General features: G+C 42.6%; 10 protein-coding genes and 1 long non-coding RNA gene across 15 annotated transcripts; 4 read left to right on the forward strand and 7 right to left on the reverse strand.

Moving 5' to 3' along the window:
• Nucleotides 1-1577: 1577 nt before the first annotated feature.
• On the reverse strand, nucleotides 1578-4829 carry LOC128453685 (SLAM family member 5-like). The gene has a single exon (XM_053436717.1). The coding sequence runs from the start codon at nucleotides 4420-4422 to the stop codon at nucleotides 3658-3660; it is 765 nt and encodes a 254-aa protein (XP_053292692.1). The 5' UTR covers nucleotides 4423-4829; the 3' UTR covers nucleotides 1578-3657.
• An 8579-nt stretch (nucleotides 4830-13408) lies between these two features.
• Nucleotides 13409-16660, reverse strand: LOC128453687 (uncharacterized). Its single transcript, XM_053436721.1, has one exon. It carries the CDS (start codon nucleotides 16264-16266, stop codon nucleotides 15484-15486), a length of 783 nt encoding a protein of 260 aa, XP_053292696.1. The 5' UTR covers nucleotides 16267-16660; the 3' UTR covers nucleotides 13409-15483.
• Nucleotides 16661-17290: 630 nt separating this feature from the next.
• Nucleotides 17291-20622, reverse strand: LOC128453688 (CD48 antigen). Its single transcript, XM_053436722.1, has one exon. It carries the CDS (start codon nucleotides 20365-20367, stop codon nucleotides 19648-19650), a length of 720 nt encoding a protein of 239 aa, XP_053292697.1. The 5' UTR covers nucleotides 20368-20622; the 3' UTR covers nucleotides 17291-19647.
• Nucleotides 20623-24360: 3738 nt separating this feature from the next.
• Nucleotides 24361-33222, reverse strand: kif11 (kinesin family member 11). Of its 2 annotated transcripts, none has more exons than XM_053436720.1 (27): nucleotides 33058-33222; nucleotides 32801-32882; nucleotides 31652-31781; nucleotides 31424-31521; nucleotides 31129-31207; nucleotides 30857-31042; nucleotides 30462-30586; nucleotides 30276-30366; nucleotides 29843-29988; nucleotides 29210-29306; nucleotides 29000-29095; nucleotides 28815-28903; nucleotides 28555-28642; nucleotides 28255-28328; nucleotides 28056-28170; nucleotides 27835-27906; nucleotides 27429-27564; nucleotides 27169-27341; nucleotides 26810-26935; nucleotides 26551-26706; nucleotides 26138-26277; nucleotides 25852-26012; nucleotides 25641-25759; nucleotides 25334-25556; nucleotides 25047-25219; nucleotides 24778-24888; nucleotides 24361-24648 (listed from the first exon to the last, which is right to left on the reverse strand). In XM_053436720.1, the coding sequence occupies exons 2-27, from the start codon at nucleotides 32872-32874 to the stop codon at nucleotides 24541-24543; spliced, it is 3186 nt and encodes a 1061-aa protein (XP_053292695.1). In that variant the 5' UTR covers nucleotides 32875-32882; nucleotides 33058-33222; the 3' UTR covers nucleotides 24361-24540. The 2 variants fall into 2 exon arrangements, with proteins under 2 accessions (XP_053292695.1, XP_053292694.1); XM_053436719.1 differs by having other exon boundaries at nucleotides 24361-24651.
• LOC128453689 (uncharacterized) lies at nucleotides 25655-29286 on the forward strand. The gene is made up of 3 exons (XR_008341532.1): nucleotides 25655-26044; nucleotides 28149-28359; nucleotides 29070-29286. It is a non-coding gene; the product is annotated as an uncharacterized LOC128453689 (long non-coding RNA).
• A 7635-nt stretch (nucleotides 33223-40857) lies between the features above and the next one.
• Nucleotides 40858-43194, forward strand: LOC128453253 (early growth response protein 2b). Its single transcript, XM_053436022.1, has 2 exons — nucleotides 40858-41246; nucleotides 41407-43194. Exons 1-2 carry the CDS (start codon nucleotides 41015-41017, stop codon nucleotides 42483-42485), a joined length of 1311 nt encoding a protein of 436 aa, XP_053291997.1. The 5' UTR covers nucleotides 40858-41014; the 3' UTR covers nucleotides 42486-43194.
• Nucleotides 43195-44613: 1419 nt separating this feature from the next.
• adob (2-aminoethanethiol (cysteamine) dioxygenase b) lies at nucleotides 44614-48297 on the reverse strand. The gene is made up of 2 exons (XM_053436023.1): nucleotides 48093-48297; nucleotides 44614-47412 (listed from the first exon to the last, which is right to left on the reverse strand). The coding sequence occupies exon 2, from the start codon at nucleotides 47267-47269 to the stop codon at nucleotides 46511-46513; it is 759 nt and encodes a 252-aa protein (XP_053291998.1). The 5' UTR covers nucleotides 47270-47412; nucleotides 48093-48297; the 3' UTR covers nucleotides 44614-46510.
• A 5051-nt stretch (nucleotides 48298-53348) lies between these two features.
• znf365 (zinc finger protein 365) lies at nucleotides 53349-60638 on the reverse strand. Its single transcript, XM_053436024.1, has 6 exons — nucleotides 60491-60638; nucleotides 59222-59868; nucleotides 58780-59089; nucleotides 58204-58375; nucleotides 57613-57662; nucleotides 53349-57378 (listed from the first exon to the last, which is right to left on the reverse strand). Exons 2-6 carry the CDS (start codon nucleotides 59856-59858, stop codon nucleotides 57159-57161), a joined length of 1389 nt encoding a protein of 462 aa, XP_053291999.1. The 5' UTR covers nucleotides 59859-59868; nucleotides 60491-60638; the 3' UTR covers nucleotides 53349-57158.
• A 306-nt stretch (nucleotides 60639-60944) lies between these two features.
• Nucleotides 60945-76047, reverse strand: sult6b1 (sulfotransferase family, cytosolic, 6b, member 1). Its single transcript, XM_053435814.1, has 7 exons — nucleotides 75663-76047; nucleotides 72766-72878; nucleotides 72302-72391; nucleotides 72019-72145; nucleotides 62357-62451; nucleotides 62052-62208; nucleotides 60945-61741 (listed from the first exon to the last, which is right to left on the reverse strand). The coding sequence occupies exons 1-7, from the start codon at nucleotides 75856-75858 to the stop codon at nucleotides 61614-61616; spliced, it is 906 nt and encodes a 301-aa protein (XP_053291789.1). The 5' UTR covers nucleotides 75859-76047; the 3' UTR covers nucleotides 60945-61613.
• LOC128453113 (calpain-2 catalytic subunit) lies at nucleotides 63675-70093 on the forward strand. Of its 2 annotated transcripts, XM_053435811.1 has the most exons (21): nucleotides 63676-63967; nucleotides 64371-64440; nucleotides 64859-64977; nucleotides 65079-65212; nucleotides 65303-65471; nucleotides 65571-65654; nucleotides 66124-66209; nucleotides 66843-66917; nucleotides 67070-67227; nucleotides 67304-67473; nucleotides 67572-67583; nucleotides 67771-67982; nucleotides 68077-68113; nucleotides 68207-68272; nucleotides 68365-68422; nucleotides 68677-68741; nucleotides 69110-69178; nucleotides 69281-69359; nucleotides 69486-69602; nucleotides 69693-69751; nucleotides 69849-70093. In XM_053435811.1, exons 1-21 carry the CDS (start codon nucleotides 63731-63733, stop codon nucleotides 69870-69872), a joined length of 2100 nt encoding a protein of 699 aa, XP_053291786.1. In that variant the 5' UTR covers nucleotides 63676-63730; the 3' UTR covers nucleotides 69873-70093. The 2 variants fall into 2 exon arrangements, with proteins under 2 accessions (XP_053291785.1, XP_053291786.1); XM_053435810.1 differs by having other exon boundaries at nucleotides 63675-63967; nucleotides 65303-65654.
• Nucleotides 76048-77191: 1144 nt separating the features above from the next.
• On the forward strand, nucleotides 77192-115341 carry slc30a6 (solute carrier family 30 member 6). Of its 3 annotated transcripts, XR_008341476.1 has the most exons (16): nucleotides 77192-77394; nucleotides 78324-78370; nucleotides 79476-79562; nucleotides 84124-84208; nucleotides 94785-94827; nucleotides 95595-95660; nucleotides 97526-97606; nucleotides 99979-100014; nucleotides 101438-101532; nucleotides 105478-105526; nucleotides 109245-109364; nucleotides 109969-110071; nucleotides 110166-110213; nucleotides 110393-110461; nucleotides 112969-113522; nucleotides 113627-113658. XR_008341476.1 is itself a non-coding variant. In XM_053435812.1 (15 exons), the coding sequence occupies exons 1-15, from the start codon at nucleotides 77211-77213 to the stop codon at nucleotides 114245-114247; spliced, it is 1734 nt and encodes a 577-aa protein (XP_053291787.1). In that variant the 5' UTR covers nucleotides 77192-77210; the 3' UTR covers nucleotides 114248-115341. The 3 variants fall into 3 exon arrangements, 2 of the variants coding, with proteins under 2 accessions (XP_053291787.1, XP_053291788.1); XM_053435812.1 differs by lacking the exon at nucleotides 112969-113522 and having other exon boundaries at nucleotides 113627-115341; XM_053435813.1 differs by lacking the exon at nucleotides 113627-113658 and having other exon boundaries at nucleotides 112969-113537.
• Nucleotides 115342-142641: the final 27300 nt, after the last annotated feature.

The raw sequence follows: 142641 nt of genomic DNA on the forward strand, positions 1-142641 counted from the left end.
ATACGGAATTGGAACTACAGACCTATTTAGACTAAGACCTTTTCATGTATCAGATAACATTAATCATAACATTATTATGATTATTTTAAATCAGCTCTATGAGCTTGATCCAGCTCTTTCAGATGAGAGGAGTTGGACCTCAGAGCTGAAGCCAGAGAAGAACAGCTGATCTCTGACAGACTGCAGAGCAACAACCTGGATAAACAATAGAACTTAACTGTAAATTAAACTGAGTTCATTTGTAAAAATAAAGGAGTTTGACGAAACGTCTCTGTTTTCAGACCTGAAGTCTGAGTCAAGTTGTTTTTGACATTTTCTGGAACTTTTCCTGCAGCCTCCTAATGAAGTTTCTGAGTGAGTCCATGTGAGAATAGAGCAGGTGAATGTCCAGAGGATTCACAGAGAGCGAGTGGACGTGTTGATGAGGTTTCTAACACGTGACGGACGTGACACTGGAAGAACACATATCTCAGGGTGAAGAAGAGGAGGAGCCGTACACATAGAAGATGAAGACCTCAACTTGGAAACACGAGGAGATTCCAGAGCTTTTGGTGCTGAGGGCAGACGCTGGTGTGGATGACCTGTAAACAACAACACTGATCTTTCCACAGCAGGATTTATACATCATGTCCGGCCTCCTGCTGCTTCACCCGTTATTCATACGTGAAAGTCCAACTCCAGAAAATGTCCAGACAATACTTTAAAGAGTTCATGACTGAAAACTAAATATCTTGCTGGACATGTTCAGGAGTCGTACAAGTGGACTACATTCACATGTACGACACCTGGAGACGTGACTAACTCCTTCACAGTGAACCTGTAACTTAACATAACTTAACATTACCATGGCTATCATGGTGATGTGTTCTGGCTCCGCCCCTCTTCTGAATGTTCCCACATGTTCCTGTTGCTGTGAACGAGTCGGACCCACACAATCTCCTGCTGCTGCTTCAGCTCCAGAAGATGTCCGACCCACTTGTCAGAACATGTTCCAGATTTGATTTGTGCAAAGTGCGAGCAGTTCTATTATCATGTTTTCTTGAAGTGGTGATGACCTGAGCAGCAGTTTGACCAGTTGAAAGTGGTGCAGGGAGCCTGAGGAACACGTGTGTACAGGGCGGGACAGAGATCTAGTGGTGAAAAGATAAGGAGGCATGGGCGACCCCGTGTAAGTCCTGAAACCTCTCACATTAAGCGAAGATCGACACATTCTTACATTACCTTTCATTTAGCTGATGCTCTCATCCAAAGTGACTCACAGTAAGTGCTTTCAACCATGAGGGTACAAACCCAGAACAACAAGAAACAAGAAAGTACTATTTCTTCAAGAAAGCCAAACTACAAATTGCTATAAGTAAGTGTCATTTAAGTGCTACTGAATTGTTAGTTTAAACACTTATTCAAGGTATAGTCGTATCAGGTGTTTCTAGTTTGCGGTGGAAGATGTATAGACCTTCTGATTTCCTGATGTCATTGGGGAGCTCATTCCACCATTTAGGAGCCAGGACAGCAAACAGTCGTGACATTTACAACATATATGAATAAATGGGTTCGATTGAAATAAACACAAATCTACATTTTATACTATCAACTAAATAAATTTAATTTCAAGGCACACAACTCTACAGCTTCAAACATTTAAAATGCGAGAAACTATAAATAACAAAGACAAAATGGAAGTTTCCGTAACAGATTTCCATTTTGTTAAGAGAGGAAGATGTTTTTCAGAGCAGAGAGGGATTAACTTTAAATACACAGAAGCAGTCAGTGCATAAAACATGGTATTAGTTAGATAATGACTTGGTTGTTGAATTTAATCACACACATGCGTCTTAATGTTTCACATTGACCCTGTACGTGCATATTGTTGGAAAAATAATCAGAAAATTATTCTGACTCACTACAAGCTGTGTTTAAAAAAATACATTCAATTATTCTGCCTTGAGTGAAGGATACAAATTGATAAAAGGAAGAAACAGTTAACAACATACAGAAGATTGCATATAATAAGCCAGGAACTCTTTTGACCTTCAATTAACATGGTTCAGTCATAGTTGTGCAGCGGTGGAAGGTAATGAAGATCATTTACTCAGGAGGTCAACTTTGAATTACTCATTCCAGTTTCCATCACAATAAAAATCTGATTACTCCATCAACATATCAATTAGGAAGTTATTATATTGCTACTTGCGTTTACATGAACAACAAAACATTAACTATTGGCCTTATTCAGAATAGGACAATAATATGAATATAATGTTGACACTCGTTGCTAATATAATATTCCATTCATAATCCTGGTGACTTGTTACACTGATGATATCACATGTCAAGATTGAGTCCATTATGTCATTCGTCTGACATTCCCACTAGAATTTTAAAACTCCACACTGGAATTATTTAATGCCCGATTCTGTAATTTACCCTTCTGAGAGTTTTCTGTCTGGTTTTAACAAACTTTAAAATGCTCTATATTTTTTAATCTTGTTTACACTCAAATCCAGGACACATGTTGTCATCAGTTGGTAACTGTCGCATGTCGATGACACAAAATGCTGTGAAATCTCCAATGGGACATTATAATGAGATTAACACATAAACATAATGAGGCTAAAGGCAGAATACTCCATAGTTCTTAGTTTGATAATTGATTAGTCTGAGTATGATCTCATTCAGGCTCAATTCATCAGAACATGCCCTTTACATGCAGTGCCTTATTCTGATTGTCTTATTCTGGTAAAGGTCAGAATATGGGTGTCCATGGAAACGTGTCTGCTAAGATATGAATTCACAAGCTGAAGCATGTGATGTCATTAAAATTAACTCTTCCTCACACATCAACATTTCATACCAAATTATTTTTGAATACATTTTACTCAGAGGCTGCATGGAGACACTGGCTCAGACATTTGTTCTCACATACAGAACTTCCAGAATATTTCATCTGAATAGCAGTTAAGTGAAGGTCTGAAAGCAGCTCAAGTTCATTTTGATTCCCTGACTTTACATATAATAGTTAAATAATGTTTCAAAACTGTTTTTACTTCTTTGGTTTAAAAAAAAAAAGCGTTATTTCTTCCACCACTGTCATACTATGAATTGAGACAGTCACTGAATTATTTTTTCTCACCCGTCTCATATTTTTAATACCATACAGCTACAGCCTGTACAGAGTTGGTTACTTAAAAAAAAAAAAAACACAATATAGTCAGATTTTTAAATTTTTTGCTTCTGCCCTCAACTCTAAGGTTCTGATTTTATCACAAAAAAAAAATGAAAAGAGCTCTGCAGCAGGAAGAATTCAGGAATGAATAGATGAGTTTTTCAAAGCACCAGAGACCAGATGTGATGCTGGAGCTTCATCAGCTGGACGGAGGTCGTGGTTTTACCTGCGTTTGCTCCTTAGCAGAAACACGAAGAAACCACTGAACAGAGTCCTGTGAAGTTTAGAGGAGGGCGGGGGCACGACTTAAAGAAGAGCTCAGTTCATTTTGGGGTATAATCTAGCATTTTTTCTTCTGCTCTGTGTTTCATAGTGAGACAGACTGATGGCCTTGGTTGAGGAATGTAAATCTCTCTAATTTGGCTTTCCATTCAGGGGTCGATTAACAGATGGACTTCCATCTCTTTCACTTAAAGCAGAACTCCAGACCTCCACTAAATAGGCCCTGACTCTGCACATAACCTTTTCTTGATGGCTTCTCGCTTCCAATATAAATATAAAAGCAAGAGTAAAAGAAGGATGATGATGATGATGATTATAACTGCAGTCAGCCAGTTGGGCCAAGGCCAGATGTACATTGGGTTTTTAAAAGGGTCGCTCTCCTCTTCGCTGACAGAGTTCTTCATCATGCACGAGATATGTTTTACACCTTTCATCTTCTCGTCATTGTAGATGATGTGGTCCATGCTCTGCTGCTCCGGCCCCCACTCATCTGAGTCCTTCCTCCAGCTGTAGGTGAGAGGATGAGTCACGAAGGTGTCTCCCTGACAGGTGAGGGTACATTGGCTGGACGTGTGGTCACATGACGGGGTCCTCACCACCACCTTGGGCTTGGGCACCTTCTTGATCACTCTAACCGTGTACACTTGACTCTGCATTTCGCCGTTGATCTCCACCTTGTAATCTCCCCCGTCGCTTTGCTTGGCGTTGTTGACGGTCAGTTGTGCGGTGCTCTGGTCCAGTTCGGTCCGTCCTTTAAACGAGCCGAAGAACACAATGTCATTCATATTCGCCCACTCCAGCACCAGGTTCCCGTTGAACTGCCACACTACGCCGGTGATGGCGGTTCCGTGCTTCGGAGGAGTCAGGACCAGGGGTTTTCCTTCCTCGAAGTAAAGTGAACCTTGGCCCAGCGCGGAGCTCGTGAGGGCGGCGAGCAGCAGCACCGTGACGGGCCCGGAACTCGAGTGTCCATCCATGTCCGCGACTCGGAACCGGAGCGACTCAAACTTCAAATATGCCTCAGAAAACGAGCTGTGAGGCGGGCACTCCCTGAGTCTCCTTCCGCTGATGAAGATTCTTTTCTGTGGAAGTACGAACCTCCGTTAGCGCGGCACCGCCCTTCTCCGTCCGGCGTCAAAATCACCAGGCACCGATGGTTCCTCAGCTCTTCGTGCCTGTGCCTGATTTAAATTCGAATCATTTAAAATATATATCACAGCACATTTATTTAGAGTTCAGAGTTCAAAGACGATTCTATTTCTACGACTGAGTCAGTTTTCAGACGGATCGAGATTAAACCGAAAGTAAAAAGAAGCTTCTCGTTAGTCCGTTTCCTACCCTGCCTCTGATTGGCCAACACTCTGTGTCAGTTTGTGTGCGCGTGTGTGTGCGTGTGCGAGTGAGTGAGTGAGCAGATTATTCAGTGTGTGTTTGAGCACCTGGTCCACATCTCAGTTCACTGCAACCATGCATACAAATGATAAATAAAAGTAATAATGCAGTAGTAAAAATGTCTCCAATCAGAGATATAGCAATGATATCTCCTCCCTAAATATAAGGTCTATATGCAAAGTTATTCCCTTGTTTGTTTGTGTGAGAGAGACACACACACACACACACACACACACACACACACACACACACAAACACACACACACACAAACGCATACACACACACACATCTGTAGTTTAAACATGTGTGATGGAAATCTGGAGATACAAGAGGCTGGAAACAACAAAGTTATCTACGTGTATTTAATAAGGGGCTTTCTGCAGAAAGGATCAACACAGGGAAACCACAAGGGTCTCAGAGTGAGGATGAAGAACAGTCAAAAACACAGATCTTATATAGGAGGATTTAGGGCTGTCCTTCTGAACCAATCCAGGAAGGATATATGGGTGGGGGAAGGAGAGGAATCTAAACATTAGCAGCTGATTCACATGTGTTTCCTTAGGTGATAAGAAGACATCCACTCCTTCCTTTGATGGGTAACAAATGGTCTCAACGTATTTCAACACTAACAGTTCCGACCATAAAACAGCTCAAGTCTTAAACATTTGGTGTATGTAAATACAAGTCATAAAAGTCTCTTACAAGGCTGCAGAAACTTACTATCCAAATACAAAATAGTTTGTTAAGCATGTTTAGTTAATTTTTCTACTACATTTCCCTCCTTTTTGTCATTTATTGACAACTTATGAGAATGAAAAAATCAAATACATCAATTCACCATCATCATCCCTGTAGTGTCAAGCAAACTGCATTTGTCACAGGCGGTATGCGTCTTTAAAAGGGAGGAAGGAATGATAAGAGCAGATTACACAACCACACAGTAACATCACATTCTTTATCACTATCAAAGGGTTCTGGGGAGGAAACCCCTCAGGGAGGGGAAACACACCTTATATTGTCGTCACTGTAGATCTAATTCGTGTGTCATCTGGCAGAACAAACCATAGGGACACAGTTGGCATTCCCCATAAGGCCCATGGAGGCTACAGTAACCAAACTGTGAGTATAAAGGTGCAGTGTGGGGGAGACATACGTGCGAATAGAAGTGTGGCATGTTCAAACGAGCAAACACTTTCTGTAGCTTCAAAGGAAAACAAATCATCATATCGCACAGGATGCTTGAAACCCACAAAAAACGAAATTCGTATCAAGCGTGTCAGCGGGAGATCGCTGTCATCATTATTGAGAGAACAGTTCCTCTACTGCCACTTAGACCCAGCTGACTGGAGAGGTCAGTGTTCCATTTGTCGTCCTCTCGGCGGTGTGTGTATCATGTGATTTTCTGAAGCAACTATTACCAACAGCTGTGCTGGTCAGCACTGCCCCCTCTTCACCGATCTTTCGCTTTACTTATTCAGTGTGGGTGCAGCAGTTAGAATTTCTGGTTCTGGGAGTCTCTTGCAGTGACTGGCATTTCCTTGTGATACTGGGTCATTATTAGAGGTGTTAGCATCACATTTACATACAGCAACATGTTTGGTGAGGAGGATAGCATCAAGCATCTGAGACACTAGAGCATGATTTGCAGTTGGTTTGCCTGCTGATGTAAGGAATTCTCTGTGTTTCCAAATCGTGCCAAAATCATGTACTACACCATATGCATATCTACTGTAAGTGTAGATATGAACCCTTTTCCCCTTAGCCAATTTGCATGCTTCAATGAGAGCAGTGAGCTCTGCTGCCTGTGCAGACAGGGAAGCAGGGAGTGGTCATGCAATCAATGTATCATGTGCTGTAACCACAGAGAAACCAACTTGATTTGCTCCTGTGTCTGAATTGCGAGACGCTGATCAATCCACAAACAGTTCAAGGTCTGGATTCTGCAGTGGTGTTTCCTGTAAACCTAGTATGGAGGATCAAACTTCAGTTATTGTTATTCACCATATCCTTCTGTGGGAAGAAGAGTAGCTGGTTAAGAACATTACATCGTTTCACAGTGATATTAGGCATTTCCAACAGAATAGCATGATAACGAAGCCAGCGTGCAGCAGACAAATGAGATATCTTTTGTTCCAACAAAATCAAAGACATAGCATGTGGTACCAACAGGGTGAGTGGAGAGTACCCTACTAAATCCCTGGACGCCATTACAGCCTTCTCTGCCACTGCTACAGCTTTGAGACAAGTAGGCAGGCCTGCAGCAACTGGATCAAGTTTTGCTCAGAAAAATGCAACAGGTCTCTGTTTGCCCTTGGTCTGGGAGCAGCACTGATATCATCTACTCCCCCCTCTTGTCAACTGCTTGTGTGAAAGGTCGGTCAGGGTCGGGTAGTCATAAAGTCGGGTGGTCAATTGTAGGGTCAGTTTCAAGTCAGTGAAAGCTTTCTCTGCGTAATCAGTCCATATAACTTTGCTAAATGCTTGTAAGCCCGTGTGCGATTGCGCTGAGGGGCTCCTCGAGGACAGCATAGTTAGGTATAAATGATCTGCAATAAGAATCGATCACAGGAATGACATCACTTATTTCTTTCTAACAGTTTAGGAATCTTTGAATTACTGTTACTCTATTAGGGGAGAGGGATTTGCCCTCTGCTGTGATCATATGCCCCAAAAATGTAACTTTTACTTTTACAAACCTATATTTTTACAAACTTATACTTTAACAAACTTAAACTTTAACAAAATTATACTTTAACAAACTGTAGTTGTTCAGGCTTGCCTTATTACCTTATGCATTTAGATAATTTAGTAGAGCTACAGAATAATTTTCACAATATTCTTCAGTTGGAGCACAAATCACAAATCATTATATTGTCAACATATCATAAATGTGCTCTTCCTGCTGTTATCTCTAAATTAGCTCAAGCTCTCCTTTAGTGCCTGGTTGTAAATGGTCAGTGATTCACAATAGCCTTGACGAAGGCATGTGATTGTATAACTTTCTCTGTTGAACTCAAATGCAAACCAGTATTGGCTGTCTTTATCAATTTAAACACTGAAGAATGCATTTGTCCGATCAACAACAGAGAACCATTTACTGTCCTTCAGAACTTACCAAAGTATTGTTTTAAGAATTTGAAACCGACGAAGCGCGTTGTTGTACTCAGCGTTGACAACTTACAAATTTTAGATGAATCGCAAATCCTCAGGTTGTGTTTTATCAAAAATACTCCTCACCGGAAAAAATCGGAGTGTGCACAACTGAATCCTTGCAAGGAACAATTACACCTGCCCTCAATAGAGACTTGAAAACTGGTGTAATAACATCGATGGCTTTCTGTTTTATTAGATATTGTCAGATCATGGTGTGATAACCACAGGTTCCAGGTTTCAATTAAACCCACATCATGATTACCTTGAGCCCTTGAAATGTTGTTTGTATAATCTAAATATGCATGTGCATATTGGGCTTCTTTACGTGTGTCTGGTACCAGTTAAACAACCTTGAAAGTGTGAACAACAGATGTAAATCCTTTTCTAAACAATTTCAAAAATAGATTTTACCTAACCACAGGATCTGATATTTTTTCCCAAATGTCAGCATTGACAAATTTTTGTATCCACGGTACCAAGTCTTTCCATTCATCATTTTTGTGTTTGACAGCAAGTCATGTGAGTGTGAACCAGGAACTTCAAAAGGAGAGCATCCTCTGAACATCTGTGAAGGAACTGAGAGGGTGACTTCAGAAACAGCACATCTATGTTCATTCCAGAACATGAAACTTAGTGTTAAATTATCTTTCACACAACTTTCTCTAAACCATCTTTTCTCAAAACCTGCATCTCTCCCTTTGTGTTTGAGTGCAGTGTACATCTTTTGGATGTTCTTAGTATGACAGAATGTGCCTTGTCCACTAGATCGATGTGACAATAGATGAACAGAGCTTCCATTCATACTCACTTAACAGTGAATCAGCATTACACTTAATGCACGTGTAAATCTGTAGTGGATCCAGATCAGCCGTTCAGATCACTATGACTCCTATTGGGTTGGAAACTATAAAATATCCAAAAGATACTTTACATCTCTTCCCATCATGTTAATTTGGACAACATGATGCCTCATATTATATTATATTATAATATCACCTCATATTAAGGGAGTCATGAATTTTCAACCACGGTGCTTCCTGAATCTAACACAGATCTAACAACTCATTCGCTCATCTTAGGATGTGTGTCAAACATATCACTGTTGATGACTGAATGTGTTGCTCCTACAACAACAAGGAATATATTCTCTTTCCCTAGCACTGTGAGTGTGTGCGTTGGCATATGAACATATACATTTCATTAATATTTATCATATGTTCCTATCAGTAGTTTGTGTTTCTTTTCTAAAAAAAAAAATGAAAAAAAAATGTACTTCCCTGATAAGTGTTTGTGTTGGTGTGGTGCATTCACCCTCTTGATGTGTGAAGTGTTCCTCACGGCCTCGTTCTGTGTTCAAAGCTGCTGGTTCCTCCCTCTCCTCCATCCCCGCCTTGGTTCTATCACCTTGTAAAGTTGCTGTTTCTTCTGCAATTTTTTTTAGTTTTGCCCAATATCCCTTCTCTCCACAGAGAAAACAAATGTCCCAATCATCATTCCACGTGCCGTCTCCTCTCCTTCCTTGAAATCCTCTTCTTCTGCATCCGCGATGTATGTGAAGTCAAACTAACGCGATAATTAAGAAACTCACATCGCAAGCTGGAATGGAACCTTTCGGCAGTCCGAGGTTGCCGCACGGACTATAAAGGAGGCGGCACAACATCTACATAAGGAAGTGGAGAGAGAAGACGCAAACTGAAGCGTGCTTAGTATCTGATCCCGTGCAAACAAATCTACAAACGCCAGAGAGGCAGCCGGTAAGACACCGAGCCCATCAGGAGAGACTGCGGACCCCCAATGAAATGTTTGTGCGTTCGATAGCCGCTAGTGTTAGCCACGGGGCCGAACCGGCAGTGCCGTGGTTAACCCTGTAAATGCCAGTGTTTGTCAAGTTTGATTCTCATTCATAATTTAATGATGTCATGATTGTTTAAATTAGGAACATGATTGTTGAGTGAGCTTATATGTTGCAGATTAATACGTTAAAATGATTATGATGAAATTATATTATTATGACATTTAAAAATTAGGTAAATGTAAATTATTTAAAATCTGTAATAGTAACTTAATAAAATCCCTAGATACATTAATAATGATAAAAGTGGGAGAATTTAGGTTGCACTTTGTTTAATTTAAGAGGGAAAAGGCAATAGTTGTTGAAATGTATATTTTCCAGAACATTGTAGAAACAACCTTTTTCTTGTTTATTGTTTTAAAAGGTTTTTCACCTAACTGCTACCTGCTTACTAGCAAACGACCTACTTGCCTGAAACCTTAAAATCACAAAATAAAAGAAGATAAAAAGGAAAAGAAAAGTGTGGTTACTGAGTGAAGCCCAGCAACTCTGCGTAGATTTCCAACTCCTTCAAGTGGAGACTGCACAAAGAAAGGGAGGAACTTGACAATGTACCTGTGAACATTGTCAGTGAGGCTTTATGCAGATCAGTGTCTTATTTCTTCTTCTTCTTCGCATGAACTGCATGTGTTTTTATTAAGCTCTTCCTGAGTCCCACTTGATGCCTGTACATTTTAACAGGCTGGCAACATCAGGTCACTTCAACAATTTGCGATTTGGGCTGGATCCTGTCCCAGTCCATATTGCCTGCTTGTCTGGTGCAAGGTGAAGAGAGGAGTTGCGGGTCTGGAACGTTATTAGCTGGAAAAGGTTGTTGTGGAGCCTGGGCTCCTGGCTGTGGAACATCCGCTTCTGGTGGAGCCTGGTGTTGTTCTGGTTGTCTTCTTGTCGGCGGGGAAGAGTCGAGGTTGGAAACCTGCATTTTGAGACACTGAGACATTTGTGAGGTGTTATCTGTCCCTGCCAGTGAGTGTTTTCTGTCCCTTTGATGCAATTTTCTTTCTAACCACATTCCTTACACGAAAACTCCCCCCAGCTGGAAACCACATTCACTCATCCATACTTGTATCAGACTAAGTACTGTGTCACCATAGTTCCTTCGCATGAAGTTCACATAAGGATTACTCAGTTCAGTTCTATTATCCAAATCTTATTTTCTCATTTACCTATGTAAAGTTTTTTTTTTATTTTAATTTAAGTATTAGTTAGTCTTCATCAATCTCCTAAACGCTATCTTAAGGAGCAAATATAAAACTTAGTAATATAAACATCGTCAAAATAATGTTATACCTCCTATATTATATTCAATAGTAATTTCCTTATAATTACTTGGTTACTGTTAGTTTCTCAATTCATCTCTTCTTTTTTTTTCTTTTTTTTTTTTTTTTAAATACACTTTCAAATATCCTGCCTCACCAATACAAATCATAGTGCCTTAAAGAAGTTCTCTACATAGCGCGCTTTTCGAGACTTGTTTCACACAATGCAAATACAACTCAGTATTATGTCCTCTCTGTGGTCGTGTTATTTAACAAACTCGTTCTTAAAGGTACCTCGTCAGTCTACCTTCCAGGTTTTTTCTAAACCTTGGTTAAAAATTTACAGGGCTTTCACCTGTCTTGAGGATGCCGTTCCTCTTAGACCAACTTCTCCGTAACACTATGCTTTGCTTGGTATATATTACACTTGAAATCTCAGATTCTCACCAGATAGATCGCAGCGCTGAGACGATCCGGGACTCGGGTCTTAGTCCCTGCATCTCACCCGTATGGGGAGGCTAAGGTTGGAAACTATTTTTCCAAGAGGATCAGTCAACCGCTGACCCGAGTCCAGATCCGCCCAGACGTGCGATCCCACTTCTGACACCAAATTGTGATGGAAATCTGGAGATACAAGAGGCTGGAAACAACAAAGTTATCTACGTGTATTTAATAAGGGGCTTTCTGCAGAAAGGATCAACACAGGGAAACCACAAGGGTCTCAGAGTGAGGATGAAGAACAGTCAAAAACACAGATCTTATATAGGAGGATTTAGGGCTGTCCTTCTGAACCAATCCAGGAAGGATACATGGGTGGGGGAAGGAGAGGAATCTAAACATTAGCAGCTGATTCACATGTGTTTCCTTAGGTGATAAGAAGACATCCACTCCTTCCTTTGATGGGTAACAAATGGTCTCAACGTATTTCAACACTAACAGTTCCGACCATAAAACAGCTCAAGTCTTAAACATTTGGTGTATGTAAATACAAGTCATAAAAGTCTCTTACAAGGCTGCAGAAACTTACTATCCAAATACAAAATAGTTTGTTAAGCATATTTAGTTAATTTTTCTACTACACATGACTCCACAATTTCAACACTGATCATAACATTATGATCGATGCATTCATCAGCCTGTCCCGCTCTGTTTTATATTATATCACTGGGTAAGTTTATTTGTACATTGTGCGCATTGACCCGTTCATACTGTTCATATTTCATGCCCTCACATTCTAGTCCGGGTCAAAATAATTCCCTCATAATAAGCATGCATACGGAATTGGAACTACAGACCTATTTAGACTAAGACCTTTTCATGTATCAGATAACATTAATCATAACATTATTATGATTATTTTAAATCAGCTCTATTAGCTTGATCCAGCTCTTTCAGATGAGAGGAGTTGGACCTCAGAGCTGAAGCCAGAGAAGAACAGCTGATCTCTGACAGACTGCAGAGCAACAACCTGGATAAACAATAGAACTTAACTGTAAATTAAACTGAGTTCATTTGTAAAAATAAAGGAGTTTGACTAAACATCACTGTCTCTGTTTTCAGACCTGAAGTCTGGGTCAAGTTGTTCTTGACATTTTCTGGAACTTTTCCTGCAGCCTCCTAATGAAGTTTCCCACATGTTGCTGTGAACGAGTCGGACCCGGACAACCTCCTGCTGCTGCTTCAGCTCCAGAAGATGTCAGACCCACTTGTCAGAACATGTTCCACAGTTGATGAGTGCAAAGGGCGAGGAGTTCTATGATCATGTTTTCTTGAAGTGGTGATGACCTGAGCAGCAGTTTGACCAGTTGAAAGTGGTGCAGGGAGCCTGAGGAACAGGTGTGTACAGGGCGGGAAAGAGATCTAGTGTTGAAAAGATAAGGAGGCATGGGCGACCCCGTGTAAGTCCTGAAACCTCTCACGTTAAGCGAAGATCGACACATCTTACATTACCTTTCATTTAGCTGATGCTCTCATCCAAAGTGACTCACAGTAAGTGCTTTCAACCATGAGGGTACAAACCCAGAACAACAAGAATCAAGAAAGTACTATTTCTTCAAGAAAGCCAAACTACAAATTGCTATAAGTAAGTGTCATTTAAGTGCTACTGAATTGTTAGTTTAAACACTTATTCAAGGTATTGTCGTATCAGGTGTTTCTAGTTTGCGGTGGAAGATGTATAGACCTTCTGATTTCCTGATGTCATTGGGGAGCTCATTCCACCATTTAGGAGCCAGGACAGCAAACAGTCGTGACATTTACAACATAAATGAATAAATGGGTTCGATTGAAATAAACACAAATCTACATTTTATACTATCAACTAAATAAATTTAATTTCAAGGCACACAACTCCACAGCTTCAAACATTTAAAATGCGAGAAACTATAAATAACAAAGACAAAATGGAAGTTTCCGTAACAGATTTCCATTTTGTTAAGAGAGGAAGATGTTTTTCAGAGCAGAGAGGGATTAACTTTAAATACACAGAAGCAGTCAGTGCATAAAACATGGTATTAGTTAGATAATGACTTGGTTGTTGAATTTAATCACACACATGCGTCTTAATGTTTCACATTGACCCTGTACGTGCATATTGTTGGAAAAATAATCAGAAAATTATTCTGACTCACTACAAGCTGTGTTTAAAAAAATACATTCAATTATTCTGCCTTGAGTGAAGGATACAAATTGATAAAAGGAAGAAACAGTTAACAACATACAGAAGATTGCACATAATAAGCCAGGAACTCTTTTGACCTTCAATTTACATGGTTCAGTCATAGTTGTGCAGCGGTGGAAGGTAATGAAGATCATTTACTCAGGAGGTCAACTTTGAATTACTCATTCCAGTTTCCATCACAATAATAATCTGATTACTCCATCAACATATCAATTAGGAAGTTATTATATTGCTACTTGCGTTTACATGAACAACAAAACATTAACTATTGGCCTTATTCAGAATAGGACAATAATATGAATATAATGTTGACACTCGTTGCTAATATAATATTCCATTCATAATCCTGGTGACTTGTTACACTGATGATGTCACATGTCAAGATTGAGTCCATTATGTCATTCGTCTGACATTCCCACTAGAATTTTAAAACTCCACACTGGAATTATTTAATGCCCGATTCTGTAATTTACCCTTCTGAGAGTTTTCTGTCTGGTTTTAACAAACTTTAAAATGCTCTATATTTTTTAATCTTGTTTACATTCAAATCTAGGACACATGTTGTCATCAGTTGGTAACTGTTGCATGTCGATGACACAAAATGCTGTGAAACCTCCAATGGGACATTATAATGAGATTAACACATAAACATAATGAGGCTAAAGGCAGAATACTCAATAGTTCTTAGTTTGATAATTGATTAGTCTGAGTATGATCTCATTCAGGCTCAATTCATCAGAACATGCCCTTTACATGCAGTGCCTTATTCTGATTGTCTTATTCTGGTAAAGGTCAGAATATGGGTGTCCATGGAAACGTGTCTGCTAAGATATGAATTCACAAGCTGAAGCATGTGATGTCATTAAAATTAACTCTTCCTCACACATCAACATTTCATATAAAATTATTTTTGAATACATTTTACTCAGAGGCTGCAGGGAGACACTGGCTCAGACATTTGTTCTCACATACAGAACTTCCGGAATATTTCATCTGAATATCAGTTAAGTGAAGGTCTGAAAGCAGCTCAAGTTCATTTAGATTCCCTGACTTTACATATAATAGTTAAATTATATTTCTAAACTGTTGTTTTCCCCTTCTTGATTTAAAAAAAGCATAATTTCTTCCACCACTTTGATACTATGAATTGAGACGGGCAGTTACTGAATAATTTTTCTCACCCAGCTCATAATTTTAAGACCATGCAGCTAAAGCCTGTACACAGGTGGTTGCTTAAAAAATAGACAATATAGTCAGATTATAAAATGTCTTAGCTTCTGCCCTCAGCTCTGCTGTTGTGATTTTATATTAAAAAAACTAAAAAGTCCTCTGCAACAGGAAGAATTCAGGGATGAATAGATGATTTGTTAAAAGCACCGGAGACCCGATGTGATGCTGGAGCTTCATCAGCTGGACGGAGGTCGTGGTTTTACCTGCGTTTGCTCCTTAGCAGAAACACGAAGAAACCACTGAACAGAGTCCTGTGAAGTTTAGAGGAGGGCGGGGGCACGACTTAAGGAAGAGCTCAATTCATTTTGGGGTAAAATCTAGCATTTTTTCTTCTGCTCTGTGTTTCATAGTGAGGCAGACTGATGGCCTTGGTGGAGGAATGTAAACCTGTCTAGTTTGGCTTTTCATTCAGGGGTCATTTAACAGATGGACTTCCATCTCTTTCACTTAAAGCAGAACTCCAGACCTCCACTAAATAGCCCCTGAATCTGCACAGAACCCTTTCTTGATATCTTCTCGCTTCCAATATCCAAATCCCGCACAAAGTCCCGAGACCAGAAGGATCGGGACGATGATAGCTGCAGCCAGCCCGCCTGAAGACCCCTTGTCCTTCGGGTACATTGGGTTATCAAGACGGTCGCTCTCCTCTTCGCTGACAAGGTTCTTCATTCTGCAGGAGATCTGTTTTACATGCTTCGTCTTCACGTCATCGAGGAGGAGGTTCATGGTCTGCGGCCCCAGCTCCCACTCACCTCGCTCATCCGGGTCACCTGAGTCCTTCCTCCAGCTGTAGGTGAGGGGCTGAGTCCCGGTGGAGTCTCCCTGACAGGTGAAGTTACAGTTGCTGGAAGTGGGGCCGCATGACGGGGTCCTCACCACCACCGAGGGCTTGGTCACCCTCTTGATCACTCTAACCGTGTACACTTGACTCAGCTGCTGGTTGTTGATCTCCACCTTGTAATCTCCCCCGTCGCTTTGCGTGGCGCTGTTGACGGTCAGTTGTGCGGTGCTCTTGTCCAGTTCGGTCCGTCCTTTAAACGACCTGTAGAACTCCAGAACATTATTCCTCCACTCCACCACCAGGTTCGTGTTGTGGGTCCACTCGACGCTGGTGATGACAGATCCTTGCTTCGGAGGAGTCAGGACCAGGGGTTTTCCCTCCTCGATGTACAGTAAACTTTGGCCCAGCGCGGAGCTCGTGAGGGCGGCGAGAAGCAGCACCTTGACGGGCCCGAACCTCGAGTGTCCATCCATGTTCGCGACTCAGAACCGGAGTGACTCAAACTTCATATACGCCTCCGAACACGAGCTGTGAGGCGGACACTCCCTGGGTCTCTTTCCGCTGAACAAGACGAAATAGAGACTTTATTTAGAACGGCACCGCCCTTCTCCGCCGAGTGTCGAAACCCCCACGTCCTGATGGTCCTTCAGCTCTTCGTGCCTGTGCCTGATTTAAATTCCCATTCAGTTAAAATATATATATCACAGCACATTATCCAGAGTTTAGACTTTAGAGACGATTCTATTTCTACGACTCAGTCAGTTTTCAGACGGACCGAGATTAACCCGGAAGAAAAAATAAGCTTCTCGCTTGACTGTTTCCTACCCGGCCTCTGATTGGCCAACACTTGTGGCTTCCTGTCTGATTGGTTGGAATCTATGGTTGGAATAAGAGGCAGGGTCCTATGGTCCTAAAATGAACGGGGTGCAGAGGCAGGCTGTTTCAACCAGACAGACACCGGAAGCCGGCCGTGCCCTTCACAACAAGTCATAACACACAACTCAGGAATTAACTGAGTGTGTGTATGTGTGTTTGTGACCAGTGTTTGTGGATGAAGCATATACAGAGGGGCTAGGCGGGCAGCTCCACTGTACATAGCCTCGTTAAGCGAAGATCAACACATTCTTACATTACCTTTCATTTAGCTGAAGCTTTTATCCAAAGTGACTCAAAGTAAGTGCTTTCAACCATGAGGGTACAAACCCAGAACAACAAGAATCAAAGAAGTACTATTTCTTCAAACAAGCCAAACTACAAAGTGCTATAAGTAAGTGTCATTTAAGTGCTACTGAATTGTTAGTTTAAACACTTATTCAAGGTATAGTCGTATCAGGTGGGTTTCTAGTTTGCGGTGGAAGATGTTTAGACCTCCTGCTGTCCTGATGTCATTCGTGAGCTCATTCCACCATTTAGGAGCCAGGGCAGCAAACAGTTGTGACATTTACAACATATATGAATAAATGGGTTTAATTGAAATAAACACAAATCTACAATTAATTCTATCACAACAAAATTAATTTTATTTCAAGGCACACAACTCTACAGCTTCAAACATTTAAAATGTGAGAAACTATAGATAAAAGACAAAATGGAAGTTTCCGTAACAGATTTCCATTTTGTTAAGAGAGGAAGATGTTTTTCAGAGACGACAGGGATTAACTTTAAATACACAGAAGCAGTCAGTGCATAAAACATGGTAATAGTTAGATAATGACTTAGTTGTTGAATTTAAAACACACAAAGGTGTCTTAATGTTTCACATTGACCTTGTATGTGGATATTGTGGGGAAAATATCAGAAAAATGATTCTGACTCACGACAACCTGCGCTTTTAAAAATAAGCTCAATTCTTCTGCCTCGAGTGAAGGATAAAAATTGATAAAATGAAGAAACATTAGTTAACAACATACATAAGATTGCACATAATAAGCCATCAACTACTTTATCCTTCAGTTTACACGGTTCAGTCATAGTCGTAAGATACAAGATACTTTTATTAGTCCCACACACATGCACACACACACACACGACATGCAAGGGGGGAAATTTGTTCTCTGCTATGACTGGTGAACACAGGAGGACACACAGAGCAGTGGGCAGCCATGCACGGCGCCCCGGGGAGCAGGTATTAGGGGAATAAGGTGCCTTGCTCAGGGGCACTTAGACAGTGGGGTGGGGTAGGAACTTTGACAGTGGGGAACAAATCCAGGTGTTGTCCGTCCAGGTATGTTTTTTTTTTTTGTTGGAGTCAAACCAGAGACCACGTCGGATTTTCTGTCCATAGTCAAACTTTCTGCCACTAGTCCAACGCCTATCAGCGGTGGAAGGTAATGAAGATCATTTACTCAGATGTACAACTTAGAATTACTCATTCCAGTTTCCATCACAATAATACTCCATCAACAAATATTTAGGAAGTTATAATATTAGCAATTGCATCTACATGGACACCAAAACATTGACTATGGCCTTATTCAGAATAAGACAATAATATGAATATAATGTTGAAACACATTGCTAATAGAATATTCCATTCATAATCTTGGTGACTTGTTACACTGATGATGTCACATGTCAACATTGAGTCCACTATGTCATTCGTCTGACATTCCCACTAGAATTTTAAAACTCCACACTGGAATTATTTAATTCCTGATACTGTCATTTACCCGTCTGAGAGTTTTCTGTTTGGTTTTAACAAACTTTCAACTCCTCTGTATTTACAACTTGTTTACACTCAAATCCAGGACACATATGATTAGTTGGTAACTGTTGCATGTCCATGACAAGAAATGCATTGAAACCTCCAATGGGACATTATAATGAGATTAACACATAAACATAATGAGACTAAAGTCAGAATACTCCATAGTTCTTAGTTTGATAATTGATTAGTCTGAGTATGATCTCATTCAGGCTCAATTCATCAGAACATGCCCTTTACATGCAGTGCCTTATTCTGATTGTCTTATTCTGGTTAAGGTCAGAATATTGGTGTCCATGGAAACGTGTCTGCTAAGATATGAATTCACAAGTTGAAGCATGTGAAGACATTTTACTCGGAGGCTGCAGGGAGACACTGGCTCAGACATTTGTTCTCACATACAGAACTTCCAGAACATTTCATCTGAATATCAGTTTAGTAAAGGTCTGAAAGCAGCTCAATTTCATTTTGATATCCTGACTTTACATAACATAGTTAAATAATATTTCTGGACTGTTTTTAATAGTTTGGTTAAAAAAAAATGCATAATTTCTTCCACCACTTTGATAGTATGAATTGAGACGGGCAGTAACTGAATTATTTTTCTCACCCATCTCATATTTTTAATACCATACAGCTACAGCCTGTACAGAGGTGGTAGCTCAAAAAAATAAATAAGGGACAATATAGTGAGATTATAAAATGTCTCAGCTTCTGCCCTAAGCTCTACTGTTGTGAATTCAGGGATGAACAGTCGAGTTGTTCAAGGCACCGGAGACCAGATGTGATGCTGGAGCTTCATCAGCTGGACGGAGGTCGTGGTTTTGCCTGCGTTTGCTCCTTAGCAGAAACACGAAGAAACCACTGAACAGAGTCCTGTGAAGTTTAGAGGAGGGCGGGGGCACGACTTAAGAAAGAGCTCAATTCATTTTGGGGCGAATCTTGGATTTTTTTCTTCCGCTCGGTGTTTCATAGTGAGGCAGACTGATGGCCTTGGTCTTCATTCAGGGGTTGATTAAGAGAACTTTCATCTCTTTCTGCTACACTAGAGACTTTGACTGCCCTTGAAGATTCAGTCTCTGTGTTTCATAGTGAGACAGACTGATGGCCTTGTTGGAGGAATGTAAATCTCTCTAGTTTGGCTTTTCATTCAGGGGTCGATTAACAGTCCAAGTCCAGCCAAGACCACAACAATGATGGGGGAGCAGATAACTGCAGCCAGCTCGCCTTGAGACAAAAGTCCCTTGTTGTACATTGGGTTATAAAGAGGGTCGCTCTCCTCTTCATTGATTGGGTTCTTCATCCTGCACGAGATCTGTTTTACACGCTTCGTCTTCGTGTCATTGAAGAAGAGGTCCATGCTCTGCTGCTCCGGCTCCCACTCACCTGAGTCCTTCTTCCAGCTGTAGGTGAGGGGCTGAGCCCCGGCCGAGTCTCCCTGACAGGTGAAGTTACATTTGCTGGATGTGGGGCCGCATGTCAGAGTCCTCACCACCACCTTGGGCTTGGTCACCCTCTTGATCACTTTAGCCGTGTACACTTGACTCTGCTGCCGGTTGTTGATCTCCACCGTGTATTCCCCCGCGTCGCTTTGCGTGGCATTGTGGACGGTCAGTTGTGCGGTGCTCTGGTCCAGCTCGGTCCGTCCTTTAAACGACCTGTAGAACTCCAGCTCATTATTCCTCCACTCCACCACCAGGCTCGTGTTGTGGGTCCACACGACGCTGGTGATGACGTCTTTGTGCTTCGGAGGAGTCAGGACCAGGGGTTTTCCCTCCTCGAAGTACAGTGGACTTTGGCCCAGCGCGGAGCTCGTGAGGGCGGCGAGCAGCAGCACCGTGACGGGCCCGGAACTCGAGTGTCCATCCATGTCCGCGACTCAGAACCTTTTTTTACACTGACACCGCCCTTCTCCGCCCAGCGTCGAAACCCCCGGGTCCTGATCATCCATGGTCCTGATGGTCAGTTTTCAGATGGACCGAGAATAAACCGGAAGTAAAAAAGGAGCATTTAGCGTGTCTGTTTTCTATCCTTTTTCTGATTGGCCAACACTTGTGGCTTCCTGTCTGATTGGTTGGAATATCTATGGGAATAAGAAGCAGGGTCCTGAGATGAACCTGGTGCAGGCAGGAGGTTCCGACCAGACACCGGAAGCCGGCCGTGCCCTTCACAATAAGCAACAACACACAACTCAAGAATTAACTGACACTCTTAACAATTAACTGTGTGTGTGTGTGTGTGTGTGTGTGTGTGTGTGTGTGTGTGTGTGTGTGTGTGTGTGTGTGTGTGTGTGTGTGTGTGTGTGTGTGTGTGTGTGTGTGTGTGTGTGTGTGTGTGTGTGTGTGTGTGTGTGTGTGTGTGTGGGGTTGTGTGTGTGTGCCCAGTGTTTGTTGATGAAGCATATACAGAGTGGGTAGGCGGGCAGCTCCACTGTACATGGCCGCGTTGAGCGAAGATCGACACATTCTTACATTACCTTTCATTTAGCTGATGCTTTCATCAACCCTGAGGGTACAAACCCAGAACAACAAGAATCAAGAAAACACTATTTCTTCAAATAAGCCAAACTGCAAAGTGCTATAAGTAAGTGTCATTTAGATAGATGGATAGATAGATACTTTATTAATCCCGTGGGAAATTTAAATTTAAGTGCTACTGAATTGTTAGTTTAAACACTTTCAAGGTATAGTCGTTTCTAGTTTGCGGTGGAAGATGTTTAGACCTCCTGCTGTCCTGAGGTCATTGGGGAGCTCATTCCAGGAGCCAGGACAGCAAACAGTCGTGAAATTTACAACATATATGAATAAATGGTTTGGATTGAAATAAACACAAATCTACATTTTATACTATCAAAACAAAATTAATTTAATTTCAAGGCACACAACTCTACAGCTTCAAACATTTAAAATGTGTGAAACCATCAATTACACGGACACAATTGAAGTTTTCATAACAGATTTCCACTTTGTTAAGAGAGGAAGTGGTTTTTCACAGCAGACAGGGATTAACTTTAAATACATAGAATCAGTCAGTGCATAAAACATGGTGATAGTTCTGTCGTCGCCAGGCACTAAACTTGACCTCGCCTCCGGCGATTGGACAAGCGTGTTTGTTGATCCAGGATTTGAGAAGGAATAATTAGACACTTATACATGAAGTTTTGGAAATTGAACATTTATTGTAAAACAATGATATACTTACAGAGAGTCTCTTGGGTTCTGCTGGACACGTCACCAGGTTCACTGGATCATGTCGAGAAGAAGCCCCCTTCATCCTAAGTCCACAGTATTTATAAATAAACAGGGTGCAGCACAGAGGCGGTTCTTTTTCTTGAGGGAATTCAGTTATTGGCCAGATGTATACTGTTTCCTCAAAGTGCAGTTTTTTGCAAGCACATCACTTGTAAGGGAAAACTCAACCGACCAGGGGTCCAACTACTGTGGCCTTGGCAAACAGGGAGCTTGCCACAGTGGACGGACACAGCAGATTAAACATAGAGGAGGATTTCATATCTATTTCTCACCATGTTTTATGAAGCACCTCTTTGTATTAGCTCTGGCACGTCCTCTCTCTTTCCTGAGCACCCGTCTGACTCGCAGTTTGTTTGAGGAACCAACTGACGTAAACATGTTTTTAGTTACACAGGTTACAGTGACAGTTTATTCTTTGTATTGTGCATTACTGATTATATGGACTATGCAGCTGAAATTATTCATAGGATACAGGTAAAATAAAGTCACAAGATACAGAGAAACATAGATATGTCAACATAGTTCGGTTTATTAATTGGTTGTTGTATTTAATCACACACATGCGTCTTAATGTTTGACATTGCCCCTTTACGTGCATATTGTGGGAAAAATATCAGAAAAATTATTCTGACTCACGACAACCTGCGCTTTTAAAAATAAACTCAATTATTCGGCCTCGAGTGAAGGATAACAATTGATAAAATGAAGAAACATTAGTTAACAACACCAATACATTGATTATGGCCTTATTCAGAATAAGACAATAATATGATTATAATGTTGAAACACATTGCTAATAGAATATTCCATTCTTAATCCTGGTGACTTGTTACACTGATGATGTCACATGTCAACATTGAGTCCTTTATGTCATTCGTCCGATGGTTCCTCAGCTCTTCGTGCCTGTGCCTGATTTAAATTCGATTCATTAAAATACATATCACAGCACATTTATTTAGAGTTCAGAGTTTTAAGACGATTCTATTCCTTCGACTCAAGTTTCAGACGGACCGAGATTAAACTATAGTCTGTATATATAATGGACGAAGGGTCCGTGACGAAACCTGTTGGTTTCTGCAGACCGAGAATAAACCCCGAAAGTAAAAAGGAAGCCTCTCGTGAGTCTCGTTTCCATACCTTGCCTCTGATTGGCCGAGTCTGGTGAGTATCATGTTGAGCCAATCAGAAGAAGGGTCAGAGCGGCCCCCCCCACACACACACACACACATACACAGACACACCACCTCGGGTGTGGTTATCATACAAAAATCATGAATAAGAGGGAAGCTATTTAGGTTGAAGTCATAGGGCGGAACATGTTAACACAGAAAGAAGATCCAGCTCTCTGTTATTCACACATGCTGATATTTTCAGAAACCAGTGAACCACCTGAAAGCATCTGTTCAGTGTCCAATCTTCAGCTTCCCTTCGAATCATAAGCAGTAAAGTCATTGAACTTCTCCAATTTGAAAAGTACTTTATGTATCATATTCATGGTCTGTGTAGAGGGGAACTGTTTCACTGAAATTAACTCCCTCTACTCTTTGTTTCCTTCCTGAGCTGCGGCAGAAAAATGAGAATAGATCAACTGGGTCTGATGCATCTGTCATAGAACTGAAAGCCTAATTAAAAAAAGATCAAAGCACATGGAATATTTTGCTCAATAAAGAAATGGAAAAAGGTTGAGGATAGCTTATGCCCTTTTAGTGCATGAGTAAGGACGGTTTCTTTATAATTTAGCCTTCATGTAACATAAATACTATCAAGTATATTGCATATAAATTACTTTTTTTTATATTGAAATCATTATGCAGCCAACGAGCCGTCAAACTAACCATACTCACTGGACTGAAGCCTGAGGCCCATGGGACATTAAGAGCAAGCTCTAATCGTGGCAGCAGTCGCTCATAGAGGCAGTTGTGGTGTCAACAGAAGCTGCCCCTGGTATGGAAGGGAAGGTGTCTTCGATGCCACTGTTTGGAGGCAGCTGTCACCTTTTTTGCATTTTCCCTCTCGGAACCTTTGCACATTTGTTGCAAATGGCAATCTTATAGTCACTCTCAGAAAGTACACAACACGCAGACACAGACGCAGCCCTCAGCTCCAACGCAAACACATCACGGTGGTATGGACAGCTACTGATGTATGATGTCATAAGCGCGACCAGGCACGCTGTGTTTATCAGACTTTTAAAATCGGCTATAATTTCCGACAAATAAATATAAAAAGGGTCTATTTTTGAGTCAATATATACACAGAATTGTGCGTCCCTACTTCCTGTGAAGAAACTGAACTGAGGTTAAACATGTCCGTCTTTCATGCAGCTTTTCAGTGTCCCAGCACAATGTACCTGAACTTGAGCTGTTAGAGAGACTGTAAATAACCCAACAACCTCCTGCTTCACAAGTGAAATGACAAAAAAACATTTGACAAACATTTAGTGTCAAATTGTTTTTGTTTTCCAATCTGCTAACATGTAGGAGGTGTGGTTTATGAGCAATCAAGACACTTTGGGTTCACTTATGGGAACATGTTTATTTACAATTAAACAGAAGCGTACCCGTAACTCGCTCAGACTTAATTATCTTAGTTGAAAAAACAAACAAAAGGAATAAAACAAGTATAAATCTCTTTATTTTTACAAGCAACTTGAAAATGTCGGGACAATCACGGTGCTACAACAAGAGACAGTTTACGACACAGCATCGTAATGTTTAAAAAGACAAAAAGATTAATATTTGAAAGAGTTTACCGATGACAACATTGTTTAAAAGAATAAAGTTAAAACGGTTTTAGTTCTGGCAGCGGAGCGGGAGTCTGGATTTCTGCGGCGTCAACGCAGCTTCGGCTTCTAACACCTTCTGTCGGCCTTGGATCCTCATTTCCTTCTTACCGCCCTTCTGTTGTTGGGCAACAGGAAAAAAACAGTCATCAGTTTTTAATCATCTGCAGAAATAAAAATGTAACTCCTCCCCAAACAAGCAGACATGTTTCAGCCTTTGGTTTTAATAAACGTTCTCGCTGCTCACCTTGAAGAAGGGAAGACGTTTACTCTCGTTGAAGACGAGGTTCTCGTCCACGAATGACGGCTCCGTGGCTAAGCTTTCGTTACAAGTGCTCAGCTCGTCCTCCAGAGAGTCCTGGATGGAACCAAGAGGAGCAGCGTTAAAAACCAACAACAAACACAGTGAAATGAAGCCGTCGAGTTTTAACTGAGGTCACGTGAAGCCGATTACATGAGGAATCGCCATCTATGCAGACGAGTAACCGTCACTGAGGAGGAAAAAGGAGAACTTACACGTTCCACCTGGCTGAGTCTGTCCTCTTCTTCGAGCTCCTCCTCCTCGTCCTCCTCCATGGCTGTGAGCAGCTCCTCCTGCTGCCTCCTCAGGCTCTCCAGGAGCTCGCCACGGCTCTGAGACTTCACCAGCTGCTTGGGATACGAAAACTGCCGCCGCTGAGGGGTGGCACCTGAAGGAGATAACGGAGCCGGTTTTAATTTCTTTCAGATGGGCACAGGGTGGATTTGATTTTGGGACAAAACCAAACATGACAGCAGAAACAGATGGTGGTTGAAGGTTTTACCGGTGGGAACATCCTGCTGCAGCTCGTCCTGCAGGAAACCATAAACCAGCTGTTGGCTCGTCTCCACGTGGTCGCGTAGCTCCGCCTGCTGCTCGTCAAGAACAATCCTGTCTGAGGAGTTCTGCTCCTGCACGGCCACGAGAACTCGCTTCACCTCCTGCTGCCGACACGACAGCTCCTCCTTGGCTTTGTGCAGCTGTTTGGTGCAGCGCGTATCAACGCTCTGGAGGAGGATTCCATTATGGTTAAATTTCAAGATGTGGAATCTTCCAGGTGATGTTTCTCCGATGGTGACTTTTTTTCTTACCTGCCGCAGGTTCTGAGCTTCAGTGACGCTCTGTCTCATCAGGGTGAGATGTTCCATGGCTCGTGTCTCTGCATGCTCCCTGGCTCCGGAGCTCCACTGGACGTTACGTTCCACCAGACCTGCAGCCACACATCAACACCATTAACACCAACTCACCCTGAGCATCCTGCAGGTTGTGAGTTCACATGAGGGAACGATCGGTTTGTCGTACCAGACACAGAGTTGTGGAGGTGGGAGCAGCAGCCCGTCATCTCCTCCAGCGTCTGTTGACTCTCGTCAGCGCTGAGACGCAGTGAGGAGGCGAGGGATAAGGAGGTGGAGCAGAGGAGGTCCGCCTGGGTCGAGGCCTGATGCTCCACTGTGCTGCAGCCGCTGTAGGACGAGGACGTGACATAAATGAAAAGGTAAAACAAATGTTAGAATTTCCTTCTCTAGGTCTGATGATTTCGTTTTGTAGTAGTTGGATAGAAGGGGAAACCTTCTTGTGTGTGACTCACGTTCTGATGCTCTGCTGGAGGTTCTGCAGAGGTTTGAGCAGCGCTCTGGAGGACGTGCACAGATCAGTGTAGTCGCTCTGGGTCTCCAGGGTCAGCAGGTTGAGCTGGTCTTGCAGACACTGGATGGTCTGCTTCATATTCTGATGGAGTGAAACACAGTTACGTCAGTTTTTACTCACGTTACAAAAAGGTTTGTCAGCGATAGAATCAAACCTTTAGAAACATGACAAACTATACTCTTCTTTATTTCTCAACAATGTTTTTTTTGAGGAAGTTGCCGTGTCAAATGAATGTCTTGCAAAAGCTTAGAACATCCTAAGTCTGAAGAAAGAGGCAGAACTACACTCTGAGGGAAGTGCACCAACTGTGACAGACACTTCCTGCTGCGTGTCACCAGTGTGGAGAGATCTTACCGTCTGGTGTTTCTCCTGCGCTCGTCTGATATTGTCCTCAAGCAGCTGGTGCTCTGTCTGCACGGAGCTTAGACCCTGGACAGCGGCCTCCCGCAGCCCCCCCAGCTCCCGAACCAGGCCGCTGAAGAACACCCCCATCTCCTTCATCTCCTCCACCTGAGAGCGTGAAAACAAAGAGGGTTACAACAGGAGACCTCTCAAATTGGATTTCATTGAGATATTTGATCAATTAGACATCAGAACACATTTATGTTCTCACCTTGTCGGCCAGAGCTCGCTGCGCCTCCACAGACGCCCTCAGAGTGTCACTGAGCTCCTTCACGGCTGATAAGCCCATCAGAGTCCGAACCACCAACACCTCCTCCATGTCCTGTCGATGCTCCTCCTGCAGTCACACAAGAGAACAAGCTGAAAAACTCACATCAGGGAAAAGCTGGAAACACACTGATGAACACCAGCTCAGGCAGAGGAGGAAACTGTTCTGGAGCAGTGCGACGTTATGAATTGTCAAACAGATACAACCTGAGGACAACTAGCGTTTCAGAATCGTTATGACCATAAATGAGTTAATACTCAGATAAACACATTAACCGTCAGAGTAGTTAGTCTGTTTCTCACCAGCATCTGCAGCAGACTGTCTTTGTCCTGCAGACACAGCGCCTCCTGCTGCTGCACCTTCTCCTGACAGCGAGCCACGCCCTCGGCCACCAGCGGCCCCACGCTGCCCACGAAGGACTCCACGGTGGTCAGAGCTCCTTCCAGCACAGCCTCGTTCATCACAAGTAAACCATCTGAGCAGGAGACAGGGTGGAGGGTCAGAGACGAGTTGTGCGACTGTTCTGGGACACTACACTGTGAGCAGAGCTCTCGGGTCTCACCGATGGCGTGCGAGTAGCTGCTCATCATGTCGTGGTGTTTGGTTCCATGCTGCTGAACGCAGCTCTGCATGCTGCTGAAAGCTCCGTCTATACGCTGAGAGAAGGTCTGCTGGATCTGCCGGTTGTGGTGCTCCACCTGACATTTAGAAATCAAGAGCGTCAACATCTCAGGTCAGGAGGACATCATGTGAAAAACGTAGGGCAGTGGAGAAGAAGGGAAGCGGTGTTGAGTTAATTAAGGGGAAATTATAAATGACTATTCAGTTAAGGGGCGAAATAAATTGTCAATTCATCAACTATTTAAACAAAATGAGAATAATCGTCCTTGAAACTGCAGGACTGTGAATCTTCTCCATAATATTCAGTGTAACAAGCAGTTGAGTGATTTGAGTGTCTTGTGTTTGACCTTTGTCTTCCTGTCCAGTTTGTCGTGGAGACCGGACACGTCGCTGGTGCTGGCGTCCACCGTCGTCAGCAGCTGAACAAGTGGAACCACAAAAGCACAACGACGACAACAGTTAAAAAGAAGAGAAATATAAAAAGAGATCTCACTCACATTGATCAGATTCTATCTTTGAGCATGGTTAAAACCTGTGCTACAGTAGCTTCAGTGATGCGTGTTCGTACCTGGTCAGCGGTGGCGTACAGGGTTTCCTGGACTGAGCTGAGCTCCGAGCAGATGAACTCCTCCTGACTCAGCTTCTCTTTGGTCTCCTGCAGGTAACGGTTTGTTTCCTCCAGCCTGAAAAGAGACGTACACGACACTTCAGTTTCACAAGCTGCTGATTTCCCAGCTGGATGCTGCTCTCGTACAGCGACGCCTCACCTCTGCTGCTTCTGGTCCAGGTCCACGGAGCACTGCTCCAGTCTGGTTCTACTGTCTGTGAACAGCTCCGTCGCCTGCAGAGGAGAAAACGTGTGAGCACGACTTGTACGTGATGCTCTGATGATTCATGACACAAGTTTTAGCGAAATGGAAGCATTTCTCTTTTTTTTCTCTCTCGCAGCATCTACAACGTGATATATATAAATTAATATAACCGTTGCCTCATCACACGTCGCTGCTGCAACACTGAAGTCAGGATTATTAGAACACAATGTAAACACGTGGTAAAAGTCTCATCACCTTCTTTAGCTCCTCCTCCATGGCACAGATCCGGTCTGTGTACTCTACTATCTGCTCCTCGTGAGAGGTGATCTGACTCTTCATGCTCCTGAAATAAAACACACACAAGAAATAAATTATATGAGGGAACACCATTTCAAACACATTCTATGGATTAAATACATGTGAAGCTGCAGTTACAGAGAAGCAGCTCTGAACTCAGCAGCTGTGAGAGAGATAAAGGATGTTGTCCAGTACAAGGAACACCACCTGTGACCTACTCAAAGTTTTCTGAGGACAGGTAAACTCCGTTCTTGTCTCGAGTGGTGGCCAGGTCACGCTTCAGACGTTCGATCTCCTCCGTGTACTCCTGAACACAGACACAGGCCGATGAGAAGTTACACCTGTGTTAATAGTTGAGCTTGACATAATCTCACACTCGTACAAAGTCTCCGAGCTGGTCTACCTTGATGAGCGTCCTCTTGGTGAGTTTCTGGTTGACCTCAGGTTTGTTCATGATGTTCTTGGCCCTGCAGGCGTACTCCAGTGTGCTCAGCGTCTCCTGCACAGAGAGAATCACACTGGTGAACACGAGCTCAGGCCGAGGAGGAGACTGTTCTGGAGCAGTGTGACGTTATGAATGATCAAACAGATGTGCAGAGACAGCAGGACATACTTCCAGGTTGCTGGATGAAGGCGACACGGTGGCAATGATGGACGTCTTTGTCCGTCCTCCCAGCGAGTCCTGCAGGATCCTGGTCAGCTTGGACTCTCTGTTAGAACAGAAGAGAGGTTTCAGATATAAACATATGGTTTAGGAACATAGTCTAATTTTTTTCCCCACCAAAACCTTTTTTACACCTTGAACAAGAAGCCACAACTGGTCAGTTTTTTGTATTAAATAAAAAAATTAAATGAAAACACGTTCTCTTGTTGACATCAAAGCTGCTCATATATTAATTTGGTTCGACCTCTGACAGTTTCCAGTCTTCATGCTAAGCTAAGGAGCTTCTTATTATTTATACTATTCATCTAAACTCCTGCAGGAAAACCAAAAAAGTTTGGTTTCCAAAAAACAACAAATTATCCCTTCAATAGTTCTGACTGATTGTCAGAAACCCTCTGGCTCTAATCTCTCCAATGTGAAGATTTGTGGTTTTAGTTTTTCTTATCCAATATTAAAAAACGAAGGAACGAAGACAAACAAAGGAATAGAAATGTGTAAATGCACATTTGTGTTGTTTTCATCATTTAGTCTTCTTGCGTTCACACAACATAAAACAACCCTGTGCTTGTTACCAGCTGTTACCTGTACGGGACGTGCGGCCTCTTCTCCACCAGCGCGGTGATCACTCGGCCCAGCGTCAGCAGAGACTGGTTGATGTTTCCGGCCTCGCGAGCTCGCTTGTCCACCGCGCCCGAGCGCCCGATGTTCTCGCTGCCGGCGAGGTCCACCTGCAGAGGGCGGACGGTTAGTGAGGAGGAGCTCTTAGAAATGTAACCATTGAAAAGACGTGTGTGTGTGTGTGTGTGTGTGTGTGTGAGGGTAACAGGTGTTTAACTGTTTGATAATCCGCAGGATGTTGTCGATATTCTTGAATCTACAAATCCAATGTATGATAAAGTAATCACAGAAGCTCTTTCAGAGACTTCCTGAATTGTAAGGTTTTACTGAGAGATTTGAAATGAAACTTATTAATTTACATGGTAAACCTCTTTTATCAAACATGAAGGATTTATACCAGGTTGAGTTTCCCGATCTTCACCAGCTCCTCTCCTTCCAGAGTGATCTCCTTCATGTGGATGGTGACGGAGAAGACGGAGTGGGAGCGACTGCGCAGACACACAAAAAAAAAGAAAGAAGTGTGAACGCGACACAAGCATCCGAGGTGATTAAATACCGTCCACAGTTGTTTGCTGACGCTGACCTGGAGTAGGCGTTCATCAGAGTCGAGGCCGTCCTCCTCTTGGCGGATCCTCTCTCCAGGATCTGATAGACTTCATCTTTGTTGTGGACCGTCACATCCTCCAGGCCCTTCACCACCACGCCACGCTGAGATACACAACACAACACAGGGGTCAGGACAGAAATCACATGAACAGCAGCAGCATCCCTGTTTGGGCTGCAGGGACATTTTAATTGAATAAAAATGTTTTATCCAAATTTAAGTCTCTTTGAAACTAAAGAGCCACGTTCCAGGTTGAATCCTGTGTCTCTGGGGTAATTTTCTCTACCTGAAACACCAAAGATCACTCAGAGCAAAAAGGAAAACGCTCCACAGACAAACAGCAGTTCAATGTCTCCCTCTCTGTCGTTGGTCACCTTGTTGCGCGGGTCGTCGAACAGCTGCAGCCGCTCGGTGACGTCTTCGCTGGGACTGAGCAGGTCGAACAGCTCCTCGTTGTAGATCTCCAGCAGCGAGACCTTGACGGAGAATTCGGTGCCGTTCTCAGAAAGTTTCTCGAAGATCTGGTGCAGCGTCCGGGGGATGATGCCGGCCAGAGGATCCTAACAACGCAGAGGAGACGTTCACTCGATCCATTCTGTGTTTAAAGACCTCTTTTAGAAATCGTACGCAGGAGATGTGAACTCACCTCCTCCCAGGTGAACTGCTCGTCCGGACTCCTCTCGCCCTCCATGGTGAACGTCTTTCCTGTTCCTGTCTGACCGTAGCTGAACCACAGCAGAGGAAATAATCTCTCAACAAATCCCATTATGAAAAATCTAAATATTTGACTCCAAAAAGAAACAAATAAATGTTTCCAGTACAAAAGGATTAGATTTGATCACATCACTGGTCTGTTGTTGTAATAACGTCCACAACTATGTTCACCTTGCTGTAGTAGTAACACATTCATGCCTTTACTGAACAATTCAAAACAAACTTACGCAAACACGGTGCAGTTGTATCCCATGATGACTTCGTCCAGAATGGGACACACGACGCTCCGGTACACGTCGATCTGCTTCGCTGCCGGACCAAACACCTGAGCACGGAATAATTCAATTTAAAAAAGAAAAAGAAAAGGCAGAAATTATGTAATGATCCTCAGTGGACACATCAGGTTCAGGTAAATTGGGACTTTACGTGATGTTTCTAACACTTCATCCACTCACCATGTCGAACGTGTAGGTCTTTCGAGCTGACTTGTCGTTCATCCCTCCCGTCTTCACCAGCACCTCCTTCCTGTTCTGATCGCAGTCGATGACGCCGTGGGACGACTTCCGCTCCATTGTGTTGAACGGCCTGAAAGCAGAACCAAGCAGTGAGGACTGATCTGACAAACACACACAACAGGATTTCAGGTTTATCCAAGGTGAAGTCTGATGTAGATTAAAATTCAAACAGAACAAAACAGGAGTAAGAAACAAATCTGCATCAGAAGCTGCCGGGTTTGAGAAGTATTTGTCTGTCAGTTCTGTGATGCTGTGTGTAACATTTCTGTTCATTACTATTAATTTTTTTTACCTTTTATTCTGATTTTATTACCCTCACTGTGTTTATACAATGCATAACCAATATATTCAACTTTTTGTTATATTGTTTTTGATGAAAATCTTTTTGAAATAATTATTGATATTGTTTTATTGCTCCGTCCTAAAGCGGTAATTTTGCGTTATCACCAAATATATGCCTCAAACTTTCACTGCCCTTTATTCATTATATAATCACTGAGACCAAATTAAACATGTTAATGACACACAGGCTTTACAAACTCTCATGTCAGTGACAAAACACAGATTAAAACAGATCTTGATCCTGTCGGTGGAATAAGTCTGAGCGACTGTAAACTTTAATATCAAGATTAAAATGTCCAACAGGACAGAAAACAGTTTATAAACCAGAGGAAGATCAACTATGAGTGAAACCTCAGTGACATCAAGACAATCGTTTTCACAGCAGTCGATAATGATGATAATAAATGTCAGAATTATTATTATTATTAATTTCATCTGGCTTCTGCTCCCTAGATTGTGATTTTACACAAGAAACTTTAATTTTGTGTTAAACCTCCTCTGTGTGTGTTTGTCACTCACGTCACTCCACTCCACTCACTCTATTTGAACCATTTCTAACGGGAAATAAAGTTTTTCCCACTTGCTCGAGCATCATCCTGAACCACTACACTTTAACACGGCTCTTTACAAACCACACAAACAAACACACACACACACAGAGACAGACGGACACACACACCACCTGTCAGGTCGCAGCGGACACACACAGATGAAGTTAACGCAGAGGACATTACAAAGTGCATTTACCTGCATCTGACAACGACCTGGATGTTTCGTCCCTTCTCGTCTCGCTTCAATCCGCTCAGGTTGTGCGACGCCATGTTTGGTTCTGCTCCAGAGAAACACACAACGATCACGCACTTTTAGCCGCGTTCCCCGGTTCAAACGACCCGTTAGCGTTTTTAAAAACTCGCCTCTCGCTCAATGTGATGGAGCGAGACGCTAGCTTCGTTAGCTTCCGCCGGCTAACACCCACAGACCCGCGGCAACTCGGAGGAACTCACCCGCTCGCGTCCTTCCCTTATCGGCCTCTTTTTTAACAAAGTGTCCGTGAATAAAACGCGTAATATACAGATATATATATATATATCTTCTGCGTGTGTTTTTCTTTTCTCCCGCAGCTCACACTTCGCTTCTGTGGCGCTCACAATCCTCCCGACACGCACTGTGTTCAAACTGTACTTTTAAATTTACACCGGCCAATAGTAGAGGAGTAACGGACAAACAAATTACGCTATTGGTCAGGATGCGCACGTGACGGTGGCACCGCGGAGCATCACGGGAGGTTGAAGCAGTAAAAAAAACATGTTTTTGGCCGACAGGTGGCGACACTGTTCCGAAAACTGTTTAATGTGTGTTGGTTTATTATTTTTATATCTAATATTAAAAATGGACTATTCTCTACAAGGAATTTATTATTTATTATTTTTGTATTTAAAATTTAACATGTACTGTTCGCTACATATTATTTATTTATTATCGTTTATTCTATTCTTTACATATTATTTATTCTGTGAAATGATATAAGAAGCAAATCAAAACTCATTCTTATGCAAGATTTAATGATAAAAAGAGCAGATTCAAATTAATGTAAATTCTGTTTTATTGAGATTCGAATATAAATATATATTTCCTTGGACGTAACATTATTTTATTATTATTATTCTGCGTCCTGCTGATGCTTCTTGGGAAATGTGGTTGTTCCGTTCCTGTACCCTCTGATCAGAAACCATTTATCAGCAGGAATCAATATATTTACTGATGATTATCACATCTTTTAATTCACAGATCAGTTATAAACCAATGGAACAATGTTTGCGTTGCCATGTTGTTGAAAATCCTCCTCAAGCTTTAACTTTTGCTCCTGAACAAAACTGATTATTAATAGTTCACACCACAGTCGCTGAAATGACTTGATGTATTATAAAACCTTTGAATGACAATTTATTGATGATTATTATCGATCCTCTGTTTTCACAACTCTGAAACACATCTGAAGATCCATCTCTTTTCTTTGGCCTCTGAATTATCATCATAAACCAAACTCTGCTTTTTATTTATTTGTATTTTATTGACTGTTTGTGTTAAAGTCTAATTAAATATTGTAAATATTCGACACTTAAATTAATTTAAGAATAATCCTCTCCTTCGTGTCTGTGCTTTTAATTGATTCTGTCAATTTTAACATTTTTATCTGCTGCATAAAACTGAGGGTGAGAAAACTCTTAATTCCCATTAATTACTAAATAAAAACACACAAACTTGTGAGTTTCACATAATTTTGTTCCTGTGGATCCAGAAGAGAGAGCGTACAAATAATGACATAAATAAATGAATAAATATGTTTTATAATTCAAATGAAAAAAGCACAAATTCTCAACATTTTTTTTTCAGTTTGACGTTCAAATAAATGTAAAAAAAACACACAAAGGCACAGAACAAACATTTAAATAAATTTCAACCTGAACACTGATGACAAATTAAATAACGAACAAATAATAGTAAAGTATGAGATGATCTCTTATGTCTGTGCACTTTCTGTGTTTCAGGTTTACGAGGTGACCGCAGTAATCCATCTGGACCGTCCGCCCACTCAGCCCTGATGAGGAGGAGGGGGTTGCCCTTTCTGCTCTGGCAACCCCTTTAACACACTCACAGACACACACACACACACAGGCACAAATACACACACACACACACACACCAACACACACACACACACACACACACACTTTTTGTTATGTCAGTAACAATGTGGCCTCGGCCTCTTTTACAGTTTCTAAATTATTCTGTGTTATTTCTGTGTCTGACATCCCAACATGTAATTTAACATACAAACATGTAATGGGGGGGGGTTTAGGGTAAGAACCAATTGTTCTGTCCTCTTCTACAACGTGGTCACGATATATCTCGACACAGTGGCGGCGTTAATATGGCGTCTTTGTTTGGTTCAGTGTAAATAAGCTAAGTCAGCAGAACGAGGGGCCCTTTGTTTAAAAGAGACTTTCGACCATCACAGAAATTCACAGAGGCTCAAAGTCCGAACAGGCAGGTCTCATCTTATCGTTGAATATGTGTCATGTCAGATAAAAACCCAACCTTTCCCCCGAAATAAGATTCAAAACTTTTATTTTCCAACTTCAGATGCTCAAGGTTTAATTCGTGTCGATGCAACAACTTTTTTGGTCTCCACCACCTTTCAGCTGCCAAACAATCCCCAGAGGAACCTTTACAGGAACTCTTAGAACCAGGAAAAACTTCTGACTTGGAAATACATTTTGATTTAGATCCATTGATTTTCTTTTTTCTTTTTCTTTAACATTGTCAGATTCTTTTAAAATTTTCACTGATTTCTCAGAGAATGATGAATGAATCTTGAGTTCTTAGGGGACTGATATTTTTATTGTGTGTATAATTTGTTGCGGATCTCAAAACAATCTGGATCTAGTGAATGTAGTGTTGGTGGAGGTATGAGCTCTACTGAGTGAGGATCTAGTCTTGAAACATCTTATCTTAAAATCACATCTAACACTGTTCACGTCTTTCAGAGGTGGTAAAGTAAAGTAAGGATCAAACTAGTGATGCATTCAGAGAAATCGGGACGTTACAGCATTGATGACGACGTGATAAAAATAAATCTGTCAGGAAACGTTATCAAAAATGATGTTTTTAAATGAACAAAAGCAGAAACACTGAAATAAATATTAATATGTTTGCTGAGGACCGAGGAGAAACAGTGATTACGATTTTTAATGACTAAACGGCTTTTAAAAATAAAGTTGAAGGTGTTTTTAAAGAGTGGATGTAGCAGCGAACTGCAGTGAGCAGGAGACAAATCGAGGAAAAGAAAGTGAAATAGAGAAAACCGAGGTGTGAGAGGTCAAATATCTTAAAGCTGCTCAATGTTTTTTTCTGCTGCTCTAGTTTAATGTGACTGTGGTGATACGAGAGGTCAAAGGTCACAGGAGACGACCTGATGTTTGAGACACTCATGATGAAAACATCCACTCTTCTCACTTCACGAGTCAAACATCCTAGGTCCCTGCTGCAGAGGGAAATCTGATCTGTTTTCGTCTTTATCATCATCACCACCATCCCTGCTGTCGTGCTGGTGTGCTGAGCAGCAGCTGCCTTGCTCCAGGACGAGGCAGGGCTCTGCTGCTGACCCGAACACCTCCGGCCTCCCACGTCCCGTCACAGAAACATCTCTCTGCTGTCCGGAGAAAAATCCACTTCATTACCATAACAATTTTAACTGTGAGGGTGGAAGCAAAGTGAGGTGGGAACAATCGTATTGTTTCTCCCCCCCACTCTCTCTCTCTCTCTCTCACTCTCTCGCTCTCTCTTTTTGTCATCGACGGCCCACTCAGACCCCGGGTGACGATGACCCTTTCCGGGGCCGAGCCACAAACCCAGAGGAGCGGGTAACTCTGCGGTCGCACAGGGTTTAGGTTTCGTTCACCTCCGGCTGAAGATCCTTCTCCTTCATATTTCTTTCTTTCTTTCTCTTTCTTTCTCCCTCTCTTTCGATCTCTTTCTCCGTCCATCTCTTTGGGGAACGAGGAGGAGGAGGAGGCCCCAGCGGACGTGGTCTTGGTGGGACCCCTGACGGAGGAGCAGAAGGAAATCAGAGTGAGTTGTAAATCCACTTTTCTTATCTGGGACGTCCAGGAGGGAGAATCTAAAGTTTCATATTTAGTTTTACAAAGAAAATAATGAATTTACAGAACAAATCACATTGTGTGACGTCACAAAAATGAGATACAAGTGAGAAAAGTGTATTTCTTTGTTTTAAAGTTGATTTCTGTCCATGTGTCGTCTGATAATCAACTTTTACATGAAATAATCCTTGTTCTATTCAGTAGTGTTGTGTACATGAGCAGGAATAATGTCAAGTTAACTACATTAAAATATCTGTGAGTGAAATCAGGTCTTTTCATCATAAAATTCTATGTCACAAACGTCAAGCAGTTTCTTAAAGATGCAAATGATTTGAGTTTCTGAGAGAAACATTCAAAATTGTAAATATTTGATTAAACATAAAGATTCAAAGATCTTCATCTCATTGCTGCTTTTATTCACCAACAGAAAATATCTCTTGGTTCTTTGGGCAAAACAATCAAGCTCTGGAAAACATTCTGCTTCAATAAGAACAAAAAGATTCATTGATTATTTAAACCGAGAGAATATTCAGCAGAAAGATCTACATTGAAAATAAAAGTTCTCTGCAGCTTTCATTGGATCTTTGGCTAATTTATTTTCTCCATGAAATTTAATTTAAGTGTATATATTGTTTTTTGAATTGAACGTTTCTGCAGAAAGTAAAAATATCTGAGATTTCCTGCTGTGACTGAGTTCAAACATGAATCCAACATGTAAACCAAAGATGGTCGCGGTGTCATTCTTGTTTCCATTGTTGTACAACATAAATTAATATAAGATAATAAGATAATAAATTATTCATGTTGTTTCTGATGTTCTATTCTATAGCCTTTACTTTGATTCCTATTTATTGATCACCTGACATGACACACGTATAGTTTTCATTCATTCATGCATCAGAACGACAGAAAGTGCAGCTTCACTCTTCGTGTGGTTCTTTATGAAATGTGTGATGTTGAAGCTAATCATCCTGAGATCAGTGGACGAGCTCAGCCCGGAACCCGCGACACTTTCTGCTCCCCCAGATAATGATGGAGGGATTCACTGCGGCTCATTGATGTGTCTGTCTATTATCCCACACTCAGCAGTCAATACATTTCCCATGAATATGCAATCGCTTCCACCGACTGTCGGTGAGGTCATCGTCCCCCGAAACCTCCAAAACCTCCAAAACCTCTAAACCAGAACTCACCCTCCGGCCCGTCGAGAGTTTTATTCCAGAAATAACAAACAAGAAAAACATCGGAGTGATTTACGATGTTTTATTCATCGACTGCGTGTCTGACCAGGTTAACGTGAAATAATTGAATTACACCTCAAGTTAAATCTTAAGGTTTTCCTCAGGAATCTTTTATTAAACGTTCATTTCTCCTCTTTCGCGACCGAACTCTGGGTTTAAATCCAGATTTTCCATCGCTTTCGCTGCAGGAAAATCCAGGATTGAGTCATTAGCCGATTTAAAAAGAGACGCCTACAGTGGTGACAGAACATTCACGTGATTTATGGCGTTTATTTAAAGTCTCAGCGTCCTTTGTTGAACGTTCAGTCTGAGTCTGGTCGCGTCTTTCAGAGGACGAGGATTCGTTTGTCAGAAAGTGACTCTGTGTTTTCCTCCTGAGAAAATTTAAGTCTTTGCTTTAGTCAAAGAAAAAGTAAAGTAAAGTAAAGATGAAACTAGTGATGCATTCAGAGAAATCAGGACGTTACAGCAACGAAGACGACGTGATGGAAGGAAATCTTTTGTGAAACGTTATAAAAAAAACTGATGTTTATAAATGAACAAAAGCAGAAACACTGAGATAAATGTGAGAAGTGGATGTAGCAGCTAGCCGCAGTTAGCAGGAGTCACATGGGGGAAGTGAAATACAGAGAACCGAGGTGTGAGAGGTCAAATATCTTAAAGCTGCTCATTGTTCGTTTCTGCTGCTGTAGTTTAATGTGACTGAGGTGATTCAAGAGGTCAAAGGTCACACGATTTGCAGATGATGACTGCAGTAACACAAAACTTCAATGTGGAGAAAGAAACAAACATTTTGTTGGTTTTGGTCGTCGCTCAGGTTCAGAATTGGAAAGGAGGCAGCGAGCAGGCCCGACTCGACCCGCGCGTCGTTCCAGGGCGAAGACAAAGATCCATATTAACAAAAACGGCATGTGACAGATGATTAATCGGCGTGGTGGGGTCTGCCGAGCCGCCGGACCCCCGGCTGACACCCAGAGCCACCAACACAAAACCACGAACCCCCCAGAGCCTCAGCAGCCCGAAGGAGCGTGGGCGAAGGGTGGAAGCAGGGCACCGTCCCCACGGAGCAGTGTGTGTGTGAGTGTGTGTGTGTGTTAGTGTGTGTGAGTGTGTGTGAGTGTGTGAGTGTGTGAGTGTGTATGTGTGCGTGAGAGAGTGTGTGTTTGAGTGTGGAAAAAGAGAGATTTATTTGTGGGTTTTTGTTCGACAGATTCTGACAGACAAAGTGTGTGTGTATTTTGTGTGCGTGTGTGTGTGTTAGTGTGTATCTATATGTTAAAAAGAGAGAAAGAGAGTGTGTGTGTGTGTGTGCATGTGAGTGTGTGTTTGTGTGGGAGTGTTCATGAGTTGAAGCGCCAGAAAGAGTGTGTGTTTCCTTAGTGTGTGCATGTGTTTTCGTGTTTGTGTGTGCGTGTGTGTGTGTGTGCGACACACCAAACCCCCATCTGCCACAGGGTGGGCGGTTCGCCACACAACGACAATACACACCAACATTTTTGTATCAGTGGGCGTTCAAAAGGCTCAGAGAGCTGCTGTCCTCCTGCTCGTCTCCACAGCTCCGAGATCAGCAGAAGCTTCATCTACGCTCAGATTAAAGAGAATTTAAAACCTGAGTTCAGTCTCAAACGTCCAGATTCAGTCTGTAGCAGCCGATGAAATCCTGTCCACACTTTGTACAGATGTCAGATTAATTTTTATCCCCAGAAAACTAGAAGAATAATAAAGTTATAAAAGCTTTAAATCTACAAGGATCAGCAGCAGCAGCATCCACACAGAACCAGTGAGAACCAGTTAACATCAAACACTACAGGAAGCTAATGGGCCACAAGCAGAACACGGCTACACAGAACGGAGAGCTGGTTAAAGCACTTCAGGCGGGAAGGTTGTTGGTTTGAATCCCAGTTTGTTTGACTGATTGACTGTAAGTGTGACTGGTTGCTTGTCTCTATGTCTGTCCTGGGATGTGCTGCTGACCCGTCCAGGGTGTATCCTGACTCAGCTGGGATTTGACCCAGCAACCTTCAAAGGAAAAGCATCATAGACAAAGGATGGGATGGATTTATGACACAGAACATTAAACAGGGCCGAGGTCTCATCACAGCAGTATTACACAATGAAAGTTGGTGGAAGGATGTTTCATGAGTCAGGAGAGAGCTAATTAAACGTTGGAGCTGATCTGCATCCAGGGTTTTTATCACTTTCTGTAAACATTTCCAAATGTTTTACAGATTTCTTGGAGAAGACCTAATGAATCATGACGTTGGAAATTTTATATTCAGAGGACGGATATCTAAGAGTGTGTTTTAGTGCAGATACAATTCAAAGGACTGTTTTGGCTCAGTGGAGACGAGTGGTGCTCTATTTTAATTTGAAGAGAAGTTCGAATGAAAACAGACAAAATGTGTTTTAAAATGTGGTTTTGTCTTTTCAAGCACTCATCTTAAATGCGTGTGTGTTTAATAGGACAAATTCTGAATGTGAATATTAAATATAGGAAGTGGATTTCATGTGAACCTCATGAACACCTCACAGTCTGTACACGTGATGCTCTCTCCTCCATCAAACACTAAATGATACACAGGTTGATTTTCTCATTCGGTGATGAAATTCTCTCAGTAATCGATGCATCAAAAAGCGAGTCTGCTCCTGACAGAGAGCAGAGGAGTCAGTGTGTGGGATCATCACCAGTGTGTCCGGATCTTCTCCTTATGGAGCTGCTCGCACCGGAGGAACCTTTTATGGAGGCAGAGACACCGGAACTGATGATTTAATTTCCCTTCCACAGGAGGAGGGAGCAGCACGTGCTCAAGTAAAATCATGAAATCAGATCCGTGCGCTGGATGAGATTTGATTTAGGATTTAAACTGTGTGATTTTTCACTGGTCCCACGTTTGGTCACGATCTGCTGCTCCAGACCTATTTCTGGAGTCCCCTCTTTTTTATTTTTTTATCACTTCAAGTCCATATTTGGTAAATGACGCAACGGGACACAAAGAGATCCCCTTTAAAACCGTGGAGCAGCATCAGGAGCGGTTTACCACAGAGGATGATAGTTCATCATGTTGGAGTCAGTGAGGCAGCAGGTTTATAAACAACTGAGCTCAGATCCGAGTCTCCAGGACACCATGAGCGCCAAGTTAGTGGACGAGGTTCCTGCGTGTCTCAGGGTCGTGGGCAGTTTATTGAATAAAGACGTTTACGTGGCGGAGGGAGAGTTGACCTCACACAGCTCCGTGGTTTTTAAAGAGGAGCTCGAGGAGCCTGATGGGGAACCTGGTGATGAAGAAGGCGGTAAGAATCTGCTCTGAAGATAATTTGAAAAAAAAAAAAAGAAGATGATTCAGGGAAGATTTGTGCGTAAAAAGCGAACCATGTCATGAAAAGCTAAATGTAGCACGATCCTTTAATTCCACTCTGTTTCTAACTGGCTGTGTTTTCCCACCTGTCTCAGGTGATCTTCTGCTGGACGACAGGAGCGCACCTGAGCTGCATCTCCACGGGGACTTGGCGCAGTACGTGGCAACTTTACGCACGCACCCAGCGGCGTTTTCTGGGAAGTTCTCGTTGGAGTCCACAGGCGCAGGGGGACCGTGGACACCGGGGGACGTCATCAACGTGGTCTGTGCTGACATCGTCTCCCCTGACCCGACCACCGTGCCCGGTTCGACTCCAGCATCTCCCGATATTTACGCAGGAGGAGGGGGAGAGGCCGCGGACATGGCGCACGGTCAGCCGGACATCAGCCACATGTACGCGCCCCCTCACCCTCACTCTCACCCTCACTCTCACCCACATTCACACCCACATTCACACCCACACCCCCACCCTCACCCCCATCCGGCTCCTTCCTACTCGTGCAGCGCAGACATGTACCCAGACCAGCCCTCAGGTGGATACTATCACGCGGCTCCGTCCTTCAACTCTGCGCCCAAACCGACAGTGGACGGCACCGCGCTGCTCTCCATCATGCCGGAGTACGGAGGCTTCTACCAGCAGAGCTGCCAGAGAGACATCCAGGTGGCTTTCCCCGAGAGGAAATCCCTCCCGTATCCGCTGGACTCCCTCAGAATGCCTCCTCCTCTCACGCCTCTCAACACCATCAGGAACTTTACGCTCGGTGCGCCCTCACCGGCCTCCGATGGGCCAATGGCCGCCGCCTTCCCCAGCCACCAGAGCCTCCCATTGAGACCCATCATGAGACCCAGAAAATACCCGAACCGGCCCAGCAAGACGCCGGTGCACCAGAGGCCGTACCCGTGTCCGGCGGAGAGCTGCGACCGCAGGTTCTCTCGGTCGGACGAGCTGAGCCGGCACCTGCGCATCCACACGGGCCACAAACCCTTTCAGTGCCGCATCTGCATGCGCAACTTCAGCCGCAGCGACCACCTCACCACGCACATCCGCACGCACACCGGAGAGAAACCCTTCTCCTGTGACCAGTGCGGGAGGAAGTTCGCCCGGAGCGACGAGAGGAGGCGACACATGAAGATTCACCTGCGGCAGAAAGAGAAGAAAACCTCTGCGTCCTAATCTCTGGTCCTCGGGTCCTCGGGTCCTCTGGTCCACTGGTCCTGATGCAGGAAAACTTTCTGTCTGAGCCACATCTGGTCTGAACACAAACTTTAACAGGTGGTTTATTGTTCTCAGAAGAAAGTTGTTTGAAATCCTAACCTCGGAAATCAGGGAGAATCAGACAGAAGTCGATATTTATCACAGTGATGCAGAACCTGGATTTTCTGAACATTTGTGGCTTAAATCTAGAAAATCTAGATTTTGAAAGACAGGTGGTGCCAGGACTCTATGGGAAGGCATCATGCTCTCAGGGATTCAACCACACTTCAGACCAAGATCCTGCAGACGAGTGTGATTCAGGAGGGTTTTCACTTCGACTCCATAAATAAAAAACACTAGACTTCACTTAAAAACTGTAAATTCTAATTTAATTGAAACCAACCATCCCCTCCTCTATTAATAATTGAACGAATATTAACCTTTTTAAAGATAAACAGTATTTTCTACTGATTGTGAGGCTAAAGACCTAAAGTCATTCATGTTTTGAAGTGTTTATTATCAATACAAAGACTCAAACGATGACATCATAAGCTGTCGACACGGTTCACAACACAGACTGTAAATAAAGATGGAAGACATGACGTCATAAACCCTCCTCCTCCTCCATGTTAGCAGATAGGACATGGACCAACCTAAAAATTAAAGCTAAATAAATGTTTGTCATCGATGGTTTCTGTTCATTTCAGGTAGTTTTTATCACACTGATGTTTGCTAAAGTGTTTATGTTTCAGATTTGTATTTTTATTAGTTATTTGATGATATAAAAAGAAGCTAAGACATCATGATTGACAAATGAGCGTAGCTGAGGATTGGTTGAGGATATGTGTGGGCGGGACCTCGATACTCAATCCGTTCTGCACAAACTCTGACTGCAAATTACGTCATCACCACAAGATGGCAGCATTCGCATGTGAGATATTTTGGCTTCATTTTTGCAGACTGGAGGAAGTGGAGTTGCCAGTTTCAATTTGCAATCTATGGTTCCAGATGAGGATCCACTTCCTGGGTCAAGAGCTAATTTATTTATTTTTGACTGAAATGCTCATAAGTTGGAGTGAGAACCAGAACAGAACCCGCTCCATGTTGGTGGAAAAGGAGCGTCTGTGAAAATGTCTGGATATAGCAAAAAGTATTTTATTAAAGAAAATCTTGTTTTGTATGATAATAGAATTTCATTTCCACCTGATGAAGAGTTGACTCTGGTGTTTTTATCATCACTAAACACAGAAAGTTACCTGGTTTGGGTTTCATGAGAGAGCTGCTTGATAATCTGTTACGTTCTGGATAGATGCTTTTATTTTTTGGGATGTTTTTTCAAACCGGTTGATATTTGTAAGAGAGAGAGAGAGAGTGAGATAGAGAGTGAGAGAGAGAGAGATAGAAAAATCTTGTTTTGTGTTTTGTAACTTCTATGGAAACAAGTCAACTCTTCTGCTCGACCGATGCTTCTTGTTGATGAAATAAAAGTTCTGCTCAGTTTCTGCTCTCACTTCAGTTTGTGACACACAATCAGACTCTTTATAAATACAGATGTAGCCTCTGGGTCGGAAAGTGAAGCCAATGCAGAAGTGTCTCAAACCTGTACTGTGTGTAGTGACCAGCAGGGGGCGTCTCCACTGGTTGTTTCTATAGAAGTCTATGAGCAAATGACTCTACCTCTCACTTTAAAACATCAGTAAACATTTTCCGAAGGAGTTCAAGTCTCAATCTCTAGTTTCAAGTCTTCTTCAATACAGCTGATGTTAATTTAGTAAATTATGATCAATTAGATAAAGTACTGTATGCATTAGGGCATGTCTGGCTGCAGTACAGGTCATAATCCCTCCTCCTCCTTGTTAGCAGATGGGACATGGACCAAAGTACAAAGTCAAAGTAGACGTTAAATAAATGTTTGTCAAAGATGGTTCCTGTCATTTAAGGTTGTTGCGATCACACTGAAGTGTTCATGTGTCTCATCAGTTTGGTTTTAATGAGTTATTTGAGGATATAAAAACGGACGTCATGATTGACAGCTGGGACTGACTCCTGATTGGCTGAGACACTTTCCTGCTCATGTGACTTTGCGATGAATTAAGGAGACGACGAGTTTAAGCAAAATAAACAGCACGCTTTATATGAACAGAGAAAATCTTCATGGCAGAGACATCGATACAGAATCAGATTCTCGGGTCTGATTTAAAGAGCTGATTAAAGGACCCGTCGTCTGCGAATCAACATTCAGGACAAACGTCTTCAGTGTTCAGAAATTCAATCATGCAGCAGCTCTTGATACGTTTTCACCATTTTCAAAAAAATAGAGTAGAATATAAGATGAATCATTTCAAAGTCTCTATCTCCCACATTTCAGGAGCTGAACTCTTCACGTGGCTCTAAGTGCTTTTCTGTCACGTTTCACCGAACCTTCATATTATTTCACTTTTAAGTGCTGATTTTTTTTAGTAGCAGATTTGTTCAGCAGTTTGTTTCCATTATTATAAATCACACCATCAAGCTGTTTTCAAACCTGGAGTCTGGACAAGTTCCTGAAATGTTCTGGAGGTTCTGTGTGTGAGAACAAATGTCTGAGTCAGTGTCTCTGGCCATTTTCTGGAACTTTTCCTGCAGCCTCGAATGTCTTGAAAATCCACAGTGAGCGAGGGGACGTGTTGATGAGGTTTCAAACCCGTGATGGACGTGAAACTGGAAGAACACACATATCTCAGGATGAAGAGGAGGAGCCGTACACGCAGAAGATGAAGATTCCAGAGCTTTTAGTGAGAAGGGCCAACAGACCATATTCTCCAGATGTTTCACATCTGAAAAGAACTTCACATTCTCCTCGAATGTCTGATTAAATCCAAAACCTCCAACTGTGACATGAACAACTTCTTATTCGGACTTCTCCGACGCTGGAGCTCAAGCGAACAGTGAAATCATCTCTTTTCAAACGTGGGAACTTAGTGCACATCTTTACACACAATCAGTCAGCGAATCACAAACAGTCCCGAGGATCAAACTCTCGAGGCCTAATCACAAGAAGCTTTAGATGATTTTCAGTTAAAACTAAAGAATAAACCTGAAGATTCACACGTTTTTTTTCTCCATCTGACAAATAAACAGGACTAAACCTTAAGCAGGAAGACTATTAAAACACATGGACCCCTTAACCTCGGTGGTCCAGGGCAACTTCCACCAGCAGCAGGGACATTTCAGCTGAGGGCAGGTTAATGCTGCGTTCAGGTGCAGTAACACGTCTGGAAATCCCAGAACGATTGATAATTACCCATATAATTCAGTGTTCTTTCATGCAGGACGTCCCTAGATTTCACAGCAACTCTTTCAATGAGCTTCCCCTGAATTTTGTTTGAATACAAACTTGAAGCAGCGACCTCTGACTCTTCTTGAACGCAGCATCAGGCCCCTGCACATCATCAATCTTTCAGCTCTTGGCATCAATAATACTCTCAGGGGTCTTTTTTATTACTATTTTGTTTGTACACATTCGTCTGCTCAAAGTCCAATTATAGGGACTTTTCTGTTTTTGAACCCTTTAACCTGAAGATGAAACATTTCTTCAGTTTCTCATGGAATCAAACCGGATCCAGGACAGAAGTGTGTGTGTGTAGAACTAAGTTTTAGCTGCTCCTCAACTCAGAGGCGGAACTGTTTTCTAACTGAATTAATGGTAATGGAGCAAAACCTAATGTAAATGGTTTGAGTCCCTTTCTGATGGAGGAGGTTAGAGGAACAACAGAAGCTGATGGAGGAAACTTTCTCAAATATGATTATAATTCAATTAAATTCAATCTTTGCAGCACAGTCAACCAGGCGCCCTGCTGTTTCCTCCACCTGCACCGATACATTCATGAGGTGTTGACCCTCAGTCCGGCCTGGCACGGCCCGGCTCAACATGCTCCACACACATGGATTACAGATTTAGCCCCAGTTTGTCCGAGGTCACTGAACCAGACCAGGCCGAGAGAAGAAGACGTTATTCGGACGGATCAGAGGGAGACCTCCGGGCCCGGGTACGGTTCTCCTCCGCACCAGAAGTCCGGCGGCTGTGAGATCTCCATGAGCCAGAGCTCCTTCTCCTTCTGCTCCGTGGGATCCGCCTCCAGGACCCGGTAGTAGTGACAGTCCCGGCCGTCGTCCGGGTCGTACGGCGGGGCCAGGATGTCCATGAACGCCGTGGGGCCGTCCACGGCGTCGATCTGGTGGAGGTTGTCCCGGTCAGGGGAGAGGACACAGGGCCCGCACTCCTCCGTGAACTCCCCGGTGGAGCGGAGCACGGAGCGCCGCAGAGATCCCACCTGGGCCGGCGGGGGCGCCGCCGTGGAGCCGCCGCTCGGCCGCTCCAGCCGGTCGAAGCAGCGGATCCTGACCTTCCCGTACAGGACCTTTAGGACACCGTGCATCTCCGGGTGGTCGTGCAGCGGGATGGAGGCGCCGCTCTTCAGCAGGAACACCCCCATACTGAAGTGGTCCGTCTCGCAGATGTGCATGTAGGTGACCGGCGGCGCTCCGTGGGAGTAGGGGAGCGCCGGGGCCACACCGGACGGGCTGTCCTCGGCTCTCCGCGGGACGAGCTTCAGGTCCGCCGCTCGCACTTCCGTCATCAGACTCTTGAGCTCCCCGAGGTTCTCCAGAAAACACTTCCCGGCGTCGGCCCCTCCGACCTGGGGTTGGTTGCGGAACGTGGCGAGAGCCTGGCGGGCGATTCTCTGGACGATGGAGCTCATGTCGCTGTCACCTGGCATCATACCGGAGGTGAAACGACTCTGTCCGGTCTCCACTGACCGCTGGTTAGCTTAGCACCGCTGCTAACTGCACAGATCGTCTAGTAGAGCGATGATTCACTCCGCGGTCCAATCGTTCTTGTAGGTGGTGACCCTTTATATACAGACTGTGGTGGAGACACACACACACACACACTGGAAAATAAACATTATCTAAAAAGAATCAGTGCTCTTAACCTGTATATAAGCAGCTGCTATGATGTGTTTATATAAAATAATGATTTATGTATAATTTCCAACAATATAAATGAAATATATCCTGGTCAATATTAATCCTGCAAACAGAACCGGCTCAGGCCCGGGGTCCTGGAGGGTGTTCATACTTATTATTGTTGGAGAGTCAAAATAAAGCGACGACAAATACACGTAAATAAAAAGACACAGATTGACAACAAAAACACACTAACTATTTCAATGAGAGTCAACAATGACAAACACAGACAAGTCACTAGGAAAAATAGACCTAAAACAACCAGAGAGAGATGCAAGAAGAAAATAAATGAGTGAAAATAGATATGAGTGATGCTTCATAGTTTTTTCATGTGCACAATCCATGCAAACCTAATGCGTTAACAAGTATTTTGATACAAAATATGAATAATTTTTCATCAAACCTATGAAATACCAATTAGCAAATACTATGAAATATATATTAAAATGAATATGAATAGTCGGTGATAAAAATGTGTCCAACATGTATGAAACTGTTCAGGGTTAATTTATGTTTCAGTTGATGTAGACACACAGCAGATTTAGACGACATTCAGAAATGAGAGCGGAGTGATACCTCAGTGTTTTTTCCTTCTCTTCGATGAGCTTATCGCCACGCTCATTGGTCCACACGGCTGTTTTGATGAGTTTTTCTAGTTGTGAATAGAGGATGTTTTTATATTTTAATAAATCCCCACAGAGATGAAACATTTGTGAGAATCTGCAGATTTTACTCTTCCATTAGTGGCCTGCTGCCAAACACGTCCGCACCACGCTGCTCGTTGCACGTTACACCTGGTGCATTGTGGGAAGTGTAGGCAGCTCGTTGATCCCTGCTGCACCGACTAACACAGCCTCGTGGAATTTAAAAAAGGACCAATGACTGTTTATAAAGATGATCAGTGACTGTTTATAAAGACGACCAGTGACTGTATATAAAGATGATCAGTGACTGTTTATAAAGATGACCAGTGACTGTTTATAAAGATGATCAGTGACTGTTTATAGAGATGACCAGTGACTGTTTATAAAGATGATCAGTGACTGTATATAAAGTCGATTAGTGACTGTATATAAAGACAGTCAGTGACTGTATATAGAGACGACCAGTGACTGTTTATAAAGACGACCAGTTTCTGGATATAAAGAGGATCAGAGGTTTCAGGGGTCAGGAGGTCATGCCACAGTTGGTAAATCTCAATGATTAAAAACTGTCTGATGTTGTTTCGTGGTGAGCGAGGAACTCACTTCAGCCTCCATGTTGTCAACAATGACTCATGGATGAGAGTGTGACTCACTTGTTGTGGCGTTTGTGTTTGTCACTTGCTTATAAAGACGTAGGAAGTTGACTTGGACGTTTCTCCTGGGAAACACGAACCCACACATGCTCATCAGAAGAGAGCGACGACAGATCAGTTCATGTAAATCTCAGCCTGATGAAAACAAACCTTGTTCGGTGAAAATTTGTCGTCAATCACATTTGTTTGTGTTTATTGCTGAAATCAAAGGAGAGAAAAACAGGAAGCAGTTGGTGGGAGGCAAATGTTCAGACCCATGCTTGTGGTCGGATTGTGAATCAAAGAACGAGGGCTAAAATATCTTGTATACGAAACACCGCCATCTTGCGCTTTTCCCGTCATTTACAGTCAAAGTCTGTGCGTACGTGATCAGCTGTGGTATCAAGGTCCCACCCATACACCCACCCAGCCAATCAGGAGCCAGTCTCATACCATTAAACAACTAAGTAAAACCAAACTGATCAGAAACACTTGAACAAAGAGATAAGAACTAAAAAAATGACAGGAACCATCAAACGTCATAACTCCTTTCTGCTAACATGGAGGAGGAGATCATGGTTTTGATGGCTTCACTTTACAGAGCTGTCATGTCGGCCATCTTTATTCACAGTTTATGTAATCTTAGCATTCAAATCATTAAAGGACCAGTCTGTAGGATGTAGTGCCATCTAGTGGTGAGGCACAGTCCCTTTAAATCCTACAAACCAGACCCTTAAATATTGGGGGGTTTTATTACCTATTTGTGTCTTTTTACCTCGACCATGTGAAAGTGTTGTCGTCATCAAACAGAACCAGAGTGTGAAACCTCCTCCTGTCATCACGACACCCTGACGCCCTGGTGGCGACTTTCCTAAACTCACAATAAAAATAGAACTAGCTGAGTCCTTGTGATCACGAGGACGCGGACGTCTTTCCGTCCTCACCTGCTCCCACGCAGCTCAAACTTCTCACTTCTCCTCGACTCCGCAATCTTCAGCCGGTGCCTCGAACGCCCACCTCCTCACGACGTGACACCAGGGCCTCAATCATTCGTCCAGAAAACTCCCCAGTGGGTTTGCAGTCGTGATGTCGAAGTTCTCCTGAATTTCTGTTTTGTTTTTTTTACAAGGACCGGGAAGCAGGATGAAAATAGACGGCATGAATCAGAGCTCGGACGGTTTTAGCCCTGATGTCGAGCCAAACTGTGGAAGCCCCGCGTCCAGGAGGTCGTCCTCCAATTAAAATAAACAGGATGAGTTACACACACACACACACACAACCACACACACACACACACACACACACACACACACAAAGGGCCTTGTATATTTATAACACTACAGTAAACAGCAGCAGTTGTTGTGTGTAAACTACAGACTCTGAGGTTTGCTGTCTCGGAGGCTAAAATTAATAAAGTTGTAGAGACGCTGATGTGAAATTCCTCCTCGCATCAACAACTGTGTTAGAAAACATCTGGTTCCTTGGTGTAAACGTCAAAGTTCCAAGAACACAAAAAGGCAAACAAAGAGGATGACTGCAGCTTCCAGGAAAACTAAGACGAGATGATATGAATGAAAGTAAAATATTACGATGAACTAACTTTGTTGATAAAAGATGAAACATTTCTCTCGGTATACACAGATAAACATTTTCACATCTTCAGCACAGCTTTTCCCACAAGGTTCCAGTTGTGTGAATTATTCCCCCAATCAGCAACATTCTGGGGGTTAAACAGATTTACCCAGAGCTTAATTCAGACCCTTGTCGATGAGGTGGAAACTCAGGTTTATGCAAAGCTTCCTGGTTTCATGTGTTGTGCAACCCGACTGGTACAATATCAATAACAACATCATTCTCAACTTTGTTCTTTCTCCTGGAAGCCGTGACGCTGTGCAGAGATCCTGATTCGGAGGTTTGCGTGCCGTCGTTCCTCCGACGCTTCGACTTGAGTGGATCCAAATGTGTTTTGTGACCGAGGCCCGGGTCCACAGGGCTTAGACAGGAAGCTGGATGTGGAGGCCCGAGGATCCCACAGGGAAACTTCACATGCAGCCGCTGACATCACACACAACTCAGCTGTTGGAAGCAGAGTTAACCCCACGAAAACACAACTGCATGAACATCGAGAACTTTTAGTTCAGCGTGATCATTGGTTTCTGTCAAAACTTGAGTCTAAAAACTGCAAAATAAAAGCTGCTGCTAGTTTCTCTGGTGGTTTTGGGAAAACGTGTCGTCCTGCAGCCTTCGCTCCTTATCTGTGAAACAACAGCTCAGTGTGACGCTCAGCCGTGTGTCTGCTCACAGAAACCTGTTATCTGTCGCCCACAGGGCCTCAGTCTGTGCCCGGCCTGCAGGGTGACGGCCTGTAGATGCTCACCCTGATACAGGCGTGTGAGGGGTTTTCAGAAAGAGACTGTCCAACGTCAAAGCGGTGATTTCACGGCTGAGCGTGAGGACATGAGTGGCGTGTGAGCCTCCGCCCTGACGTCAAAGCGTTATCTGGTTTACTCGCTCCACGAAAGATCAACACCAGCTCAGTATGTATTGACACGCTGTGGGGCGGCGAGGAACCGTAACACAACAAGCAGTTTAACATTCTGCTGTCGCCTCGGGGTTCGTTCTTCTCCCAATGCACAGATGGTTTAGAAGAATCAGGTGAAAAATGAGTAAAGGGCTTAAATAAAAACATGTTTTCTAGAGATTTTCTAAAATGAGGAAATCTGACCATCAGGTGAAGCTGCTCATGTGAAAGTCACGATTCCAAGGATCCTAGTTTCCTGCTCATCACGGTCGTCTCAGCTGATTGTAGAAGAATCTAAAATGCACTCATCATTTCTTAAAGGACACACGTGATGATTCTTCAGTTTGTCTTTCCTCTCGCGTGTTATGAGGGTTTTTGTTGAATGTCAAAGTTCTGTAAAGTTACACAGAAATTCCTGAAGGTCCTGAAACTCCTCGTCAGTCGTCCAGCACAGAGCTTCCTCATCATCAGCGTGATGTCATCATATCATCATGACATCACGATTTGCCCTTATTTGCATATGTCTTAACTTCTGTTGATTTAAATCGTCTGAAATGTAACGAGGTGCCGGAGACAGCGACGGTTAAAAGTGGGATCTTGATGACAGGAGCACAGAGACGGATTATTTTTAATGTGTTAATCACATTTAACACATTTAATGGATGTTACACCACTTTCTTATGATTTTGACATTTATCTTTATGAATCAGACATTTTCTTTTATTTCCAGTCTTTCTCTGGTTTCTGATTTCTCTGCCTCCTCGTCTTACAACAGCAGAATTTGGTTTCCATCTCAGACAATTTCCTGTTATGTCATCACTACACAAACACTGGACTCACTTCCATGTCAGAGATTCAGAGATGTGAAGAGGAGGAGGAGGAGGAGGAGGAGGGAAACACAGGCTGGCGATGGACTTTCTCAGATAATTTCGTTTGTTTGGTCACAACTGAGTAAAAAACAGAGGCTCTGGAATTTTTATCACTTCCACATATTTGTGTCTTTTCCCTCAGGTTTAAATATAACCAACGTGTTGTCATGATAATCGCTTCCTTATGTTCTCCACTCCGAGGCTCTGGGGCAGAAACGAGCTGTGACCCTCGTCTCCTCCTCCGACCCCAAAACCCAGTGGCTTCACACACTGAAATAAAACCACAGGATGTCTCATATATATGTATTTTAACATGAAGGAATAGTTTTTATGATATCGCTGATGTTTTCTTCCATTTCAGTCGATATTGAACTTTAATGCTGCATCGTTTCTTTTCACAGTATTGTTTATTTGATTGAGCTCAGACCTGATGCACTTCTGATTGTAAATATGAGCAGTGTGGAGATGTGGTTTCATCATCGTGTGGTTTGTGATCTGTGGACGAACACGCTCTGGTTCCATCATCCTCCTCCTCAGTTTTACACCAAACCCCTCGACTCAGAAACTTTTTCTCACAAGCAAACAAACTTTGAAGTTTTCCCGAGGGCTTTTAACTTAGAATCATGTTTCCACATCAGCTGTTGTTTGAAATATACAGACACTTGTGATTTATGACAGTGTTTTTCAATTTGAACTTTAATTGATAACAAATGGAAGGAAATGTTTTATTTATTTATTTCAGGAAAAATTTACAGATTCTTTCTTTCTCAACTTGTCGACAACCAGATCTTCATTGTCCTAAATTTATTTAAATGATACTAAATCATGGAAGGTTTTTATTCCTATTTTTCAAAGAATTGTTCCTCTAAAAAATTTTTCTAAAAGAATTTAACTGCAGTTTTATAATCCACATATATTGTTGTCTTCAGATCAGTGAGTCAGTCAAAGTGTATAAATCACAAACACAGTGTTAACTTTCCATGATGGTGGTGACTCCTTGTGGTGAAAACCAAGGATTCATAGATTCCTGAAGAGTAAGAGCTAGAGTCTGTGTCAATGTGAGTGTGGTGACACCATGTTGTCGTCTGTGAGTACTGCAGCATCAACACACCGCCTTGTTCTTGTCTTTGCTTTCCTGCTGTTAGTAAAGAGAACAACACAAACTCTTGTTGGTGTCATGTTTTTTCTTTAATCTTCCATGGTGTCCACACAGAACAGAAAACGTTATCCAGCTCTTCACAGTATTGCATTTTGCACAGTGTTATACAGACGACGGAGGTTTGGAGTGAAGGCACAAAACTAGAGATCACTTCTGCAAACGAAATCCCTACGGACAATCATGACGAACTCGAGGAGGTTTAAACTCGGCCGGGAAACAGTTTCACACAACATAAAAAATCCCTCCATCTCCACCAATCGTGAGGGAGGAAAGATCCGACAGTAACTTGCTTTCGATTGTGTTTTCAGCCTCGTCTGTTTCCTCTTCCTTTCAAAGGTCCAGCACGTTTTCCACAGGAAGTGTATTTTCCAGACTTTTCCACACCTGTGCCTGACCCGTGCTGATTGTCCAGAACACAACTCCTTCGTCGTGTCAAACCCAACAGCTCCACGCTTAGTGCAACTCTCCTTCAAACACCGTTAAAATAGACCTCGCTCTGCTACAAAAGTACACATAGTACAAGATAACAGTATTTTATAAGTACTCTTTGCTACATATGGAGCATGCTTTCACAGTAACACAATAGCTACATATGTAGTAGTTGTTGAGCTGCGTCATGCATCTTCTACCAACTTCCAAAGACTGAGCACCAGAAACTCGACAACAGAAATCAGTTTACCAGACACACAAACCAGACACACACGTCAAGAGTTAAGCTGCTGTTTGCATAAAAACCCTTCAACTCAGTGATCACCTCGGCCAAGGACGGCTGGTCTAAAAAAGAATAAAAGTTTTTATAATTATTACGTCCGACGGATGTTGAGTCAACATGAAGTCATCAGTTCATTCAAATCTAAAAACAAAGACTGAGTCTCTGTGTTCTTGGTTCTTTCAGGTTCTTCCGAGAGCAGCAGGGTTTTTAATCCACAGCAGCAGCAACACTTCACATCATCACTGCTAAAGTCTAGTTAACTGACACAGATCTCAAATCTCTCACATCCTCGTTGATAATTGGTCCAAATCTATCAGATCAGGTTCTCACGTGTTGAGAAGCAGATTAAGGGAAACCTCAACGAATCCACTTTCACCTCCACGAAGCCTTTCAACAGAAAACTAATGCTTTTTATTCTAAATATACGGTTTTTCCATTTAACAAGTAGCATCAGGTGACAACAAATTATCAAATTCAGTCCGACTTGGTTTGTTAAAGTGATGAAAAACAAAAGTACAGAACATTATCTGGCTTAATAATATTAGCAACATCCAATAAATACAATTAAAATGATTTAATATATATAATATATATATTAGATTTTAATAAATGTGAAAATAAGAAAAATATGATTGGCACAACCACTGGTCAGGCTGCGTTCACACTAACAGGATTTAAACTGCGTTTTTAAACGTGAACTAATCCAGAAATAATCTCCGTCCACACTAACACACTGGAAACCAAATGTCACATGACCGTTCAACTACACTGGTCATATGTTGTAAACAGGAAGTTGATTGTTTACTCTGCAGGTGGTTGCTTAGTTTTAGAAAATAACAGGAATGAGGGACGGCGACTGTCAGTAACAGCTCCACCTCGTCATCGTCCAAGAAAAGAAAAAGTGCTCTTACTTTTCATCATCGCTGTTCCTCCTACCCCCCCCCCCCCCCTTCTTCTGTAACAAAGCAACCAACTGCAGAGGAAACAATCTACTTCCTGATTCATCTTTTCTGACATGAAGCTCAAACGTTCAAGTATACGGAGATAACTTTCATTTAAAAAATAAAGACGTGTCAGTGTGGACGCTGCCTCGACCTCTGGGAGGTGTCTGCAAGATCCATCAAACACTTTGATCACCTTAGTGAAGTTAACTATCCGCTGATGATACATGTTCCAGTTAAACACTAATTTGAAGACGTTCACAGGACCTTGCAGACACCGGGCTTAAAAATAAAAAATGCTTTGTGACTCAGGTGAATGTTCTGCCAAGTTAAAGGACGACTACTTCCACTTGACGACACATAATTGCTTTGAATATAAAATATCTATTAACACTGTCAACGGAAACTAAAAAGGTACATTTTACACCAAATACCATCTTTTACATTTACATTCTTATGATTGGATGAGTGCAAAAACATGGCACGTAACCAGAGGAACGATGGTATCAAAGAAGCCGCCACGACTTGTTTAGTTTACTGCAGATGAACTGGATGTATTCACGGCACTGATAAGTCACTTCGGATGAAAGTGTTTGATACGACGTCTACGGGACGAGAGTCAGGTCTCAGAACGGAGCGTCTCTTTCGGCATGAGCTAGAGCATTAACTCGGTACATTCGTTATACTGCGTGTGTGGTGTCCTGCAGAACTTGGCCGAGCTGCATGAACGTGACTTCTGTTATCAGAAAAACATGCAATGGAGGATAAAACCAGTTCTCCAAAGCTTTAGCACAAAGACTGGTTTAAGGTTTTTTTCAGATTTTTGTTGAGGAGAATAAAAATACTGAACATCAGGATCCTGATTCTTTAAAGTGGTAAAATGTCTGAATTAGTTTGTGGCTCGATGAGGAAGCTTTACAGTCACTTTGTAGTCATCAACCAAGGCTAGCAGTTTCCCTCTCCATCCAGTCTTTGTGCTAAGCTAGGCTAACAGGGCCTGAATCCTCTGTGCACTGGACGCAGAGAGATGATACAGATTTCTATCTTCTCATCTGATGCTGATCTAGGGCGGGACGCAAGCTTTCCTTCCCAGAAATGTTGCACTGCTCCTTATAAACAGGCGGCTTATACTTGTGCATATCTGATTTTAGCCTCCACCATATCTCTGGTTTAACATCCTGCTCTGGGAACAGACTGGCGGGCGGGTTAGCTGCGTACAGAAGGACCAACTGTAAGGAAGCATATAAATCACAATAAATCATTTTAAGTCAACATGTATCTAACGTTATGTACAGCTATCAGAAACTTTCCGTGTTGGTCCTCATGTAGTGAAGCTCACACACTCGAGCGAAAGCCAAGAATCACGTGAACAATGAGCTCGACCCAGATCTGATGTCATCAAAGTCATGTCTGTGCCTAACAAAGCAAATCAGAGCAGCGAGGCGACATCACCCCCTGGTTTGGAGCAGGGGGTGGAGCCTGACTTCGATCTGGAGGACACTGCAGGCCCACCTACACCTGCACTCATTGGACAGCAGTCATCACACAGAATCAAGGATGCAGTGACCTTGTTGGCTCCACTTTCTAAACTTGGAGTCTCTGTCCATTTTTTAGAAATGGTCCATGTTCCAATCACTGACTTAATGATTTCCTGCCTCATTGGTCGGATGATGATAACAGAAGCACCACAGGAACTCCACGGTTTCCTCTATCATCACAGGGCAACGCTCCAAGTTTAAATGAACCTAATCTTCATTCAAAGTTTCAAGAAAGTTCTGTTGGGGGAGGAAGTTCCAGATAGTTCAATCAACTCATCAGGATAACTGCAGCAGTTTGACCTTAATAAGCACAGACAGGAGGAAGATAACTGGACTGATGGGGAGTTTTAGGGAGAACCAGGCCGAGATGTGAGGGTTCGACCAGAGGAGAGGACGAGTCGCCAGCATCACTGGGAAAACCAAGATTGTCCAAATAATAATAATAATAATAAGTATATATTAAATATAATAATAATCTGCACATGTTCCTTCAGTAAGGATTGATTGAAACTTAACTATTCCAAAGTTTAAACTTTTCCCAAGCTTATCATACTGAAATAAAGTAATTGTGTAAAAAGGTTTTACCCACTGACCCCCCCCCCCCTCCCTGGCGTCTCCCTACACATCTAGGCCTCGTACCCGGCGGACCGGCGGCGCTGGTGGTTCCAGATGTCGTCTCTGTGTTCGGGTCGGCAGAAGAGCCTGGACGACTGGGCCAGCCGCTCCATGTGCTCCCGGTCTCGTTCAGCACCCGGCGTGGAGAACGGAGGGCAGCCGCTGCACTGGGAGGACAAGGGCGTCCTGCTGTCGTGGAAACAAGACGAGGACAGTTGACCTCCTGCTGACCTGGAAACGACAAGAAGACATGTCTGTGTAAACCACAGGGACTTAAAAGGAAGCTTCATGCGTGTCTTCTAATTCAATAATACCAGAGATCCAAAATTATTCCGTGAGGTGGTTGAAACATACAAAAGGTTTTTAATTTGAGCTCATTTTCACAAAAAAAACACAATAGACCTGCAACTGATTTAATCACCTGTCGTTGGTCAGGATTGAGACACAGAGCGACGGGTTGCTCACCTGCTTTTAGTGATTCTGTGAGGTCCGTTATCAGTTGGCTGCTGGTGGTGCTGAGAAGACAAGATACATGACTCAAGGACCAGCAGTAAACAGTTCTTCAACTTTTCACAAACTCGGTGGTTTGAAGTTCTCTGTGTGTATGTGTGTGTTCATGTGTGTGTGTGTTCATGTCATTGTACCTCGTAGAGCACTTCGTGGGAAATGCAATTTGATATTTGCGGTATTTATTTTACATATATTTCCATCCTCAACAGTTCCAAAGTATTTCAATGACTTTGCATGCACATCAGTAGTCAGATAGGATGAAGTCAAATTGATGTTTCCTTCTGTCTGTCACTGTCATTGTGCTGATCCTGGATCCTTTTGCATGTACTTATTCTAACTGTACATTGAAATTCCATGTTAACATCCGGACTCTCAGTAAATTCCTGCACACTGACATCAACATAGTCACTGTGCACAAACTGCCTCTTGCAACAACTCTCTCACTCTTCAGCGTTTGATGCTGCTGAGCAATGCGAGAATGTGAGCGAGCAGTAATTGTGTACAGCTGAGGTGTGTGTGTGTGTGTGTGTGTTCATGTCGATGTACCTTGTAGTGGTTGCACTGGGGCGGACTGCCGTTAACCTGGTAGTACTCCACCAGCCTCTCGGCCAGAGCAATGCGTCTAAGCAGGTCCTCGATGAAGCGCTGGATTCGAACTTTACCACTCGTCTCCTGTCGAGCCACTGCTTCCAGAAACTTCTGGATGGTTATCACCTCCCTGGAAAAACAAACACAATGTGAGCAGATAATACCAACAATAATACCCATAATGCCCCTTGAGTTGAGAATAAGGCATAGGAGACTAAATCTTGAACTCAGTCGTCGTTATCGTGGCTAAGTGATTAACATCATTAGTTTTTTTTCACTCTGGTTATTACTGATCAGTGTAGAAGTGAACTGAGCACGTCCTGGGAGCAATTACCCTTAAATCCATTGGTCTCCCTCACGTGCACAGACAAAGTAACAGGTTAGAGGAAAGCTCCGCAGCAGAACCAGAGACGTTCTCTCTCAAACCCTAGCTCCTACATTACCCATAATGCATCTCAAATGCCAATGCTGCCTCAGGTGTGCTTCATCTATGTTCATTTATCAGAAACACACAATGAGTCCACTTCTGTTCACCTCTCTCGTCGCTCCAGTTCGTTCTCGGAGGCGTTGAGCTGCTCCCTCATCGCGGCGATCACCATCACGGCGACGTCCACCTGCCGGCTCAGCGACCGCTCCCGCTCGGCCACCTCCTGCCTCTCCTGGGCCAGGTGCTGCGAGTGAGCGCGTTCACACAGCAGCTCTGTGTCCGTCTGGGCCAGCTCCGTGCTCACCTTGGCCAGCCGCCGCTGCATGGTGCTGTCGGCCGCCCGCAGGATGCTGGCCAGTCGCCGCCGCACTGCCGCCGAGGCTGCCGCTGTCTCCAGACCAGCATAGTAGTTCTGCTCTGGTGGTTACAGGACAGGAAATGAGTCACTGCAGGTGTCACCATGATTATTGTTCACTGAAAAGTCTTCTGATCAACATTAAAACGACCTGAAAACCCACATTAATGAAAAAGTAAGAAAACCCAACGCACCGACCAGGTTCAGGTCTGGATCCAGAACCGTGTCCAGGTCTGCCGGTTGTCCGAGATGAGCAAGAGGCCGAAACAGGAAGTTATGGTATCCTGAATCGGACTTTTCCATTTTAATATCCTCTTCATTTCTGCCTCCATCTCTCTCTTCGTCTTCCTCCTCGTCCTCTTCATCCTCCTCGTCTTCGTCCTCTTCATCTTCCTCTGCCTCCTCATCCTCTGCCTGCGTACCCACCCCGACGCTCTGGGTCCGCCTCCTCACAGACCTGTAGGAGTGGAGGTACCCGCTGTCCCTGCTGTCACTGAGGGAGCGTACGTGGGGTGGCCGCCATGTGCTCTGCTGCCCCCTGCGTGTCGGGAGGCTCATGTCGTGCCAGGGAATCGCTGCGGTCAGGGGGTCAGGGAGTTGGCCAGTGATGCTGAAGCTGCTGTTGTCCACGTCCGGTGAGCGGTACGAGTGGCGGTACTCCAGGTGGGCGCGGAGCGAGGCCAGGCTGTGGAAGCGCTCCAGCTCGCCACAGCGGGGGCAGCGGAAGGGGAGGTCGCAGCAGGTGATGGGGTCGGTGCCAGCGCCGCAGGCCTGGCCATTCCGCTCTAAGAGGAAAGAACTACAACCTCTGGAACACAACTTCTGCTGCATCACGCTACACCTGCAAACAGGAAAGAGAAAATTGAAGATCAGTGCTGAAGAAATTAATCATTTAATCAATGGACAATGGAAAATTGTCAAGGAAAATGTTTATTTAGCTTATTTATCATTAATTTAATCAAGAGTATTTGCTGTCCTGTTTTAAATAATTATAAATTGTATTATTTCAAGTTCGTTTTCTTGTTCCAAGGGAACTGAAATCTTTCTAAAACCTTGAGACTTAATGATTAATTCTGAATACTTACACATTTGATGATAGAGTTGAAACATAGTTGATGAATTGGTTGATTAACAGAAAAATAACATCTGTAGGCTGCTCTATTAGCTCAGTTAGCCGCTCTGTTAGCCTAAATTAGCTCAGGTGCTTGCTCTATTGGCTGCTCTGTTAGCTCAATTAGCTGCACTGTTAGCTCAGTTAGCTTAAGTTAGCTCAGGTGGCTGCTCTATTGGCTGCACTGGTAGCTCAGTTAGTTGCTCTGTTAGATTAAATTAGCTCAGGTGGCTGCTCTATTGGCTGCTCTGTTAGCTCAGTTAGCTGCTCTGGTTAGCTGCTCTGTTAGCTCAGTTAGCTCAAACATGAAACCGCCGCTGAATCATCACCGGGACTCGGCTCCGGTTCTTACCGACGGGGGATGAACGGCAGCGGGGTGAAGGTTTAACTGTGACCGTGCGGAGGAGTCATCATATCGGACACACACCGAGGAGGCAGCCGCATGACGTCACTCCTCCAGAGGAGAGGGGTCACAGATTAATTTAGAGAGGGACACACATCCCGTCAGCCCCTTCAAATTAAAGCAAAGAGCTTCTGTTTCCGGTCCGGACTCTTCAATAAAATTACATAAAACCAGAACTGGAAAAAGTTTGGTCTTACACATTAAAATATAAAAGTGATCTCTGTATAAAGTTAAAGGTAATAATGTATAGGAAACATTTGAGATAAGAAAAGCGCAAATGCTTTTAAAAACATTTTGTTATTGTGTAAGACCTATCGTATATTATATTATATTATATTATATTATATTATATTATACACCAGAAAACATGTTGACCTCACTGAAATCACAGAATCAAAATCAATCGATCTGGAAAAGGACTTTAATTTCTCACCATCACCATCTCACAAGGCCACAGTTTAAAGTCATTACCATGCTTCATTCATGAGTTCATATAGCTGCCTGAAGAAATGCTACTCAAGTGTTTTAATCAGGTGTCAAACATTAGTGAATAAGAAGAACCAGGATGTAAACATTCATCTGCAGGTGAAAAAAACCCACGTCTGAGACTGAGGCTGCTCATCAATGAATCTGATCAACGAAACATCATCCAACCCAGTTTAATGTTAAAGTAGCTGCTTGGAGTGTCACATTGAGACGTCAGGTGAAGTGCAGCTACACATGAGAAGAAACAGTTTGAAGAAATATGAAAATCTTCTGTTTGATGACTAGAAGAAAAAATCCATCTGAAAGCAACTTCAACACTCATTCATCAACATGTTTTATCCTGTTTGGTTTCATCTGCACAGAGACAAAAAGATAACTTGCTGTCTTCCTGCGCTCGACCGTGTTTAACCTGAGATGCTCTTTCTTCAATTTGGCCCTGAACTGAGACTGTGGCAGTGATAACGTCCGCTACTGACTGAGGTGAGAGCTGTTGTATATTGATGTGGTGGTTGGTGTCTCAGTCGAAAAAGGTTTCGAGGGGAGGACTGTCAGACCCTCCCTCCTTCCTCTCCCGCTTCCTTGCTTTCTACTGACAGTATCGTTGGTAGTCAAGTTTCTCTCCCAGCCTGGTTCCTGCCAGGTGCTTGTTGAAGGCCTCGTCCATCTCTCGGCTCTGATCAGGTGTAAAATGGTTCTTCCAGTCCCCAACTTCACCTGCTCAACGACACAAACACATGGCACGGTTAAACTCCTGTTTTCCTTTAAGTTTATATGATTAAAACAAAAGGGAAAATGAAAATATATCATGTGTTTATTCTGTCAAACTGAGGCCAGAGTGAAACATATTTTCATCTGTGTTTGTTTGACTGACTGCAGGATTAAGAAACACCCTCGAACCAGTTTTCAGAAATGTTTTTGGACAGTCATGACCCAAAGAAGACCCCAATAAAAAGTGGAGCTCAGTGTCTCAGTGAGGAAGTAGTGCCAGATGTTTCGTTTTGGTTAAAAAACAAGATTCACGCACCTTTTCTGAAGATGACGCTTCCCATGGTGCCGTGGGAGCTGGCCGCGCTCTCCTTCATGGCTTTGAAGGAGCTGTCCTCTGTGACCTGCTGGACCTGAGCCTCCGTCAGGGGGAAACCGTAGAAGCTGGAGATCTGACGGATGCCCTCACTCAGGTCCTGCAGGACCGGAAACAGAAACACAGTCAGGGAGGGAAAGTTGAACCTGATCTTATCAAGTAGGTTTTCATTAGAAAAAACTGTGTTATTTTAACAAAATATATCTAACTTTGACTTAATAAGATATTTCAGCGTGTGTGTGCATTACCTGCTTTAATCCCTCGTAGGTGACAATCATGACATTGGGGTCATTCATTCTCTTCTCCCAGGCTAAAGCGTGACCAAAGTACGATCCCCAAGCCACTAGACACAAACACATGCACACACACACTTGATTTGAAGCTGTAAAGTGAACCTCTCACAATCCAGCATACTTTTTATTTCATTAACCAGCTGCAAAACATAAAGTCTAAACTGTAACTTAAATTGTCCGACTTATAACCTTTTCAGGTTTCTTGTCTTCCAGTCTCTCCTCTTTTGTCTCATTAAACTGGGAATGCTCTTCACTAAGTATCAGCAAATACAACTTCTAAAATCTCCCGTTGATCTGTATCAGAGCTGAGGCCTGCACCTGTATGTGTGTTTTTCCTTTCAACCAGAAATGTTCAAGTCTCTGGAAAGAGATGAGTCAGGGAGGATCGAGCTGGATATGCAGCAGGTGAGAAAAAAAGAGTGTCTCTGTTTTGAGGCACTCCCACTTTAGACACTATAGTTGTTACATAACTTCTTGTTTTTGTTCTTTGCAGTGGCTGTGCCTGTCTATCAACTAGCTGTGGAAACAACACAACCAGGGATTCCTTTGTGATATTAGCCAGTTAACCCAATGAGATAAGCATTTAAAATACACTATCACATATTTAAAAGCTATATTACAAATGTCAATTATATTTGCTGTAGCCTACATATAACTGGAGAAATCCTATATGAGACAATTATTAAAAAATTTGCTTTGCTCCTGAAAAACCTATGTCAAATGATAGAACATAAAAAAGTAAGAAACTTGACTGTTCCTATTTATTTTAATCTTTCACAGATTCAATGATTACAATATTGTCTGCACCTCAGTTTTTCATTGTTTTTCCTTTTAAGAAATTATTCCTGCAATAACAAGATCTGTGGTGTTTTCTATGATACACTCACATTTTTATGAAATTACATTTCATGAATAAGTGTAACTTCATTTAATCAAATTACTTTCAAGTCGTTTCAACTCAACATGATAGCAAACTCGTACTAAATGTGCCCCTTTACATTGAACGTATTTGATAAATTACATGAACATTTCATATGTAATTAATAGATAAAGATATCATTTTAGGCAAAACATTCCCCCGAGTTTACATAAATTATACAGGAATATATTAGAGAATCGATCCCTCTGCTACAGAGTGATATCTGGGCCAATCCCGAGCCAACAATCCAATCCAGACTAACAGAAGGAAACTGGGTGAACCAGAAAATCAGGCTGATCAGGGCGTGGAGACAAGTTGAACTGCAGATGCAACAAAGATACCCCGACTAAACACAGACACACACACCAGGAGACTCACAAGCAGACAGGACGGGTCACACGCCGCTGAATATGTCGGGCATCGCGAGCAAACTCGCGCACAACCGCGAGCGATCGCAGGGGATCGGGAGCCACTCGCACGCGGTGAAGTACCTGAACCAGGACTACGAGGCCCTGAGGGACAGCTGCCTGGAGAGAGGGCGCCTGTTCGAGGATGACAGCTTCGAGGCGCTGCCCTCATCCCTGGGCTTCAAAGAGCTGGGGCCAAGCTCCTACAAAGTGCGGGGCGTCACCTGGAAGAGACCCACGGTGGGTATCTTTATTATCAATCATGTGTTGAATCTAAATATTGGTGGGGGGACTATATGCCTTTTTCCTCATCTTTTCCTACACCCTTGTTTTTTACAGTCAGTCGGTGCTGCTATTGTTCAGTGAGGAAGTCCAGTTCCTGTTTATCAACAGACAAGTGCTTTGGTCTAAAAGCTTCAGATTGTTTATAATATTAATATGGATGTGATCATACACCGTGCAGAATAGAGAACGGGTGTAATTCAATATATTTGCACCATTTGCCTGAAGTGTGTCAACATCGAAAACAGGTTATATTTTAGGAATAAAGAAATGCATGATTAGAATGAATCATGATGTAAAATGTTAAAATAAGATAGATAGATAGATAAAATAACATTCATTTCCACCTCTTTTCTTTCAGGAGTTGACCTCAAATCCAAAATTCATAGTTGAAAATGCCACCAGGACGGACATTTGCCAGGGAGCACTTGGTGAGAATTGCTTTTTGATATTTGCGGTCTCTATTTTACATATATTTCCATCCTCAACAGCTCCACAGTATTTCAATGACTTTGCATGCACATCAGTTGTCAGATATGATGAGGTCATGTTGATGTTTCCTTCTGTCCGTCACTGTCATCGTGCTGATCCTGGATCCTTTTGCATGTACTTTTTCTTACTTTACATTGAAATCCCATCTCAACGTCCGGACTCTCAGTAAATTCCTGTGCATTGACATCAACATAGTCACTGTGCACAAACTGCCTCTTGCAACAGCTCGCTCATTCTTCAGCGTTTGCTGCTGCTGAGCGATGTGGAGAATGTGAGCGAGCAGTAATTGTGCACAGCTGAGGTGTCTGGTGGGTTTTCGTCCCCTTTGTTTTTAACACTTTGTCCACTTGTGTTCAGGTGACTGCTGGCTCCTCGCAGCCATCGCCTCCTTGACCCTCAACAAACAGGTTCTGACTCGGGTCGTACCCCACGACCAGAGCTTTGACAAGAACTACGCAGGCATCTTTCACTTCGAGGTTCAGTACATGGAAACATGCCACAGCTGCATTCTTTTGAAGTGCTGCAGGCAGGTTTGATTTTCACGTGCTGTGTTCTCTTCTCTTCTCTCGTGGTTCAGTTCTGGCAGTTTGGGGAGTGGGTGGATGTGGTGGTCGATGACCGTTTGCCCACCAAAGATGGGGAGCTGCTGTTTGTTCACTCAGAGGAGGGATCAGAGTTTTGGAGTGCACTGCTGGAGAAGGCCTATGCCAAGTATGGATTAATAGAACATCTAGATCAATCTGTTTCAGCGGCCTGCTCCTCTGGTGTAGTCCCTCATGTAATCCTTGTTTCCCCCTTCAGGATAAATGGATGCTACGAGGCTCTCTCTGGAGGCAGCACCATTGAGGGTTTTGAGGACTTCACTGGAGGCATTTCTGAGAGCCATGACCTGAAGAAGGCTGATCCCCATCTCTTCAAAATCATCAAGAAGGCCCTGGACAGAGGATCCCTTCTGGGATGCTCCATTGATGTTTGTTTGAGTTTCTTGTTTTACTTTTCATGGAGTATTGTTGGTGTTCTCTTGGGATCTGGTAGTTTTGACCTTAATACTTTTTCCTCTCTGTCCCAGATCACCAGCTCCAGTGATTCAGAAGCTGTCACCAGTCGCAAGCTGGTGAAGGGTCATGCCTATTCATTGACGGGAGCAGAGCAGGTGAGCGAATGCGTAAAAACAGATCAAACGTCAAAGACCATCCAGGTACAAGTGAAGCTGCGGGGGCAACGTACACGTGACAAAGAATGAGGAGTTGATATGATAAGAAAATCCAAAGTGTATCAGGGGTCACTAAATGGCTTATGAGACACAAGCTGTGTCTCAATTCAGGGGCTGCATCCTTCAGAGGCTGCATTTGAGACAGATTGGATCACAGACATCCTCTGTAGACCACCGTCTCAGTTCAGCCCTTGTGTTCTACGAAGCCCAAGGAGGAGGGGGGGTTTTCGTGTTCCATGAAGATCATGTCCTCCGAAGGATGTAGCCCCTGAATTGAGACACAACTACATTCACCAGATCTCAATCGGGAGATTTGACCGACAATATTAAAGTTTAATATTTGTATTTATATTTGTCTTATACTGTTTCTTTTCTGATTGAGGGTAACTGAAACCTTGTTCTGTGTCAGGTGGATTACAACGGTGACATGGTGCAGTTGATCAGGATTAGAAACCCATGGGGTCAGGTGGAGTGGAATGGAGACTGGAGTGACAGGTGAGTGTTGTGTACTTGTAGGGGCAGGAAATCCCACAACAGGCACACGCATGGTTCATAGGTAATGACTGTTGTGATCCCCTGACTTCTTCAAGTGCCAGATTAGCAGAATGAATGAAAAACCCGAAATCCAATCCACTAACATGGAGGAGGCAGGATTTGTAACCTATACTTCTGCCTGCCACCAGGGGGCATTCAAGAGGCTTTGGCTGAAGATATATTTATCTGAAAAACCATTTATCATGTCAAGAATGTGTTTCAGCTCGATTTGAGACTGAGCTTTTTAAACTGTGATAAGATTATTAATACAAAGGTAATTCATTTCTGGGTGTATTTAATGAATGGGCCTATTGCATCTAATTGGCACTATGCCCCAGGCCTTGTTAAATCACACCTGTAAGAGGACCCAGCCTTAGTGAGTCATCCTTTGTGTTATGAGGGTGTTAAGTGTGTACACTTCTGTTATGCCTCTAACCCCGAGAAATTTTTGCACACCCAGTTGCTGGTAAATCCTGTTGTTTCACATACTTATTTGTGTGCTCGAGGTGTGGGTGGAGGAGTTGTGTGGCGTTCACTTCACAGGGCGGCTTATTTTTTATTTGTGTTCAACTTACTCACACCTTCAAATTCTAGTTCTCGCAACTGGAGATATGTGAGTGATGAAGATCGGAAGAGGCTGACCAACCGTTCTGAGGACGGGGAGTTCTGGTAAATCTCACTGAAAACACGTCAACAGTCTCAGAACAGCAAACATACATCTTGTCCGGACAACAAATCAAAATCTCTAATGACACAAAAAGAGGAAAAAGTACAGGATGTGATTGTTTTTTTCCATTTTCCTTGTACTGCTTCTTCTACAGGATGGCATTTCGTGACTTCCTGCACCAATATTCTCGCCTTGAGATCTGCAACCTCACCCCTGATGCCCTCACGGACGAATTCTCGAAATGGGCAGAGTCCGAGTTTGAGGACACATGGAGGAGGGGCGTGTCAGCTGGCGGCTGCAGAAACTTCATAGGTACAACCAGTTTCCGAATTTTTGCATAATTGCCACTCCAGATTTGAACCCATCCCTAATGTATGTGTCTTCCTAGATTCCTTCTGGATGAATCCTCAGTTTGTCATTAAGCTGAATGAGGTGGACGATGACCCTGATGATGGCGAGGAGGGCTGCACCTTCATCGTGGGCTTGATGCAGAAGAACAAGCGTCGCAGGAGAACAATGGGGGAGGACATGGAGACGATCGGTTTTGCCATCTACGAGGTGAGGAGCTGCTTCAAAGCTGACAATGCCAGTGACCATATTTGTCGGTTGCCACTTTGCTCATGTTCTTACGTTTTTATTTATTTTTATCTTTCTAGCTGCCTGAGGAGGTACGTAAGCAAAGATGACGACACTAAATGAACTTGTTGCTTGGAGCCGTCATTTTCCCCTGAAGAATGAGCATTCAAAGCAACTGTCTCCATAGTGTTCAATTCAAAATATAAAAACAAGGAGGTCCAATCTATATGTGTGTATGCAGTGCCCCCATGTGACCAAACTGCACGTGTCCTTTTCCAGTACTCTGGCAAAAGGCAGGTTCACCTGAAGAAGGACTTCTTCAAGTACAGCGCCTCAGCAGCTCGCTCCGAGACCTTCATCAACCTGAGAGAAGTGTGCGGCCGCTTCTGTCTTCCCCCGGGAGAATACCTCATCATCCCCTCCACCTTCGAGCCCAACAAAAATGGAGATTTCTACGTGCGGGTGTTCTCTGAGAAAGAGGCTGATTTCCAGTACGCTCATTTCATTAAGAAAAAAAAGCGAAGCGTATGTAAGTTATAATCGCAGCGTTCAAAATGATCATATGATGTGATGTTTGGCTTTCAGGGAGATCGATGATCCTGTGGAATGCCATGTCGAGGAGGTAAATCATATCCCCTGATGTATACTGTGGAAGAATAGTATTGATATTCATATTTTAAAGAGGAGAAATCATTTTTTATTTTGCCATCAATAGATTCATATTGATGAAGATGACATCGGTGACCGTTTCAGGAATCTGTTCGATCAGCTTGCCGGACACGTAAGCTCTGGATCAATATTTTAAAGTGTCATCGTTAAAAGGTTTTCAGTCAGTGTTCCTGTGATTTACAGGCTTTGTCATGTGATTCTTAGGATGTGGAGATTTCTGTGTTCGAGCTTCAGAAAATCCTCAACAGAGTGGTGAGCAAGAGTAAGAGACTTTCTTTCTTTCTTATCTTTCAGCTATTTCCGTCAGGAGATAATTCAATGTTATATAAATTAGTCTAATTGGCGCTTTGGCGATGTCATTCGAGGTTGAAAGAGGTTGTGGCTGAACAGAGTAGGAACCCACAGGGGTCCAGCTGGGCTCGACTGGGGATCTGGATATGAAGACGATGGAGACTCGAGGAGGAGGTTTGCAGCAAATCACTGAAATGATTGTGTTTCATTCATTCTAACCCTCAGGAGACGACATCAAAACCAGTGGATTCAGTCTGACAACCTGCCGCAACATGGTCAACCTGCTGGATGTATCCTGCCTTCGGGTTCTGAGTTACTGCGTGTCGGAAGAAATACATTTAATCTTTAACGTTTATCCCATTTTTTTTTTTGTGTCTGCCTTTTGGGAAATGCACAAATGATCTGACTATCAGAATAGAAGGTAGATTTCACTGATGCATAACTGAAAACACTGAAAATGAGGGAAGTGAAGTGTGGGTTGATACGGTGCGAGATTCAAAATCCTTACTTTATGTATTTTGATTATATTTTAAACTTCTTTAAAACATGCTTGAAGTTTAGCTGATTGTGTCTAATGTGTTAGAGGACCAGAGCTTGCCACACATGACTCTGTGGGGGGGGTTTGGGGTCACAATTATCCTTAACATTGTCCTCAAAGAAAGATGGAAGCAACAAGCTGGGATTGGTGGAGTTTAAGATCCTGTGGTCAAAGATTGAGAAGTTCCTGGTTTGTTCCTTATCCGTTTGTGTGGACATTAACATACAATGTGTAACACGTATACACGAGTAGACTGGTGCTGTATAATATTAACGGTGGCTTCTCTATTAGGATCTTTACAAAGGGAAAGACGTAGACCGCAGTGGCTGTATGAGCTCCTCTGAGATGCGGATGGCCGTTGAGGAGGCTGGTGAGAAGTCTGGGACACAGATGACATTTTGTTTTTAAATTGTTTCTCAACACTTTCTACATCCATGCACGACATATTCTGGTGGGTGAGTTTCTTCACTCTTGTGTTTCTCTCCAATCTGGGCAGGTTTCACTCTGAACAACCCTCTGCATCAGATCATTGTGGCCCGTTACAGTGAACCAGACCTCTCCATCGACTTTGACAACTTTGTGTGCTGCCTGATTCGCTTGGAGTCGCTCTTCAGTGAGTTTTCTGTCCTCGTCCCCCCCCCCACACACACACAGCCAAACGTCATGTTAATTAAGTTCTGACGTTGAATTTTCTTTCACACAGAGACCTTCAATGCCCTGGAAAAGGACGGGACAGGTCGCATAGAGCTGGGTTTTACTCAGGTAAGAACCATTTGTGATCATGAAACAAGAACATAAAACGATGGTTTAAGAACTGCAGAGTGAAGTGTGTTTGTGTTTGTGTGTGTGTCGTCCACAGTGGCTGAATCTAACGATGCTGTAGAGGATTTCTGACAGTTCACAGGGGAAGGATCCAGTTTTGTGTGGAAGTCTCATCATACCTGGGTATTGGCTGCAGGTTTTCTGGTGAATGTCTTTTGCGATGAATTGATATTAAATTTGAGTGGAAACTATTCCCGATTGTCTGATTTTCCATTAACACAATAATACCAATGTCATATAATAATGGGTTTAATAAGTATTCAATAAAACAATAGATATTTACACAGCTTGTGTGTGCTGTTCTGTCAAAAAGTAACCTCAATCACTTGGTTGGACATATTGCGCAAACACAATAATTGATTTTCTTGCAGATTGATAGTAATCTCAAACCAGTATGGTAAATATTGAAGCAGCTGGCAGCCGATTTAACTTTGCTTAGCTTAGATTGTTCACCAAGCAACACTCTATATCTCATTTGTCAAATGTCAACTTTGCAAACATATCTGACCACACCCAACAGCAGTCATACGACACCACATGGAACTTGAACTGAAGTGAGAAGAAAAGTTTGAGGAGAGTCACTTTTTGCAGACCAACCCACATCCGCGAGGAGCACGTCTGGATGAAGTCGGGGCTTTCAACTAAAGATGGTCTGAAGAACAATCTTATTTTAACTTATGAGTCACAACACTTGTCCAAAGCCTTACATAAAAAACGAATGACTCAGCATGGAGCAGGTATCCTACATACACCCCCTGACACTATTAGAGTGACTCATCATTCATTGTTCGAACATTGCTCTTCTATATGTTGCACTATATGCCAGAGGAATGCTTGTAGATATTTCACACAAACATATGTTGACAATATGAATGTTTAGTGTACGAGCCTGTGGAGAATTATTCTTAAAAACCCCAGAAATAATTGAAGGACCTAAGAGCCATTTCAAGAAAGAAAATTTTTCATCTGTGGAGGCTCTTTATTGAAATTCCATTTTGTGTAAATTTAAATTAACACTTTCCAGAAAAAGCTTCAACTTCAACACGTTGTCTTATGCATCTAAGAATTCTGACTCACACATGTCTGCCTATAGCAACTTATTATTATTCTGTTGATGAGGATGATAATGATGATGAAGTTTATTATTGTTGTTGCTGTTATTATTATTACTACTGCTGCCAAGGAGGTCTGTTCATTTTCAGGATAATTTTTTTTAACTCTTTGATTTCTCAAGTTATTACGTGTAAGTCTTTAGAGGAAATAAACTGGAATATTTAGGGGGGGTTGGTAAAGATGAGTGTGCGCAGTTTGGTTTGGATGTAGCTGAGAAATGTTATGTGATCTTAGCACAAGGGTGGCCTACAGGTCAGTGATTGTCAACTGATGGGTCGCAACCCAAAAGTGGGAGTGCCGTTTATTCACACTCCTTAAATAAATTTGTTAAGGAGTGTTTTGTTGGTTGTTATAGAATCAGTGTGTGAGTATTCTCAGCTTTGTGCATGAAAGCACTGTTGAGTCTGTTAAAAAAGGCTAAAGTTACTGAATTGTTATGTATGTTGTTTTACCTTGTGTCCTTAAGATGCACTTTTGGTTTGTAATTAAAATAAGGGAATATTTCCCTATCTAGCACCGCCCCCTGCTGGTCGTTTTGGTTTATCATTAAACTAGGTTTTTTGTGTGTTGACATAGGGCGGCAGCCACCTCCTGCCCTGTGTGCTTAAGGATTGTGATTCTTTTGTAACTCTGAAAACGTTGTGCTGGCAGCCACTAGCTCTGGTAGAGCAGGTCTAACCATAGTTATGATAACAAACAACCCTCGAACTATAAAACAAGAACTTTCAGTGGATAACTCAATTGAACTTTTGCTGAAGGGACTGTCAACAGTTTGATATATATGATAATGTCTCTGTGTTTTCTTCACAAATAACTGGTTGCGACGCTGGCAGTGCAAGTGTCAGCTAGTGTGAGTTACAACTTGCTGACATTCAGACACCCTGCTTGTGGAACCGGATGTGGGACGGGCCTCTGACTCTGGAAACCACTATTCATCACAGGAAGCCCTGAGCTGATTGGTCCTCTGGTACAGGTGGAGCTGCTCTGTGAGCCACCTCAATGCCCACAAACTCATATTGCTTTCAGGTCATCAAGTTGAACTTTCTAAAGAATTCCACTGAACGATTTAGTTTCCCTGTGTGTGGTTTTCTCACCTTCTCCGCTCATGAATTGGGAGAAGAACGAATCCCAGGACTGTACGGACGGGAGGACCGGGTTGTTGTTGGAGAAGTGATAGAAAGAAACCAGAGTGTCTTTAGGATTCCTGAAGACCACCAGTATCTGATCAAAGCACAAGAGAACACATTGTGTATATAAAAGTACAATTTTCAATTTACTCAACTAGAGCAAGGAAGGGGCCAGTGAGGATAGAGAGAGAATCATAAAAACAGAGAAGGAAACAGAGAGTTTGCTCTCTGCAGACCGTTGGGTTTTTACCTTTGTTTTCTTGGTGTTGAAGGTGGTGGGGATGTTGTCGGGGTGCATATGAGTTCCCAACAACCTTGGAGAAGGAGACTGCTCCATGTGCTGAGAGGAAAGTTTTGGACAAAACTGCAGAGATTAATTTGATGCACAAACAGGTCAAAGACCAACAGGAGTTCTGAAAACACAGGATCCTCAGAAACAGCTGATCTTTTCTCTCATCAACTGGTTTTCCAAGAATTCCTCATCGACCTGTTGTTTAAACCACGTCCCAACCGAGCAGCTACATTTCCCCTGAGTGAACAATTTAAACTTTACTAGATGTGACATTTAAACCTGCAAATAAACATAATCCAGGTGTTTTAGCCTCTGTTCCCTTCACTTTCTCTAAATAATCCAAGATAAATCAGATACAAGTCCTAAAACCCCCCGAAACACACACACACACATACATACGCACAAACACACACAGTAAATACCTTAATGACGTCCGGTCCGAGAAACTCGATCAGCGGCGGTCCCTTGGATTCAGTTTTTATCCCTGTGGACTGTGCGATGATCTTCCTCACCACCCCCACCATCCAGTTAAACCCTGCAGATCAGAACATGTTACTGTTGTTAAACTGAACCAGGAGCTCCCTTTACCATTTACTTTTAACGTTTTACATTCACACTAGTTCCCAGTTTAATTCATCATTCATTAAATCACAGATCTCCTGATCTATATTCTGCCTCTGTTTAATCTCACGGTTTTTACTTCCTTCTTTTTGAAGCACTTTGGCTCCACTCCAGTCGTTTTAACGTGTTGTATAATATTAATCTGACTTGACTTTGAAACTTTGAAGTCGCTTCGTGGAAACTGAGCGAAATCCCAGAATTCAAAGTGCATTTCCCAACACTTCGGTTGATCTCATAGTGTTCCAGCTTTATGAAAGTGTTTAACGTTTCTGCTCAGACTCTCACAAAACTCTGTTAAAGTTTGTGAAACCTTCCTGGTCTGAGATTCTGGAAAATGTGAAAACAGTCATTAAACTTCAGAGAAACCTCTCAAATCCTGGACGGTTGAGAATCACAGTCATCTGAACTGTGTGGTGCAGCAGAGACGTTAATTAAAGTAAGAACACATGACAGAGTCGTAAAAAGCAGAAGAAGAAGATGAACGTGACGAGGTGAAGATCGGGTTGATCCTCTTCTCTGACATATAAAACAGATTTCAGGAAACCATTATCTGAGGCAGTCTTCTGCGTAAGTCCTTCAACTGGCTGCAACATCGAAGGGCCGCTCAACGGAGACCTCCCATTGGCCAGAACACAGGCATCGTCTAAACGGGCCCCTACATATGCTCGTACATGTGGGATAGTTTGTGTGAGACCTGACATTCCCCCAAAGGTAATTAACTCGTTTGTCTATCATGTCGTCACTCCGCTAGTGAGCTCGCGTGCAAACGCCTTTTTCAAGAAGTAACTTATCTGGAAGAGAAGACATGTCACATTCCTGGAACGCTTGGCGGCAACAGCAGGAATCTGACACGCTACTTCCTCCAGTGCAATCACACAAAGGGAGATGAGCGATTACAGGTGCTGTCAAACGGCCATAAATCCTCACCGCATTCATTCAGGTAGTGTATAGTGAGAGTTCCCACAATTACAAGTCCTGTCAGGAATGTGGTTATTTCGGCTTCATTGGTTGAAAGGTTGAAGTGCTCACGATTTTCTCTTCTAATGCACGATTAGAGAAACAGACATTTTGGAAAATACAATCATTTAATGACATTTCGGTAAATATGAAGCTGCAGCCTGGAGACGGTTTGTGCACATTTATATTAAACATATAATATGTCCTTTTCTGAAACAGAATCTAAACAGCTGATTCGATCCAGTAGAAGAACAGAATAAAGCAGCTTCTTGTTGAAACTCAGTGTTTCTCTGACATGTCTCGGAGTCGAGTCGGAGTCAAGCGGCTGTAAACGTTTGCTCAGCTTGTTTCTCTGAAGACTTCACATCCAGACGTCTGAATTAAATGAACCGATACCTTGATTAAAACGACTCCGCTACAGGTCTAACACAGGTCTGGATTAAATATATCTTGTTTGTTGTGTGGCAGGAATATGTTGTTAATCATTGTGGGGCCCCTGCCCTCGGTCAACTCTTTCACTTGCAACATGTTATCTTCATGTTATAAAATTACGACGAGGTTCACTCAACTTTTTTACAGCGTCTGAACGTATCGGTCACACTGAGAAAATAGTAAAATCTCAATTGTCTCTTCTTTGCATGATTTCTTCCAGACAAAAATTGTTTTAAAGCAACTAAACTCTAACTTTAAGTCTCTGCAGAAATCCTCTCTAGTTTGGTTGTAATAGACTTTGCCTGAGAGGGAATTAATCTAAACACTGATGGTTGGTACAGTTCACTGCCTCCAGTATTTCTCCCCCATTCAGTGCATTTGTTTGTGGGAAACTTTGATTGTGCTACAGCTCCTCAAACTAAGTGAAAATTAGAAGCAGACATATAATACACATTTGTACGGAGCCTCTGAAGTTGCGAAAGACGATATTATCCTGTGGGAACAAACTATATATTTTATGAGGATGTTTGTTTAAATAACTCAAATGCAAACAGCAGCCGGATTTGTACCATCGATGGAGAAAACTCAGCTCTTCAGGTTTTATCTTCACCTGGGAATGTCACACAATGAGATTCTTGTTGCTCTTGCACAGAGAGAAATGTTTGTCAGGAATCAGTTGCTGAGCTTACTGAAGGAAAACAGGCTCAGCCAAAGGAAGGACTATGTATTAATCATTATACTTAAAAAATTAACGACCTCTTAAAAGCTGTAATCACATTTAGTGTTGTCTTCATGACGCAGATATTAACTCTGCTTGCACGAGATTAATAATCAACTTGTCCCCACAAGATAATAACTTACATAACGTACATTTCTACAATTAAAAAAAAAAAAGATTTAAATTAAAATCCTCCCTGTGAGAACTTAGAACACCTTTATCTCTCACGTCTGTCACCTCATTTAACCGGGCAGCTCAAACATGAAGGAAAAATCTACAAGAACAAATGTTGGACAGATTTAAGTCGGCAGAAGAGGATCAGGAGAAAACCTCACTCAGGAAATTACAATTTTAACGAAGCTCTTTTTGATTTTCCTACATCAAATCTTAACCTCCAACATACACTCTGGCCCAGGGCCCCTCATCCCTGGAGCCCTAGATTCCTTGGGCCTCTTTGCCTGCATCTGGTGAGAATCTCAAATGAAACCATCCATAGGTCAGAGGTCACAGCATCAGATTCTTATCTGGGTTTAGAATCGGATGTTTCGTCTCGACATATATAAATGTGGTAATTTCTTCGCTGTCACTCACCACATTTGGGATAGGCCACCAGCATGACGTCGTCCTCTCGGGCCTCGAGGTTCTCCAGAGCCTTCAGGTGGTCCTCGGGGCACATGATGGTCGGGTACAGGATGCCTTTGTATCTGTAGAGCTTCTCCTCCTCACTGACCTTCTCTGCCAAATGAACCTTGGACTGCATCTTGTTGAGTAGGGTGTTAGCGGCCATCCTGATTCTGACCAGTCCGAGATGGAAACTCTGCTTCTTCTCACTGAGGGTCAAGAGTAGATTTAACGCTAATCAAACACACACACACACACACGGCTTAAAAGTCAGGACAATGAGAAGCTGCTTTCTTAGAGTCCAACTGCTGTGAGCGAGGGAGGAGCACTGACAAAGAGAGAGAGGGTGTGTGTAAGTGACTTTGTGTGTGCAGTAAAAGGAGGAGGAGGCAACAAGCACCTCCTACTGCTCCACATACACACGCACACACACACACACACACACGCGCACACACAAACACACGCACACACAGAGGTGTGACTGACGAGAGATGCCTGTTTAGGGCGAGCACATGGGAGGTACATGCTGATAATCAATGCACATGTCATGAAAGGCGCCCATAAATAAATAAAATGTATTATTATTATTATAATACACTTTCAGCATTCCTTACTCTGAGTTCACATCTCACATCTGGACAGTGACAGCTCTGGATTTTTTTAAACATCTCACTTTTCCTCTACGGACACGTTGGATCATTAACTGTACTTTTTTAAAATGCTGGTCCTGCTGAAGGGTCATTTATCAGAGGGTCTCAGTCGTGACAGGAAACAGGTCCAGGGGCCTTTAGAGGCTGGGAGCCAGATGGAGAAGATTAATTTACTGTCGGACCACAGTCCTCTGACCTCACTCTCTCTCATTCTTTTTGTTGAAGCCTGTTTATGACTTTCATTCATTTCACTTAGAAATATGACATGAGAAAATAATGTGATGATGTGTGGGTCTGTTTCTAACTCACTCCATTCTCAGCTGTAATAACAACTCTTTTCTCCATTCAACCCCTCTCTCCTTCATTTCGTCTCTCTGTCTCTCTGTATCTCTGTCTCTCTCTCTCTCTCTCTCTCTCTCTCTCTCTCTCTCTCTCTCTCTCTCTCTCTCTCTCTTTTTCTGTCTCTCTATACATTTCAGTGTTTATCCAAACTATGAAAAATAATTAGGCGGTGAGTTAACGCAATATTAAGTTATTGTTATTATTACTTATGTCATTATTATGATTATTGTTATTAATAATACCATGGAAATTATAACAATAATACTAATACTAATACTACTACTAATAATGATAATAATAATAGTCATTTATATTATTGGTAGTCATTTTAATATAATTACTACTCCAAATTATTATAATAATAATTATTATTATTTTCAGTTCTATCTTTTTTTTGGTTTTCTCTGGACGTCTGTAAATAGATCTATATACCATGTGAACCGGATGTAAAAGGATTTGTAGATCTGTGCTGGCGCATGAGCCTTGCGGACGAAGCGCAGAGGCTCACGGGAACAGGAAGTGCAAGATGGCGATGGACGGAGCCATGTCCACGTCCTCGGGTCTGTCTTACCACAACGCTGGAGACTTTTACCCCCGAAAGTTCGGCCCGAAGCCGGACGTGGTGCCGTCCGGGGTGACTGAGCGGAAAGTGGGTCCGCTGGACAAACCGGACATGGTGTCGGTGGATGTCATCAACATCAAGGATCCAGGTCTGTTATGCTAACCGGCTAGCGGCTAACAACACGTATTCTTACAGGGGGGCTAAGCTAAGCTAACTCTCTGTGTCTTAGTTCGTCTGAGTGTGTTTGGGGTGTGTTTGGGGTGTGTGTGTGTGTGTGTGTGTGTGTGTGTGTGTGTGTGTGTGTGTGTGTGTGTGTGTGTGTGTGTGTGTGTGTGTATAATATAATATTCTCATCCTCTGGTTCAGGAGTATGTCAAAGAAAAGTTATGAAACAAATGTTTCTGTCGGTCCAAACACTCCAGCCAATAGAATACCAGGTGTAGAGATGATGAATGAAATTTCCTGCCCTCATTGCGATTCCTTTAGTTGTTGGTTATGTTCCAGTAAAATACAAGAGGACAAAGATGGTTTGTTTTTATATAAAATGATGGAGATCCTCTCCATTTTGACCAGAGATCTGCTGGGCTCCTGCTCCATGGAGGTTTTGGCAATTTTCCTTCCAACGGGTGACAGGAAGCAGGTGTAATTACAAAGCCATGGAGGCCCAAGAGAGCATGGACCCGGTTGAAGAAACCGCCCGTACGGGACTCTCAAAGACATAAAGCAAGCGCCACCACTTGTCGATGCTACACCTGCCGTTCTGTTGCTTGGGAACTTTGAGAGACTTTTGAGAGAAGAAAATTTAAAGCGCAGGAAATCTAAGCGCAAGATCACAAGCAGAAGAACTCTTAAGCTCAGGCAGGAACTATTTGAGTCCTGCTCTCAATCTGAAAGACCACGTTTTTAAAAGAGAATCGAAAAAAACTAGGCTCCATTTCTTGACCTTGTGTTTTCTGTGTTTGTGTGAACGTTGCAGTAAAGGCTGAACTTCAACTCACTCTACTGAGACAGATTTTCATTTCAGATTAGTTTCTCTCTGATTTAGTTTTGACGTAAAGTGTCTGTTTTCCTCCACAGATGATTCCGTGCACAGGAAGAAACACGAGCACGACACGTACATCCTGGTGAGTCTCACCTCTGCAGCTTTTTTGTGGTTGTTGATAGTTGAACCATTATCTCAAGATACAGGATCTCATCACTGCTGTAGCTGTGCCCAGACAGTCTGAGACCCACAGCTCTTCAGGGAGTTTTATTTTTCTCAAGGAATAATGTTTTTTATCTTTTTGTTGCTGGGTCGTACAAATCTTTGTTGAGTCAAAATACGGCACAAAGACACTCTAATGGAAATTCTCTTAATAACTTATTAGTTTATGCTTCACACAATACATCCCCCCCTTGTTTGTTTTGGGGTCAGGAGGTAGCCCACACAGAGACACTTAAATATGAGCACAGACACTTCATTTTTCATCACACTTGCAACCTCCATTGCCTCTTTGCCTCCTTGCCTGTGTGATCCTTTCTACAGAAAGTTTTTACAAAGACAAGAACCTCGTTTGTGGCATCGCAGATGAATTACTGGCGTCTTTCCTCCAGCTCGTCATCACCTTTCAGTTGTGTTTCTCACTAATGACACATCAAGCGGTTTTCTTTCAGAATGGAGGGACATCAGCTGCACCAGGGGTTCCTGTGTGCTACTCACACAAAATTAAAGAGTCAACAGCTTATGATCTTATTATTTTAGGAATCAATAAGTTGTTTAACTCAGTTTTCAAATCAAGCATTTGATGGTTTCATGTTCTCAAATGTGGCGATTGGCTTTCTCCCCCTCTTACATCACAGTAAAGTATAAAGATCACTGGATAATGAAAATAGTCATAATTAATTGAAAGCTCCATCGATGAACCACACCCCTGCCTGACAGCAAATCACTCTCAGATCACACTTGTTAATTATTTATAGGTGAATTAAGTTGTTGTTCACACACTGAACCCAGAAATCATCTTTCAAATAGAGTTTAGAAACTTATTTTCCTCTATAGTTGAAGTCAGTCTTATTCACTAACTCGCCACTAGGTGGTGGTGAAGCTCAAGTGTTTCCTCTTCTGCTTCACTGTGACAGACAAGATGAATCTGATTCCACTTTGATTAATTGAAATGTTTTCTGTCAACTGTCATTTCATTCATGGTTGAATGGTCCCGATAGTTATTTTCTATATGTTTTAATTCACAGGGCACCATCCATCCATTCAGGAAGACACACAGATCAGTTTTTGGGAAATTCACGCAAGAATTCCGACTGGTTGCCTCAGATAGACGGGTAAGTGTGTGCTTGTGTGTGTTTGAGATGAAATGCATCTTTAAAACTAAAATGTCACACTTGGTTTTGCATTGAAATCCGATCTACTATTTGTATTTTTGATATCTACTGGCTTTGAGTAGTAAATGGACCAATCATCTGAACCTCTTACTGGTTTTCACTCAACCGTTGGTGTTTGTAGAATCCTCACTTTATAATCCCATTATGCTTTAATCTGGTTAGTTTCTATGTCTCATACACAGAGTCAAACCCAAACACCTCCAGTAATCCTGTTTCCAGAGTAGGTCACTGTGTTCCAGTGAGAGCAGCAGGGATGAAGTCCACCAGCTCACAGATTGAGCTGTCATCGTGAGCAGCTTCCCAGATTTCATCTCTGTCTCCTGTCTTACTTTCTATCTGTAGATCGTAGATCCTTCCCTTGTCAGTTTGATCCATTTTCAACTGTTTAATTTTTTTTTTAAAGCAATCTTCTATAATAGGAGGATCAGAATAGGAAACTTTATCTTTTGCTTATCCACTACTCTCAATTAAAGGAGGTAACTGTTGGGTTGTTTTGTAACTCACAGACAAAATAAGTAGTGTTTATCTACAATGTTCTCACTGTGACAATATAACCCAAACCAGGCTATAAATACAAATGGGCCATGTATCTCCACTTGCTCCACTATATCTCGGATACAAACGCTGCCCTCTTGTGCTGATTACTTGTCAGTGGCAGTACACCGCAGTAGTGAATAAGTAAAAGAAAAGTAAAGTTTTATTTGGGTAAAACTAATATACTTTAAAGACGTGGTATGAAATCGGTTTATTGATCTGGAACCCGCCGATGCCTGACATGTTCTTTAAAGGCAGCGTCTGAGGCATTTCTGATGCTGGTATCTTTATCGAATCATCTCTACAGCCCGTTGTATATCAATTATTTAATTTAAACCAAACTTATCGGAACCATGAACACTTAAAGAAACGTCAGTATGATAAGAACGGCCTAACATGACAGAAACCATCTTTGACAAGTATTTATTTAACATCAGTCTGGTCAATGTCCCATCTGCTGACATGGAGGAGGAGGCTCCAAACGTCCGAAATCAAAATGACCCAAAACCCATTCTAGTTCAGTGGTTCTGCTCCGTTTGTAGGTGATCGGTCTTTATACATATTTAAATGCTAATAAAGGTGTGACGGTCAATGCAGCTGCCTAAACAAACAGTAAATGACCTCAGATACCAAACTAATCTCTCTGCTTTGAAAACAGGGAACAACAACTGACTTTTCCACTCAGAAAAACATGTTTAGTTCAAATGTCGGGAATTATTGTCTAAATCACTCTTATTCTAAAATTAGATGACATGAAAAAAAAAAAGTATAATGCATCAGAACAAAACAGGGACAGATGTAGAGTCATACTGGGATGTAAAAATTACAGAAAAACCACTGGAGGCATAATAATGAACATGAAAGAAGCTCAGACATGATTGTTGTGAGTGTGTGTGTGTGTGTGTGCACGTGTGTCCGTGCTTGTGTGTCAGCGTTATTGTGCTATAATCCACTTTGACCACACACTAGCAGGGGGTCTTGATTCCCCATAGAGCCTTGGATTGGATTACACGGTGTCGTACACAGCTTACGAACCAAACATAGTTCAAACCAGTGAAAGCGGAGATGTGCTTCCTCAGCGCCGCATATTGCCCCCCCCATCACGTCTCCTGTTCCCATTTGTTTTTCGAAATAAAACGGAGACTTGTCAACATCTGATGTGAGGCACGGTTAGACCGATGCAGGAGTTCTTACAGGTCGGTACAGGTATTCATTTTAAACAGACGGCTGATATTTTGTTCTGAAATCTTTAAAGGTAGTTAGAGGTAGTCTGGAATCTCCTCGTCTTTCCAAGTTGAAGTCCTCGTCTTCTTCATCCGGAGATATTTGTATTCTTCCAGTTTTCACTAACGTCACTTCCTCACCAAAAGTTGCAGAAACACTGTAATGTGAAGCTGATCAACTAACAGAAAAACATGTGTGAATGTGTGTGTCACAATGAAAACTGATATTGGTATTGGATATCAATAGTGTATTTCTATAGTTCTGGACTTGATACTCTGACACTTGAGCTCATCAGTAACTAAATGTTACAGAGGAAAGACACACGACCAGAGGACAGGTCAGTGAGACGACCAGGCGTCATCTCGTTTCTGCCACTAAAGCTAAAGAGCAATAAAACTCTGTGTTAACACACCAGCACAGTCACCGCCGTCGTTTCATTATGTAAGTAGGTTTATTTTGAGAGAAGAACACGGCCACCCTGGAGACACACTGCCCTGATGGCTCCAATCTGAGTAGACAAAGACTGGGAGAGGACGTGTTTTGTGTTCTCATTGCCACTGGGACCAATCCTCCCAGTGGGATGCAGCAGTGGCGCGAGCTGCAGTTTGAGTCAGGTTTAAAAAATCTCTAAAATGTTCAGCACACCCGCAGCTCTGGGGGCTCAGACTGTCGTCTCTCTCTAGCTATCCTTCTTCTTCGGATACAAATATGAGTCACCCCTCTGACCAGCATGATGACACAAGATTGCCGGCGCCGCCTGATGATGCTGCGGCGCTCGGTAATGATGTAACCAGGTCAAGCATCAGCGGGGGGGCTCCTAATTTAATACCTGGCGATTGAGGCACCGGCACAGTCGCTGCAGCTCTGTCACTTCAGTGTCACATGTACCCTCACTATGCTGGCACGCCGTCATGCCGCCAGACTGCTCGTGACGCTGCTGACGGACAGACGGGGGCAGCAAAGCGTCAAGATTCAACCAGCGTGCGCTCTCCTCCAGGCGCTGGGGGTTGGGAATGTTTCGGGCAGAGTGCTGTCTCTCTGTTTGCACACACGGCCACATGTACACACACACATACATGCACACACACACACCCACACACACACTGTGGGTCTCCCATGCCTGTCGCTGGCTAGTGCTGTCACCAGACGCCCCAGTGCTGTCATAACACAGCACACCATCGTAATTGTAGATTTCACAGCACTCGGCGTTCCCCACCACGGCATATGACTCCAACACAAAGTGACAGGCCAGGACACACACACACACACACACACACACGCTCGCATACATTCATTCCCTTGCTCCATTTCTCTTCTTCTCTACTGACACACACAGACACACACACACTATATATTTCTCCCCTTAGAGGTTGACGTACGACTCAAGGTTATTTTTCTTTTTCTTTAATTATAATCCTGTTTAATTGATGTCCTGGCTGGTGGAGTCAGGTCAGTGCTGAATGAGCTCAGAAACAGATTCTATGAAGAAAAAATGAACTTGTCTTTGTTACACATACCAATCATCTTTACGTTTTCCTAACAGAATATCTGTTGTTGTGTCATAGCTGCAGTCCCTCTCTAGTGCGGCTATCAGATCTGCAATTAGTGTCCCAACATGCTCCTGAAATGTTCTTGAGTCAGTTGCTCTGGACATTTTCTGGAACCTTTCCTGCTGCCCCCTGGTAAAATGTCCATGTGAGAATCCAACAGGAAAATATCTGGAAAGTGAGCTGTGAATTCCCTGAATCGTTTCAGTTTTTCAGATATGTTGTCGTCTGCCTCTACGGTTCTTAGCTCTCTCTGTTTTCCGAGTCTGAAGATGTAAAATGAGGAAGTGGACTTCCTCTGACCTGCTGGTGTCACTGGGCCACAGAGCTGCTCTTTTACAGCACTGAGCCACTGCTCTGCTCTCACGTGCTCTGACTGTGACCTTCCCCTGAGCTGGTGTGTCTGTGATGAACTGATTCAGACTGTAGTGAACATGTTAGGCCACACGGCCGAGGCCTCGTCCAGTCAGAGAATTCACCCAAATCTCTGGCAGAGCAGGTCGACGGCAGGCCAGGAAACTCACTAATGCATCATCTGGCAGCTCCATGTCCGTCTGTAGGTTTGAATTCGGATAATCAGCGGCTGTCGCAGGACGCTGACTGTCAGGGACACCCTGTACAGGGGGAGGTGTTTAAAAACTGCTGGAGGATGTCCCTGTCTCCTGTTTATTCCCCCCCAGCAGAATAATGCAGGGACATACGATGATCAACGTCCATCAGTCTTGAGATCTTTCTCTTTCTATAAAGAGGTCTATTTACTGAGCTCACAGGCAAAATGACACAAACACACTTTCAGACACACAACTACGTTATTGTTATTGAACAGTTTAAAAGTTTTTTCCCACATGAATCATTAGAAAGTATTTAGTGTTTTGGAAAAAAATTCTCTTTTCAATCAAGACATTTCTGTTCATCGCTGCTTCAATTGAGTTTCATCTGAGGATTTATAGTCATTTCGATTTTATTCGGACACATCAAACTATTCCCTCTCTCTCTCCTCAGCCTACGTGTAAATGGATTCTGAAATCTGTGATCAGAGAGATAACCTATCCTCATTAGCTCATTCAAAAAACGACAAAAACGAATTTGTCTATTCATATGATGGATCCTGTGTTGGACCTCGATCAAAAGGTCGAGACTCTCGGCTCCTTGTGATGCTTTTGTTTAACAGTGGTTTTGTTTGTTGTCATTTTCAGTCATGGAGGATCCTGCTGTTCGGATCACTCAACCTGCTCTGTACCGGCTGTCTGCTGATGTGGTGCAGCTCCACCAACAGCATGGGTGAGCACACACACACACACACACAACAAACTCACAGACAGAGGGAGATACAGATCGACACATGCAAACTGACACACACATACACACATGTACACAGACTGATGGCAGCGGACACACACAAAGAAAAAAAACCCTCTTTGAGAGTCGGACACAGACATTAACCGGCGGAGATACCTGTCTACACACAGTAAACACACACTGACAGGTACACACTCTTCTACACTCGTGCACATCGGTGTGTGTGTGTGCGCGTGTGCAGCAGCAGCAGCTTTAGACAAGTCTTTAGGAAGTGTGTTAGCAGTGTCGTCTCACCACAGGAGCTCAGACTGATCGTACAACTGCTGCTGCTGTGTGTTTTTAAATGGGTGGGGGGGTATTTCACCTCAGTCAAAATATGGCACTGTAAAGGGCACGTTGAAGAAACAGAGTCCCTCACAGCATGTTTTTAGCCGCTGGCGCTACAACACAGAGAACACATCTGTCATATTGACAAGCACATCCTTTTTATTTCCCTCTGAACACAAACACAGCAGAGCAGAGACGACTGGACACAAAACATTTAGAACATTTTCAACAGGGTTTCTGCAGGGGTCTTAAAAAAATCCCAAATCAGTCTAAATCTTTAATAATCTAAATCTTCAGGTTTGAGCAGGTGTTAGTTAGTTCGACTCTGACTTCTTCACATAGATCCTATATTTAATTCATTGTGGTCTGAGTCTGTTATATAATTACATCTCATTTCCATACAGTTTTGTTTCTTGTCCGTAGTTCCGTTTCATACCGTATCTGCCCCCTAGTGTTCAACGTACGTAATTGCATGTTTTTAATGGGTGGATAGAGATGCCACTGCAGTCATGGTTGTGTTAATTTATCCTGATTGTAATTTAAGTCAATTGTAAGTCTGCTTATTTTGTGGTTTTGCGGTCATTTCCACCTTTAGCACATGAGAGGTTGTGTGTTTTTATCTCGCTGTGTTGTTGTTGTTGGTAGTGTTGGTGCAGAAAATTATTTTCTCTACTGGAAACACAACACTGACACTTCTAAAGATTTTCAATACATGTATGAAATATTGGTTGTCACCAGCTTCCATAAATATCAGTGTTGGCGTCTTGTGTGTGTGTGTGTGTGTGTGCGCACGTGTGTGTGTGTGTTTGTGGATGTGGAGCTTCAGCACTTAAAACCATTTCTCTGCCTCAGCTGAGCTGTCCATCGGCTTCGCTCCGGACGATGTGACAAGCTCATGCAATATTTAGAACACAAACGCACGCACACATGCACACACGCACACACAAGCAGGTATGTAAGGCCACGGCAGATTGGGGTTAAAGAGAAAGTTAAGTTCTGTTGGAAAAGTGAAAATTGATGAAGTCAGTTTTTCAGCCGTCAGTTGTTTTTCTTTTGAGGCCTTATAAAAAAAAAAAAAAAAGTCCAGGTCAGGAGTTAAATGTTGTGTCACTTTTAATTCAGGTTGTGCTGAGGGACATTAAGTCCTCCACTACCCAGGCAAGTTGATGCGCTGCTGTCTGAACTTTGCGAATCGGACTGGTCGTGATCATTGAGTGGATCACTGGTATCGAGGTTCCACACATACACACGCTCATCAGCCTCAGCCCATTTTTATATCATCAAATGACTAATTAAAATATATATTTGTAATAATTTATTTTCTACTAAAGCCCACTTTTAGTTTGGTTCACGTCCCATTTGCTAACATGAAGGAGGTGGGGTTTAAACTGCAGCCACACACCCGGGGGGGGGGGGGTTCAGATGTTTTGGCTCCACTTTTTGTGGAGCTGTCATGTCGTCCATCCATATACACAGTTGTGTCACCAACTTTAAATCCTCTCAGGGATTCCATCATTTAGGAAAAATGCTGTCAAGAGGAGGACAACATGCAACTTTACTCCTCACTCACTCACTCTGCCTGCAAATACTGCAGCGCACACACACACACACACACACACACACACACACACACACACACACATACACACACAGCGGTGGCGTCGGGTGTCGTGCAGACAGGAAACAGAGGACAGAGGTATCGAGCAAACGTGGGAAGGCGACACCCCCGTCGATACTTGGCCCCCGATGGGAACAATGGGAGCAGACAGACAGCGACCCAGTCTCTGTTCTGTCCGTCAGTTTCTTCCCCGAGTTTTCAAGTCTCCTCCACTTTCTTTAGTATCTGCTGCTTCACTGCACTTCCATGAAGCTACTGTGACTTCCCAGGTTCAGATCTTATGATGCTGACATAATAACAAACTATGAATCACTGGACTTTAAACCAGTGGATGTTTTTAACTGTTTCATCCCAAAATCATGAGCCGAGCAGGTTGAGGATGAAGGACGAAGTTGAAGCTGCTTAAATTCCACTTTACACTACACTCGTAGATCATCTGAATGACACACGATGAAGCTGAAATTCAAAAATCTGGTCAGAAACAGGCTGAATCGAACAGCGTGTGCCCGGCTCAAGGTTGTGTTGAGTTTGTGCCCATTGGCTGGTCTGTGTTGTAACTGTGTGTTTATCATGTGATTGGCTGAAGGACCTGAGAGTGTTACTCACTCTGCTGACACATGAACAAACCGAACCAAGGTTCTCTCTCATTATTCTCATTCAGTCAATCACACACAGACAGTCTGACCACAGTGTGTGTGTGGGTGGTTGTATCTTAGCATGTCAAGGCACTGTGTGGGTGTTTGTGTGTGTGTGTGCATGCGTGTGCGCGCAGTGAGATGTCTTTGTGTCCGTAGCTCTTGGCTAAAGCTCGTGGTGATGTGGAGCGTTCAGTGTTTGTCTTCCACCTCATTAGACAGAGGACACACACACAGATATTTTGTTCACAGGTTGACACCACAGACTGTAAATAAAGATGGACAAAGCATCGCTCCTTCCTCTCACTGATGAAGCCAAAATCTTTAGGATACGATGCTGTTATCTTGCTCTGGTGAAGTCATTTCAACCCAAGTCTGTGCTGTAGTAATACTGTTATTTATTTACATCCATAATGGTGTCTTCTTATTCTTTATGCGGTCAATCTGTGAACTGGGTTTTCATCGATCTTGTGTGTTAGAACATTTTATTTAAATCCCATATTCTTTCAATATAGTTTAACAGTGGTGCATTTGTATTTCCAGGGTTTTTAGTGTGTTCGTTTATTTCTCTTGTGAAAAATGCTCCCTGGATTTTAGTGCACACGAGGTTGAAGGGTATATGTGATCTGTGCTCGCTGCGTCGTGCCTGTAAACTGTTTTATTCATTGTGATTGTTCAGCAGCTTCCTCAGAATGAAGGTCAGAAGACGACATGGAAACACTGAAACATTAAACCTGCGCAGCCTAGTGGTTACAGTTTATTATAATTGTGCTAAATTGTTACTCAGTTTATCTTTAGATAACACAGCGATTCAGGTCTTTTTGCTTGAAGTTGTATTTTCTGCAGCGTCTGTTGTTTATTCCAGAACGTGTCGGTCAGTTGGAACGGTTGAATAATGTGTACATCCAACGCCTCCAGTGAATTTCTGCCTCCGGTTTAAATGAAGCATAACCCATATAGAAGTCTGTCTACACACACACACACAAACACACACACATATACACACGCACACTCGCACGTATACACCCGTGTTGACCCCCCTTTGCAAGTCTAATACCATGTTCTAGAGCAACTGCCACACGGACGAAGACAAAGCCTCATATGTAAAGTACATACTGTACATGCCATTACTGCATGCATGGACGCACACGCACAAGTACACACACACACACACACGTGCGTGCACACTCCTATGGCCCCATTAGCTCATGTTTCAGGGATTAACAGACGTGTAAATACACACACTATGGCATATATACATACATGCACAGACACACACACAATCCCATGTTCTTCTCTGAACTGTCACCATGTTTGCAAACACACACACACACCCTTATGTTCGTACATCTGTCTTAGAGGGGACACTCATCAACATTATGCATTCCCTAGCACTTTATCCTAACATTAACCATCCAAACTAAATTCTAACCCTAACCTAATTATATTCCTTAAAAGAAAAAGAAGCTAAGGACCGGCCAAAAGGTCCTCGCTCTGTGGGTTGTATGCGCAAAATGGTCCTCACAAAGATATCTATACCAGAGCGCACACACAGAGCGGTATAGCATCTATGCATCCCTTGATGAATGCGGTGAGGCGGTTAACCCTCTGTCGACCCGGGAAGCTGACGAAAGAGATTATAATAAACAGACTGCAGCTCAACATACGTTTGTGTGACCAGATTGCTGTATGTGCATGATATTATTTCTCATACATTATGGTGTAGATTCACAAATTAGATCTGTGAGGTGAGACGAGATGTGTCTGTTGTGATTAAAATATACAGATCTTTTATTGTGAGTCATCGTTGACCTTCTGGCACGTAACCACGTAACCACTGTGCTCTGAAACTGACTCCAAGTGGATTATAATTTCCTAATGAACATCATGCTGTATTGAAGAAGCCTTCTATAGAAACAACCAGTGGTGTCGCCCCCTGCTGGTCTTCTTCTGGACCCACAGTCTACGTCCACTTAACATGTACAATCAATGGTAAAAGTAAATTTACACGTCAATGTGAGAGAATCCTCAGCATTGATTAAATAAACTAAAGAAGTTTAGTCCAGTGTTCTGACTGTCGCCTCCTGCTGGACATGGGCCAGTAAACGTGCTCTGCAGTTACTAAAACTGTGATAACACGATGGGTTTACCACTGGAAATGACACCTTTCATAATCAAATCCTTAGATCAATCAGTAATATATATTCAGTAGTTATTAGTTGTGATTTGTTTCTACTGCTTTTGATTCCATGTTTAAATCTACTGTGTTTGATTGGAGTCAGCGATGACTGTGTGCTGCTACACTTTCCTGAACACAACAGGCTCAGCTCTGTTTGGTTTTGTGTGTGTGTGTGTCGAAGTGCTGTTGAAGCAGAGTCGTTGTTGCACTGTTGCTGAAACATAAGCTGATGATGATTCTACAGAACCTGCTGTGTGTGTCTGTCTCTGTCTCTGTGTGTGTGTGTGTTTGTGCTTCCATATCAAATTGTGCAGTGGAATACTGGCTCAGCTTTCAGGCAGCTTTTCAGACATCAGCTTTTTGTCTCAGTGGACCCCCCCCCCCCCCACAGACACACACACACTTTTATACACACAAGCGCACACAGCAGCATTTTAGGGATCTTTGTGTCTGTCCATCTGTCTGTCTGTTTTCTTGTTTTCCACTCCAACAGACACACAATCCTTCTTTGTGTCATGTAAACCCTGCTCTGTCCCTCTCTTTGCGACTCAGACACACACACACACACACACACACACACACACGCACACCTACCTCTGCTCTTTCTCTCCTGTCACTCACCTCAGTCTAACTCGTTCACCTGAACTCCTGTGTCCTCGTCTTCTTCCAGGTGATGGAGGACAAACCGTCTTCCATCTTGACTGCTTTTAACATTCAACCCTTCACTTTTAAGCCCTTGAGTAAAAAGTAAAACTTTCTAAATATTTAAAAACCCTATGATTATCATCTATATTCCTGCTCCCCAGCACATGAACCCTTTTTAGAAGTTCATGATCGTTCTTTACAAAAGTCTCTGTTTCTGTTGGTTCAGACTGAAACACAACCCTGGCGTTTTCAAACTGAAATGAAACCAGCAGTGTTTACAGAAGTCTCTGATTAAGAGGCTGGAAAACTCTGGAGTAATGTGGACACCAGGTGTAGCCGTAAAAACAGCGATGACGCTTCTAACTAAAGCATAGCCTTAGAGACTATAAGGTAAAGATATCCAATATGTCTGACCAAAAGCCTGTGTGTGTGTTTTCACTGTATGTGTCTCCAGCTGAGAAACCAGGTCAAGTGTCTGTTCCTCAGATGAGTGAACAAACCTCCTCCTCTATCCTTCTTCTCTCTTCTCTGTTCTCCTCATCCACCAGTGTTAGGAAGTGAGTCTGTGCGTGGGTTTCATATTTTAATTTTTCATCCTCTGCTCAGTTTTATTTTAGAATAGAAGATATGCACAGAACTCGAAATTACACTAACTACTTTATTGTATCTGTTCATGTGTCATTTCTCTTTGACTGTTGGGCTTACGTTATAAAACAAGGCGGATAATGTGAAGATGGGTTTTCTGATCAGATTTTAATCTTTTGTTGTCTGGGCTGTTGTGTTGTGCATTGTCGGAGCATTTGTGTGCATATCCATGAGTTTGTTAGCTTCTCATCCAGAGATTATTCAGTGTGTTTGTGTGTGTGTGTGTATGGACAGATCTGGTTTGATGGTTCCAGCTCAATTTTCAGTTTGTATTTAAGTTTAGATTACTGTGAGGCTAATGGTCAGGGTTAGGCATTTAATCGTGATGCTTTAGGTTGCAGTGCAGGGCAAGAGAACACAGTATGTCAGCAAGGGTCCTCACGAATATATGAAGACTGCCATGTGGTATATGAGGTGTGTGTGTGTGTAAGTGTGTGTGTGTGTTGTCCCCAGGGCCTTGGTGTTCCTGTGTGTCAGAACACAGCTGGTGAAGCAGTCCGTCCCATAGCGCCTTCGGTACAGTCTCTCTCTCTCACACACACAGACACACACACACACACATGGTTACTGTGTGTGTGATCAGCTCACATCTGCTCGATCACACCAATAATGTCTCTGAATTGTGCGACTGTCAAACGCTCAGACCGACAATACAGATCATCACATTTTTCATCTTAAATTTGTATTTAATCGTCACATTTGTCTCAATCTTAGATTTGTTGAGCTCTGAAACATAATAAATGAAGGAGCTCCTTCAACATACCCGTGCTTAGATTGAAGACAGTTGTTTAGGGTTAACAGATGATGTTAATTGATTATCAACAGCGTGGTCTGAGGGTGGGGGGGGGGGGTCCTCTGCAGGGTCAGGGCACAGGGGGCATTAAGACCGAGCGGACAGGGGTGGGTTTGGTTTAACATGTCACCGCCAGATGCTTCGAAAATCCCACGTGGAGACACAAGAATCTGTTCTAGATCATAAATGGAGCGTTGGTCTGGTTTCATATCGACAGGAGCAGCTCATCATATCTAAGGATGAGTGTGTGTCTGTTTGTGTGTGTGTGTATGTGTGTTTTGGCCAGGGTCATCAGGGAGCGTGTGTGTTAATCACTTCCAGTCAGGCTGGTTTTTGTGTATGTGTACTCTTAAAGTGTACCTAACACGTTCCAATGATCTTTTACAATTAGGGGTTTTAAACATGTGTTCCATTCCAGTGAGATTAGTAACTGCTCCAGTTCAAATCTTAATGTCTAATTAAAAGTCGTCTTTTACGTCCGAACCTAAATAAAATATAGATTGAAAATAAACATTGGGTCCGATATACAAGAATATAAAATGTTAGAGTATCCTTTTATAAATAATACAACCAACTAAACTTGGACAGACGTAGTGAACGTCTGTGAGCTTCTGTATTCAATGGTCTGTAGCCAACAATAACTTAATTTGTTTATGTACGCTGTGTTTGTGTGTCTGCATGTTAATATTAATAAACAGTGTTGTGATTACTTGTTCCGTGTCCACAGTAAGTACGAGTGTGTGTCTGTCAGGTGTGTTATTTTGTGTGTGTGTGTTTGTAGTCCTCAGTTTCACTCTCATGTTTCGCCAGCAGTGTCAGCGCTGGGCAGCGCTCCCTGTCTCCTCTTCATCTGTCTCCTCCTCCTCCTCTTACATCACTCCATCCCCTGCTCCCCCTCCTCACCTCCGTCTCTGTCCCTGTCCTCTCTCCTCTCTCCTCCTCTTCCTCTTCCTCGGGGGATCGTCCTCACCGCAGCAGTTGAGGCGTTCGATAGAAGCTTTTAGTTTACATCTGCAGCACACAGGAGCTGACCTGACACCACCACCCGCCGCCTCTCAGTTTACTGTTTACCGGAACCAATGACACTAAGCTGCTATTTGCTGTGGTTGGCACATATTGTGTGTGTGTGTGTGTGTGTGTGTTTGCTTGTGTGTAGTTAGTTTGTTTAAAACCTGGCAGACTTTTTGTCTTTACCCAAAAACTGCACAAAATCCACCAAGAGATGATTTTAAGTATCCGTCGACAGTCTTTGATCAAAACTAAAATAGTTAAATATCAACATGCACTGGTAATGTTTGGCTTTTGCTCAAAATATTCATACTATATTTTGAATAAAGTGTGTCCCACCCCTCACAGCATCATCAGCATTAACTGGTCTGATTTATGCAGCTGAGCTTTGGTCCATGTGTGTTTTCAAGGGTTTGTCTCAAATTGGGTCGATTTTGGACACATGAAGATTCTAAGATCATAATCTGCTCGGTTCAAATCATGAGCATGTGTTTTGATCCAGTTGAGTGAACGTTTCAATCTGAATTAAACGTAAGTGGCTTTATAGTAAATTAAGTTTCTTTAATTTGTACTCCGCTGGGGGGGGGGGGGGGGGGGGGGTGTGTGTGTGTGTGTGTGTGTGTGTGTGTGTGTGTGTGTGTGTGTGTGTGTGTTGCCCCTCTGCAGACAGCATTAAATATTCATCCTCCTGCTCGTATTTCTCCTCTCTCATCTCTCTCTATCCACCCTTCCTCCCGTCCTTCCTTCCTCCCTCCCTATTTAAACTCTTACCTTTTCCTTCTCTCCTTCGTGCATCTCTTTCTTGTCTTTCTCCACGTTTGTCCCATTGTTACTGTTTTAAAGGACATTTTAGAAGAAATGAAAGAAGAACAACAGTGAAAGAATAAAGGAATGATAGCGACAAAATTATGCAAGACACAAAACTTTTTCTCTTTTCATCCTCTGCTTGCCTCCTTTCTCTCTCTCTCTCTTTCCTCTTCTTCCTCTCTTCTCCTCTCCTCCTCTCCATCGATTGTTTCTGAAAAACAAACACAGGGTTTTTAATCCATCATACTGCTCTGGGTGTTGAGTTCAGGTCCTGTGGGGCAGCTGTGTGTTTGTGTATGTTTTGTGTTTCTTGTACTTTTGTTTAGTGTACATATCATATATACTGCTGTGTGTGTTACAGACGAGTAACGTCTCGTGTGTTTTGTTTGTTGCTCTCGGATCACATCCTCTGGGTGACAGTGTTTGTAAGCAGGAGATTTATAAAGGAATTGAACCAAGTTATATTTGTGTGTCTGTGTGTGTTGTGGTCTGTATGTAAACCTATCTGAGCTCAGCGGTGGGGTGGGGTTTATTGATCTGGTCGGGCCTGTTTCAGGGTCACTGTGATGTCAGCACTTGTATTATTATCGCTTTTTATCGTCTGCTGCTTTTTAATTCAACACAACAAGACGACGTCAGGCCTCATTGATTCCTGTGGAGAGATCCTGCTCAAAGTTACATGTTTGACCCGCAGCTTCTAGAGCGTCACCTTAAAGGACTGTCATGAGGGCACACTTATTTTTCTGGCCATTGCAATAGGGGATAAACGGCCCAATGGACTGATTCAATATCTCACATGTTTGATATTTATGAAAGGAACAGTTATTGGTTTCAATAACTCTCTCTCTCCCTCAAGTGGTGTGGGTTGTCTCTCACTCTCTCTCTATTCAGTCATCCACTTTCCCTCTATCAGCCCGTCTCTCGAAATGCCCATCATCCCGTCTGTCTGTCTGTCTGTCTGTCTGTCTGTCTGTCTGTCTGTCTGTCTGTCTGTCTGTCTGTCTGTCTGCCTTCTCTTCACCTCTCCCTCCCTACCCGTCTATCTGCCTCTGTCTCTCAGTCCATCCATCCATGCTCTCCCTCTCGCTCTCTCTCTCACTCTCTCTCTGGCCGCTGTCGATCCGTCACTCAGTCTGGGTCCTCCCGTCCGTCCCTCTCTCTTCTCTCTCTCTCTCTCTCTCTCTCTCACTTTTCGTCTGTCTCTCCTGGCCGCCCTGTCAGGATTACATGGCGTCAGGTTGGCCAACATGGATGCTGGTGATGGGGAAACAAAATGTTCCTCTCAGCACAAAGCCGCTCTAATCCGCTCGCCTCATCCCCCACGGCGGAGCATGATTACAGAAAACTGGTCGAAGGCATTAAGGCAGAGAGACACGAGCAAACAGTGAGACACACAGACAGAGACAGAGACAGACAGAGACAGACAGGTTGTCATTGAGTAGTTAAACCAGGCCAGTTGGAATCTCTCTTTAGCTGACTGATGATTTAATTGGCTTGTTGGCCTACTGACTAAGTGGCCCACTAACTGACTCTTACCTGGTGTCGGACTGGCTGCTCTCCAAGATTCTGTCCAATTAGAAGAAAAATGAATGACTCACTCCGTGGCTCGCAGGCGAGCTCATTGGCCGACACACTCGTCAGGTCATTTATGACTGGATGGATAACTAGGAGTCTGAATATGCCGAGTCACTGAAAGTACAACAATTCAGAATCTAGGGAAAGTGGGTTTTTGAAGTCTGATAAGTCGATGAAACTGAGGTTATGTTTTCACCCCTGTTTGTTTGTTCACGTCAAATCACGTCCTGTAGATTCAGTTTGATGATTTAAACGATGAATTCACTGATTTGTTTATCAGGCTTTGAGTTGTGATCGTCTCTGTTTCTCTGTTTTTGTCTTTTCAGCTTTAACCGCCTACACGTACCTCACCATCTTCGACCTCTTTAGGTGAGTGTCTAATATTTTAAATATTGTATATTGTTTTTTCCAAAATGTAAATTTTTGCCCGAGTGTCGCTGCACTTACAAATGTGCATCAGAGCAGAAAGAAACGTATTAATTAGTGACACCTGATAAATAATGTAGGCTCCTCTCTGAGCAAATGTGACGATGTCCTGTTTTATTTGTGAGATGTGATAATAAATTCAGTCCTCTGGGTTTGAAACTGTGGATCAATTCGGACAAGTTTCATTCAAAGACTAGAGAATCTAATATCTTATGGATGCATAAACAATAGAACATGAGGATTCAATCATCCTCACACACCTCGGAAGTTTGACAAGTTAAAGCAAAACTATGGAAAACATTTTTTTACCTTAAAACAGCAGTGTTAGTATTTTTGGGATTGAGGAAGAAAGCATGGAACGCGTCATCCATCTTTATTTACAGTCTGTTAATTAAACAGTTATTTAAAATCATTCCTAGTGAAAGTGTTTGAATAAAACTTTTATACCTATCCACAGGTTTGTGTGTTTTCTGTTCTGATGGAAAATGTTCCCTCTTGAAAAATAAAAATACAGAAGACGTGAACTTTAGCTGACCTGTGAGTTGTGTACGTTGCTGCCACTTGTCCCTCACTGACTCTCGTCTTATGTGCCGCTCTCTTGTCCGTCTTCTCTCTGTCTCACATCCCTCTGTCATTCACCTGCTCTTCTCTTTCCCTGCCGTCACCTTCTCCTCCTTCTGTCTCCTCCATCTCCTCCGTGTGTCCTGCAGTTTGATCACCTGTCTCATCAGCTCCTGGGTCAACATGAAGAAACCCAGTCAGGTCTACTCATTTGGGTGAGTTCACTTTTACTATATCTTTTACGGTTTTGTACACTGCGGCTGTGAGCTGGTTTGGAAAAAATGCACACAAAAATGTCTGAAAACTGGAAGTGGAAGAGTTGTGTGACAAGTTTTATTAAAGAGTGAAAGCTGCAACAGGCAGGTGCAGTTACATTTTCTGTATGTGTCGATTAAAAAACAAATAATTTCAGTTTTTCTTGCAAAAGAGGAACGTTAGTGTGTTAGTGAACGGAGGGAGAAACAACCCAGTGTCGGTTTGTTGTTCCCAATAAAGTGCTCAGTGAGTGTGGGTCAATATCCTACGCTTTTCCGTCAAAGCTCCATCTGCGTTTGTTTATTTATTTATATGATGTCATTCACTGGTTTCTATTACACACACACACAAATACACACACACACACACACACACACACTAAATTAGCCGTGTGTTTGAGTTGGATGATGATTGTGAGTTTGAGCCGCTCAGCTGATTCAGATGACAGGAACAGAAGCTTTACTGTCGAAGCTACATCTGTGTTTACTCTGTGTGTGTGTGTGTGTTTGAGAGTGTGTGTGAGTGTGTGTGGGTGTGTGTGTGTGTGTGTCAGCTGACAGGTCACCTCTGACCTTGAGGTGTTGAAGAGTAGTGATCAAATGGAAATCTGCTTTTCAGCTTCACTTGGCTATCGTATTATGTGTGTGTGTGGGTGTGGGTGTGTGTGGGTGTGTCCTAATGGACTTTTAGGAACAGAACAGAGCCTCAGCCGCAGTTTTCCAGCTTTACATCATCTAACGTCTTAAAGGTGTTAGATTTCTATTGGAAAGGTTTCTGGACAACAAATGTTATCCGAAGATGAAGGGTTTGAACATTATTATAGTGATGTTTGTTCAAGTGTTTATGTTTCTGATTAGTTTGGTTTTAATAAGTAATTTTGTATATTCTATACCCGTCGGTAGGACTCCATGACTCTGACTGCTAATGGTGTCAAAAGCTGTCAAAAAGTTGTGAAGAGAAACTTCTCATTTAATAAGGAAATGATTTAGCCGAGCACTGTTCACCTTACAACATGTCAGTGTTGTTGATTTCCTCCAGCATCAGCTTGGTGAAACTTAAACTGCAGCTTTTATCTGCGTAGTTTCCTCTGTGTCCTCGCGTCACCTCTCCTTGTTTTCTGCATACGGTCACATCTCGTTCACATTAATCCATAACGCTCTTCACTGGCCTCGGACACAAGCTTTTAGTTTACTGGTATTACCCTGCGGTGGCGCGGCGGCGTCTGAGGAGGCGGAGGGCAGCCCATCCGATCCCTGACCACCAACGCCAGGTTTAAGCCCCGTAAGCCCAGTGGACCACTCACTGAGATGAAGCTGATCATCAGACTGGACAGACTGCTACAGGATCGACCCCGTGACCTTATGACGGGTCACAGGTTCAGCAACAGTTAACGGCTCGTCGGGCCCCAACACTGTCGCTTTGTTAACGTTGTCCCCGTGACACGCCCTCATCTCGTTTTACATCTTTAGCATTGATGCAGTTTTAACACTTAATGTCAATTAATTAGAGTCATACCGTGAAACAGTCATTTAGCGCCATTATAAAGATGCTTCCGCTCATTTCTGCATCAGCAATCTGCTTTTAAATGTTTAGATGACTTCAGTTTTCATACATACATAGACAGAAAGAGAAAAAACAAGTTTCCAGGTCACGCTATGAGGAATTTAGGTTGTTAAAGCTGCCGTAGTTGCATCACTTGTGTATCCCAACAGGGTTCAATGCACTGTGTTTAAGTTTAAATAATCATTTAGCTGCATGTTGTCTGAACGCAGCCCTGGTGAGTCCGACTCTGTGTGAACGACAACGTCTTTCTGTTTCTCTGCAGGTTTGACCGACTCGAGGTTTTGGCTGTTTTTGCCTCCACTGTTCTCATCCAGCTGGGAGCTCTGTTCATCCTGAAGGAGAGGTGTGTATGACACACACACACACACACACACACACACACACACACACACACACACACACACACACACACACACACACACACACATTCTCTGGAAACACGAATAGTAAATGAATCTAACTGAGAACTTTTTTAGAAACATTGCATGTCTTTTGTTTTTTTCTACATCTCTTTCTCTGTCTCACGCTCTCTGTCTCTCTCAATTAAAATTTCAATTATTTTCTTCGTGTGACTCAACACAACAAAAGAGTTGATATTTTCAAAGCAGCACACAAAATATTTCCAGTTGTGTCTTTTTTAGTTTGTCTACATTTTTAGTTTCACAACATCACTGTGCTCCACACAGGGTGCATGTTGTTCCTGTGCTTCCCGCTCGGCTTTATCTGCAAAACATTCAGAAAATGCAGTAATTAGACCCCATGTGCATATGTTCTTTTACAACTCAGGTTATGTGGCAACAATATTCAGTCTTATTTTGCACCAATACTTATCGATGATATGTATTTAATCAATACATATTTTTATTTTTAATCTCCCAAACCCCACATGGTCTTTATTATAATTGTCATTTATATTGTTTTGTTAAGTCAGTGTGATTCTCTATATTTCTAAAATAATAATAATAGCTCTGAAAACTACGAAAATATTTTAATTCTGAAGAGATGTTTTACGTTAATTTAGTCTCCACCTACATCATTGGAAATCTGGTTCCTCACATTTTTGTGTAAACGCACTTTAACATCTAAATGATGACATGTTTTAGCCTTTTAAATATTCAATATTCACTTTACATGTAAAGATACATTGATGCCTATAGGGGATAATGCTCTATAGCAAAGGGTGTTTTTTTGTTTGTGTGTCTGTGTCTAAAAGGGAGAGAGCGAGATCAGATTTTTTTTTTTTTAGGTCTGAGGGAGTGTCGCTGCCTGGCTCTGTCTGTCATTGTGACACACACACATACACACACACACACACACACACACACACACACACACACATACACACACAGCCACATACACACACAGCTCCAGGCGGCCAGTGTGGGGTTGTCTTGCGGTCAGCTCTCAGGGAAGGGAGGGTGAATAAACCAGAATGAAAGCACACACCCACATTTAAGCAGTTGGCACAATGCCGTCTCACACTTTCCCGTGTGTGTGTGTGTGTGTGTGACAGCTTAGTGAGTGTAATTGTGTTTATTTTTCTCCCTTCTACGACAGCAGAAAATGCCGATCTCTGATTGGCTGGGGGGTGTCATTTTAAAATCGTCGGAACTTTGTTTGAACTTTCTAAATCAGACCTCAAGTTGCCTCTTCCAATAAAGTCCACGTTAATGCGTCTGACTCTGTTTGCTGCTAAGCTGCTTTTTGAACTGACGCGAACGACTAAAGTGATGCATTATAAAAACATGGATGCGGATTAAAACATGGCTAACGAGGCTAACACTCGGTCAGTGGACGAGTTCAAACGGACAGAAGAGACTTGTCACTGTACACAATCATCAGTTCGTTGTGTTCACCTTTGTTTAACTCATTATTTCACCGTTCGGCAACTACCTTCTCTATATTGAATCCACACAGCTTAAATTTGTATATAATAATCTAATCCAGCTCATTTAAATCAATCATATTTAACAACATTTTCAAACCTCCTAAAAAACAATCTTTAGTTACTTTACTTCTATAAAACTCATCACAACATCCAACCCAGAGGCAGCGTTCCCACAAATAGACCAATCACAGAGCTCCACCTGTCTCACCTGAGGAAAAATAAATCCGACTTGATGGAAAGTGTCTTCATCGATCCACTGATCATTTTCTTAACTAATTGAATTACCCTATTTACTTGTGTTATTTTATAACTGAACTTACTTAATTTAACTGACTTCATCTCATTTACTTATTTAGTTTTATATGATTTACTTGTTTTACTTTATTAAGGTGCAAAGACCCTGAAGACAAAGTGAACATTTCTGTCTTTGAGCAATTGTCTTTGTTTTGACATTTCTCGAGATCGTACACACACACACACACACATACACACACACACACACACACACACACACACACACACACACGCACTCTGCTGGTGCAGTACAGTGAATATTATGAATGGCACAGTAGGGCTGCAGCACAGAAGAAGGACTCAAGACTGTGTCTGTTGATATATTTCCTGTTTGCTCTCTCTGTTCGCTTCTTGTCTCCTTTCATTCGTTTCATTTGTCCTGATCACTCTCTCCGACTCAGTCATACACACACACACACACACACACACACACACACTCACACTCGTGCACACTCCCGTGCACACTCCCGTGCACAGACGGAGTAGTCCCACCTGGTTTGTGTTGTTGACTGTGTTTGTTTCTGTTTTGTTAGTGTGGAGCGCTTCATAGAGCAGCCTGAGGTCCACACGTAAGTACTACCCCTACACACACACACACACACACACACACACACACACACACACACACACACACACAGAGTCTCTCTATAGTTGTGAGGACACTCATTGACATAAGACATTTCCTAGCCCCTTACCTTAACCATCACAACTTAATGCCTAACTTTAGCCTAAACCTAATTCTAACTCTAGAACCGAGTCTTAACCCTCAAACAGCTCATTGAATTTGTGAGGATAAACAGATACAACATGATTTTATAACACACACACACACACACACCAGCTGTTGTTGGAACAGAACATCCTAAACACTTGGGTCAGACAGACGACAGACGGACAGAATTACACAAGGTGTCAGTGAGTCAAAGAGTCAGACTGACTGACAGAGTCGTGGTTATTGTTGAGGTCGCACTGTGACAGTGTATGTGTGTGTGTCTGTCTCTCTTCACAGGGGGGAGTTGATAAACACACCTCAGGTTAACATCAGCTCTGTCAATTAACAAAGACGGAGGTCGAGAGGTTTTGTTCTACTGAATAAACTTCCCTCAAACTATTAACACACCAGCGTTTCCTCACGACGGGAAATGGTTCTCGCCCGATGCCGAGACTCCAGACGTCCACTGAGTTACTCGTCACCTGTGATTCTCAAACTCATTCTCTCTCTCCATTACGAAACAGATTAGCGACGGCTTTTAGAAGCAAAAACACTGAGAAACTTAAACCTGTCTCCTGTGACGAGATTACCCCCCCCCCCCACCCCATTTCTCCCCCTTCACCTCCTCTCTCTCTCTCTCTCTCTCTCTCTCTCTCTCTCTCTCTCTCTCTCTCTCTCTCTCTCTCTCTCTCTCTCTCTCCTTCTGTGAACGGATGTGATCGGACAGCATGAGAGACGGCTGCTAACCAGAGGGACAGGACAGGTGTCTGCTGGGTAGACAGACACACACGCAGACACACACTTTAATCTGTTCCATGAGGGTGGGGGGGGTGAGGTCAGGGTGGGGGTTTATCATCCAGTTCTTGCGGCTCACCCTCGTGCAGCCGCTCACGTCCCGCTGATTGTTTAGACCAATTTAAAGGCTCTTAAAAGGATTGTCCCGAGTGATTAGTGTATTGAAGAGAGTGTGTGTGTGTGTGTGTGTGTGTGTGTGTGTGTGTGTGTGTGCTCTTTTTTTTTTGCGCTGGCGAGCAGAGATTTATGTGTTGACTTAGATTTTTGTAAGATTACTATGGCAAGATGAATATATAGCAAAACTTCCTAATCTAAACTTAAATAGAAACGATTGTTACTACTCTGAACATGTCCCACAATGCACTGCACTCACAGTGTCCCCACATGAACGTCACATGGTGACATTTACATTGGGTTTGATTCACATGCTTATAAACTAATCATCACACAGTGTAAAACGTTTCTCTGATGTTTCATCTCTGCAGCGGTCGTCTGTTGGTCGGGACGTTCGTCGCTCTCTTCTTCAATCTGTTGACGTTGCTGTCAGTCAGGAACAAGCCCTTCGCCTACGTCTCAGAAGGTAAGGTCCCCCCCCCCCTCCCCCGCCTTTAACACCTGAGTTGTTTTTAAAGAAGTGCTGTGGATGTAGTCATTTTTGTGTCTTTCATGTTCCTCCTCTGAACAGTGGAGGTTTGTTAATCCTCGCACTCACTGGGGAACGGGCACAATTTGGCTTTTGTTTTATTTTGGGGGGATTACCGAAGTAAAATGAAACACTTATTCACTGTTGTGCCAGTAGATAAATCACAAATGGCAGCAGAGAGATCAGAGGTTAGTCTCCTCCTAATTGCAGAAAGTTATTAAATCAGACTCGCGTGCGTGGTTTTAAAATACAAACATATTTGTTTTTTCACATTATTTTCCAAAGATTATCGGTGGCGTGTTTTTTGCAGCACAACAGGATAGAAAATGTGACGTGTGAGTTGACATGCAACACTGCTTATGAACGGGTATTAATACTAAACATGATGCAAACATATGAACTGGAGGACTGGTCAGTGTTTCCCTCCCAGGGTCGAACAAACATCGGGTTTTCTGATTAAATTGCAGAATTTCTTGTTTAGTCCTTTAAATGTCCAAAATGCTCCAGAGAGGTTCAGATGGGTATTAAAACTTTTCTACAAGGGTAGAAAAATCACAGATGCACAATCAGACAGACCCACAGTCTGTGCTAACTATATGCAAACACAAAAATGCAGCACACCAAGACAGTGGAGACACACATGGGCACGCACATGCGCGCACACACACACACACACCACAGGGAGGTCAAACCAGGCTAATGTCGACCCCGGGACATATTAACCTCACTGAGAGTCAGTCTACTGCTAATACAGACAGACTCCAACACAAACACACACAGACACACACACACTCTAATATACACTAATTTGTATTCACAGTATATAGAAACATGCAGAACCAGATGTTCTGTCATTAACACGTATGAAAACACAAACAGAAAAACATGAAGTAGTTTAGGAGAGGAAGAGGAGAAGTATATTACTAATTCACCTCCTCTTCCTCCTCTCCCTCCCTTCCTCTCTCTCCCTCTCGTCCTTTCCTCCTCTCTCCTCTCAACTGTCCCTCCTCTTCTTTCCTCTTCCTATCCTCTCATCCCATTTCCTCTCCTCTTCCGTCCCCTTCCTCTCCTCATCTTCTGTCCTATCCCCTTTTCTTCTTTCTCTTCCTGTATGTCTTCTCCTGTCCTCTACTCCTCCTCTTTCTCCTCTCTATTCCTCTTTCTCTTCCTCTCCTCTCCTGTCCTCTACTCTTCCTCTCTCTCCTCATCTGTCCTCCACTCCTCCTCTTCTCTTTTCCTCTCTCTTCCTCTCCTTTCCTGTCCTCTACTCTTCCTCTCTCTCCTCTCCTGTCCTTTACTGCTCCTCTTCCTCCTCTATTTTCCTCTTTCTCTTCCTCTTCTGTCCTCTACTCCCCCTCTTCGTATTCCTTCTCTCTTTTCCTATTTCTCTTCCTCTCCTCTCCTGTCCTCTACTCCTCCTCTTCCTATTCCTCCTCTCGTTTCCTCTTTCTCTTCCTCTCGGGCTGACTCACTATTTGTACGAACAGTCTACTGATGAATGAGGTCAGTGTGTGTGTGTGTGTGTACGTGTGTGTGTGTGTGTGTGTGTCAGCTGTCTGCTCTTGCGTTCAGAGCAGTCTCAACATCACTTAACATCTGACATTTGGGGATGGGAGGGGGGGTGAAACCACACACACACACACACAGGCACTTAACTTTGTAAAACACACACTATATCTCTCACTCATTACACACACACACGCGCACACACACACTCACTCTCTGACGGAGCGAGACTAAAAGTGCATTACGCAACAATGTTCCAGACAGTGGTAATGTAGTGTGCCAGGGGGCCAGGCGGGCAGACAGACATGCCAACACACTCCACAAACACACACACACACACACACCACCCACAGTCTCACACACACACACACACTCAGTCACACACACACCTACAAACATTGTACGTCCTCCTCGCACACATGGATCATAAATAAGTCACTCCATTAAAATGTTTGTTTAGACTGACTCACCCTGCTAGCACAAACAAACAAACAAACACACACACACACACACACACACTAACACACACACACTCAGGTCTGAGCAGGATGGGATGTGAAGGGCCTTTGACCCGACACTGAGCCTTCAGGCTTTGCTGTGTCGTCAAACATTAAAGGTGGGACGGCGCGGTGGAGCGAGAGCGCTTATCTTTTTTTGAACACAAGTGGGCGATCTGCTGCGTCCCTCCTTGGTCCTTGGTTTAGATGAACACAGCTTCTATCCTTCATCTCTACAAACACTGAGGCTGCTTCCTTTAACAGGAGCTTGTGTTTAAAACTAAAATCAGGTAATTCTAATACCCTGTAGGCAGCTTGTGTCGGATGTTTAAATATGCAACGTACTGACTTGATGGAGTCGGCTGTGAAATGAAAACATCTGTGTGACTTAATATTTAACGCAGCGTTGAAGCAGAACAATGTTTTCTCTTCTCGTCTGAATCCAGAGTCGGTTCCTCAGAGTCACGTCTGGGTTCTTCATCTGGGACATGAACAAGTTCTCTTTCCATAACTATGATCATTAGAATGTAAACTTTACTTGAGCTCAAACATCCGGTTGATTCGTTAATCAGTCGATCAGAAGAAAAGCTTCATCTGTTATTGAGGAAAAGAAAATTCTGTTCAAATATATATAATTTTCGTTTTTCTCTTGTTATTTTATTATTAATTTGTATACGTTGTTTTTCCTTCGAAATAGACTGATTGATTTATGACTGTTGCAACGATACAAATCTTCAATGCTCAAAATTCTAAAATGACAGATCTCAAGAATGATTCTGTGACGTGTGAATGAAAGATGCATGATTTATGAAACAACTGCAGAACCCAGACAGACGCAGGGTTCCTCCCGTGCACGTGGACCATCACAGAGACTGAAGTTTCTTTTCATCCTCTGACCACTCGCACTGTTCTACACGATCCGTCTCTCTCCTACTCTCCAGACCGTTCACTACGTTCAGGCCTGAATCTGCCCCATGAGGAGAATAATGTGTGAGATGTGTTCGGTTTTGTCACTGAACTGAAACGCGTTGCTCTTGACGGTCGACTGGTCACTTTGTCAGAAGAGTCTGGTTCTGTGTGACTGGTGGAAAGATTCAGACTCTGAGCTCGGGCAGAATAAACGGAAAGAAACCCGGAGCTGTTCGTGTTGCCCTCTGAAAACAAGATGCCGTTATTGATTCTGCAATGTGGACATTTTCCAGCTGTTTAATATAGTCAAGACAACATCTTGTGTTACACCAGATATGACACAAGGACACACGGTGTTGGCTCAATGTCTGCAAGGTTCTTACTTTGATATTTAATAGGAAACACTGAAAAATACATCATGTCTCCTTTAACATGAGATTCCTCTGCAGGCAGCTTTTGCTCTTTTGCTCATTGAGGCGTGTGTGTAGATGAGATATGTTGCCTCCATATTTTCCATCTTTTTCAGACAAAATGTCCCCACCATTAATTTTGACAGATTATCTCTGTCGTGATGTTCGACTCCTGTCTCAGTCTTTACTGCTGCTGCACGAAGCAGACCATTTGACTTAATAGCTGCAGTGTCAGACTAAAAATAATTTTTTTTTTTTACTAAATGGAGTTGTTATTTGATAAGTGTGGGGGCTGCTGGTGATAAAACCAAAAGGGTTTCATCTTTAATAAAAAATGAAAGGAACTGAGGTAAAGTTATGTAATATGTCTGAACACTGCAGCAAACAGAAAAAATGTGCTGGGTGGAATAATCTTAAACCTCCTGGAGACGCCTTCAATCCAGACACTTCCAATGTCCGTGGAGGAGATGTGTTCGATTTTTCTGTCTCTTGTTTTGTGTAGAAGAGTGATGGACATTAACAGTGTCTCTCTCTCTCTCTCTCTCCCTCTCTCTCTCTAGCGGCGAGCAGCAGTTGGCTTCAGGAACATGTGGCAGATCTGAGTCGAAGGTAAAAACACAGATTCAGTCATTTTCTGTCTCTCTCTCTCTCTACATCAGCTGATGTCAGGTCAGAACCAGAAGGATCCACTTACACTGAGTCGACAACACACACACACACACTCCTGACTTTGCTAAAATTATCCGTCCTATGTGTTACTGCTTACACTGACAATCTGCGTCCAGGTGTTTGTTTGCGCATGTACATATGGCCGTCCTCTGAGGTCAAAGGTTACCATTGGAGAGCTTGGGGGGGTCTCAGGGTTACAGGGTCGGGTGAGGTCTGATTGCGGCTGCAGGGAAACAGATTGATCATTGATTGAGCTTCTCAGAAACATGTGTAAGATCAGTTTTCTTATTGTTTCCCAGCGAACAGTAACATACACAAACAGCACACACACACTCCCCTGCCCACCTCCCCCTGCAGGTCAAAGGTCACTGTAACTCCAGCCCTGATTTCAGCCCGATCACCAGGCCGGTGCTCACTTTCCAGGTCAGCAGGTCGGGTTAACTCCTGGATGTTGTGAACCAGTGAGGATGCAAGTGGAACAGATGATATCATGAAAACCAGCGTGATTCATCAACATTTAGATTGAGAGAGTTAAAATACGGTTTCATGTTGGTTTTATCATAATGAACTGTTATTAAACCTGTGAACCAGAGCGACGTGTGAACAAATTCAGGCCCAGAAATATCAGTTTATACGATTTAAAGATATCAAATTACCCAGGGACTTCAGTGGCCATGTTGTTTGACCTGCTCTTCTTGTACTTGGTCCTCAAGCAGCCGGCGGTCTTGTGAAGTCATGTGTTAGATGCATCATTGACGTGTTCTCTCGCTCGCGGTGAATTCTCCGGACAATGTCTCGCTGTAATCTCACAAGGTTTTATTCACAGAGTTGCTGCATGATGATTGGCCCATGAAAAGCCTCATAAATGACCACCACAAAGAATAATACAACAAAATTAAACCAGCTCGTTATGTGAGTCCACACGTCAAGACTCATTCCTTCTTTGCGTCGTGATGGTAACTTGTAGACCTCTTACTGCAGACTGAGGCTCAGTGTCGTGACTTCTGTCATGAATATTACATCCCACTGTGTATTATCGCAGCTCAAATGGATGATGTGTGCAGCGTTCTCACACAGACACACACACACACCCACAGAGAGTTGCATTTCTGTCTCTATGAGGACACTGCTTTGTCCAGCCCATGATCCTAAAGCTAAATTTAACAATGACCCTTTAACTAAGTCTTAACCCCCTAACAGATGAGTGATGGTAGACATAGACATATCGTTTCATACACACACTCGTATACACACACACACAGACACACACGCACACACTGAGTCAAAGAGTGGAAACTAGGCTGGGACATCCTGTTCATTTCTGCACTCTCAGCCAATTACAGCTCAGTTCTGCAGCACAACTCTCCAGGCTGTCTACCCGAGTAACCTGCACCAACTGAGCTGCTAACGCAGTGTGTGTCTGTGTGTGTGTATGTGCATTCCCTTGTGTTTCCTTGACTGTGTCTGTGTGTTACTGTCTGTGTTGTAACGGCCTGTCCGCACTTAACCTCAGCTGGGTCTGGGTTATATAAAGCAGGCTGCTCTGTCGACCTCACCAGCCAGAAGCCAAAGCTGAATGTGTGTGCATGTGTGCGTTTGTTTGTGTGTTTGTGTGTGTCTGTGTGGGACTGTGAAAGATGCCAGTGGGAACAAGACAGATTTTTTTTATAAAAGAAGAAAGTTGAGTGTGACACAGATACATTTTAGCAAATTTGGACGATTATCAAATCCTGGTTCTGTTTCTCATCAAGTCACTTTTAGACAAAAAACAAATACAATTTCTAGAGATCAATGAACATTTTTCATCTTAATTTCCCGGTGATATTGATGAGATGTGAAACATTTTCAAGAACAGTTTGTTCACTTGCCTTCGTGTGAGGCTTTTAGTTTATTCTAAAGTTTAAAAAAAGCGTTCTAGTCAAAGTTCAGCTCAATTCTCAACAGTTTTTATTTTCCTGTTCTGTTCATCACTGAGTCCAGTGTGGAGCCAACAGACAGAGTATCAAGTGATTGTTTTCCTCTCTGCTCTAATCCCTCGCTCTCTGTCTGGATTAACATACGCACACAAACACAAACACACACACACACACACACACACAAGGTCACATGTCAAATTATATCAATGCATCGATGGAGATTATGAGATCCGTGGGCTTTCTCTCTTTCTTTCTTTTTGTCCTTCTTTCTTTTCGTACTTCAGATTCACATATAAATATGAAACAATGAACACGTTTATTTACTTTTTGTCTATTTTAATTCGATTAATTTCACAAATCAGTTCTTCCGTTGTGTAACTGTGTCGATGCTAAAATACATAGTGACTCATAAAACTGGGATCATGTTGTGTGACATTAATTACGTGTTGACCTGTCTTATAATTTTTATACATAATCCAATGACGAACACCCTCCAGCATCGAGGCATCACAGCTCTTCTCCGTGTTTGTGACTGCGCTCAACTCCGTAACTGACCTTTGACGTATTAGAGATCCGGTCTGACGCAGCAGGGCCCATGTGCTCAGAGAGGCCTTCACTGGAAACTCATTGGTTCCTGACTAGGAGCTCACGGAGCCGCCCTCTGTTTGGGGTTTTGTAATAAACCAGATGTTTGAGATCAACCGCCAACTGGTCATTATCCAAAATGGTTACTGGTTGTGAAAATTTACCTGCAGATGAATCAATAATGAAAACAGCTTCCAACTTGAGATGATTGTTTACCTGAGTGAGAAGAAGAAATGATCCAGAGTCTTCTACAGAATCATCATTGAGCAGAGTTCATCACCTGTTTCTGTCTGAGCATGAATTAACAGACACAAATATTCTCATGGGAAGTTTTACAATATTGTTTGAAGTTCTCACTGGAGAAGAAGAGGAGACTTATCAGGGGTTCCTCAGAGCTTGAACCCGATGTTGACCTTAGAAACAAAACAAGAATGATCCCATCAACTCATCTTTGTGTCTCCCAAAGTCCATTATGATGGTGTGATCGGGTTAAAGGCCTAATCCTAGAGACAAACATAAACATGGGGATTCGTTGCGGAGGCAAGCCGCAGCTTAGAGCAGGAGACGCACACAATCCTGCATAGATGCTCTGGAGTTTGTTTCACTCCAGTTAGAAGGAGAATAATTGAAACTCTTGTACAGCCGAGGACCTTTGGCCTCAGTGATGCAAAGATTAAAAACTGAACCAGACAAACGTAACAGAGAGTTAAAGTTAGAAGAAAAGTATTTACTTCTCAGCTACTTGGTGGAGCTAGGAATATTAATATTAATAATAATTTTAAAATCCTACCTTCATCATAGTTGTAATGTTCAGTTTGTGTGGAAACAAACCGGTTGTATTAATGTTACATTGATCATTTCTATTTTCGAAATATCTTGTCTTTTCTTGTCTTTTTTGATCTGTAATGTTATTTAATGAAGTTGTTGTTATTCCCTTTTTTCTGAAGCTTAAACATTTACAGTTGAATTAAAGAAAAAGTCAGGATATGATCATGTGCACTAATCCTGTTTCTTGTTGTGTGTGTGTGTGTGTGTGTGTGTGTGTGTGTGTGTGTGTGTGTGTGTGTGTGTGTGTGTGTGTGTGTGTGTGTGTGTGTGTGTGTGTGTGTGTGTGTGTGTGTGTGTGTGTGTGTGTGTGTGTGTGTGTGTGCGTGCAGTTTGTGTGGAATCGTTCCAGGTCTCAGCAGCGTTCTGCTGCCTCGTATGAACCCGTTCCTCCTCATCAACGTGGCCGGAGCTCTGTCCCTCTGCATCACCTACATGCTCATAGAAATCAAGTGAGGATTAATTTTCTCTCTGTCTCTGCTGGTAAATCCCCAAATTCATGGGATGTCACATTTCCCTCACAGCTGGAAACTCTCACTGCGATAAACTGTGCTCATCTTTATCTGCACCGAACTCAACATGTATCCTGACGGGAACATACCAGACGGCTCCTTGAATCCTACAGTGAGGAGGAGTCGGTCTGTCAGAGATTTAAGTTTATTTAATTGCTGGAAAACCACAAAACGTCTCACGAGACAGATTTACCGTAACGGTCACGATTCTGTTGCATAATCTGCAACTGGTTCCACAAATCTCCTCCAGAAAAAGTCTGCTAGTGTCACTCTACATAACTGCAGCGGCTGTTTGGAGGCGTTGACGTCAGAAAGCCTCTCTGCAGCAGCGAGATGCAGATGTTTTGTCAAAGATAAAACTGAAATAAATGGTTTAGATGAACGACTACCAGTCAGTTGTGAACGTTAAAGACAACAAATCAAAAGGTTTCTAGTGTTCATTTCCACGTTTAGAGAATCATCCTGCTGGCACTAGTCTACCTTATTGATTAAGTACCTACATATTTATGTCCTTTGCCCGGTGTGTGTTTGTGTGTTTTTCCAGTAACTATAACGGCATGGACACGGCGTCGGCGGTCGCCATTGCTCTCATGACCTTTGGCACCATGTATCCCATGAGCGTCTACAGCGGCAAAGTGCTGCTGCAGGTAAAACAAACACGTCTCTCCCTGTTGTTGACGATAAACAAAACTCAGTCGCATTATTAAAAGATTAATCTTGTGTTTTTTCACTTATGCACAGACGACGCCTTCGCACATCATTGGTCAGCTCGACAAACTGCTGAGAGAAGTGAGTCCGTGTTTGTGTGACTTTGCTGTGACTTCTTAACTGATTGCTTTGAATTTAAAAAAAACACATGAAGTAGTGAAAAGGTCATTTTTCCTGATCTGACTCCTGGAAAAGGCTTAAGAATGTGAAGTTTATGACTGGTTCTTATTGGCTGATTGTTGTTAAATGTGTCCAATCAGGTGTCGACTCTGGACGGAGTGCTGGAGGTTCGCAACGAGCACTTCTGGACCGTCGGCTTCGGCTCTCTGGTATGTTGAACAACCAAAATTTAAAAAGTCAGAAAATGGGAAAATGTAATTTTAGCCTTAAGTGGCAGTTGTTACATTCAAAGTGAGAGAAAGTGCATTAATCTACAGACATATTAAAACAAGACAGGCGCCTATAACCTTCGTTTGTACGCTCGACTATACAAAGTGACAACAAACTGCACAAACACACAAAAAGCCTGGACATTTTTTTTGTGTGGGATTAAAATTCTCACACGTTTTTTTTCTGGTATTTAATTGAAGTACAACCCAGCGATTCGGAGCCATGTCCCGGGCCCCTGCTCCTCTCGGGGCCCCGGGGCATGTTTGTTAAAACTGTTAATGTTCACCTGCTGCAGTGGAATTAAAAACAAATCCTCCGTCTTCATCTCTCTCTCTCTCTCTCTCTCTCTCTCTCTCTCTCTCTCTCTCTCTCTCTCTCTCTCTCTCTCTCTCTCCATCTCTCCATCTCTCTCCCACTTTCTCCCTCCATCTTAACACCTCTCCAGTGATTATCCTGCCCTCCCCCTCCCTACTGTTAGTTTGTTTGTTTTGTTTGTGTCTGTGTTTGTTTGACCCCCCCCCCCCCCAGAGCGACGATTTGCAGGGATTTGTTCACTGAGACGAAAAGAAGGAACAAGTCATTCATGCGGAGATATACCCCCCCCCCTCCCCCCTCCCCTCTCTCTCTTTTTCTGGGAGGGAACACTGTTGTTGTCGCTGCTGTCGTCTGTGTCGAGTCGTTGTCTGTGTTGCACGTTGTTGTGTCGAAGGCGAACAAGCCCAGCTGGCTCAGGACGGCTGAGGTCCTGGGAAGCGTGTTCGCACACACACACTCACACTCACACTCACACTCACACACTCACACACACACACTCACACACACACTCACACAAACACACACACACTCACACACACTCACCAACATCTGTCTGTCTCGTTGCAGAAACTCAAACTATCAACCGTCATTAATTTCACATTTATCTGGACTCGACAGTTATTGAGCTTGAAGCCTAATTCCTGATGGTAATATTAGTGTCTCAGTTTAGAATTTCAGTCCGAATCATGATGGAGTCAATAAATCAGATGATGATTCTTACATGTACCAGATATCAATGACCAACTATAGAGATTTACAGTCCTGTGTTTTACAGACATCAAATGGAAACAACGGAACAATCACATGAAGCTTGAGTCAAACTTTTGGGTGTGAAAACGTCCTCAGGCTTTAAAGGGATAGTTCACCAACACAGACACATCGGAAAACAGCACGGCTGTGGCTGAGGGGTAGAGTGGTCCTCCTCCAACCTGAAGGTCGGCGGTTCGATCCCCAGTCTGACCCATCTGCATGCCGAAGTGTTCTTGGGCAAGATGCTGAACCCTGAATCGCCCCCCATAGAATAACAAAGTGCTGGGATAGATGCACTGTATGAATGTGTGTGTGAAAGGGTGGATGTAAAACTGTACTGTAAAGCGCTTTGAGTGGTCATCAAGACTAGAAAAGCGCTATATAAATACAAATCCATTTACCATTTCCATTCCACTCACTCTCGCCCAAGTTAGCATAGGTACGTCGCTAGCGTTGCTTCTTCTGATAGCAGACTTTAGTAAATGTAAATGACAACGTATGAGGGCTAATTGGAATGTCGGGCTTCCGGACACTTGGATGACACCAGGCGAGAGGCGTGAAGGCACATTGTGTTTTTTGTGTTGTTTAATTACGTCTGAAGAAGGGGTCACTTTGGCTGAAGCGCTGTTTTCCCCTGAAACCCGTAAAGTGTTTTTTGGACTCAAACACTTCACCCACACCCTTGAAATCCCTTGTTTTGCTTTCACATCGTAATTTAGGGATATCGCACTAAACTAATTAAACTAAACATGGTGTGAAAGAGCCTTTTAAACTTTAAAATAACTGACAATAAAGTGAATAAATCAGTCGTATTAATAGTGTTATAAAGCGTTGTCCGATACAGTCAGTCCTTCGTGTAGCTGTGATACCTCTCGCTGCCTGTAGGTGGAGCAGCGTGTGGTGCTGCTGCAGTTATCATCGTTTGTATTTATGTTATCGATGCCGCTGCTGTTGTTGTTTGCGTTGATGCTGCTGCAGTTACACAACTGTTGGTTGTTGGCCCACTGCTAACAGAGCAGCTGTCCAAACTGATTTGACCCCCTGACTGCACTTCTACCCCTGGGGGGACTCCCTCTGTCTGTGTGTGTCTGTGTGTGTCTGAGGGTGTGTGTGTGCGCACATTGTGTCCTTTTGCAGACTGAATATTCCCATGAGGGCGGTAAAATTAGGAAACGAGGACAGAGCGATGTTCTGTGTGTAACATTATTTCAGAAGTTAAAGGTCTGACTCCGAGGTCGGACGTGCTCCAGTCACTTTGATGTTTATTTAATTTGATGTCTTCACAGAGACGCTGGTGAAAAACAGAATTAGGACGATGAACGAACGCAAAGAAGATTCACTCTGAGATATTTAGAATATACATTTTCTCATTTTATTTCAGACGCAGGAGAATCTGTAAATGTTACAACTTCAGTGAGAGCCTCAGAGTTCTGTTGTCCAAACCATGAAATCTGTGACGTGTGTGACTCAAGCCACGAAGGCTGCGGCTGTAAATCCTGCCAGCGGCCTCTTCAGCTTCCTGTTTGAGGAAAACGTCTTTGCTGCAGTGAAATAACGACAACCTCCGAACTTCAACTTGCTCACAGAGACAATCGACTATTGTTTTTCCTTTGTGTGGTTTTTAATTTTCCTCCAAAGGCGTCCAAGCCCCCGTGTGTGGTACTGTCGCTGCGCCCTGGACCAAACGCCGCCCACGAAGATTAGTGATTAGTTAAAAGAAACATAAACAACTCCGGGTGCAGAGTGACAATGGGAGCAGCCAGACCACTCACCAACGAGGTCCTGGATACGCAAGACTAATTTTGACTCCCACTCCGCGTCCTGCTGCCCCACATACTCACTAGAGCACCAAATGTGGATTAATCTGCTGCTGAAAGAAGTCCCACAACACAAAATCCTTCTGTGTGTTAAAAACTAAACTTGATTGTAGGAAATGTATGTTTATGAAAACATCTTAAAATACGTATTATTTTTAAATCAACATGTAAAAGCCTGTCATGACATTCTGCCCCCCCCCGCCCCGCCCCTCTGTGTTTCAGGCCGGCTCCGCACATGTTCGTATCCGCCGCGACGCCAACGAGCAGCTGGTTCTGGCTCACGTCACCAACCGGCTGCTGCCGCTCGTCTCCACGCTGACCGTCCAGATCTTTAAAGATGACTGGACCCGTCCTCTCCTCACCGGGGCGCTCTCCGCCTCTTCCTCCCCCTCCTCTGTTCCTCCTCTGGGCGCCACTGAAGATTACACCGCCATCTCCTCGCTGCCTTCTCTCCAGTTGGGAGGCGAGCTGGACCATTTGACGTCCACGCCCTCCAAGCCCAGCAGCCCACCTCCGGAGTTCTCCTTCGACACACCGGGGAGGAACGCGCAGCCGGTGGTTCTGCCTGCCCCGGGGCACCACAGCCACCGGCCCTACGGAGGCCTGGGACTCGCCTACGGGGCCTCCCCCTACACGGGGATGATGAATCAAGGCTTGGCGCGGCCCGGCGGCGGGCAGGGACTTGGCGTGCAGGGTCCGGGAGCTGGGTTTGGACTTGGTGTTGGTGCCAGCGGAGTGCCTTCCTCTCAGAGTTACAGAACTGCCTTCGGAGGGTCCACGGCCCCATTCCAGAGTGGAACCGGCAACCCTCCGGCTTCACAGTACAGACAGTACCGACCCTGATTGAGCTGAACAAGTTGCTTGATTCCTGATCAAGTTTCTTCTCAGCCTGTTCCAGGTTCTGTTACTTGAGACCCTGAGATTGATTTCCTGTTTCCTGACGCTGCAGTGTTTCCTCCCGATGTGACAACAACATGAAAACTTAAGAGACGAAAAATTACTCTCAAGTTCTGGTGTATAATCTCTGATAAGAGGAGAAACTGAGAGGACGTGTTTATTGGCAAAGGGACCAAGAGGTCGACTGTGGTTGGCTGCTGGGGAAACCAAATCTTTATGGATCTGAGACTTTTGACGGGAAGAAAGAAACTCTGCTCTCACATATTCCAACTTTTTGTTAAAGAAAAAATGCAGCTTGACTTTTTAAATGTGGCGACCAAAGTGAATCGCAGCTGATTTAACCTCCGCAACTGGTGGCAGGAGGTCAAAGGTCACAGGTGATGACACATTAACAGTGATGTTTTTAAGACCAAACCTAATTGAAAACTGAAAAAGTTTCTGGCTTGTAATTGATGATAGTTTCAAAGAGTCTTTCCACTTAACATTTTTGGGGGATTCATTTTTGGATTCAGGTAAATTTTTCTTCTTTGTTCTAAAGTAAAGTTTGAAAATTTGTCATTTTACTGCAGAACTGCTTCAATCGATTAAACCTAATCTACTGTTTCTCACATTGAACATCACTTTAGATACGAAACACAAGCAGCTCTTACATATCATTTCTGATTTTTACATTGTATCACATTTGCAGGTTCAATATTTATAATTAGCAGATTTATAAAATAATTTGGTCAGAGAATAGTTGAAATTTTTTCTCTCTGCTGTTCTGATTAATTGACATGGGTGTTGATAAGTGATGTTTTAATTTATATTTAAATCTGAACTGGGCTGAGTGTCACTGAACTCTGATTCCATCCTTTCTCATCAAAACACACAGATTCACATTAAAGTTACCCGACAAAACTCTCTTCTCTCAGATCACGTGTTAAGACTGTTGAATCAGTGACGCTCAGCCTTGATGAGTCATATTCCATGTATGTTGGTTTGAAAGGAACAACTGCAACGTGCTTATTAAAAAAACGGTTTCTGAAAGATGTTTTCCAGCTTGTTCTCATCGTCTGTTTCTTTAAATGCAATTTTGCCTTTTTCTCTTTGGAACGTGTGAAGTAGAGATAGTGCGGCGGTATCAAGGTCCAGCCGATGATTTGACGAGCTTTCATGTCGTCTGTGGGAACTCATGGCTGCCTCTGAAACAAAGTTGGATTGTTCCTGTTTTCAATGTTTTCAGTCTTGTCTTTTAATTTTGTGAGATAGCGTTTAAATCCATGATGACAAAGACTTTTTTAGTGTTTTCACAAAGAAAATCCATCAGTTTCACTTCTCTCTTCAGTCCCTTCACCTCTTCTTCATCACTGTAGATCCTCGTTAGTGTTTTGACGAAGCTTCCTTCACTCCCGAGGCATCATGGGTAACCTGGTCTCCTCATTCTGGTCTCATGTGAGCTCATGACCTTATGACTTCACTGCATCTGTTGTAAAGAGGATTCAACCATCTCCCTTTACAGAGCTGTATGTACATCCCCACAGGTACTGAGAGGATAAATCTGTTTCCTGTGAACAACTCCTGCAGGAACCTGGGATATGAGTCAAGAACTGATCCACACAGAAGCTGAATCAAAGATTGAGAAGTTACTCTTCCTACACTGGTATTTCTATATATATATTTAGATATATACATGGTATAAAAATATAAATTATACATTTATATCTGGTATTTATCACCTCCAATCTACAAAGTAACTAAATATTCAGCCACTTTGATAAAATACAATCTTATTTAGTGCAGTACTTGAGGAAATGTACTTTACATCTCTGAGTATTGACAATTGAACAAGTTTTAAATACACAATGTTTGGCTCTAAGCTTTCCTGGACTACAAAGCATTTTTAACAATTCAAATATCTTTATTATCAAATCATGGTTTTATTAAACCCAAACTCTGAAGTTGAAAGAAGTCTCTGGTCCAAACCCTTTCAAATTGTCTAACAGGACATTTGAATGGACAGAAATCCCAGTTTAACGGAAGCTTCAGATCTGGTCTCCGGATGTTCACTGGGCAACGAACCCAGCCGACGTCCCTCGTGTTGTGTTCCAGCCACATGCTGCCTCGCTTGCATAAGAGCGTCTGACACACTTAAGCATCTTTGCGGCGTCTGGTCATTATTTTGTCCCCTGTGATCACGTTGTTCTTCTGGCCGCTGTTTGCCGCCCTTGCATCCTCATCAGCCCAGAAAATATTCAAATGAATGAGCGGCGCTGCGGGCCGCTCTGTGAGGCTGAGGTGAGGAGACAGCTCCGAGGCCGGCAGAGCTGCAACGTGTTAGGAGGCCAAAGGACTCCTGACCCCGTTACTGAAGAACCCGCCTGGTCTCCGAAAAACACTAATGGACCCAAGTTCCCCTTTTTCCAGACCAGTACTCATTGATCACTGGACTCTGTTAAAAAATCCATTGAGGGGAAAAATACAAACATTTTACTGTGAGAGAAACTTGGATTTCAAGGATTTAATGAGGAGGATGTTCACAAGATTTGTTCCAAGTGTGAGGAAGACGCAGAAACTGTGGACGAGCCGGACGCCTCTGGATTCACAGGAAGAAACATTTACCAAACAAACAAACACATGTACAAACAATCAGAAAGCTGCTGGGATTTCACCATATGGGGACCGACGCTGTCCTGTTCATCGGTTAGATCTGATTATATACAGTCACTGATCGTCTTTATATACAGTCACTCATCGTCTTTATATACAGTCGCTGATCGTCTTTATATACAGTCACTCATCGTCTTTATATACATTAACTGATCGTCTTTATATACAGTCACTCATCGTCTTTATATACAGTCACTCATCGTCTTTATATACAGTCACTGATTGTCTTTATATACAGTCACTCATCGTCTTTATATACATTAACTGATCGTCTTTATATACAGTCACTCATCGTCTTTATATACAGTCACTCATCGTCTTTATATACAGTCACTGATCGTCTTTATATACAGTCGCTGACTGTCTTTATATACAGTCGCTGACCGTCTTTATATACAGTCACTGATCGTCTATATATACAGTCACCGATCGTCTTTATATACAGTCACTGATCGTCTTTATATACAGTCACTGATCATCTTTATATACAGTCGCTGATCGTCTTTATATACAGTCACTGATCATCTTTATATACAGTCACTGATCGTCTTTATATACAGTCGCTGATCGTCTATATACAGTCACTGATCGTCTTTATATACAGTCACTGATCATCTTTATATACAGTCACTGATCGTCTTTATATACAGTCACTGATCATCTTTATATACAGTCACCGATCGTCTTTATATACAGTCACCGATCGTCTTTATATACAGTCACTGATCATCTTTATATACAGTCACCGATCGTCTTTATATACAGTCACTGATCATCTTTATATACAGTCACCGATCGTCTTTATATACAGTCGCTGATCGTCTTTATATACAGCCACTGACCGTTTTTATATACAGTCACTGATCGTCTTTATATACAGTCACTGATCATCTTTATATACAGTCACTGATCGTCTTTATATACAGTCACTGATCATCTTTATATACAGTCACCGATCGTCTTTATATACAGTCACCGATCGTCTTTATATACAGTCACCGATCATCTTTATATACAGTCACTGATCATCTTTATATACAGTCACCGATCGTCTTTATATACAGTCACTGATCATCTTTATATACAGTCACCGATCGTCTTTATATACAGTCGCTGATCGTCTTTATATACAGCCACTGACCGTTTTTATATACAGTCGCTGATCGTCTTTATATACAGTCACTGATCATCTTTATATACAGTCACCGATCATCTTTATATACAGTCACTGATCATCTTTATATACAGTCACCGATCGTCTTTATATACAGTCGCTGATCGTCTTTATATACAGTCACTGATCATCTTTATATACAGTCACCGATCGTCTTTATATACAGTCACTGATCATCTTTATATACAGTCACTGATCGTCTTTATATACAGTCGCTGATCGTCTTTATATACAGTCACTGATCATCTTTATATACAGTCACCGATCGTCTTTATATACAGTCACTGATCATCTTTATATACAGTCACTGATCGTCTTTATATACAGTCACTGATCATCTTTATATACAGTCACTGATCATCTTTATATACAGTCACCGATCGTCTTTATATACAGTCACTGATCATCTTTATATACAGTCGCTGATCGTCTTTATATACAGTCACTGATCATCTTTATATACAGTCACTGATCGTCTTTATATACAGTCGCTGATCGTCTTTATATACAGTCACTGATCGTCTTTATATACAGTCACTGATCATCTTTATATACAGTCGCTGATCGTCTTTATATACAGTCACCGATCGTCTTTATATACAGTCGCTGATCGTCTTTATATACAGCCACTGACCGTTTTTATATACAGTCGCTGATCGTCTTTATATACAGTCACTGATCATCTTTATATACAGTCACCGATCATCTTTATATACAGTCACTGATCATCTTTATATACAGTCACCGATCGTCTTTATATACAGTCACCGATCGTCTTTATATACAGTCACTGATCATCTTTATATACAGTCGCTGATCGTCTTTATATACAGTCACTGATCATCTTTATATACAGTCACTGATCGTCTTTATATACAGTCGCTGATCGTCTTTATATACAGTCACTGATCGTCTTTATATACAGTCACTGATCATCTTTATATACAGTCACTGATCGTCTTTATATACAGTCACTGATCGTCTTTATATACAGCCACTGACCGTCTTTATATACAGTCACTGATTGTTTTCCTTATATTGTTGATCGACTCCTTGAATTTTAACAGTTAAAAAACCTTTAAAGTCCTGGGGTGATGTTTATTGCTCCTGTTAAAGAAACACACTTTCACACACACAACCACACAAACACACACACACTCTGAAACCTGTTTAAGTGCCTCGTCTGAAGAATTTCATTTCCTCTGTAAAAGAGGATAATCCTCGGTCCGTTTTTGTTCTGTGGCTTTTGGGAGAGATTTCGTACAAACAATCAAAGAAGTACTTTGCCCTCGCAGCTTAACGATGGATGTGCTCAACGGCGCTAAGCCTCTGAAAAGGTCCCCTGGCATTTTGAAGTTCGGAGCAGCGGCGTTTGTATTAGTGTTGACTTCATATTGCTTGTTACAAAACAAATGGGTAGAGCCTTTGTAATCTGTGCTGAAAATCCCCCGGAGAACCAACGAGATGTGTGCAGCAGCGTCTCTGGGTTTTCTGGGTCAGTCTGACTCTGACGCTTCGCTCTGCAGAGGTCGTCCATATCGTCACCCGACCTGGAGGAAACAGGAAACAGCTGCTGGTGGAAATACACCTGCTCAAGTTCAAGTTCTTTAATTCACTTTTCAGTTCAGACATGTGATCATATGTTTTATTGTTAAACAGTAAATAGGCGGATCATCACTTTGTGGAATATAAACTATAATAATTCATCTGTTTCTCCACCGAGACATTTCTCCTCTATACATTATTAAGTCTTTTTTAAATCATTTAAAGTCAAAAGATGTAAAATTACTGAATGTTTCCTCCAAAAAAATCTAATATTCGAGAAAAATCCAGTATCTCAAAACATGATTTATTCAGAACTTCATCACTAATTATCTGTTGACGCCTTCTTTTTATGTTAAAACTCCACGAACCACTTACATCCATCTTTGTTCAACACTGACCTGTAACTCATCCTCAGACTTCCCCGGCAGCTTCAGTCTTCCTCCTCCTCCTCCTCCTCCTCCCTCCCCCCCTCGTCTCCCATCTTCCTCCCTCACTCGCTCTGTTTTGACTCGACCTGTCAGACGTCTCAAAACAACACATGAGGCCCGGTGGCGATTGAAAAGCTGCTGCTCGCTCTCAAGGAACGAGGTTTCTCCGAAGGTTCCAGAGTCTGATTCCCACATCAGTTACTGTCCTCCGCCTGGATGAACAATATCTATCGCTAAAGGTGTGATATGTAAGTGTCCCTCCTAAAGATGAGTCAATTATCCAGTTTGAAGTCACATTTTTAAGATGCACCTTTTGGTTCTTGGTGGTTTTCATCTATATATTTGAAGCAGATGAAGAATTTTAGCCGTCGGACGTGTGGATCTTGAGTTTTCAGAGAGAAAAGCTGAGAAAACGTTGACGCAGCTCGAACTCACAGCCGCTCAGAGACGTGTCAGAGAAACACTGAGTTTCAAAATGAAGGAGAGGAGGAGACCTCTGAGGAGAATCCAGATTAAAAAAACCTGAACCATCAACACTGAAGGAATCCTAACCAGGAGGAGACTACAACTCCCATCATCCCTCACTGCTTCAAGCTAACACAGTGTTTTGTTATTTCATTATGAGGAAGAAGAAGTTGGGACTGAAGAGGGAATCTCACACACTTACACTCCACCTGGACTCTGCCTGATAGAAACATGGGAGGTCAGAAGATCTGTGGTCACATCTGGAAAGAGACTCTAGTTTGGGTTAGAAACTGAATCACAGATGTTCTAGCATCATCTACTGTAGTACATGACATTACAATAGATGTATGTGTGTGTGTTTCTGTGTGTATGTGTTGTGTAACGATGGCAGTGAACACTGTGTGCAGACAGGATCACTGCATCTGTTTACAGCGACCTGCAGATTAGATCAGACCTCACACTTCAAATAGAGACTAATCCAACACACACACACACACACACACACACCCACACACACACACACACACACACACACACACACACACACTGAGCCCTGCGGGAACATTAAGGTCCGCGACTTAATCCTCAAAGTTCAAACAGAAACACTTAGAATCAGAGTTGTAATCACTGTGTGTGTGTGTGTGTGCCTGTTGGTGTGTGAGCATGCGTTTTATTGTGTGAGCATGTGTGTTGGTATGTGAGCTTACCTGTCGGTGTATGTGTTTGTGTGTATGTGTGTTGGTGTGTGAGCATGCCTGTTTGTGTGTGTATGCGTACTGGTGTGTGAGTATGTGTTTTGGTATGTATGCTTGTTGGTGTGTGAGTCTGCCTGTTGGTGTGTTTGTATGCGGTTTAGTGTGTATGAATGCGTGTTGGCGTGTGTGCATGTGTGTTGGTGTGTGTGAATGCGAGTTGGTGTGTGTGCAGGCACGTTAGTGTGTGTGCATGCGTGTTGGTGTGTGTTGGTGTGTGTGCATGCGTGTTGGTGTGTGTTGGTGTGTGTGCATGCGTGTTGGTGTGTGTTGGTGTGTGTGCATGCGTGTTGGTGTGTGTTGGTGTGTGTGCATGCGTGTTGGTGTGTGTGCATGCGTGTTGGTGTGTGTGCATGCGTGTTAGTGTGTGTGCATGAGTGTTGGTGTATGTTAGTGTGTGGGCATGCGTGTTGGTGTGTGTTGGTGTGTGTGCATGCGTGGTGGTGTGTGTGCATGTGTGTTGGTGTGTGTTGACGTCTCCCCTCTAACAATAGGTGATGTATTGAGCGTGGAGGGCTGACGGACAGATGGGTTGGTTGGTTGGTTTAGCAGGAACACTTAAAGGGCAGCAGGTTAGCTGTGTTTCCATACAACAGCAAACTGCCAGAAGGCCGAGAGGGGGATGGTGTGTGTCTGTGTTTGTATGTCCGTGTGTGTGTGTGTGTGTGTGAGTAAGTGGGTGGAGAGAAGGGGTAAACATTGCCCAGAGGTCAGGAACGTGAACATGTGACCTGGATATCTTCGGGTTTCAAGGTCAGACCGCGTGTCTGGGAAAGTCGAGGATGAGACGTGATGATGACGAAGATCGTTTGACTCAGAGAATCCACCTCGTCATGGAGGAGGAGTTTGTATGATTCTGAGACTTGTGATGTCACCTGATGTCCCAGAACAAAGTCGTGTCTGTAGTTAGTGTATCTCCACTGAAGCAGCAGATTGTTCCGGGTCCGACTCGTTCACAGCAACAGGAACATGTGGGGAACATCCAGGCGAGGGGCGGAGCCTGTAGAGCAGCAGGAGGCCGGACATGACGTGTAAACTCTCCTGTGGAAAGATCAGTGTTGTTGTTTACAGCTCATCCACACCAGAGTCGGCCCTCATCACCAAAAGCTCTGGAACCTCCTCGTGTTTCCGAGTCAACGTCTTCATCTTCTACGTGTACGGCTCCTCCTCTTCTTCTTCATCCTGAGACATTTGTGTTCTTCCAGTTTCACGTCCGTCACGTGTTAGAAACCTCATCAACACGTCCACTCGCTCACTGGGACGTTTCCAAAACATTTAATTTTAGATCAAGTCACACTTCTCTTCCTCTGATCGTTAAATCGAACACTGATCAATGGATCCACATCCGTTCCTCAGGTATTGATTGTTATAAATTTTTACGGTTGACATTTCCCTGCTGCTCCTGATATTCCTGTTTCTTTCTTTCATTATTTCTCAGTATCTTCATGTTCTATAACAGATCCTCCAGTCGCCTGCAGAGTCCCTCACGAACAGATCCACAGCCAGAGGTCAGGTCTCATCCAGACAGTCCGCTGCAGGCTCACGTCTCTGAAGACACAGTCGTCCTTCACGACTCTGTCTGTGATTGGACCAATCAGCCGCCTCCTTTGTTACACTGATGATGGAGAAGAACCAAAACATGTGATAAGTGACTTGAACTCAGAGCTGTAACTTTATTTTGTTTCTGCGTTAGAAAAGACAATTTGAGCCGTACTGCAATGAACTGTAATTCAAAAGTGAGTTGAGTCTTATTTACTGAAAATGAAAATTATATTTATTTTAAAGTCATAAAGATCCATCCAAACATGGCAGAGGTGAAAACTGGAGCTGCTTGTAGAGCTGTGACTGGTCCAAGAGAGGGAGCCACGAGAGAAGTTTAACACAAAGTGCCTCCTTCACCTTTAACACACACACACACACACACACAGTCGGAGCTGCTCATAGACAATCAGCCAGCTACGCAAACACAGACACTTATTGCCACCCTTGACTAACCCCATTGGCTTCTCTCTCGCTCTCTCTCTGTGTTTCTGTGTGTGTGTGTCTGTGTGTGTCTGTGTGTTTGAATGAGAGATGCTCATGCAGAGCGACAGGCAGGTCAGCAGGTCACTCTCCAGGACGTCTCAGGGCCCCGGTCAGTGCTGGCTACCCGCCAAACTGTCTCCCTCTCCGGCTCCACGGCAGAAATAACGGTGCCCCGTCCCCAAAACCTGCAAACACACAAACTCATACTGTACCACATGTGTTACTCTCACTCATTTCCATATTTCAGAAAGTTCTACAGAAGTTCAGAGCTTTTCTTCACAGAAATACAAACATATTCATACTTTATTTTCAGTCTTTTATTGCTGTTAATTTTGATAAAAGTTAAAAAAAGTTTCTATTTCATCACATTCTCACATTTCTGCTCTCCAGAGGATGAACCCCCTTGATTTGAATGAAGCTGTGATCTGTTGTCTATCGTCACCTTCAGCACATATTTACATATCTCCACCACTGGTTTGTCTCAGATGTTATTTGTTCTGTTCAACGCTTTAATATCATGACTGTAATAGAATCTGTACTGTACACACACATACACACACACACACACACACACACACACAAACCCAAACCCAAACCCAGTCCTAGTCATTAAGACATTCCTATCTCATCTCTGGGCCTCTTTCTTTCTTTTGTATCAGAGACACACTTACACACACTCTTATTGTCTTCTCTCTCTGTGTGTGTGTGTGTGTGTGTGTGTGTGTGTGTGTGTGTGTGTGTGTGTGTGTGAGTGTGTTGAGCCTCCTCTCTGTGTCTTCAGTCGTGTTGCAGCAGCAGCAGCTGGAGGAAGTTCGGACCGAGCAGAACTAGTCGGTCCAGTCAGGAGCTGCTCTCTGATTGGCTGGAGAGGACGAAGCTTCTCCTCTGAGGTAAGACAGAAACTCTTTAAATTGTTTGTGTCATTAAACTAAAAATCACCTGATTGTAGAGCTTGATGTTGATCAGAACTGCTGACCCACAATGCACTGCACCAGGAGACTAAAATCAGACATGTGACCTCAAACAAAAAGTTAAAGATAAAACAAGAGATAAAATAATAATTAATTGATGTGAATGATTTGAATGGTCAAAATAAACAATAATCAAATCTGGAGGAAATACAGACCTGGATAATTTTATCTGTAAGATTCATCTGTATTTTATACACTATAGTTTATATCTATATATATATATATATATATTATACATACTGCATATACTATAATACACTAATCTGCCACTACGCTAACGCTGTCATTTACAGTCAGTTAATTAAACTCTGTCTTGGGTCATTAGAGTCTCCAGACCACCTGGGGGCAGTGTCAGGGGATCAACAGCAACTCTAACACCTTCAATCCAAGATGGCCGACATGGCAGCAATGTCATGAAGAAGTCAACTCAGGTAAAATGTGTTTCTTAACATGTTTGTGAAACCTGTTTATCTACCGTTTGCTCAAGGATGATTTTAATTCAAATTAACTAAGTCAACTATGATGGTACAGATTTACACATTCGTCTATTCAATTAAAACTTTACACATGAAAAACAGACGCTGACAAAACCTCAGCGATGATGAAATGACAATCGGCAAAAAACATTTGTAGAAATCATTGTTATTTTTCCAGCTCGAGCAGAGTCATTCATATTTTCAACATTGTTCTAGAGTTCCGGCAAAATTAAATAGTTTAACTTTTATAAAGAACATTAAATGTACAAGATTTGTTTATCTGTACGTCTCATTATAACTAAATAATAGTAATAATAACAGATTTAAAGTCTTAGGTGTCTACTCCTCAACATAGAAAGGAAACAACACATCATATTCCTCTCAGGAAAACAACTGGATTTGTAAAATAATGATAGGCATAATTATAATAATCTGTAAAAGACCATTTGTCTCATAATACGTCCATGAAAGGGTTAAACTCTGCTGTAATGTTGTGTCTGCTCCGTGTTCATGTGTTTATGTTTATGGTTGATTTTTTTTTGTCTGGGATCCATCAGGGGGCAGTAGAGTCCCTGCAGGACTGTCTGCAGGAGGACGACTGTCTGTCTGTCTGACTGTCTATCTGTCTATCTGTCTATCTATCTGTCTGTCTGTCTGACTGTCTGTCTGTCTGACTGAGGTAGTGAGAATATATTGCATTAACAGCACATTCCCTAAATGAACGGATCAAAGCCACAACCAGAACCAAATAATCTCCATAGTCTCCAGCCGCAGCAACACGAGTCTCTGATAAAGTTCCTGATCGTCCTCAAAGCAAACGACAGTGAAACAGAAGAAAGAGTCGACGTTGCTCTCGGACTAAAAAACATTTTCTCTCTGTCGCAGGTTTATGGTTTTTGTTTTGACTTTGTTCAGATTTTGTTATTGTGAGATTAAAGAAGCTCGTTCGCATCTAAATATTTTCATAGTTTAGGATTTTGATGAGATTCAACCAGGAGGTGAAAGAGAAACAGGAGGAGCTGCAGAGGTATTGTACATTTCTAACCAAAGATCAATTTACGCACACAGACACACACACACACACACAAAGACACATACACAAAGACACATACATATACTAACGCACACACACGTCCTGGATTACACCTGTAAAATCAGGATTAATCTGCACATTTAAACACTCGACATGTTGTAGAGATAATGTGGATCTTCAGCCTATACGTCGTCACATATGATCCCACAATCCTCTGCTGCTTCCTGCACGTCACTCAATGTTTGTAAAACTTCCCGACAGACACAAAAATACTTTATCTTCTTTACGAACTTGATTATCGGTGATGAAGGATGAATTTCGTGCTGCTGCAGGATTCTGTTTTCAAACTGTTTCAAGACTTTATTTGTACTTTTTAATTCTGTTCCTTTGTCACCTGCAGACACATGTACGTTTTTATGTATCAGACGTATGATACAACATATTATTACTCGTTAGAGATGTTTACAGACTGGAGCCGTGGAGAGCTGTGGATTATTTACCATAACGTAAACTTTAACCTGTTTCACAACAAAATAATAATATACATTGTAAATAAAAAGGTTAAAACAAACAATATCAGAAAACCGAAGTTGAAAAATGTAGTCGATGAAGGTAATTTAAACTATTTTACATACTAATACATATTATAATACTAGTTGAATAAACTATAATATATATATCAGGTCTAAATTGTAATAAAAAAAACAAGAGGGAGTGTAAAGATACATCAAATTAAAACCGCAATAAACAGAGAAAAACAGTAAAATACGTAGTAAATCCACATAAATATAGTAAATATATTATAAAATTTCGCTGTGGACTGAAGTGGACCAGCAGAAGATAAATACTAAAGAAGTAATACTATAGGTACTCCTTTCGAAACATTTGCCAATGCTAAATATATAAAAGATTTATTCATTCAACAATTAATCAACATTTCTGTGAATCATAACATTTATTTTCCGTTTATTAGAAAACCTCCAGTTGACGTCCTGTTCACCCACATTTATCTCAGTCCCTGAACTCGTCTCGCTCCAGTTGGAAGTAAATAAATATTAATAATATTCCATTCTCCTTCTGATCAAACATATCATAAATATTTCCTGAGAATAAAATCAGCGTTCCCACTGAAACTGAAACCAGCTCAGTGTCTTTATAAAACAAACATGAAGAACTGTCTCTCCAACACTGAGGTTTCTTCTCTCTGTGTGACATATAGGGGGCGACGTGGGGTGGGGGGGGGGCAGATAGTTTCCTCTGATCCAGTGTGTTTCAATGTTTTTTTTTCATATTTCACAGATTCCACCTGAAAATTCAAACTGAGAAATTAAATACAAAAAAAACTTATTGTATTGTTTATTGACAAATAAAAGAACCTTTGACAGAACAGGTTTTCATAGCATCAGATGCTGAGTTGAAACAAACCAAAAATAAACCAAACGACAAATGACGTCTTAAGTTTTGATCCCAAAATTAAAAATAAAGTTTCTACTGTTGTTTCTGTTTCCAAATTATAAAAAATACTGATTTAAACATTACATTCTGTTCTGTGTTTTAATGTCGTCACTGCTCGGTGTTTATAAAAACTGAATAAACTTTTACAACTGATAATAATTAAGTCGTAATAAGCTCCAATGTTACTGTTTACATAAGTAGATTGATGATAATAAATATAATATATATATAAAGATGACGTCACTGTGTCCGCCCCCAACGTTTGATTGACAGGTCGTCTGTGATGTGCACAGCTTTGACTAAAGAAACTGATTCTAACTCTAACGTTTACATCACCTGACAGAGGTTTATACAACAGCCAGGTCAGACGAGCGCTCTGATTGGTCGAACTCAGGTGCAGGATCACAGTGAGACGTCTCGTCAAACTGGACCTGAACATTTTCATCATTTTGTTTTGTCATTTCAACAGATTCACGTCTTTTTCTTTCTGCTTTTTGTTCTCGATAAAACTAAATTTAAACACATTTTGACTCTTTCGACGATTGAGAATCATTTTATTATATAAATATATACGTTTTATTTCCCGAAATTTTTTTATATATATTGTTATTTTTCTCTTAGACTTTCAGCCAGATTTCAGGGTCAATTTCCAACTTTGATCATCTTCGATTCATTTTTCTTTTTAACAGGATTCATGTATCAAACCTGAGACTTTTGAGTTTATCTATAAAATTTGTTTTGGACTATTGTCCAAAACAAATCACTTGTTTTGGAAAATAGTTATTTCTCAATTTGTGCAGCGCTGCATCTTTAAATAGTTATAGTTACAAAAACAACAGCGCAATGATTTGATTTTCACTGTGTTAACTGTAAAGAGACCCATTATATTAATAAAAAATAAATCTCAGAACAAAGCTTAGTTTCCCAGCATTGGAAGAATTTACGGATAACACAATTATAATGAACCAAAAACATTGAAAGATAGATAAAGTATTTTCTGCATAATTTATTTAGAGACGTGATGTAAAAAAACTACTGAGAATGAAAAATAGATTTATTATAAAGGTGCATTTTTTCTCCTAAAATAAATTATTCCGTCCAAATTTAATAAAACTATTTTTGAACAGATAAAAAAAAAAAGGAAATCTAATAAACACAAATGCAAAGTTAAAGCTACACATGCATCATTAAACTGTTGTTCAAATAATATGAACAAAGGATGTTAAACTGGTGTTAATCAGAATATAACATTTAAAGCTAAATCCAAAATACATCGTGCAGAAATAGGGATGAATTTTTGTAAAAACAGTAAAATTAGATAAGATTTCAGCGATGAAATTGTGGCTTTAACTAATAAATGACATGTGAAATTTCTCTATAATTCCCACAACAAAGGAAAAAACAAACACTCTTTGAATATTACTATTTTCATTCTTCTACAAAAGAGGAAATGACGGCACTGTTAAAATACAACAGAGACAATTATATACATATCGTTTAACTTATTTTTTTTTATTGAACACATTCCTTTTAAAAAGTTTGTGAGACAAGAAACCACAACATTTAAAAATGATCAAATTTGATCATATTAAGCTCTTTGTTCCTTTAACATCTGCCTGTTTGACTCGTTTACATATTCATTGTAATTAAAATTCATCATTTGAAATCACTTTAAATTAAAGTTGTGTTCATGTTAATATTTAATGATGAAATGAAGACAAAACGCAGATCCATTAAAGTGCAGCAGTCGTCTGTCTGATGCTGTGAACGCTCACAAAGAGAAGTTTAATTAATCTGACGTGGTCGTGACGCATTAGAATAATAATAAATCACTGTACTCCTCCTCTGCACAGTGTTGGTGCTGGTTGATGGTTATTATGACAGTTATGAAGCAGTTCAAACCTGCACAGTCTGGTTTTAATGGAATAGTACATTGTAGCTGTAAAGTCTGAGAGACATTTAGATGTTTTCAGCTGTAAAAAATAGACTTTTATCAAAATGAGATCATATTCATTCAGCAGTTGCAGATTTCTGGTCGTGTCGACAAAGAAATTGTGAATATTCCTGCGCAACGATTCAGAATTTTTTTGTTTATTCGTGTGTGAGCCGGCGAGAAAATCTCATCGCTGTGGCAGAAAATTATGATTTCTTATTTGATGGTTATTTTTGGGAGGTTATTGGTCTTTTACCGAATCAGCGTCACAGCGTCTTAAAATCCACGACTCTGAACAGAATCACACGTTTTTTACCTCAACGCATCTCAGAACCTCCACAAACAGAAAAACTGCTTTGACCAACAACACCGAACACAACCGAGCGCCAGGCGGCTGCAGTGTCACCTACCTCGTGGACCCCTACCATGACGGTAATGCACCTTCAACCCCCTCGGCCGCCATTTTGTGTCCTGGGACGTTTCCGTTTGATGATGCTGCTCGTGAAATTTTGAAGTTTCCCAAAACTGGAGGCAGCTTCACCACATCAGCAGCACCTTCGCTTTTCGTCTGCAAGAGAGTCGCCCCTAAACACACCCCAAGAGTGTGTGTGTGTGTGTCTGTGTGTGTCTCTGTGTGGGTGTGTGTGTGTGTGGGGGTGGGTGGGTGTATGTGTATGTGTGTGAGGTTTCACCCCCCCATCAACCCGGTCACCACCCCCGACAGCTTCTTTTCTTCTTGTTCTTTTAATTTTTTTAACCCAACTGTTTCCAACAGCTTCCACACACCCACTGACCTCTGTGTTTATGCCACGGCATCGGCCATCTTGATTCATTAGACCCTGGTGTAACCGTGTGTGCGACTGTGTGTGCGTGCTTGTGTGAGTGCGTTTGCTTGTGTGCAATCAGGAGCGCCGTCCATTGTTTGAGTCACTTCTGATTTGATTAACAGTCCATTGGTGGTCAGCGCTTCACTGCTCATTAACGGCTGGTACGACTGGCATCAAGCCAGAGTTTGTGTGCGTGTGTGTGTGTGTGTGTGTCTGTCTGTGTGTGTGCTTGTATGTGAGCAGTATTGATCTGCAGTTCCAGCACTTTGGTTCAAAATAAGAAGAGTTCTCAGATGTTGGTTGAGAAGTTCATGGTCTTCTGAGGATGCATCACATTTGGGTATTTGGTGGTTGTGTTTCAGATGTGTGTGTGTGTGATATTTTTTAAACGTGGGTAAACCTTCCTTAAAAAACAAAGGATATACCATTTTGATTGTTTCGTGTTTTTAAAGGTGTATTACATTTGACATCACAAAGATCACAGAGTTAATAAACAGTAGAAACCAAAGAAAGGCTCAGCTGTCAATCATGACGTCTCAGTCTGTTTTTATATCATCAATAATTAAAACCCAAAGTTATCAGAAACATTTGAACAAACAGTGTGATAAGAATTTGCTAAAATCACAGAAACCATCTTTGACAAACATTTATTTAACGCGTACTTAGATGTTTTGTCCATGGCCCATCTGATAACAGGGAGGAGGAGGGCTTAATGACCTATACTGTAGGCAGCCACCAGGGGGTGATAGATACTCTTTGGCTTCACATTTTGGAGACGTTTTGACAGATGTTCAGTGAACGTGGTCGTGTCAGATCTTATTGGAGGACGCACACATGTCATCAGGATCAAGTTGTTTGCAGTAGAACCTGTAATTTGTACTCGTGTGTATTTATTCAGTGTTTTCGCCTCAGAGGAATCATCTGTTATTTCTTGGCCTTTAATTCTTCTTCTGTTTAGATATGACATGATGTGTGTCATCATGCCCTCCGTGTGTGTGTGTTTGTGTGTGTGTGTGTGTGTGTGTGTGTGTGTGTGTGTGTGTGCGTGTGTGTGTGCGTGCTTTTGTGTGTGTGTGTGTGTGTGTGTGTGTGTGTGGGACTAATGTATCTACTCATACAGCACACAAATGAGCATTCGTGTGTGTGTGTGTGTGCTTATTTATGTCTCCGTCCCTTGAGGCTGAGGTACAACATCTGCACGTGTGTGTGTGTATGTGTTTGTGTGTGTGTGTGTGTGTGTGAGTGTGTTACCATCTCTCAGGCTGTTTCGTGTTCATACTCGAGCTGAATAATCTCAGTTTTCTGACTTATTGATGAACCTGAACACACCAGAGAATTTTTACAAAGTAACTCAGTACGTTTACTCAGGTACTTTACTTTTTCACTTTACATGTAGTTAGTTTATAGATAAATATTCTTCACTATAAGATATGAGAGGCTGATCAAGCACAAACACGGAGTCAGACCAGCCTCTGGACGTCAGATATGTTAATGTGAGACATTGATGTGTCATCTGACTCCTTCAAGTTCAACTCAGTGTAAATTTCATATTTATTCTACTTTGTTTATTTATTATTTTCATTTTTATTTGTGAGTATCCTGGACGATGAGGGCTCCGCCCCCTTCTCCATTGGTTTAAATATGAGATCTTTGTCTTAAGGTCGAAATCAATAGATTTTTTTCACGATCGTTGCTGAAGTCCGGAGGCAGGTATCTGAGTAAAAAATCATCTTATGACCACGTGACTCAGGTTCACTGCGACAGCTTCAGGTTCTTTCTCTCAAATCTGCTTGTTCACCGTCACGTTTGTGTTTGTGTTCATCGTCACTGACGCTTAAAGTGGTTTAGTCTCTGAAACTGAATCTGCTGCTGATCAGCGTGAAGCTGTGATTGTGAAACAGGAAATGGCCTCAGTGTCTCTGGACTGTAGTTCTTTTATGTGACTCCAGGTAAACATACTTTGTATATATGTATATATATATATATATATATAATATATATTTGTATGTGTACGTGTACAGTGAGTGCACATGTTGGCGTGTGTGTAATCATCTTTTTGTGTGTGTGTGTCTGTTTCTCATTGATTGAGCTCTTCCTGTTCCGTGATTGTCATAGTTTCCAGATGTCTGATTATCAGTGAACGCCCCTCTTCCTCTGATGACTCGTCAGTTACTGGAAAACGTTCTGTCTTTAATAAACGTTTAAACTTTCAGGTGAACGATTAAATTCCACTTTTCATAGTTTTCTCACCTGAGAGTCTGAACCACAGTTAACATCACGTATTGTCCATGAGACACTGTTGACACTGTCCCCTTCTTCTTCTTCTTCTTCTTCTTCTTATTATTATAAGAGTTATCACAGCTGAGAAAAGTCGTTTCACTCGCAGTCAAATCTCCTAACATCAGTTTCTGCTCCAGATTTGATCCGTTCCAGGTTTGACTGGAGTTTTTCACATAGATCAGTTTCATCCTTCGTGGTCACAACAGGCCTTTGTTTTCACGATAAGTCTTTTTTCATTTTAATTTACTTCATTTCAAAAAGCCTGAAGTGTTTATGATGCAAAGCTGTGACCCTGCCGAGTAAATTATTGATTGTGTGTGGATTATTTATCCTGTTTGCACTGATCCACAGCTCTGATGGGTTTGCGAGGCCGTGAATTGGTTTAAATAAAGCAGGTATTTAATGTATGGAATTGAAAATGACCAGATGAGATGAAACAGTGAAGCAGGTTAGTAGGACGGACGAATCTGCATATTTCAACTTCAGCTCCAGAAGCAGTTTTCTTTCCGAACCCAAAAAGAAATAAGTAACTGAACACAACGTGACCCAGGAGCGACGTCTCAAACACAACCCGGGAGTTTTCAAACCAAAACGAGACCAGCAGCGTTTGCAAAGTTCTTATTTTTAAGGTTCTCAAAAACACGTAGTAGTGTGGACAGCAGGCGTAACCATAGCCAAGGTGATTACTTTAAAAAACACATTGTAGCCTTGGTTGTAGAAACTTGATTTAAAGGTTTTAGCGGACATGAGCCCATCTCACGAAGTCCAGCAAGTCATTAATTAAGTAAAATTAAAATGAGAATCTAAGTATTTTACATTAATCGCTGATAGTAACTAAAAGGCTTTTATTCTGAAGCAGCTGCGGCCGACAGACGAACACAGAGTTTGTTGACTGAATTAAGTTGTTTTAAAGTTAAATTCATATTTGAAATGTGTCAGAAGTGAAACCTGAACTGGTTCTTCTGTGTTTTCATGTTTTTTTTTCCATCCCTCCACCTTCTGTCTCTTTTCCTTCTCTGTGTTTCTCTTCGGGATCAATCAGGCTCATCTCCTCTTCGTCGGTTTGAGCCCGGCAGAGAACACTGTGTTCTCTGGTCGCTCCGTTCTCCACTTTATCCGCCATTCTCAGTCGCCTCTTTACTTTCCATGTGATTGAAAACACATCAGAGAAGCTTTAAGCCGTTAACCCTGTGGACCTACTGTAACTGCAGCTGACACACGATCCGTCTCACCACTGCCTCGCTCGGTAATCCATCCCCCAGCAGCTCTTAAGTGCAACTTCTAGTGATTTCTAATGTTAGAAGTAAAGGATTTTATTTCTCCACAGAAAGACATGTAATGCCTGTTCAGTTTACAAACACTTCTTTTTAACTTTGTATTTGCTGAATCAAGCTTTTAACCACTCGGAGTTGTACCGGGTCTCAGTTGAACATTAACGCCTGACCTCACAGCTGCAAATCCTCCAGAGACACATCTGGATAACGGCCTGTATATTTAAAAACATCCCATGCAGCCGTGTACACACAACACGCTCCGTGCACACAAATAGTACATGTCTTCTTTGGGCCTCGGGCGCCCAGCGGACGTTCAAGTCCCGTCCCGAGGAGCGAGTCGGGGCAGTGGCGCCTCGTGTGCCGGGGTCGACACAGCGATGACTCACCAAAAAAAATCTATTCATGTTTTCAGCAGCCGATTAAACACAAACTACAAACTGCAGTTTCAGTCTTAAGATGTCGGTGAGAACTTTAACAAGGTTCACATCCTGGAAACTGGCACATGTAGAGAGAACCTTCCAGTCAACGTGGAAATGAAAAGGACAAAATATCCTGGAGATAATTTCTGTTGTTCTGGATTAAAAAAAAAATTAATTTTAGCCTCATAAATAGACGACTACTTAAAACTCTGCATTTTTCATTTGATATGTAACTCACTGTTGATAAGCAGCTGTGTTACTGGGATTCACTACATGTTGAAACTGTTACACAGGTAAAACATATTTATACTAACACAAGTTAGTACACATACGAAGACTGAGCTTCTTCTTTCATATTCTATAATCGCCTCAATCTGTTTTTCTTCCTAACTATGGAGTGATTTGGTCGTTCTATTTGAAATGAAGGTTTTGTGATGAGAAGATAATTTAAGACTTTTAAATATTGTCCTCTCGATCATTTGAGCCAAACTTGAGAAGTTATTTTTAATAGAACGTTCTGTGGGCTGGTGTTTGCTGTGTAATTTCACGAGGCAGGACGGAGGCAGTGTTTCACCGACTCTGCTCCACAGCGTTCACTGCAGAATATTAATATCACCATCTGTCCCAAAGGGATTTGCTGCGGTTTACTGATCAGGGCTGTACAAGCTGTTTTCAATAAACAAATTCAACATTTTCAAACAACGCAGCCCGAGCCCTCGGTTCATAATGCGTCCCGTGGAATGCAACCTAATGCGTCTGCGGCCTGGACCGACAGTTTAATGCCGGTGTGTTTCTGGGGTGTAATTACAGTGGAGATGCAGAACGATGGTCTCCGGTTGCAAAGTGCTGCAGGAAGCGAAGGCAGCGACTAATCAGCTGTAATACAGGAAAGAGCCGCGCTGCAGATTAAAGGCTGCTCATGATCTATATGACCAACATTCTACATATGATTATTCATGTCATCACGTCCGTGGGAGCCGTGTGACTTCAGGTCACTGACAGGAAACCATCGAGTTTATCTGAAATATGAAAAACTGAGCAGACTCATTTTCATATAGGGGAGAGCAGGGTAATGTGGTAATGATATATCAGTAAAAGTGTACACATTTCCCATTAATTCAGGATGTTCTCTAGCAATGGGAATTATCAGAACGTCTTCAGGACAAAGGGCAGTGAAAATATGATTGTTTTAAAAAAAGTGGTCTTGTGTCCCACTTTACCCCAGCTACGGGGTAAAGTGGTCCACTTACTTTTTCCACTTTGAAACTACCATAACAACACATGTTGTAATAGTTAAAATCCGGAAAGCTAGATTGACAACCACTAATATCGGACTAGTAACAGAATCATGGGGATTGGTCAATTAAGCACATTTATGATTATTATGATTCATGTGATCTCTTGCTTACCTGCACATTGTTGCTCTGTCCAATTGTTAGGGACAGGGATATTGTTTTTCTCTGCGTATTCAAATGCCAGTTCACGGCACTTAACTGGAGCAAGGCCATGGAACTGGTCAGCTAGTTGTTTCAAGTGTTTGTCAAGCTCCTCCTCCATCTCATCTGTGAATATTCTCTTTACCTCAGCTACTGCACCCCAGAATACTGATTTTACTTCCCCTTTCTCTTTTTTCTTTATGAATCTTTTGAGGGTTGTCTTATCAATATTTCTATCCCTTCCAGCTTTTCTTAAGGACTTCTTTCCTTGTATGACCTCAGCGGCTGCACTCTCCATCTCTGTGAGGGGTTGTCTTCCTGGTGTAGTTTCTTGGCATGATGGCTTTTCTACAATGTTTATGACATTAAAAATAAAACATATATAATGTAATATAACACTAAAATATGTTTAAGACTAAACTTAACTTGTGCGTCATTGTGGGGTAAAGTGAGACACTGTCACACTTTACCCCATAGCCACTGTTTTAGAAAAAACAACATATCTTAGCAATTCAGGCTAATCTTCAGCTAGCATCAATCACATGGTTTTATATGTTGGAAGTTCATCAACATGTATGATATAAGTTTTTCTACCTGAATCAACAGTTGATTAAGTTCAAAGCAAGAAATTTTACTTTTACATGCAAAAAACACATTGTTGTGAAAAAACATTCTTTCCACAGAACCAGCACCAACTTCTCCTTCATGGCAAGGGGGGGATGGGAGGGGACTGAAAACATAATGGTCACATGACCACAAATGTGTCCCGTTGGCTAGATACAGGTTTTTTTTTCACATTACCCCGCTCCCCCCACTTTGATCTGACATAAAACTGAGAGATTTGGTTTTCTATGTTTTTTTCACATTTAGGTGAAAGATTCTGAAATTAAAAGTGACATTTCTTTGTGTTGTGAAATATAAGACGAAAAATTGTGACGATGCTCACAGGGTTAGGTAATCCTAACTGAATTGTAGCTTTAGCGCTGGTCATTAATGTTAGCACATATTTCTCTTTACTGTTTGGTGTTGTGTTCACTGTTGATCTAATGAATGGATCTTCTGAGACTCATCCCAGGATTAATGATGACAAAGCCAACGAGCTGCAGTAAGTAAGAAATCCTGCATTGACCCGAACGTCTCATTGGTTTCAGCCGATAGTCGATCCTCAGCCTCACAGAGAAGCTAACTCCAGGAAGTGGGGATTTCTTACAATTTTGTCCAATCGCAGCAACTTTTCCACAAATTTGACCAATTATAGTAGAAGTTGTAGACAACGCTGCAACTAGACCTGTATATATATATATATTTGAGTGAAGAAATCTAAGCTGATGTTCAGTCGCCTCCCAGCTTGTAAAATAATGAGTCAAATGATGTGACAACGAATATCACGAGCTTTCATAAAACATCTTGAGAATCTAGAACAACTAAAAGAAACCTCAGCGTTTTTTCTCCTCGTCCGCCGGCGTCTGAAATCACTGCAGCAGAGATTCATCTCTTTCTAGCAGACCATCAGCGCTCAGCCAGGGGTGCAGTCACTTTTATGGAAATGAGGAAGACGAGTGGAGGAAGGACGGAAGCCAAAACCAACCACAGTGCCTGCTTGTGTGTGTTTGTGTGTGCGTGTGTGTGTGTGTGTGAGAGAGAAACTATATCAACATTTTCAATATCAGAGTCCTGAAACGAACTCCGTCCACTTCACTGTAAACATAAAATCATCAAATGACCGTGTAATTGTTGAGGCAGCGTCTCATTTTACTGTCATTACTTGGTACCATCATCATCTACATCATCATCCTCATCATCATCATCATCCTCATCATCATCATCATCCTCATCATCATCATCATCATGTTGCATGTAATCAGAAAACATTTCAGTAACAGCAGCCTGTGTGAAAAACGTTGCTATGATATTATTAGTAAATATTTGTGATCTTGAATTACAAATATTCAGTGGAAAAGAAAATCTTTTGAATTAGTAAATTACTGTCGATGTGTTTGTGAACTTAGTTTTTATTAAGTTATTATTGCTTCATTATGGTTTTGCTTCTCTGCTTGTCAGCGGCTGCAGGAGCTGCTGTTTCCTCTTCATTGTTCTGTCTCTTGTTTTGCTTCTCACAGTTTTAGGAGGAAAACCTGAGTTGATAGAAATCAAAGTAAGAAATCTTTCCACATGTTCAGGAGCCGAATGAAGAATCAAATTATTTCAAGTACAGTTTAAAGATGTGATTGTGAGTCTTTGTGTCTCGAGTGAGACTCCGAGCACTTTGTTGGTTTGGTTCAAACAGATGATCACACATTTAAAAATGTTATTTAAGTAAATTTACAACCAGGCTCTATATTTATGCGCCTCTGTCCGTATTATTTTGTCCTTCTGATGATAAAACCAGACTCTGCTTCCACCTGAAGACATCCCACCTGCCCCCCCCCCCTCCTCCTATCAGCCCTGATAGTCTCCGCCCACCTGCTCATCTGTCCTCACGTTCCCTCTTCATCACTCGTCCACATGTTCCCTCGCACTCCTCACCTCAGTTGGTTTGTTCTTCTTGTGGATTTGATTTCAAACCTCTGTAACCTGAACGTTCATCTCAGCGTCTTCATGTATCAGTCGCCTCCACAGTCAATAAATCATGTCCCTGTCGCCGTCCGTTGTGACAACCACCATTCATGTAGGAGTAAGATTAGATTCTACAGACCAGCTTCTTATAACAGGACCTGCTCTTCATCTTTCTGTTGTCAATTCATTTCATTAATAGGAAAAACTACAGCATCTGGTTGAACATTTGTCGTTGAAGCCAGATTTTTACAGTTAACGCTGTCGTCATCGGACGTTTTGGGCTTTGTCACTTGTAGCCGACATTATCCCTTTAAAAAACGATCACCGAAGCCCAATGAATCCTGGGATATGTTGGCCAGAGAGGGATCCACCTGTTAGAGCCGTCGTTTGAGGAACCTTCGAAATACGACAAGCCAGTCGCACCAGAAATGAGTTTGACGTTGTGTGTGGTGAGGTGTGTGTCCGCAGCGTTGGCAGAGCTGAACTCAGACCTGTTAGCACCTCTAACAAAGTTGTTTGACTGGTTTCCTGAGGGACCCTTGTCTATTTTAAATTGTAAAAGGTTTGTGTAGAGCTGCTCTACATTTCTGATTCACAGATTTGAGGTCTGCAGGTTACAGAGAGTCTCGTTAGTTTCATTTTGACGCAGTTTGGATCTCTGGAGTCTATTCGTCCCACTCTGAAGTATGACTGACTTCTGCAGGTTGGGTTAAAGTGGGTGAAACAGTCCAGAGAAGTTTAGAAGGATGTTTCCGCCTAATTTAACTTCTTTGCTGTAAGAGCCTCTGTGGTCACATGATCTGTACGAGCGTGTGAATAGAGCGGAGAGAGAACAACGTGCATTTTCAAGTTATCTGCATCGAAGTGAAAAACGGCTTCGAGTTGAGCGCCTCATTTTCAACTTTCTCTTTCAAAGCTTCCACCTGAACTTTGACCGAAGTAGTTTGTCTTGTTCCTGTCACTCGATCTTCTGACGTGCAGCCGTCGATTCTCTTCTCAGGCTCGTCTGGAGGAAGCGGCTCAGTGATCCCACTGACAGAGCAGGAGAGAGGCCGGTGAAGAGGTTTGACCAGGCGTGACCATCGCCGCACCCAGGACCAGCCCGACTGAAGGATCATGTTCAGTGGACAAGGACGACGAGGCTCAAAGGTCAGACTCACTCCTCGAACCATTGAACCAACAGATTTGTGTCCAGAAAGAGTCTGAACGAAGATAACAGGAAGAATAATCTTGTATTTCGATTTTTCCCTTCTTTCTAAAATTATCGGCCTTTTATTCAAGTGTGAAATCCTGGAGAATCTTCAGATGCTTCCAAGGTTTCTCGACTGTCGCTGGTCTTCCTCTTTCATGTCTTCACCGATCCACAGGGGCCCCTAATCCAGCAAGAGTTAACCTCCTCCTCTTCTGGTCCGACAGACGAACAGACACCAATTAGGCAAAGGAAGGGAAGAGGAGATGAGCGAAGACAAACAAGTGGAAAAGAACCTGAGCGAGGGGGTCAAAAGGTCACACTTAATGCAGTGACATGCCCAGGAACAAAAAAGAGAGGGTGAGCAGAGAAAATCAAATTGTGAGAAAGACAAACAAAGAGAGGGGTAAAAAAAACACAGGGCAGAGGTCACGTTTAACGCCTTGTATCCGGCGGGTGACTAACTAAAGGAAAAATGGAGGAAGTGGGAAACGTCTGCCGAGAGAAAAGGGGTTGGCGAGAGGCCAGAGAGACCATTAGCAAAGTTGGTCCAGTCGCTGTAGCGTCAAATCTCCAGCTCACATTTCACTCGCCTTACAATCCTGCTTTTAACCTTTAGCTCAGCGGCGTTGACTTGTTTTCAGTTGAGAGAAGAAGAAAAAACTTCCATGTGGGTAGGACCTGGGCCTCGGCCAAAGACATGACAGAGAAGCCGAAGCTGAAGGCCTGAAAATATCAACTACCTCAGCTCTGGTTGCATTGTTTGCTCTGGACCAGCCGGGCGTTGTAAGAGAAGCTAATATTCTGGGATGGTGTGGGTTCTCTGGAGCTCAGACACCCGCATGGAATTAATCATGTGAATCAAAACGGCTGTTTCCCTTCCTACACGTATCTGTGATGGTATCTCCGAACAAGTTCTCTGATCCAACCTAGATGTCGGAGGAATGCACGTTTCAGAATAACACACAATGTCATCAAACATCTAAATACAAGTGATCAGTGGAGCTCTCGAGTCTCTAAATCAAATTCATTTACATTCGATTGCGTTTCTTTGTGTCTGGTTTAAACAGCATCTGATCAACAACCATGTTGGTTCTTCTTTCTACAGTTCATCCTTATTTAGATCGTACACAAAGACTCATTGATGCTCAACGTGAGATACCCCGAAGAAAACGTACGACTCACCTCAATATTTCTTTATATTTTTGCAACTTCCTATGTAAGTTTATGGATCCGGACGCAATAGGAAAAATGAAGCAGTACCACTAGAGCTGGTGGGGGGGCAGTGTAGCCAATAATTCAAGTGATAGGGCCATAAGGCGAGAGGACGACATGTCCACGATGGCAGAGCTTTTTTTAGCAGAGATTTTTTGAGTTTTGAAATTTTATGATGCAGCTTTTTTTCCATTTTTCACCATCGCTAAGTTTATCGTCAGAAACTCAACTCTGCCCTCTAGTGGATGTATTGCTTAACAACCATACAATACCAGCACGGAGGACACAGGAAGTTTGTCTAATTTAACGGTGGAAGGATTTGTCGCGGTGGCGCCTCACAAACCAACGCTGAGCGTGGTGGGTTGCGTGTGGGCGGGTCCCAGCTTCCTTAGAACAACAGTGGCGTTTGAAGAGCGCTGCTGAATGGCGGCCGGGCTGCGTGCTGACACCCGGGGCCAATGAGCGACAGAGCAGCCGGGATTATTGTCAGAGCCCACGACCTGTTTGCTTAACCTCCTCACACGACCCCTGAGGAGAGGTCAAGGTAGCCGGCCGGCCCTCCTCACCCTCCTCCCAGTCCTCCCACTCCTCCGCTTCTTGTTCTTCTCCTTTGGTCTCCTCTCCTGCTGCTTCCTCCCGCTCTCCTCCGGCCTCCTCCTCTTCCATCCCACGCCGCGTCGTTACCTCGATTACATCACACGTCATCAAGCACGCCAGGGATTTGGGCTGGTCGGGTTTTTCCTTGTGCCAGATGTATGTTGGGCTGTGTTTGTGTCTGTGTGTGTGTGTCTGTGTGTCTGTCTGTGTGTACGTATAATCCTAATCTCCAGTTTCTCCTCTACCAGGATTTAAACAGTGACTGAGTGTTTTAAAGATGAACATGTACTTTAATGTTGTTTGTGTTGTCACATCAACACTGTCAGTACCAGTTGTAGTCAAACTATAGTACTGTGTGTACTTTATTTATTTGCTGTATTTGATTCAAGTCAGAACTATTTGACTTTAATGAGAGATTAACTCCCCTGAGGCCGAGGTGACACATCTCTGTCAGTGACCAATCACTGACGCTGCTTTCAGACATGAACTGAATCCAGACGTGTTCCTGGAATGTTCTGGAGGTTCTATTCGTGAGAAACGTCTGAGTCAGTGTATCTGGACTTTTTCTGGAACTTTCCCTGCAGCCTCCCAGTAAAACGTCTGGAAACTTCCCAGTGAGCGAGTGGAAATGTTGATCAGGTTTCTAACAGAACACAAATACCTCAGGATGAAGAAGAGGAGGAGCCGCACAGGTAGAAGACGAAGACGTCAACTTGGAAAGACGAGGAGGCTCCAGAGCTTTTGGTGATGAGGGCCGACGGCAGTGTGGATGACCTGTAAACAAACAACACTGATCTTTCCACATCAGAATGTACACATCATGTCCTGACTTCCTGCTGCTCTACAGGCTCCGCCCCTCGCCTGAATGTTCCCCACATGTTCCTGTGGTTGTGAACGAGTCGGACCCGGAACAATCTGCTGCTGCTGCCTCACAGGAGAAACACTGACTAAAGGAAATGGCTGGTCAACTGTGTGCAGACATTTTCTGGAGTTCACGTCTGAAAACACCAGTGAGAGGATCCAGTGTTTGATCGTTTTGATCTGAACCGACCAGTGAAGAACCTGAATCTGACTGAAGCACGTTTCTCTTTGTGGGTTGTCGGTGCGTCGCTGCCTCCGCCCTCGTGTGTGAGCCCAGCCGCTTGCTGAGATCCCTGTGGCCAAATGCAGCTCTTAATGTTGGCACACAGGATTACGCTGAGCAGTAAAGCCTCCTGGTATCTGGCAGCATTATCCAGCAGGAGTTCCTAACATTAGTGACCTGTAAGTCTGTGTGTTGGAACATGGCAGCTCTGCAGGTTAATGAGCAGTAAACACAGTGTTCCAGGTTCCGTGGCTGCTCATGAGGCCGAGCGACCCAACGCACCAACCACTGCTCTGTGAACATGACAGGAAACTCCATACATGATGTTATACAGCGACGCTCAGTCCCTGTTGAAGTTAACTCCTCACCAGCTGAGGCAGGTTGTGTTTTACTGTTTGTTTGTTTGTTTGTTTGTTTGTTTGTTTATCAGCAGGATCAATCAGAAACTCCTCCATCACTACTGAGGCTTTAAATCACATCAGCAGCACAAGACGGCTCCGTCTACATCTGAGATATTCAGCTTATAGAACGTTCAACAGGATAAAATGGAGACTTTT

This window comes from Pleuronectes platessa, chromosome 12, assembly GCF_947347685.1.
Source record: "Pleuronectes platessa chromosome 12, fPlePla1.1, whole genome shotgun sequence".
NCBI classification, from domain to species: Eukaryota; Metazoa; Chordata; class Actinopteri; order Pleuronectiformes; family Pleuronectidae; genus Pleuronectes; species Pleuronectes platessa.

Excerpts from the sequence above, each read along its gene's own strand:
- LOC128453685 (XM_053436717.1), bottom strand. The coding sequence starts at position 4,422 with ATGGATGGACACTCGAGTTCCGGGCCCGTCACGGTGCTGCTGCTCGCC.
- LOC128453687 (XM_053436721.1), bottom strand. The coding sequence starts at position 16,266 with ATGGATGGACACTCGAGGTTCGGGCCCGTCAAGGTGCTGCTTCTCGCC.
- LOC128453688 (XM_053436722.1), bottom strand. The coding sequence starts at position 20,367 with ATGGATGGACACTCGAGTTCCGGGCCCGTCACGGTGCTGCTGCTCGCC.
- kif11 (XM_053436719.1), bottom strand. The coding sequence starts at position 32,874 with ATGGCGTCGCACAACCTGAGCGGATTGAAGCGAGACGAGAAGGGACGA. Across the intron at positions 31,208-31,423 it reads TACAACTGCACCGTGTTTGC|CTACGGTCAGACAGGAACAG; the intron begins GTAAGTTTGTTT and ends GCTGTGGTTCAG. Across the intron at positions 26,013-26,137 it reads CTCCAGCAGAGCATCAGAAC|CGGCTGCAGCACAGTGGAGC; the intron begins GTGAGTCACACA and ends CTCGTCCTACAG.
- LOC128453253 (XM_053436022.1), top strand. The coding sequence starts at position 41,015 with ATGTTGGAGTCAGTGAGGCAGCAGGTTTATAAACAACTGAGCTCAGAT. Across the intron at positions 41,247-41,406 it reads ACCTGGTGATGAAGAAGGCG|GTGATCTTCTGCTGGACGAC; the intron begins GTAAGAATCTGC and ends CACCTGTCTCAG.
- adob (XM_053436023.1), bottom strand. The coding sequence starts at position 47,269 with ATGATGCCAGGTGACAGCGACATGAGCTCCATCGTCCAGAGAATCGCC.
- znf365 (XM_053436024.1), bottom strand. The coding sequence starts at position 59,858 with ATGCAGCAGAAGTTGTGTTCCAGAGGTTGTAGTTCTTTCCTCTTAGAG. Across the intron at positions 59,090-59,221 it reads TCCAGACCTGAACCTGGTCG|AGCAGAACTACTATGCTGGT; the intron begins GTGCGTTGGGTT and ends TGTAACCACCAG. Across the intron at positions 58,376-58,779 it reads GAACTGGAGCGACGAGAGAG|GGAGGTGATAACCATCCAGA; the intron begins GTGAACAGAAGT and ends TTGTTTTTCCAG.
- LOC128453113 (XM_053435810.1), top strand. The coding sequence starts at position 63,731 with ATGTCGGGCATCGCGAGCAAACTCGCGCACAACCGCGAGCGATCGCAG. Across the intron at positions 63,968-64,370 it reads TCACCTGGAAGAGACCCACG|GAGTTGACCTCAAATCCAAA; the intron begins GTGGGTATCTTT and ends CTTTTCTTTCAG. Across the intron at positions 65,213-65,302 it reads CTGGAGAAGGCCTATGCCAA|GATAAATGGATGCTACGAGG; the intron begins GTATGGATTAAT and ends TTCCCCCTTCAG.
- sult6b1 (XM_053435814.1), bottom strand. The coding sequence starts at position 75,858 with ATGGCCGCTAACACCCTACTCAACAAGATGCAGTCCAAGGTTCATTTG. Across the intron at positions 72,146-72,301 it reads TCAACACCAAGAAAACAAAG|ATACTGGTGGTCTTCAGGAA; the intron begins GTAAAAACCCAA and ends TGCTTTGATCAG. Across the intron at positions 62,209-62,356 it reads CCTACGAGGGATTAAAGCAG|GACCTGAGTGAGGGCATCCG; the intron begins GTAATGCACACA and ends CCGGTCCTGCAG.
- slc30a6 (XM_053435812.1), top strand. The coding sequence starts at position 77,211 with ATGGCGATGGACGGAGCCATGTCCACGTCCTCGGGTCTGTCTTACCAC. Across the intron at positions 95,661-97,525 it reads AGTCAGGTCTACTCATTTGG|GTTTGACCGACTCGAGGTTT; the intron begins GTGAGTTCACTT and ends GTTTCTCTGCAG. Across the intron at positions 110,462-113,626 it reads CCGTCGGCTTCGGCTCTCTG|GCCGGCTCCGCACATGTTCG; the intron begins GTATGTTGAACA and ends TCTGTGTTTCAG.